We start from the raw sequence: 143,733 nt of genomic DNA, 5'->3' as shown, positions 1-143,733 counted from the left end.
GGCAGTGACCCCACATTCCAGCTGGCTCCATAACCACCCCATGGTTCTGCTCTTGTGCACGGGACACCTGAGCATCACCATCACTAAGGTGCTGGGACAGGTCCTCTGAGCCCTGCTGCCTCACAGGTGTGATTTCTAACCAGTCTGGGAATTCACCTTTTCATTAGAGCTGTGAGTCCAGCTCACCCCTGGGGAAACACCCATCCTGATATCCCTGCTCCCTGTAAATCTCTTTATCAAGGGCTCCTCACTCCCAGGGGCAGCAGGAGCGGAGCCCCCGGTGTTCCCAGGGAAGAAGGTCTGTAAGATGAGTTTTCCAGAGTGACTCTCATCAAGCAAGAAAAAGCTACAGACCAGCCTCGATACAGCAATCAATGAAAACTCTCTCTCTTGTTAGAGAATTCAAGCCTTAGTTCACTTAGAAACATCATCATGAAAGGCATGTACTTTGGAGTTGCTGTTTCCTCAAGCATTTTTGAAGATGCAGTCTGTTAAATCTCTCAATAGAAAGATAAGCTTCTTTAGAGCTCCCTCTGTTGAAAACCAGAAGTAAAAAAACTAAATTTTAATTGTCACAGCAATTTCTGCAATTTCTCCATTTTTATCCAGGAGAGAAAACCAGGTTATAAGATATATAAAGAGTTAAATTAAATTATCTCAGGGGTTAGTAACCATAGGAGAATATATAGGTTTTGTGTCATAAAAAGAGAGAGAGAGAGACAGACAGAGATTTAAAGCTCTCAGCATTGGTTTGTTTGGGTTTTATTTCCACAGTTTTCAAAAAACTTTTGTCAGTGGCAGACTCTGACCATATTGGGACAAACTGAGCTTTAGTATTCTGTTAATTATTTGTGGTTGCAGTAGGGGTGCATATGATGCTATGTTTGACATGGCTGGCTAATTCAGACTAACTACTTGAGTGAAATGTTAGCAAAGTCCCGAGGACACTATAGGTACACACAATGAGTGTACTGAAATGACTGAGTAAGATAAACCAAAAGGACAAGAAAAAGCCCACACTGTGACAGTAACTGATGTGACATTTTAAAAGGACCACAAGGTACCTGATTTTGTGCTTAATGCAAGAGAACAGAGGAATCACCTTGACTGTGAAAGTGGTTAGAGCATCCCTGGCAGTAAAGCATAAAAACACAACTGAATTGCAGGAGATTTACTACATTACAGATATCGATTTGATATTTTTAACTGAAATTTTTAAAAAGTAGTAATTTAACGTGGATTTCTGCCATACATGGAGATTAATCACTTTACTCAGACAAACCTTCTGTGCTGATATTTTTAAGCTTCACAAGCACAGAAGGAAACTCAATTCAACTGTGCCCAGCTGTTGTTTCTCCCTGCTCACCAGGCAGGCTTCCCTACCAAGCCAAGAGCTGAATCTACCCTATCCCAAATACTGCCTTCTACTATCTTCTCTCCAGAAAATACAGAGTCTCCAGAAAATAAGAGTGTCAGCACCTTTCCCAGGAGTGGAACTAGGGACACTTTACAGCTGTAAACTGAAGGTAAGAGCTCCTACTGCATTCCCCAGCCAGGCACACACACCAACTGCACATCACCATACATCCATACAAACCTTCAGCTTATCTCTTCCAGCTGAATTTAATGTCTGTGGAGTTGTTATAGCAGTTATCACCCAGACTTTTCATATTAAAAGGGGGATACTATCACACTACTACCTCATGACCACAATAAAAGTAAAATGCAGGCAGACAGAAAAGCTGTGTGACACCAAAGGGTGGCACTGCCACCTCTGTAGCACCTGTTCCCACAACACACAGGGACACTGCACGTCAGACTGGAGTCCTGCAGCTCGCTCCCAAGGGGCTGTGTGGAGCGGGTGTTCTCAAGCACACTTCATCCTATGGCAGGTTCACCGTTCACAGATCACTTTTTCTTCCACTTCCCACCACAAGCTCAGGGCTCAAATTCTCCTTTAGTTAGTTGTTCACCCACAGCTGTTCACTGAAACACCACACTTTCCATTCTCTGATGAGAGACCAATAGCTCAGAACCCACTGTCCCTCTGCAAAACACCAAGGGAACACCAAGAAAGGGAAACAGGCTGCTGGGATCACACAGGACCTGTCCAAAAGAAAAGATGAAGTAGTCTCTGTTTCTCCAAAATGGATGACTCTTGAGATTACAGCGACTCTTGCAGCTCCCTGAGCAACCTGTGGTGGCTGCTGAGTGCCCCTCAGCAGCAGCGTTTGGCCACTGCCACCGACAGGCCAGGAAGAGCAAAAGGAAACCCCCATTGCCCCCACAGGGCCAAATTTGACTGGAAAAGCAACATTAACATTTCTGGTGTCCCCAGGTTAACACAAACATGTTTTTAACAGGGAAATAATTACCACATCAGAGCACACAGTGCAATGAGCATTATTATCAAGCATGCAGCTTGATTTTAAATCTATATATAGCAAGAGTCACATCTCCTAAAGCCACCCCACTTGATTAAGTGATAGGGATATTGCAAGGGTGTAAACAAGGCAAATCTTTACTCTGAAAGCAGCTCATGCATCAGGTCCCACCACTGTTGTGAAATTTTGATGCTGCTGCATCACTGTGGCCGATGTGTTTCAGGGCACCTTCATAACTTAGGTGAAAGACACGGGAAATGAGGTGAATGCAAACATTGTGGAGAGGGTTGAGATTTTTTTTCTCTTTGCCTTGAAAGAGACACAAATAGCTGAAGGCTCGAGGTCACTGGAGCCCCCCAGCAGGTCTTTGTAATAATAGACAGCAATCTCCAGGTCTGCAGGTGATAAGCTATCATTTTTCAGAAATATTTTGTGTGCCTCCTGCTGAGCTTTTCTGGCATTCAAGGGACAGATCAATATTTGGTATTTTCACTGCGCTTGAGGTGCTATTGTTCTTTGTATCTGAAAACAGAGTAACTGTTCAGATGTTTATAAAGGTAGCCAGGGCAGCATCAGAAGGAATGCAAACCAGAAAAAAACCTAAAATTTATTAAAACAAGTGAAAAAAACCCTTCAAACTCAAGGTTAGTACAAAGGGCTCTACCAAAACAAAGAAACACTTTATTTCCTGAGCAACATATAGAGGAACGTCCACAGTTATAAGCTACTGATTCCCTTAGCGAAATTATATCTAAAAAATGGAAGTGAACCCAAACCAAAGACTGTAATAAGGAATTGCTTTATGTCTTCAAGGCAGTATTATTAGAATGGTATTTTTGTAGATTAAAGAGCAGGTGTATTAGGCTTGCACATTTCCCATGTTATAGCTAATGGCCTTTAGGGATTTGGCTCACTTTTGAATGAATGAAGCCTATTCCAGGTTACATTTCTGTTTTCATGTGACATATTTAGTGGAGAGAAGGACCAACCATGTTTGTCTGCTTATCAGTTATTATCATCCTTCACCCTACATTTTATTCAATTGCTATTAGCAAGTTCAACCCATGTTTTCCTCAATGTAAAGTGAAAAGCTGCATTGTTGAAAAAAAACTCCACCACCAAAAATTCAAGACAAGCAAGGGGTTCTGCACCCAATCCCAAGCCAGTCATTAAACTGCACTGTACTGTCTGGGCTTTGCAGACAAAAATGACACCAAAAAGGTTTCTGTTTCTTTACCAGTGTGCAGTTGCTACAGCAACAATGCTGTCACCTTGTCAGGCAGCAGCCACCACTCAGATTCTCAGTTTTACATGTCTACAATAGCAAACTGGCCTTGGCTCTGGTCTGCAGTTTTAGATGTTTTAGAGATGTGGCAGGACTACATATAACCATATATAAAAATGGTTACAGTCACAGATCTGAGGACTGTAGCATGTATGTAAATTACAGCTCAACCCTCAGCCTCAGCACCCATTCTAGCTCAGTCTCCTGGCTCCTAGGCACCCTGTTCATTATAGTACAGCAGGAATGAGGTTAAAACATCAACTCTGAAGAGTACAGACTACAATAGATGGCTAATAGAAATTAATATATCCAATTTTAGGTATGGCAATATTCCATCATTTTTGTGCCTGCTTTCAGCTCTATAGGATAAAGAAACACAAGGTCAAAATGCAGTATAAATGAATTAAATTGTTTATTATAGGCTGCAGGAGAGCAATAACTCAGTCTGGTGAGATCATAGGCTCCTAAAGGGTCTCTAGGGCTTCCCAGCCTTGACCCTGCACCTGATGGTGCTCTTCTCTGCAGAAGTCAGGGAAGTGTCTAGAGTAAGTCCCCTCAGTTATGCAGCCTAGAGCTGCATTTTGTGGCATAGACCTCTCTGCAGGAAGCCAGTGTTTATTCTCTTGAAGTCTCTTGTGCATTAAAGGTCACCAACAAGTGCAAACATCAGTCCACAGGTCTTCCCTGGACATCGAGGAGGTTCATGCTTCAGCAGTGTGCTGACATACACTGACAACCCAGGCTGAGCCACCTGGGACCAGAAGAAGAGCCCGGGCCAAAGGACCACAGTGGTCCCTCACCAGTGCTCAGGAATCAGCAGTGAAGGAGCCAACCCAAGCTGTCCCAGTACCAAGCAGAAGTGGCTGTGTCTCACAGGGCCAAGGCAGGCACAGCACATGCACTGGACTGGTTCTCTTGGCCTTAGCCCAGTTGAGAGGCCATAGAGATGGGTCAGCTTCACACAGAGCAGCTCCTCCCTCTCATCCAACTGTTTGAGTGAGAGCTAGAGCCATAGCTCTTACCCCAAGAAGAAACAGTTTGGTAACACAGCTGGGAACAAGCAGGAAGTTCTTCTCTCCAGTGAGAAACAAACAGCAATAGTGCATCTGCAGCTGTACCAGCCACTGCAACCAACCTGGCTGGGGTTCAATCCTTTTAACCACTTCAGCAATGTCTCCACAAACACAACAATCAATGGAGGTTCATCATTAATTAGCTGTATTTTTAGTGGCATCGCACAGGCTTGGCTCTTGACAGCAGGCTTTTTAGTATCTTTACCTATAAACTGGAAAAGATTCAAACTGGATATTAAATCCACAGCTGACACAGCCATTTATTTGAATGGCAAATAGTAATAAGAGCAGGGTTCCAAGACAATCTAGATGCTTGACAGAGTGGCTGTGTGCACTGCAAGTAGTCAGATGTAACTCTGTCATGCCTGAAAACTGCAGGCCACAACTCCCTCCTTGATGGGGTGGTTTGCAGGGGAAACAGCATCCCATGAAACACTATGGCCCAAATGGTTCACCTAATCCTCAGGTTATAAAGTGCCTAAAGCAGAGATGACATATTCCTGCTGCATATTCTGTTGGTATAAACCTTGAAAAAAATACCATATTTCTGATAACCTTAATTCAAGCAGGAAATATAAAAAATTATAGAAGATTCAGAGTTATGAGGCATTGTCAATACAAGAGAGAGGTGTGAGGCTGAGGGAGGCTGATCTACTTAGTTTATTCTTGTCTGATTTAAATGTGCTCTTTGAATGTTGAGGAGATTGTGTTTTTTGTACCATATCTGTGTGTTACTCCCGTTGCCCAAAATAAGCTAGGAAATTGCATATATTCCTCCCTTTTACATACAACTTTTTAGGACTTGTGGTGGAAGAGGGAAAATTTGAAGAAGCGGGACCACATTGCCAGACTCTCTGTTTTCTGTACTGTACTCTTGACATGTTTTCAGCCTGATGCAAAGCTTATTCAACCAACAGAAAGAGCTGCTTGGACTTTAATGGACTTTAAATGAAGAATTTGAAATTGATGCCTTTTCCCTAAAGCAGCAAACATTTTATAGAGTGACGATATTCACGCTCTTTATGGTATTTATACACCTTTTATGCACAGGGTTAGGCAAAACTTTTAAATTTGATCATATTGTTAAGGGACAGCACAATAAGTGTTCTGTCTTCTTGTGTACTGTAGTGCATAGTTTGCTTTCCAGTTAATCTGGGAATGTCACTTAACAAGTTTCATGTTAATGTAAGGACCTAAGACCAGAATGAAGCTCTCACTCCAGACCTCTTTTACTGGGACATGGCCGTTCAGTGCTTTTGATCTTTTATATAAGATTAACAGTTTATATCAACAGTTTGAAGTTTGTTATAGGGTGTGTTTTGCAACCTGCAGTTTGTAGACGAGTATGAAGTGGGTGTTCTGAAGACCCTTCTAGAATTAAAAAAAACCCAAAAAAAACCACATGGTGGCAGTGAGCAAGGCTTGATGAGAACATGATTTCTGCTGATCTTATGGTCCTGCTTACATGAGCAGAACAGTGTTGTGACATTCACTGTGATTGCAAATCCTTCAGGTTTTGAGCAAGCTGTCTAATTTTGACCCTAGTGCTTCTGTATCCAGTCAGGTCAGGACAAAACAGTTTCTTTAATCCACAACAGGGAGTAGGGAGTGTGATCAGCTAATGCTGGTTAAACTCCTCAAGACGGTGTATGTTGGGTAATAAAGATACAGGCAAAGAACTTAATTCTCATAAAGGGAGTTCCCTTTGCAGTGCTGTGAGGAACACAAAGAAATCCTGTTTTGACTAGTTAATTGAGCAAACATTCCATCCTGCCCTAAAATATGCTTGCTATGCTTTTTCAGATTTTTTTTTTTTTTCAGAAGCATATCGCTCCTTAGCGTGGTCATGTCTCCACCAGTCTGAGGAGCAACTGTCTGTTCCAGCCCCTGGGGCTCACCTGCTGCTCCCCCACTGCTGTCAGGATGGATTTCTTTAAAGAGAGTGTTGGCTGCAGCAAATCACTTCATGCAGTGGGGAAAGGAGATGTGAATATTCACCACTAGATTGGTTGTGCTGCCTACTCCCCCAAGCTGCTCCCTCCGTGCCATTTATGGCAGCTGCCAGCCCTGCCTTTGCTCACCCACCTCTCCCAGAGGCTGGCTGAGCCCTTTTCCACCAGGTGCTGCTCTGGCTTTCTGCAGACAAAATCCAAGCCTCTCCCATCGCTGGCAAAACTCCTCACAAGTCTTCCCCCATCTCTCTGGTACTCCAGCTTCTCCCCCTCTCCTTGCTGTGCTTTTCCATTACACACAGGACCCCTTCACCATCTCCCTGCTCTGGCCCCTGAGCCTGCTCTTCCCCTTCTGTGCCACCCTGTGCCTGCATTCCTGGCCCCCTCCCCACAGCACGGCATCTCCATAAACATGCCAGGCCTAGACCACGTTGCTGGGCTCTCTGTTTTCTGTACTGTACTCTTGACACATTTTCAGCCTGATGCAAAGCTTATTCAACCAACAGAAAGAGCTGCTTTGACTTTAATGGACTTCAAATGAAGAATTTAGACTAAGTCTGCACAGCAGCACAGAAATAACAGCCATGTTGTGCAGAGATACCCAAGCCAGCTTTAAACTAATTAGGTTGGATCCCATAACCATCTAATCATACAGGGAGCTCGGTACTGGGTAATTTACCCTAATGAACTGTAAGCTTGTGAAAGGAGAAAGCCTGTGTTTGCTTTAGTCCAGTTCCAACTGAACATCACATGCCCATTTCCTTTTAAGAAACATCTACTACTATTTAAAAGCAAACAGCACATGCCAAGATGATCTCTCCTTTCATATTACAGCAACTATACAGAGCAAGTGTCTAAAGCATTCAAGAAAGAGGAGAGTTCTCTCCTATCTCATCTGTCTTCTGCAGGCTGAACAAACACTACATGTACCTACAAAAACAACATTTTACAAAAGGACAGGAAATATGAAGTACAAGAGAATATGCGATTTATCTATCAATTAATTAGGGGTGGGAAAAAAGTAACAAATCCTTTATTCCACAGTACACACAGAGAGCACTCAACCTTTCAATGTAAAAAGTCTAATTGTTGGTATTATGTCCTTTCAAAATGGGCAAATAAGACACAGGATTCCCCAGTAAAAAGCACTGGTTTTCTCTTGGAAGCCAGAAATGATAACACCTGTAGTCTTAAACAAGAGGCTTGAACAAGTTCCCTATCATACCTCAAAAAAGCCCAAAGTGGAGCTTGTAAGCACTTACTCAGGGTGAGACACAATCTTTGGAACTGCTCCTTTCCTCCAGGTGAGATTTGCCACACATTGCAGTTTTTATTCCTCAGTGACCCCAGACTCTCTAGTCAATAATAGGCAAAACTTAGGAGAAGCAAAAAATGGAGTGTGATGAGGAAATGCCTCCTAAAACCCCAACATTCCTCCAAATTTCTGCTTCTCCATTCTCACTGTGTGACAGAAAGTGATCCTACACATGAGCAGGCTGGGCCAGCAGCTGTATGACAGCAGGTCAGGGACACCTCAGAGACACGAGCACGTCCTCAGGGTGTCCCCTGCATCACCAGCACTGGCACAGGCCAAGGCAGGCAGAGTTTCCCAATGGCAGAGGTCAAAGACAGCTCTGTGCCCTGCACTTCTCCTCAGAGGGGTTCATGGCCTGGTGATCCCAGAGGATTTAATGCCAGTATCAGGTATACAATGAAGAGAAATGCCCTGCTCATTTGTAGGATATGCACTACTTCCTTCAATATTTCCAGTCTCCCCAAGAAAATACCTGCACTATAACTTTGGGGCTTTAGTGTGTTTTGAACATTCTTCTATGTCTTTTCTGGTATCAGCAACAGATAATAGATCCAAAGTCTTAAAAACACAAGTTTAGGTAAGAATTGTCTTGCTGATTTTTTTTTAACTATAAAAACTCCAATCTTTTTTTTCTAAGTTGAAAAGATTAAGGTTTCAATTAACATTTTCTAGAGAGAACCGTTCAAATATTTCAGCAAGCTTATCCTAGAGTTAAATCCTACATTTTGTCAGAGTTGTATACAAAGAGTATACATACTGTTTGCAAAATTGAGATTGTTGTACCTATTTTTCAAATCCCATCCACAAGGCATTTACACTTTTTAAAATAACAAAATATGAGCAAAAAGACAATTTGTTTTCTGCAATCCTGGATCAGTCTCAAGATCTTTTAATAAAGTTAATGATTGTCTGTCTCCATAATTAACATATTGGGTGGTGTGCCTCATTCCACCAAATGTTAATATTTTACTTTTGAGGCAGAAGCTTAACAGTGCTAAAATAAAATTCTGTCTTGCTAAGAAAATAGTTTTTTTCTCCAGTCACAGAAACATAAGATATTTGAGAGAAGTTTAAAACAGCAAATGACAATTTAATCAAATACAGGTAGTAAAAAACTACAGTAAGTACAGATAAGTAAAAAAAAAAAGTATATAACAGATTTTTTATTTTTTTAAGTAAAAAAAATCACCCACAGTGAGATGAACTATATTTTTCTTAGAGTTGGGCAGGGCAAGGTATGCTGTAGACCTAACAGGCTCTAACAGACATATCTTCTATTCCAAGTGAATCCTGGCGAGTACAGTTCTTGACCAGGGCACTGATTTACCCAATTGAGTAATTATGCACACAAAGAAATGCATTTAAACTAGTGGGGTCTTTACCAACCAAAAGTGCCATCTCTGTGGGTGATATTGCAGGCTCAAGAACATGAGTTTTAGTGCTGTTGTTGTTGGTTTCTTTCTACAATGACGGGCTTAGCAAAATTAGATTAAGTTACACAGCACAGCCTGACAAGAAATCTAATTGGGAAAAACAAAGTGCACTGCAGAAATACAAAATTTGCTTCAAAAAGGACATGAGTAATCTCTATTTCCAGCATTAAAACAGTAACATCTATTGTTCTTGTAAGCTTTAATTTATACCAGTGATATTACTGGTCTGGTTTGAGTCTAGAGTTAATGCTGGGGCTTAAGCGTACTTTGAACTATCTCGACACTTGAAAGGAGATAAACACCTGATTGAGAGAGAAGAGGCAAGATGATGAAAGCAGCAATCACACAGCTTGACTCCAGACTGAGCTCAGACTGCAGGGGGAAAAGATTTTTAAAAAGCCGATTCCCCCAAAATGAAATGGTATAGTGGCTCTCCTCACCTCTGGCTTGCAATTTTGCTCATTACTTGGACCTGTGTGAGCCTTACAGGTGCTCATAACCTCAGTGTGGGTGTGACAAGGGGCCGTTTGACGCTGCCAGGCAGAAGGAGCCCGTGGATGCACACGAGGCTCAGGCAGCAGCCCCGCACACGCCCCACGTTCAAATAAACACCGGGACTCCACCAGTGCCACCCACACCTCCCCGACATCGAGCGTGGAAGTTGTCTCCCACTTCCCCCCAGTGAATGTGGCCAATGTCTTCTCACCCTCTGCCCCTCTCAAGTCAGTGCTACACAGGGAACTCCCTGAGCAAAACCTGGACCAGAGGATCCAGAACTCAACACTGAACCTTAACACTTGGCAGCTGAAAGCTGTGTTTTCTTTTACATTTTTAAAGATTTATATAGAGTTCAAAATTAGAATTTTTTTTCAGGATGATATTCTCAAATATATTTTTCAGAATTTTCTAAAATCCTGTTAAAAAACTCCAGAATTTTTGCTTTCTACCCCAATGTAATTTTGCAGCCCCTCCAGGGACAGACCTTCACAGGAGAAGTGGGACAGAGCCCATCTCTGTCTGTGGTCCTTCTACACATGGGCTTGTTTCACAGACCAGTGAAAAGTAAGATGAAACTGCTCTGTGCTGTTTCAAGACTGAAGCAGGAGTTTTCCAGTGGGCATCCCTAGACTTCTGCAGGAAAGAGTAATTATGCAGTTAATCCTGAAAGACCTGATGTTTGATCCACAAAATATTTTGCTTCTGGTTATTTTGTCTTCATGAAAAATAATAGAAATGTAGCTGATTTCTCCAGACAGGAGGCCCAAGGAAATGTTTCTTAAATAATTTTCTCCAAATTCTATATCCAATAATCACATTCTTCTTTCCCTAAATTCTCTTTCCAGCTTGGGTTAATTTCTAACCTGACACTATGGAAGTCCAAGACACCAGGATCTACTATTAAACAAAGGCTTCAGCATACAGATTGCTATACCGAGTTAATTTAAAATGTCTCTTAGCAGTTTTTTTCCCCAAAAAATCACTCTAAGTAAATTTTCCTTCACACTGACACCAGTGACTGCACTTCGTAATCCAGCTATTCCATCCGTTCTGTGTATTATTTGGACCAAAGACTGGTTTTTTTTTTACTTTTTACTGTGAGGAAGATTTTTTAAAGCAGAGATAACAGGTGCTGAAAACAGCCATTGTAGAGTTAACAGTCAACAATTTTAGAACCCAAAACTTGTATAGAGAAATTACAGATGTGTGCTACTGCATGAGGTGCATCTATACAAGGCTTTGGTGCACTACCACCAGCTCTGTTTACCTTGCTTGACAAGGCAGCAGATTCTGAGATCCGAGGTGGCATTAAATGACTGTTGGAAATTGTCCTGCAGCAGCCCCGGAGCGGGAGGGAGCCCATTCCACACCCAGCATTACCACCTAGTGGACACGGGCTGCTGTCCTGCGGCTCCCAGCTGCATCCTCACGGGAAACCTCACATCGCCCAGCTGATGTACCATTAATGAGTAAATTAATGTATTTGGATCATACTTACTTGTTCTGAGTACCCGACCACTGCAGCCACACCATCTAAGGAACCACAAAAAGACACATTAAAAATTCAAGCATGGGATAAATCAAATCTTCCAAAGTTACTCAGTCTCAACTTGACACTCCCTGTCATTTTTCAACCTTTTCTTAATGGTTTCTACTTTATTAGAACACTTAGCATTTCTGAACACTGAGAAATACCAAGCTACCCTTCAAGACTCTTTGCTTTATAAATATATTAAAGACACTATTAACGTGCTTTGGTTCAAAAGGAGTGAGTGCCTTGTTAAATTTAAAACCACATGAAACCTAAAGCGAATAGAAAAGTCCAAAGTAAAGCATCTGGGACTGGACTGCAAAGCTATTTAGGTACCAGACTCGTGCTGATTTAGGAACCAACATACCTTGTAGACTAAAGCTGATTTATGATTCCCTCGGGGAATTCTGCATTTCATCACTGAATTTTCTGTTACCATAACACTTTCTCAACATCCTTATTCCCCACTTTGCACCTCTCCCTGAATTTTTAATCTTCATTCTGCTAAGTCCATTAAAAGAGACTCTCTTTTTCTTCCATTTCCTTTCAAACTGTTAGACTGCTTTGAGTACCTTGAATTTCTGCTACATTCCAATCCTATCAGTCTTCTGCAATGCCTGTAGGCTTCTGGTGTTATATATATTAAAAGACTACATAAATTTAACTTAATCAATTTACAACTCCAGATTATTCTGATTGGAGACAGCCTATTTTTCCTGCACTTCTATAATCCAGAAGCCTATGTTCAGATGAATTTATTAGAATCCCTCACAACTTCAGTGGGATTTAGACATTTCTATGCACTACTGAGATCCCAAAGATCCCTAGGTTTCTGCTACACAAGCACTCCTCCTTTTTGCAATGTCTTTGTCCTATATTTTGGTGCAAAAGAACAGCTTCATGCAGTACCTAAAACTAGGCAAAATTCCAGTGTTCCAACTGGACAGATAAATCTCCAAAAAAATGATGTGCTACTTCTAAGGCCTAAAGCTTAAAGAAGCACATCAGGGCATAGTTCTCACCAAAGCCAAGTCTAGCAAGGGACGCACCAGGGACTAAGGCAAGAGGTCAGGTCTAGGTGCAGAGGTAGATGGACAGGGCTGTTACAAGGGGCACAAAAAAGCACTTGGGCTGTTTGAGGAGCCTTCAGTCTCTTTTCTCTGTGAATGCTGCACATTTCTGACTTAAAAGAAATTTAAATTGGATTCTACCAAGCACAAAAACTAAGAGCAGGCTACCCAGTAAGCACCACGGAACACAAAAAACCTGAGACAACGTTCAAAAGCAAACCATGTCATTTCCTTCTTATGTCATTCTCTACTGTTGGTTAATGGCACCCCTGGCATCATCGTGTGTCCTGAAACTGACTCTTCACAGGCTGCACTGTGAAGTGGTCCTGACCACATCCAGAACAGCAGCACTTCCCACAGCCTCATGTGTGGCTTTCCATCACTCCCTGCTGGATCCCTCAGTAAGGAATATGTGAAGCAGCAAACAATGGTGCATGTGAAGCTCTGGCATTGAGCCACGTGTCCCAGGATAGAACAGCTCTGCTCAGCCACAGCACAGGAAGGGAAAGGAACCCTTTTTCCAACTGGTGCACATTAGTCAAACCCAGTGCTCTGACAGCCCCTTTGAGACTCACAAACTTTCTTCAGTTTGTGAATAGATACCTCTTCCCATTGGTTTTACTTTGCCCCAAAAAAGTTGGGTAACTTTATTTTACACAATACTTCCCTTTGTTTTAGTAGAATGATCACTCATTTACATAAGCAACCGCAAGACAAAAATAACAAAATACAATAAAAATATATTTCTTTAATCAAGTACAATTAGTATCTGTATCATAGTCCTAAGCAAGGGGCCGAGCACGGCTCTTCCTGTTAAGGCCGTACCAAACCCTGCTAATTTGATTTAACATGACTGGATTGAAAACAGCCAGTTATTGCTTGCACCATGCCCAAGGTACCCAAGCACTGCTGTGCCCTTCTGCATTGGGACAAGCAGAACCCTCAGTGCTGGAGGAGCACTGCACGTGTAGTTGAGTGGAGCAGAAAACCAATGCTTCCAGCCTTTGTGGAACAAAACAAGATTGTTTCTGTGGCCCCAGTCCTGCAGCTTGGCCTGGAAATATCCTTTCAGAGGAGGTTTCATGAGCACTAAGACACAGAAACCTCTCGAGCACTTGTTTGTTTTCTTCATCTGTGAAGGCACACAGGGAGATTACGCTCTGTGGAATTACAAAATCACTCCTGGTTTATATAGTAAAGAAATCTGCTTGGTTTCCTGTGACTGTCCTCAGATTAGCTACTAGCTACATCAGGTTAGAAATGATGATTTACTGTTAGAAGAAAAGACTATTTTGTGAGGCACCTTACTTCTGATGTACAGATAACAGGCTGCCAAAGCCAACCCTGCATCCACCACAACCTAGACACCAAAGTTCACAAGGAGGCCAGTGAGCCCATTCCAATTAGTGCTGCAACTTCAATATCTCAGAGAAATAAACTCTGCCCAATTAGCAGCTCTATACTAATAAAACTTCATCATAAACTGAAGGGGCTATATTAATTTATTATACTGGTTTATCTACAGCAGAACAACCTGTGAGCATGTAAGGCTTTGGTGTGTATATAAAGAAAATACATTTCCTCTTGCAACAGTGAGGGAAGACTTAATTCCCTTAAAGTCAGCAGAATGACAGTGGGGGTGGCTGAGGCCCAGTGCCTCTGATAATGAATATTCCTGTAGCTGAATCCCCTTGCAGGCCAATTAATTACCTCCATACCCTGCTGCTGCATTCTATATTTTATTTTTATTTCAAAATCAAAGTTAAATAACTAGAAAAATCATGGGGCTGAGCCAAACTGACTTTATGGGTTTTAATTTTTGAGATTAAAGTGAAGTACAAAGACACACCCAGTCAGCAAAGTCTGGAGACAATAAGATGTAAAGCAATCCTCCTTCTGACCTCACATTAACACAGAAATCACCCTACAGCATGCAAGTGTCAGCCAACAACGGCACCTACTTATTTCCTGTCAGCTTGTCCCTTTGATCTAACCTGATCCTTCTTCACTTTATTAAAAACGTTCTAATCTTTTGTCTTTGATCTCCCTGTAGGATTCTTCAAAGAGCTTCAAATTAGCAAACATGCAAACAACAAAAAATGTACTCTGTATCTGCAAGAAACAATGATGTGGGGAGCTGTTTCCTTCCTCAACACACAAGTTTAGTGAGGGACAGCATTTTAAAGCCAAAAGATGCCATAGTTATCTGTTGTTTATTGGCATTGGGGTGGATGACAGAGCCCAAGCTTTTTTACTGGGGGTGGTTTGCTCTGAAGGTGTAACAAGGCAGCCCAGCAGGGGTAGCAAAAAAGCCATGTGCATACTTCATTCAGCATGCCAGATGAAAGGATTATGTCACATTCAAGAGCAACAAAGAGCTCTGTTTAAGTTTGTACCAGGCTGGAACTGTGGGGCAGCCGTTAAAGACCACCAAGGTTTTAAATAAAACCGGACACTTTTAAGTTTTCTCCAGCTTTCCTTGCGGTAAATCCACCCAATATGAGGGGAATGTCAGTATCTCCCACAAGGAAGATCTGAGGCTTGAAAAGGGAAAACAAGTTTAATGCATTTTTATACCTGTAAAACCCATGTGTCTATTTTAAATATTTATGTATGCTTTTTTCCAATGAAAAGAATTAAGGACATCACTATATTATTTTTGTTCCATCTTAAACTTAACAGCAAAATGTTTTCAGCAAGGAAGAGCACTACTACAGGATCTCATCATTCATCATACAGCATCATTCATCTTCTAGAACTTTAATTTAGCTCCTAAGGTACATATTTCAAACAAAATTGGTGCTTTTTATTATTGAATACTGCTCACCTCTGCAAAGATCTATGAGGCCAGATTAGAAAGAACCTATAGGCTAGCTACACTCTAAGTTCCTTGCATGTGCATCTGCCTCTTACTGCAGATTCCTGTCGTAACTTATTCTATGGGGAGGTAGATCTGTAACCAGGCTGAAATAGCCCAAAATATCTTTGCCACATAATCCAGGTCACCCCAAACTCCTGAGAACTGCAGTTAATAATCCAAGGCACAGACCACTGTCTACTGAAGGCAATGAGACATTTCCACAGGTCCATGAAATCGTAGGTAAGAATTCTAAGACAGTAAATCTCCCCAGTAAAGTCTCAATCCAGTGGAAATATAACTAAGCAGGATCTCACCCAAGCCGTACATGTGAACAGTAGTCCTTATGCCATGCTCATAGCTCTAAGATTTGAGTGGCTGAAGTCCCTGTACTCATTTTAATTTCACTTCTTTGTCAGTCTAAAATCCACTGTGATTACATGTGGCAGGTGTATGAGCTGAGAATTGAACATGACTTAGGCAATAGACCATTATTGCTCACTGTGAATAGAACATTATCACTTCCAAGGCTGATTTTTTCCCCTCTTTATCAAAAGTCAATTATTGCAAAACCAGCATGCTCAGCCAGCTCAAAATTACATAATTCATGGTTAAAAGTCCATTGAAGTTCAACACTGATAATTATTTATTGAGAGCTCCAGTGAGGCTATAGATGGTTAGAGAATCATTAAGATCGGAAAAGGCCTTTAAGATCATCAAACCCAACCATTAATCTAACACTGCTGGCCCACCACTACACCAGGTCCGTGTAAATCAACATGTTTTCTGAACACTTCCAGGGACAGCGATTTCATAACTTCCCTGGGCAACCTGTTCCAATACTTGATAATTCTTTCAGTGAAGAAACTTTTCCTGGTGTCCAGTCTGAATCTCCCCTGGTGCAACTCCTGTCCTGTTGCAAGTGTTGGCCCCTCTTGTTCTGTCCTGATGCCCTGAACTGGCTCTTGGAACATTGATTTTCTAAAGCAGCTCAGGAAACATTGTTGCTAAAGCACAGACTACCCAGCCACAGAGCTATGACAACTGCTCTTTTGTTGCTGTGTTGATGCCTATAATGGGTTTTGGAAAATGAAGCAAACTTAAAAAAAGAAAGAAAACATAAAGACCTATTAGATAAAGTATCTAAGCTAAGCAGAACACAACTGAATAGATTTGTCAAGATAGCTGAATAAAAAAAGGTATTACATGTCTCAAAAAGCCTGGACAAACAGTTCTAAAATGAGCAGCTCTGCTAGCACAGCAAAGCCTTTTAGTTAATGCAGCAGATTCCAAACCAATTTATATCAACTGTAAATTGAAAACTTTATGAGAAGTCAGAGTGAAGGTCTGAACTTGCCAAACTCATTGGTTACCCACTTTATTGACTTAGAATGACAAAACTGTTTTTTTTTTAGTAAGTCCAAAGCCACACAGAAATATTCAACAGAAGACTGCTACTCCAGATTTGTAACTTTTTTTCACAGTTCACTAGCACTTAGAACAACAAACAACATGCTCTGCTTTTATCCTGTGTGAGGGATCTTTCTAGCAGATCTTGTCTCTTGTGGCTGTTGCTAATGATGAAAGGCAGAGCTCAGCCTTTCTAGGAATTACAACATACTTGAGAGCGTTCCAGATGCAGGGTCGAGGGCCACAACTCCTTGACATCCAGCTCTTCCCTCAGCTGCATCCTGCATGCAGCCAGCTTCCAGACTCCGCAAGGATTATCCATTCCCCAGCTCCTTTCATTTCCCCTAGCCAGGGATAGCTCCATTCACACACTACTTTTGAAACCACCATCAAGTGAAATCCAGGGACTGGCTATGACAACCTGAATACAAATTATTTTGTGAGTATACTTCTTGAAATTTCAAATACATCCAGACAGTTTGGGAAATCTTGTTTTAACAAAACATCAGGATTTTATAATTTTCTTCTCTCAGAAAAATCCATCCAAGAATGAACACAAAAGAAAAATGGAGGACCTAAAACAATTATCTGGACATTACTAGCCTTCTGGAAACATTTAGCTTTAAGACTACTTTTTATCTGATCTATTTTAACAATCCCTGTGCCACAAAACTAACAAAACCTGGAAGTTTTCTTCCAGAGAGGGTAGAGCAATTCAGTTACTAGCATTGAAGTTTGACTGAGTTTGAGCTAGAAGCCAAACGCAAGCTCTTCTCTGCTGAATTTTCATTAATAATCCAAGTTACTTAACCATTCTCTCTGGAAGCAAAACAAAAAAATAACAGCAGGAATTGCCAAAGCAGAATAATTTCAAGAGCATCTAAACAAACACTATACCTGAAATAGGTAAAGATAAAGAACAAGTGACGCAAAGCTATCTTCTTTTTTACTTGACTGATCCATACAGACTTATGACCTGAGCACTGCAGCACTATCACTGCAGATCTGTAAGTGCTCTTTATTCCTTGATAACAGCAACAGGTTCAGCTGAAGTTCTTGGTATAGTCTGAGAACTAATATATATAAGATAGATAAAATTTTGAATTTTATTTATCTTATTCTCCTTTAAGGTTTCAGCCTAAGCTCATGAAGTCTGCAGGAACTCCACATGTACCACAGGATAATTTGGGAATTAGAACTGTCCCAGCAGATCAGATCACTGTGACTTGGCCAAAAGGAATCACTCATTGATTATTCCTGCCAAATCCTCTTTAAACAAAAGGACTGGAAGACACCTTCACAGACATAGGTCTTGTAAGACAGTCTTTTTAGACCAACTGCTATACAAACATATTCCTCCATTAAACTCAAGCCTACACAATCTATATTAAGTACATGTCCAGTGGGAATACAATATTAATTTAGCATAATCTTAAGAATTAATTTTTTCCCATGAATATAGTAATTACTTTCTCAAGAACTCCTTAAATACATTCATAGATTAATTGACATAGAGATACTATTATGATTAGTCAAATTAACAAGTATAAAATATATCATCAACTTACATTGACTGAAGCATCTCCACACGGTATTTCCTCAGAGGCTTTCCTGAGGAGCAGCTCTTGTAGGTAATGGATGGGGCTGAGGATTAGGGGTTGTGTATCCCATTTTAGGGGTATGACAAGTTTCTGCTTACTTCAGGCACCTTTCATTCTCCCTTGCAGATGACAACACAGTTTTATCAGACCTCACCCATGCCTATTAGAATTTCCCAGATATACTTGAATGGGTTGAAATTTCTCATTACCAGAGCACAAATTATGCAGAAATTGCTTTTATTCTTGTGGGAATACAGTGGCTTGATATTAAATAGAAAGATTTAAACCAGAAAACTCAAGAAACTGAGTCACAAAGTGGCTGTTACCCCACAGGACATTTGTCAGGGCACAGATCAGAAAACAGTGCTGAGTCCCTGTAAGGGAATAGCAGAAGACCCAAAGGCCACAAAAACTTCCTGTCACTGACAAAGTTCCTGAACCATACGTGGGTTTTACACCATCTCATCTTCAAAATGCAGCCACAGACCCACCCCTTGCACATTACTTGTGGCCTCCTCAACCACTGCAGGGAAAACTAGCTCTTTGTAAAGGCTCTTTACCGCTTTCATACCGTGTTTGCCAGCAGCCCCGCGGCGTTCGGGCACAGAACAGCCCGTGCCGCAGTGTGTGAGCCCGAGGGCGGCAGAGTTCGGGCAGTGCCGGTACCGATCCCGCACACCTTTCCCTCAGGGCACGGGAGCGGGGCGGCAGTTCGGGCAGCGCCGGTACCGATCCCACACGATGCCCGCACACCTTTCCCTCAGGGCACGGGAGCGGGGCGGCAGTTCGAGCAGTGCCGGTACCGATCCCGCACACCTTTCCCTCAGGGCACGGGAGCGGGGCGGCAGTTCGGGCAGTGCCGGTACCGATCCCGCACACCTTTCCCTCAGGGCACGGGAGCGGGGCGGCAGTTCGGGCAGCGCCGGTACCGATCCCACACGATGCCCGCACACCTTTCCCTCAGGGCACGGGAGCGGGGCGGCAGTTCGGGCAGCGCCGGTACCGATCCCACACGATGCCCGCACACCTTTCCCTCAGGGCACGGGAGCGGGGCGGCAGTTCGGGCAGTGCCGGTACCGATCCCACACGATGCCCGCACACCTTTCCCTCACGGCAGCGGGTCGGGGCAGAGCTCTGAGGGCCGCGCCGCCAGGGGGCGCCCCGCGCGCAGCCATGGCCCCTCAGGGAGCGGGGCGGGTCTGGCCCGGCCGCTCAGGGACACAGCGAGAGACGAGCGAGCGGCATTGAGCACCTGAGCGCGGCGGGAGGAGAGGGTTAAAGCCGCCTGCGAGAACAGGATGCTTCCCTCTAGCGGGTTCTCTTTTCGTGTCCGTGCTTCACATGGAAATACTGCTCCATCGGTCCGATCCTAAGGCCTGCAGGCGGATGGTGAAGCACCATGGAGGTTCAGCCCGCAGCACCCAGCCCTGCCAGTGAAGCCACAGCAGAGACGGGCACTGAGGAGTCCCAGCTCACAGAGTGTAGGCAGCCTTGGAGGTATGAGAACCAAAGTTTCCTTTCAATGCTTGTGTCTTACCTTTATTAAAGGTGTTACAGAACAATAGCCGGAGCATGCCAGTTTGCTAGCAAAGAGGTTAACAGCAGTAGAGAAAAAAAGAGGATAAACAACATATTGACAAGCAGGTTTCTCTGTTTTTTTCATTGTTGTTGTCAGACAGTGATGCTGATAAAGCAGTGAGAAATTGCCCCTGGAGGATACCAAAACCACATTTCTTCTCCAAGTGATCCCAAGCTTTTGCTTCACAAACTCTGGAAAACTGTTAGGAAAAGTTAAGCTATCACTGTCTCTTCAGGAACTTTCTTCCTTTTTGGATAGCTGTCCACAGAGGTTACAGACAAAACAGGAAATCTCACCAAACATCAGTAAACTTGCATTTTCACAGTAGCACTGGGGAAAAAAACAAGTCTGTATCTTGCTCAAAAGGGATGAAATGTAACCGAACAACCTACAGCTGTAGGTCTGATTCTTTAAACACATTCTCATTTCCAGCTTACAGTAGAGCCAGTTCAAAAAGACAAAAGTCAGCTTACTTGGCTTCAGAGGACCTTACACAGTGAATGAGGCAAATGTTAATAGGGCTGCAATTTAAAGAGTGAAGAAGTTTCACTCATCCATCCTACCTTTTATCTTCTAGTATCAGGAGGTGACCATCTTTAAGGGAGTTGAGGGATAAGAATTGAGGAATATACCAGCTGCACTTTACAGATTAACAGCCACAGAAATAGAAAGCAACTATACAATCTCAGGGTTTCACAAAACTAGTTTCATTTGTAACACTTGACGCAACAAGGTTAACTGCAACAAGTGAAGAGAGCTACATCTGTAAAGTGCTATTTTTGTTAAAAGTGGCTAAAAAAAGCACAACTACAACAGATTTGGGTACTCGGTGGTGAGATAGATTGTCGACATCCTCCAAGTATTTCATTTCAAGCTCTGTGTTTTTTGATGAAATTGATGAGCCCATTTGTTGAGCTATCATGAGATGTCACTGGAGCATCTGACTCCAGCTCAGGCTCAATTTTCTTGGCAAGTTGCTTTCCAAGCTCAACTCTGTTTATAAAAGCAGGAAAAGAAAAAAAAAGCAGTATTAGTGCTAGCAACTTACAGTATTTATAATAAGCCCTTGATATTAAAAAGATACCAGTAAAAAGTAACTTCCCAGTGAACACCATGTTTTACCCCTCAAAAATTACTGTTCAAGTATTCAAGTCAGTGCCATTCATGAAAAACTGGAGTTCTCATAGCTCCTTAGCTGAGCAGACAGCTCAAATTACAGGATGTCTAAGTAAACATTTTGTTTTACAAGTTAAGCGGAGTCTTTTCACCTCAGTATTCACTTGTGTAATGCAGCCTGCCCCAGTGCAGAATGCATTCAGCTGGCACCTGTTCCCTGTTGAACATGACAGTGCTCAGAACACTGATTTGTGTCACCTGAACAATGGTCAGCTGAGCTGCAGCCTAGAAGCACCCCAGCACCTATCCAGGAGTTACAGCCTCACTGTCTAAGAACCTAGGATATTCCAAACAGCTGCAAGAAATGAGACTGATTCTACAGCATTCCCACATTCCAGTTCAGGATGTCATTCTGGAATTTCATGTGTGGCAGTAAAAGCTGTACTTACTCCTACTGTACTCCTGATCTCTGAGTTTATAGCAGACATCAGCTTGTACTAAACAGTCTTCTGTTTTCAGGTTCTGCTACAGTGTTTCATTATAGAACATGCTGTGGTAGCAAGCCCCAAAGAACACATACAAAGACTAAGGTAGCTTCATGTAAACTGATATTCTACACCTGTAGAGCAAATGTTCTCTTTCAAACAATCCCTCCTCACAGCATAGACAGGTGCACCTGAAAAAAAATTTATTTCCCAATCCCTCTACCTAACCTACATACAGTATGTTTACAGTTCCTATTACTACAGATTAAAGAACCTGATTAGCTCCTGATTAAACTTTTAAAATGACACTGTAACAGACTCCTCCAAGCTGCTGTTGCACACATGGAGCTCCAGCACAGCCTTCAGTCACAGATGGCAGCCTTGCATGAAACCAAGGGCTGCTGAATACACAGACCTCTGTCAGGAATGTTGTCTCTCCAGCACAGGAAAATTAAGAGGCAATCTTTTGCTCAACAGATGCCACTCAAACTGCCTCCAAATCTAGAGGCAAAATAATTTTTTGCATGCTGTAGGGAAAACATTTTCTTTCCTAATTCTCAGAGCACGTGTTCAGCTTACTTGACCATCTTCCTCACTACTGCATCTTTTTTACATTCACTGTATTTTTCTAAATTTAACAGGGGTCCTTAGCCAAAATTGTTGTCTCAAGTCATTATGCATAGCTAACCTATGCATTATGGCATAGTAACTTATCCCCAGAAAATCTGTTTTCATTTATAACTATAAATACTTACTATAATCAAGTAAGTGCTCTAAGTATAAAACCTTTTTGATTGTCTTTTCTCTAACTCATGATTTCAAGATCTGTCAAGAAGTGTACAAGAAACAAACCAAGGAAACTTACCCCCACTGGTCATAACTGTTAATGTCCCATACAACTCCTTGAACAAATATCTTGTGCTCATACATGGCTATAAGCAGAAAGAGATTTATCAATAAACTTGATCAGAAAGCCTTCATTAGCATTCACAGATAAGAAATATATTTACTTACCAATGATGGCTCCCAGGGTGAAGGGGTTGAGTTTTGTAAACATGATGGAATTCGTTGGTCGATTTCCCTCAAAGACCTTTCAAAACAAGAGTTACATTGTCACCTAGGATGTTATAAAACTTACATTAGAAACTTACAGGCTTTATCTTCTTTAGAGTCCACACTAGACTATTTGCATTAGCAGCAAATACAAGGTCCTGAAAGGTTTAAAGGCCTTCAACCATGAAATTGTATCATTCCCATGTTTTTTTTACAAACACAACGGAAAAACGTGTCTCCAAGCACCACTGCTGGCTACTGTGGGGTGCAAGAAGTAACCCAAAAGTCACTAGCCCAGGGCAGTGCTGAGATAGCCCATGTTTCCTGGAATGCCCCCAAGGGCTTCACAGCCAAATGCTGCTTGCACCTGTTTCAAGTGCCCTGCCAATTCCCACTGGTGCCACCCCATCCCAGCAGAGCCCTCACTGCCACAACACCTCCCCAGCCCCAGGTACCTTGTGGGGAAGGAGCTTCTCCAGAGCCTCTCCGCTCAGCCCAGCCGCCTGAAGCTCCTTGCGAGCCTCATCAGCCGTCTTCCCTTTCATCAAGGCCTCAGTCTGAGCAAGGAAGTTGGCCAAAAGGATCTAGCAGGTAGGAATAAACTCAAGTTACCATTTCTATAAGCTGCAATAGTGGTGCCTGAACCCATACCAAGGCCTAGTCTAGACTTAAAGTTCAGTTTTAACACTGTGGCAGTAAAATACGCAGCAGTTTTAGCTATTGCTTCTTACCTCAGAGTGCCTAAGGAGACTTAGTTACTACTCTAATGTACATTGTCCAAAGACAACTAGGACAGTTTTGCAGAATCTTGCTGGCAGCAAGTCCCCCACCAGAGAAGCCAGGACTTCACGCAGCTCTTTCACCCAGTATAATCTATGATTTTATCTCATGCTACACCATCTCATGGAAAGCCAGGTGCAAAGATTAGTCAAGGGTAACCAGCTAAGATGTATTTACTCATCTGTACATAGGAAATAGCTTACCATACACCAATCCCTACCAGTGCAGTGCAAGGTTTTAACTTACTGCTCCCTGTCTAATGTTAGCCTGCAAATTTATCTGTGGCTTCATCCTCCCTGAAGATACTGTAAGTTTTTTACAGTCAAATGAAACCTTTTCTCCCCTTCTTTTGTGAAGTCATTCTATAAATTTTCACCTGTATTTGGTCTTACTTGGAAGAAAAATGACTATTACACAATTCAAATAGCACATGTAATCTGAAACCATGACAAGACTGAAATTTAGTGAGTAAGGGTGCTTTTTGTGAAATATGCAGTAAATAGTTAACCTGAACATGTTTCCACCTTTGGAAGTTAAAAAAAAAAATCTTAGTTCATTGAAAATCCTTAGTCAGATGATAAGCTAAAAACTAGACAGGTTAAAAACATCTGTGTAGAAGGTCATCACCCCAGCCATACCATTACATTCACCAAATCTTGTCCAAGAATTCAATACCTGAAAGCTTCCCCAGAGATGGTGTCATACCAGGTTTGAGAATTTATTTCTTCCTACTCTCTACAGTTCTTACAATTCTTGAAGGAATTTCAAATACTTAATTGCTCAACTTGTTCCAGCTTCAGTAGGCCCACAGGAAACACCACTGAGCTGCCTCAACAGCTGCCACTGCAATTGCTTCAAGAATAAACATACCACTGCATTACATATAACTTGGAATCATAATCTAGGTATTTTTAAATCTGTTGTCAATGTTGACAGAGCTTTTGCGTATAGTTTCAAAGGGACATTTAGAAATATCACACAATGCAATACCAAGTAAGCTTCAGTGCCTTGAGCCTCAAGAAATATGGTGCCCTGACAAAGAACATACCTTGTGATGTAAGCCATTTCTGATGGGGTGCTGAGTCTGCACTGGGATCAGGAAGTCACAGGGAATCATGCGAGTTCCTGTAAAAAATGCCAGGTAAATAACTCTGCATCAGGTAAGTCTTAGCAAACCTTCTCTTCTCACCCCATTTTCAGAGTTACTGGCAGACTCAATTTTTAAAAGCTTTAGTAGAGAAGAACATTATTTGTAGCAGGGGGAAGTAACAATACAGCTCAGTAGTTTCAGTTTTATTTGACCTCCTTACTGTGGTTAAAACCCGCATCTTGTAGCCTTCAGAAGCCACTAATTAAAAACCCCTTAACAATGTGATGGCTAGATTAGATAGGAGTCCAACCTCTAACCAAACACAAACTCTTCAGACTCCTGCAGCTCTGTAGCCATGCAGACTTTACTTCCAGAACAAGGTATTTAATAGTTTGTTTACCTTGGTGAATGAGCTGGTAGAAAGCATGCTGCCCATTGGTGCCAGGCTCTCCCCACACAATAGGGCCAGTGCTGTAGTCCACACGAGAGCCCTTCTTGGTAATGTATTTGCCATTAGACTCCATATCACCCTAAAGAAGGGAAGGGCAGGATCACGGGGCATCAGTATAAGCTTCCATACATAAACTACAATAAACAGTGCTTGTTTATAGAAATTTTCTAAGCATCAGGGATACAGCTGCTTAATTTGTGGATTCAAGATAACAGACATACAAGGAAAAGGTCTTTACAAGCTGATATCAATCTTGGCACCAGTCTATTTAGGCAACTGATTACATGAATTAAGTGACTGCAGTTTAATCTGCCACGTGCATTCAGGGCCCTGAAGCAGGGCAGAATCTCATCTACAGGTGGTTGGAGCCCTACCTGCTGGAAGTAGGCGGCGAAGCGGTGCATGTACTGGTCGTAGGGCAGCAGGGCGTGGGTCTCACAGCCGTAGCAGTTGATGTACCACACCCCCAGCATGGCCAGCAGAACCGGCACGTTCTTCTCCAGGGGGGCAGTGTGGAAGTGATTATCCTGCATGACATAAAGGAAAGTTACACTTCTGATAAAGCAACTGCCCTCCCTCCCAACTCCTACACTGTTTTTATTGCTGTGTTGATTCAGTGAGAGCTTCCCACAATCTCATTTTAACATCATTGAGGAGGACACGGGGAGCTGAATGTTAGAAATCAACCTGCCTTCCGTTTCCTTACTAACAACTCTTAAAGAGGAACAAATCTGAAATGGGCATCCCACACTCACCATCCAATGGGCGCCTGCAAGCAGACTCTCAAAGTTGTCAAAACCTAACAATGGAAAGAAGTCAGTTTGTATTTACTATTACAACTCAAACTTGGTTTTTCTTAGACAACTGTGAACCAGTTTTGATCCCTTGTATGCAGCAAGGCTCCCAATTACTAATCAAGTTTAAAGCTGCACTTAGACTTCTCCTGAATTTTGCATCCCATAAGCCAGACATTCACTTATGCTTAAAGCCCAGACTTCAGAGCAACTCCAACTTCATGAAACAATTCAAAAACCTTTGCCTAAAATCCCCATTCAGGCAGGATGAGCAACTAGAAGGAAAACAGAGGCCTTTAATACAGAGCCTGCTTTGAGGCCACATAGTTTTTAGCAAATTTGAACACTTAATCACAGCCAGTGGGAGACACATCCCACAAAAAAAATAGGGCAAGGCTAGCATAGCAGGGATTTCTGCACTGGTGTGAGAAGAAACAACTCTAATAAGATATTCCCAAAGAAAAAGGCTACCCTCCCTTCCCTGTTCTCTCTTAACAATTCACCTGAGCTTCCTTTGCTTGGTAGTTAGGGTATTGAAACCTCCATTCACATTCCCAAATGAATAGTTTCACTAAGGCTAGACTTTCCTGCAACAACAGAAATCCTGATTCCACACAGTAACTGGGAGGTGAAGTGCTTGGACTCAAATCAGTTGCTCTACCTATGGTCAGAGGCCAGCTGTGGGAGCTGAGAGGTCTAAGAGGAAGAAGTGCAGATAGGCTGGCATGTCAGCAGTCAGCACCAAATCTGTCTGACAGCACCAATGAACAGTTTATTGCAAATGAAACAGTAAGAGCTTGACTTGTTTATTTTGCTCATATAATAGGTTCTTCTACACATGAAAACTTCTATTCATATCATTCCAAAAACACCAAACCCAGTGTTATTCTTCTAAACCCAGTCTAAGAGAATTCTAGCTTTTGCCTAGAAAAATAAATTACATTATCGTTTCAGACTTTAAACATCTGAAAGCAGTGATGAGGGAACAAATGTAATCATCAGGCCCTGTAGCCTAGACAAAGTACTGGGAACAAAAGGAATTAACAGCAGAAGGACACAGTTAACAATGCTAAACAGAGGTCATATACAGAACCAGAGACATGACTTTGGTGCTAGTGCTGTATACTTACAGAAACTAAACACCCTACTTCAGGCTTAGGAATGTCTGTTGCAAGGTCTGATTTTCAGCACTGATTATCAACAGCTTTACATAAATCAGACACTTTTGGCTATGTGACTAAAGCAATGCAATTTGATTGTTTGTCCCCAAGTATGGGGTAATTCCCAAAACTGTATTTGCAGTACTAAAATATCAACATTTCCGTTACATTCCAGATCATTTTTTAGCACCCACATCCAACCACTCAGAGTAGGCAGGTAAATACTATTTCCCCCAGATCTGATTCATATTCCATTATTGTTAATGCACTCCAGTTACATTTCTGAAGCAAACAACAGTTTTTGGCATGGTGACATCACAGGAATACCTACCAATATGCAGGGCAATGGAGAGACCAATGGCAGACCACAGGGAGTAGCGGCCACCAACCCACTGCAAAAAAAAAAAATTGTTGAGATAGAGAAGTGCTAGGCTGTTACATTCAAACTATTAGAAATCAGCAGTATGTGTTTAGACCTTTCCCAGCAAAATCAAAACTCTTTCTGGTGATATATATTTGGCATAGTCAAGGGAATATGCACTTTACAGTGCACCCTAATGAATGTCTTTTTTAAGAGTCTCAAGTTATCCTACTCGGCCAATTTTTATAACATCTGTTAAGTAAATAGCCTGATTCCAGTTCACTTCCAAATCCTGAATTTGCAGCTTGTATAACTGCTGCCATAATACCACTCCTCTACAGGGAAAGCCTGCTTCAGCAAAATACTGACACTTGGGAAAGGTAACATTCCAAATAACTTCTGAACAGCAGCTTATTTGTCAGGCTAATTGTCAAGGAAACCTGTTTCTAATTAAGTGTAAGGACCAAGACTAAGGGCAGTATACTTAAAATATGCATCTGCTACAAAATCTCCAATCAGGCTCCCATTTCTGATGTCTGACCTTTACCAGGCCTAGCTTATATACCATAGACCCCAACAGGCAAATGTCACAGCTTATAATAACTACTTGCATAGAGTAGTAAGCTAAGACTATCTCCTGTTACTCAACAGCTGATAAAGACAGCTAAAAACATAGACTCCTCTTCAGACCTCTGGAAGATTTTAACAGAATGGGCAAGAGTTCTCAAATTGCCTTTAGTTAAGGGTTTTCAGGTATTTCAGTGCACTGAGTACAATTCCTATAATTTAGGAGTTGCTGCTTTAGAAACTGCTTTTGCAGTTTCCAGACATCTAGTCAGAATCCTCTTACTTCAGAAAAAACTAACAGTTAACATCTGCCACATAATATCAGACATTTACTTACATCCCAAAACTCAAACATGTTCTCTGGGTCAATTCCAAAGTCTTTAACTTTAGGCTAAAATAAACACAAAAAACCACTGTAAGTACAACCAACAGTCATAAAAATCTTTATACCAAGCAAGCAAATACAAGTTTGGTATCTATTAAATAAATAATCCTACAACTACATATATTTTAAAAAAATGCACAGCATCCATCACAAAAATTACATTTTCATTTCCAGAAATAACTATCACTACTCACTATTAAAAATCAATTACATAGGTTCATTTTCTAATGCATTTAAGTGGCCATATAGCTAAAGGTGGACTGACATTCAGTTTACATTTACCAGAACCATAATATCAGTCCCTGACAGCCTGTCAATGACTGCAGTGTTCTTTTCATTGCTGCTGATCTCTCTACTTCATACTTTTGCATGAAGCACCACATCATGTGCATGTGCTCATCATAAGCATTTTTCAAATTGCCTGCACTATTTCAGCTCTTATCTGGAGCTTTGAAAAACATTTGTTTATGTAACTGCATTCACACACAACTTAGGCAATTAAAGGCAACACTCATTAATAATGAGTCATTTCAAGCACAAGAGATCTTGATTTCAGATTTAAAGCTCTAGCAAAAAAAGCAAGCATCCATAATCAACATCCAGTCTTAGTATAGTTCAATCTTCTAGAAGTGTTTCAGTTACTTTGAATAGGAAAAAAACGCTTCCCTTCAAGGGGAATGCTAAAATTTGGTATTCAAGCAAGAATCCTTTAAGAAAAGGATAGGCTTTCTTACTAGATTTTAAGGTAAGGCTGCCTTAAAGGTACATATTAAAAATCAACTAGATTTACTATACTTACAGCATTGGTAGACAAGGCAACAAAATGCTTGGCCACAGCTGAAGGCTTAATAAAAATAAACACACAGTTAGATCTAGAATGTTAACTATTTTCATTTCTAGTTATAAAGCTGATCTGCTACCACTTAAACAAAATAGTGTTGACTATCATCAGTTATTAACTTGAAATCTTCTTATTCACATTCAGTGTGGGATTTGGCAGCATACCCAAAGAGAACATTCTGATGTCATTCCCATCATTCCCTCCAGAGAGGGGCACACCCTCTCCCTCAGTCTGTTACCAGCCTGGACACCACCACCTCAGAGCAGATGGAGCTCCATGTACACCCACTGCCCTTCCAGCCAGAGGCAAAAATCCAAGACAACTGGAATTACTGATAAATGCCAAGCTCTAGATTCAGACTTCAGTCTTTCAGAAGGTGTTGTGGTAAAACAAAGATGAGTTGCCTGAACAGTAGTGTAAGGAGGAATTTCAAAACCCAGCTTTCAAACTAAGTACAGCTACCCTGACTGGAACAGGTTACAGACCACCTTAATTACCTGAACAGGCATTATCTGCTTTTTTCCTTTAAGAGTTAGAAACAGGAGAGAATGAGCCCAATACAAGGTTTCTATTCATAGCACAGCCATCTGTCATAGAAATGTCAAGCGTATCATTCCAACCATAGCTTAATTTCTAGTTTTTAAAGATTTGTCATAATTTAAAGGTAATGCCACACACACACTATTCTTCAATTTTCATTACCAGTAGTTCTACCGAATTATTGGTTAGCTTTAAGGCAACACTACACTCTATTACTTAACAGGCAAGAATTGGAGGAACAATGCATGAGAACCATTTATAATGAAAAAATAGTGGGTTATCACTTTGATTGGACAAAATAGTCTGTCACTACCAAAACACTGAAATGATCCAAGTACATCATTTGCTAAGCTTATGTTTGAGCAGTTACTGGCTCTGCTCCAAAGCACACAGAATGACCAGGAAGAAACTGCACAACAAAAACTGCTCCTTTCTGTTACTTAAGCTACACATCTCAGACTTACATCATTAGCAGCACGCAAGAACCACTCTTTGGCCGTTTCTGCATTGGTGATAGTTTCCTGTGTGGTGAAAGTCTGCACAGTGCAAAACAACCAAATAAGTAAAAGTGTTCTTAAAATGGAAGCAACTTCAGGTTACTAAAGCATCACGTGTTCAGATAACCACAGCAGAGTGATTCTAGCTGTTCTAGACATTCTAGATTTAGCTGCTGCCAGATTACAGAAAAAAGCAAGCTTATGAATCCAGTAAACACTAATATTGCTAAATTTATCCATTTGGTTTTAGACTAGTATGGATCTGAAATTGGAATAATTATTCCCCATCTCCTGCCTTCCCATTTCCCAAACCGTTCTTCAAAACCTTGAGGCTGAAGTTTTCTACTTTAGTCTTTTATTGACGTATTAAACTAAATACATAAAATACTAAATTACTAAATATTAAACTAAAAACAAACTAATTGAACATCTAAACAGGATAACCCAGTAGACTGTCCTATTCTTCAATTCCTACTTTTTCATGGAAGAACATTCATTTCTGCCAAGACTCCTGTCATAATTTTTCTTTTGCTGATTAGAGGAAAACATTTTCCTGCTTCATGAAGTGTGCACAGAAGTTCAGTCATGCAGTTTCGCAAGTATCTACAACCATTCTGATTTACTCAGCCATCAAAATTTAGCTTTAAGGGTGAACACTAGATTCATCCTATTCTCATCCATCCCCAGAAATTTTTCATTATGAAACATAAGCCTGTTATGGAAAGAAAAGAAAATGCCATTCATCCTCTTCCAAACAAACCCAATTATCTAACTACAGTCTGGCAAACAAACTCAAGTGTTACTTTTTCAATTTGGCAGTTTTCTAGGCCTTTGAACCGTGATTCCTGGACTCAATTATTCCAAGTGACCATTAGTATTACTTTGTGCAGCTTCCTTATTACTCCATTAGCTGTTGCTCAGCTGCAGCAGTGCCAAGATAAGAGAATGAGCACTGTGCAGAGCATGGCCACATTGCACATGTGTTCATTTGTTGCAGATTGTCTCCAACAGCAGAAAGGGTCTATTGCTCTTTACCAGCAAAGGCAACCCAGGTTACATAACCATGAAGTTTGTCTCCACCTCTTTCCTCTGCTCACACAGAAGCATTCCTCAGAGGGAGAGGGCTGCTGGCAATTACTGCTTACAGAGTAAGTTCTTAGCAAGGCAAGACTTAAAGGCAGCTATTCAGTGTGTAATCAAAAATAGGTGTCATCTTATGAAGTACCAGCAGACTATCTTTACCTCTTTAAGTAAAGCAGCTTAGTATTTATAGTGCTCGAGGAACTCAGCATTTAAGTTATTTATGTGAAGGCATTTTGTGACTAGCCTACAAAATGGAGAGTCTTAAAGTACATGTAATTCATTAATACAAAAAATCAGAACAGTTAACAAGTACACAGTACTTAAACAATCAAAAGTCCTTTAGGAATGAAATAATACCCAGAATTTTAAAGAAATAACTACACTGGATCCTACACTCCACCTACAGAGAAGTGCAGGAAAACAAACTTTTGTGAATAAAGCTAAAACTTGCACTGACTGAGAAATAAACCCCAGACAACATGGAATTGTTCATGTATCTTATTTAGGTTAAGAAATTCTCAGCACTTGACTTACAGATCCCCAAGTATTTCAGCAGCAACACAACCTTGCACTGCAAGATTAGAAAGAATCACAACAGGCCTGTTAAGAAATAATCCACGCTGGAAGTCCCTGATGCAGATATCCCTGAGGACAGCCCTCTTTTCTGACTGAATTCTTTACCAGCAGAGCAAGCCACAGGCAGTGCTTGTATTAGACATACCTTGGATGCAATGATGAAGAGAGTAGTGTCTGGTTTGAGCTCAGCCAGGGTTTTGGCTATATGAGTACCATCGATGTTGGATACAAACCAGACACGAGGGCCTCCCTTGGAATACGGTTTCAGGGCTTCAGTTACCATCAGAGGGCCCTGGATAGAAGCCACAATTAGATTTTATCCTCACTGTAAGCATGTACACAAAGATGGGCAGGGTGTACAGAAGTCAGGGGCTTACCAAGTCAGAGCCACCAATCCCAATATTGACCACATCAGTGATTGTCTTTCCAGTGTAGCCTTTCCATTCACCGCTACGGACCCTCTGCAGACAAAAAAACCAAAACCAAAACAATGACTACTTTATACTTACACTAAAGCTACTGATGCTAACCCTGGAAATAGCCTTTGTTTCCAGGTATTGCTGTAGAAAGTCACCAAAAAAAGCTTTCAATCTTCTAGACCTTAAAGCCTACACTCAGAGCTACCTTCTTAGCTACATATTGTGTTATGTCTAAGATAGAAGTAAAAACACACTGCAACATCAAACACTCAATGAAATTAAAACTCAGCCCTTCTGTGTGGACTGCTGTAGCAGTTACAGTGTTTGCTAAGGCAAGAGATATCTATCCAAAAATGAAAACATCTTGGACATTAAACTATGTGCAAAAAATAATTGAACCTGAAGCAGTTCTTTAAACATCTTTAATTAGAGACAGCTTCATAACTAAACTGGAAGATAGTATGAATAAAACCAAAGAGATAAGAGATTTATTGGTAATCAAACATCCTAAAAACTTCTCTTGCAGTTCTTTAAACATCTTTAATTAGAGACAGCTTCATAACTAAACTGGAAGATAGTATGAATAAAACCAAAGAGATAAGAGATTTATTGGTAATCAAACATCCTAAAAACTTCTCTTGCAAATATGCTTTGCATTAAAATTTATTTCTGGGCTGCACCTTAGCATATGGTAGAAGTTCCTGCTTTATTCCTGTTCTTTAAGCATCACTGAAAGTTCCAAAACAAAATTACAATCATTAAATAACAAACTCTACATTGAATTTTGTCCATCATCTACCACCTACACATTCAATCTGTTCCAATCACAAAAGCAATCTTTTGGGTATCATGAATACTTCCAAGTACATTCCACATTCTAAAGCAATTTTTCTACATAGCACTCAGTTATGCTGATACTTGCTCTTTCACTACAAATACTTAAGCTTTTCATTTTTCCAAACAAAGAACCCATTTTTAGTAACAGCATTTCTGGACCCCATAGATGAATATTGCCACAGTTTTAAAATCCCATCTGCTAAGTAAGTCAACTGAAACCAGCATCTTTGTCAATATTTTCAAAGAAACTGCTTAACATGATTTTTATTTTGCAGAGAAGATATCTGCATGGAAAGTAATATTCACAGGTCCTGATAATTGAAACCACAGAGCAAACAAGAGGATGGCACCAGGGAAAACTCTTGTTTTGCATTACCAAAACCTTAATCTGCTAGGAATTCTACAGTGGCAGACACCACAGATTTTCCATGGCCATTCAATTCTCACAGCATATGGGCAAAGTACCAAATTCACACCAATTGCTGTCAGTTATTGTGGTTTTGGCATTTCCATTAAGAACAGAACACAATGCAAGCTCATTTTGCGTAGGTTAGAAGTATGACTTGGCAGTGAAACAGAGCACTACCACCTGGGTAAGTCCCACAACAGCAACCAAGCAGGTCCTGGTCCTTGTATAAAATGCATTAAAACTACCCAGGTTGGTATTCTGCAAACAGAATAGAATCAAAGTAATTTGACCTAAAACCAGAAGGTCCTTAAGAAGCTATTTAAATAGAGCATAATTAAATTGCAATTGAGCTGGGAACTTCTCTCTCCTGATTTTACACAAATGTTAAGAGACAGTTTCTACCTGATGCAGCCAATTAGTTGAAAAATTAACAAGAAATAAAGTAATATTTGAATAGTACTTAATGATCTACAAGACTTCCAAAGTACACACAAGATTACTGCTGAAAGAGCAAAATCTAGGGAGCCCATTAAAGAAAAACCCAACTGGAAACAGTGAGAGAAGTGAATCAATAAAACCAGCTCCAAGTCCATGCTTGAGTCAGAGCTATTGTAAACCTCAAAGAGGGACACTAAAGCCTTGTGACCCAGTCTACAATCAACACTTCACAATCCACATGTAAGAACCTAGCTGGGTATAGAATATATAAAATATAAGCTATGCAGGTACTATACCTGACAAAAGTGCTTCATTTTGTCCAACACTTTGTTTACTTCTGGAACAACATCCTTCCCATCCACAAGGATTGGCTTATTGGAGCGATTTCTCAGAGCAATGTGAAGCACAGCTCGGTTCTGTGGAATGAGAAGGGGAAAATAAAGGGAAAATAATCAAGATGAGACTCTTTCCAATTTACACCCCAGGGCCTCAGATGCCTCCAGAAGGCAGTACAATCAAGATTTTAAAATCCTTTAGATTAACTGGGATTAGCAGAGCAGTGTTTTCAGTGTGTGTGTGTATACACACAGCAGCAGCTACCTCAGTCACGGTCTCACTTCACCGACTCAGTGCAGGGGGCTTGCACAATGTGCAAAGTAATAGTTTACTCAGGAAAAAAGGCTCAAAATCCCTTTACAAGCATTTATAGATTGAGGTTCATAATTCAGCAATATTCACTGTGCAGTGATCTTTATTTTGGCATGCTTTAGGTATGCCAAAAATGAATACAAGAAGGAAATTGTTTCTTACGGATGACAATACTAAAAAAAAAAATCAATTACAACAAGCAGCTGAAGTTATTTTCTCAGGCATCTTCTCAATTATCCAGAGTAGTCCATTTCATATAGGAAGAGATAAATAATTTAAATATTTGACAAAGGATACAATAGCTACATCCCTCTATCTACTGCCCACAATTAAATGGTGCCTGAACACTTGCACACCAAATATGTAGGTAGTGCTATAAGGCAAAAAAATCTCCTAGCATGCACAATTTTATGTTACTTCTCCACAGTTACACATAAGTCAAAGCACTGAAATCTGGCCTGTGGTTCAGCTTTTTAAGAACTTGACAGTTTTAATCCAGAATGAAGTAATACTAATGAACAAATTAAAGAAATTGTCTGCTCTACCTTATTGTTCCTTACTACAAGAAGAGGCACTGTGAGACAAAGACAACACAGACAATATGAACTGCCAAGTTATGATTTAAATACTAATACAAATGCTAATTCAGAAATCACTGAGTACATGATTACTGACTTGGAATACAAAAGACCTCTTTCACTTGCTAATTAAAATATACCCACTCAAATTTGGGGTGAACAGAGAATTTTTTTTGCAGCAATGGAATGGTATTTGGTAAGTGCTGCTCGCTATCAGGCTTGAAAGATGCTTTGTCTAATCAAGAGCAGTCATACTTGACCCGATCTCTACACTTCAGCAGAAGTATTCTCTAAACATCATGCAGGCTATTAAGACTGTTCCCATGATATGTGCTCAGATGAGTTACCTTGTAATGCTCTGTACCGTATCAAGCTCCAAGTTTTAACTCATCTGAGACAAGCACCTGGCAGTGACACACATGGGTACACTATAAAGAACCTCCACATAAGCACACACCATGTAGCCAATGCCTGCAGCACCAAATACAGACAAGCCTAAAATACTTCAACTATCCAAAGAATGTTCTAAAGCAGATCAAGAGTGCTGGACAAGTCAATTCTTGCCATCAAGAACACTTATGTCTCACTGCTTTAGGTTTATTCATGATGTTTGACAGCATCCTGCTTAACATCTGAATTTCACATCGTCCACATGCTCCTATTCCAGAGGCAAACCAACCTTATTTGACAGTCTATACAACCAGAAAAATTAGGCAAACCCTATCTAAGTCAAATTCTGAATTGAAAAAAATTGACTGAGAAACAGCCTGATAAGAAAAGAGGTGTTTCTGGACTTAAAAGATACATGAAGTGCTATCAAGACAGTAGGAAAAGAGGTAGCTACAGGCAGAAACCAAACACATCAGAGTTTGATACTGTGTTTAGGTGCTTTTGGTGAAAATTGCACCCTTCTGAGACTTGAACTGCTACACCTGCTCTCAATACACAATGAAGAGCAACTCCATTACATACAGTCAGAGATGGGCTAACCCTGTAACCATTTGTGTTACATGAGGCTAGTGAAAGACAGTATCAGACAAAACAATCCTCCAGACAGATTTAAGACTCCTCACCCTTCTTCCCTGCTTTCTTTTTTCAGTAGCTACATCTGCAAATTGAAGGCTTTAATACAGAAGGAACAGGAACCATTTTTCCAGTGTGACTGTATCTGTTTCTGTCTGTGCCTTTTTACAAACATGAATCATTCACAAACAATATCATGTCCAACTGCTGAGTTACTTTAAGCAAACAGCTTGTGCAATAGCTAAATCAGTCAATAGCCAAGTCAAAAGAAATACTGACTCCTCTGAATTTGCCTCAAACATACTAAGTAGCCTAATTTTTAATGCAGACTAATTAAACCCACTGTACTGTTATCAGTTTTCATCCTATTTTTAATATCAAAAAAGTACAGTTGGCTTTCTATATGTTTTAGGGAAGACTTAACCATATCTACAACCTTCAGATCTACAAAAACAAGGTGGTACTCATCCTCTTACTGAAATACACAGCTGATTTCCCACAACTATTGATAGTCTTTACTGTTAAATGCACCCAAAGACAAGCAGCATCACAGCTCAAAGCAGAAGGTCTTACACAGTCCTCCCTCACACCCTTCAGGCAGTTTACTAAGCTTTATAAACACTAACACTAGGCAAAAACATGTAAGGGATACCTGGAATGCAATACTCTGTTCCATGCCCTTTGCAAGGTCTAACTCGTCTTCCTCTCCAAAAGAGAGGGAAGAGAAGAAAAATACCACCAAAATCTCTAAAATAAGATGTACTAAAGGAAGAAGGTATTTTTAGTAAGAGCTGTAAAATTTTCCCTTGAAGTAGAGCAGCAAACATCACAACCACTCATGATTTCAAGGAGTGAAAGGAGTATTTAAAGTAAGTTTTTTCAAGACTTTGTTTACACAGATGCGTGAACATCCATAATACACAGGCACAACTAAAGCAGAAAGAACCATGGTCAGAAGTAGCCTTACCTCAGTGAAGTTGATCTTCTCTCCACTAAACATGCGCTCTCTGGCACTTTCCACACCCCTTGACTTAGCCTGAGAAAGGTAAATATAGATTCCCCTTAAAATAGTGGAAGTCAACATGCATTACAAAGGTCCAGCTATATTAAAGAATATGAACATTCAACACAAGACAAAGAAACAAATTATGATAGGTTAAAACACCCACTAGATTCTAGGTAAAAGGAATTTGATTCTCCTTTTATAAAGCAAGAATTTTTATGCAGATATGTATTGAAAAATGGCTTTGTAACTCAGGGCTAGATGACAATGCAAGAATTTGAATACTGCCAAGATTTGTAAACAGATGCCTTTTAACTTACATTAGCTTACATTTATAAACATAAACATAGTGCTAGAATAGTGAGTTGCAGGTAAAAGCTGTGTTGTTTATTAATGCAAGATTTTAAATAGTTACCAGCTCCATCAGCATTTTCATCACTTCTTCTGTAACAAGGTTCTTGGAGTAATCCAGTAAGATATCCCCATGGTCAGTGTTCAGGGTCAAGCTGTCAAAACCAACAGGTTGTTTAATAGCACATTCCTGAGGGGTGACTGTTTTAAGCAAGACAATGGTAACTCTGCTATAGATTACAAAATAATGGGAATCCTAATTAGACTAAGTTAGTAAAGAAGAGGTGAGTGACCAATTTGCCTAGTAAGTTTCACAGAAGACTACTGTCTTTTTAAAAACCATATTTTTCAACAATCTCAATTACAGTGTTCACTTTCTGCTTGTGAAAACCCACATACAATGAAGTATATTTGATGTATAGTTGGACAATCACATACTGTTTCCACTGAACCACCAGTGTTCTCTAGCAATAATTAATTGGCTTTTCTCTGATGTATTATCAGTAAAGAGCTTGTCAAATTCTTCTGCTGCTGGAAAAGTAAACTGTCTTCCTACAGGTCCTGTCATTCTTTCATACAGAGTCTTGAACAAGTCTAATTTAAAAATCTATACATCAGCAGAAACATTGTCAACTACTATGCAGAATTAAATGCCATTTGTGCATGGCTTAGTCTCACATTCCTCATTGATTCAGTGGAGGACTCCAAATTATTTAACCAATGATCTACAAGCTACAGCCTAACCCTTCAGAATACAGGCACTTGTAGGTTCATCTCTGAGAGGAAACATAGAACTGGTAGCCCAGCAGAAACCAAGTGAGCCCATTTGTATTTACTATCCTTGCATCTATGTGATGGTTTCTATAGCTCCTCTAGTCCTTTACAATATTTTTTTTTTATCAATGTCTTCTTTGCAATCATTTCCAAGCAAATCAATACATTTACTCTAACTGAAGGACTGAATTCTCTAAGTCAGCCTTTGATAAAAAGCACGTCTTGCTCTCCCTGTTGCTACACACACACACCCCCACAGGAAATTGCAGCCACCTAAATTTTCAGTGTATCTCCCTTGTTTATTGTCTTCCCTGTATTTTCTTTTTTCCATACCTGAGCACAGAAACATGCTGTTATTTTAGCCACCACTTGTGCCAAAGACTTCACAGGGACACACCATGGCATAACCGTTATTCATACATAACATGACAGAGCAGATTCTTCAAAGGAAGAATGGCGCTAAATGTGCAATAACCATTAATAACCAGGAAGGCCTTAACATTCCAGTGGTTTCACTTAGTGCTAACTTCATTAACAGTAACATCCTTTTTACTGTCTTAAAGTATATGAGTGAATAAGGAAAGGAAGGTGTCTCCAAGCACAGTCTTAGAACCATGTTTCTTTAATAAGTGAGAATGCAGACAAGAAAGGAAAAGCAGTATCAGTGCTGTTAACCACTATTCTCTTCAGCAGGCTGCCAACAGTAATTCTGAAACCCTGACCACGCAGCATTAGGATCCCTGGAATATGGTTAGTTAATGGAAGGAGTGGTTTGGCTCACCTACCACAATTGTTATTCAGATATGGTACAGAAGAAAAATAAGAAGTCTTTGATATTTGATGGAATTTATTTACAGACATCTCAGACTTGAACACACTTCACTGATGATACAGCAAGACCATTAGCATACTAGCATATCCCTTCAGTTTAGAGTAGCAGAACCCTTGAAATTCTCTTTCTACATTAAAATCCAGATTACCGCCTCGCCCATTGTTCTACTCCGCAAAGAAAAGGATTTCATGTCTACTTGGCGTATCTTCCACCTACAATTCATTATTTTACATGAATGAAAATCAATCTCACTAGATCTAGAAGACAAAGTATCTCATGAAATTATGGCTGGATTCAAGCCACTGATCATTTGAAGAAACTGCAGAAATGTGTTAGCCAAGACTTTTCAGGCAAAACCAAATCAAGTAATGGTTACAAGATTTAACTTCCCACGCAGAAGGTGGAGCACACAGTGTACAAGGTAATCCTCTGTTAAGCCCTTATAGCAAGGGATCCATCCACCCTTTGTTTAGGCAGAAGCCCCAAACCCTGCAGCTGAGCCGTGCTCTGCCCAAGTACCCACTCTGCAATGCAGCACCTCGTGGCAGTGCTGCTCGAGGGGGACAAGAGCCTTGTCACGTAAGCCACAGCCACTTCTAAGTGATGCAGCCCTTAAACCTGCACCATCTCCATAATTTCATCTCCCATCACATTTTCCATTTACACTGTTGGGTCTTATCCTTGATAATGGACAAGCCAAGTGGCAGGAGTGTCATTCTAGCACTTTCTATCTGCATCAGGGTACCTTTGTCAGCATCCAGGAATCCCTTACCTGCTGAGTCTTATGATGGCTGTATCATATCTGTTCTAACCCTTTCAAAACCAGCAGCTTCTAGTGAACAAGACATGTTGGTAAGAACTCCTGCTTCTACCACACCTTACCTTACCACCCTGGGCAGCAAAGATCTCTTACATGTGTGACTACACTCCTTATCAGAAACACAGGATATACAAATTCTGAACTAGAAAAAAAAAGAGGACAAAAGGAAGAAAGGATCTTATATATATATATATTTGATAGGATGCAGTCAGTGAGTGTAAGGTTCTTAGAATAATATTAAATAGATACTTGTGCCCAGATATAAAATATTCAGATTAAAAACTATTCAGACCAGTCTGAAGTTCCTCCAGAACCAGTATCAGAAACTACTTTCACCTGGGTAGAGTTTCTCTTTTCCTTCTAAAGAAAGGGAGCCAGTGATTTTACAACATGTAGAAGAACTAAGAGACTTTCATAAATCTTAATTTCCCGTGAGGGAAGTTGCAAACTACACAGGACCACATGGCCAATCCTCCAGACTACTTTGGTTTCCAATAGATATTAAATACTGTCCTCCTGCTGATCTGGCTCAGAGTGGCCAGCACTGGTAAGAGTACCAGTGAGGCTGTCAGCTCTGCAATTGTACTTTGCTATGAGGAAGTTCTCTAGACTAGAATGAAGTGGCTTATCGGGAAACAGGACTGAAATAATTAGAAGAAAGGCTTAAGATAGATGCAGTAAACTTAGGACACTTCAACAGTTTACTTACGGGCAGCACAACAGGACATGAATTAGGAGAGCCATTTGAAATAAATAACCTCAGTAAAGGCCATTTCACTAAAAAAATTCTGGAGATAAAGAAAATTTACCATGAGAACTAAGTCAATTAGTGAGGACCTAGCAAATTTAATAAGATATTCTAATCAATTTCTTAACAACATAAGAAGTCCTGTTAAAAGTGCCAGGTGAAGCCAGGACTCGAAAAATTTAGTGTACTTCTTCCCATCGATGCAAATGATATTTTATCTCTCATATATTGATATGCAGGACTTCACATGCAATCCTTAATTACAGTCTAAGAATTTTTTAATGAGCTCAGAAGGGGAAAAATATCCCTTTACACAGGACAGTAATGAAAAGCTTGATGCACGCAACAAGTCTTATCACAACACTCTAGAACGGAAGGTCAGTTTATCTCCGTTACTCAGGCTCACTTTAAAACTCAAATCTGGGGTGCATCTCATCGTACTAGACATTTCCGACTGCTGCTATAGTACAACAGCGTAACCACACACGTGCCTTCCCAGCACGGTCTCCAGCGTACAGAAAATACGCGCCCCACTTTACAAGATGAAGGCGCTGAACGTAACCACGGTGCTTCCACTTGTTACTTCCTCCTCCATGCGCTGCAAGGCATTTTCTGTAGCAGCGATCGCGTGAGCCGAGGGTGAAACCTCCTCACCATCCCCCGCTGGCCGGCTGAGGGCAGGGTCCTACGGGAGGAAGGGGCTCACGGGGATGCGCGGCCCTATCGCGGAGCTTGTCATGACTAAGCACGGGGTGCGAGAGACTGCGAGTGCCGCCCCACAGTGCGGCTGTGCGAGCGCAGCGGGCGCTGTGCTGCCCGGCACGTACCCTGCTGCAAGGATGAGTCAAGGGCAGGCGGCGCGGCCGCCCCTCGGGAGCTGCGGGCCGCTCCCCCCACCCCGGCCCGGCCCCCTCGGCGGCGCTGCCGGCCCATGTGCCCGAGCGGCCATCGGCCTCACAGCACCGCGGGCCGAGCACCATCCGCTCCCTGCCGGCCCCGCTCCCGCCCGGGGCTGCGCGGGGGGAGCGAGCGGAGCAGGGCCGGGCCACGCCAGCCCTGCCCGCCCGGGCCCGGCCCCAGCGCTGAGGCGGCACCGGGCCTCGTACGCAGCACCGCCCGGGCGCGGCAGCCTCAGGGCCCGCGGCCCGCTGCCCCCCTCAGCCGCGGGGCCGCCCGGCCTCACCTGAACTTCTGGAAGCGATCCTTGTCGGCCTCGAAGAGCTGCCGCAGGACGAGCTTGGAGGAGTTGGCCTTGTGCCACTCCACCAGCTTCTTAAAATGGGGGTCGCCGGACAGCGCCATGTCCGCGGGATGAGCACGGAAGGCAAAATGAACCGAGGAAGGCGAGTGGAGCTCCTACCGCCGCTTCCGCTTTTATAGCGGCGACGCGGCCTCCTGCGGCCGCCCCGCCCCGGCCCGGCCCGGCCCGGCCCCCTCCCCTCCCCTCCCTCCACCGTGGGATTCCCTCCGTGCAGCGCCAGACGCGGCGGAGCGGCCTGCGGGTACCTGCGCGGGGGCGGCGGCGGCTGGAGCCGGAGCCGGAGCCGAGGCTGAGGCCGGAGCTGTGGCCGGGGCCCCGGGGAACACGGCGCTCCCGGTTGTACCTCCCGTGTGAGGGAATCGCCGTGTCCCCGTCATGGTGCAGCGCTCCGCGGGGCTGTGTGGGGCCGCTGCTCCTGTGGCTACTCGGTGAAAACACTGTCCCTTGTCGGGCCGGTTCTACCCCGGGCCTGGCCCCGGCTGCTCCTGCGGCAGCGCTCGGAGGCGGCCTCAGCACCAGCCTGGGACAGGGCTGCGCGACATCCGCACCCCGAAAGCCGCGCACCGCCGGGACAGAGGGTGCCAGACCCCTGCCTGTGTCCCTGTGTGCCAGATCCCTGTCCCTGTGTGCCAGATCCCTGTCCCTGTGTGCCAGATCCCTGTCCGTGTCCCTGTGTGACAGACGCCTGCCTGTGTCCCTGTGTGCCAGATCCCTGTCCCTGTGTGCCAGATCCCTGTTCCTGGTGCCAGACCCCTGTCCGTGTCCCTGTGTGCCAGATCCCTGTCCCTGGGTCCCAGACCCCTGCCCGTGTCCCTGGGTGCCAGATCGCCGTCCCTGTGTGCCAGATCCCTGTCTGTGTCCCTGTTGCCTTCACCCCCACCTGCCACCCCATGCATCACACCTGGCTGAGGTCTGGGCAGGCCAGGGCAGGCAGAGCAGCAGCTGTGCCATCCTTGGGGGCTAAAGCTGTTCTGGGCATAAAGCAGGATGTTGTTTAAGCATGGGTGTATAAAGGAGTTTGTCAAATTCCAGAGATTGCATTCTGCAGCTTAGGGGAGCAAATCCCAGTGAAATCATGTTTTAAGTACCTAAGCCCCTTTTTGGATCTGGGCCCAAATCAGAGTCACAGAGCATGAACTTGGCTCAGAGCACTAAAATCACAGCCCAAGTCTTAAGATGTAGAATCAGCATCTTGTCCTTGCTGCAAACAAAAAGCATTCATAATTGATCCTTAACAAAAGTCCTTCCATACCTCACTCTGTCTTGTTTCTAAGGTTTGCTTTTTCAGACTTAAACTGTTTAATAGACCAAAACATTTTTCTTCAGCAAAATTAATCTTAATCACTTGATATATTCTCAGGTTTTTTTACAGTTTTGGAGGCCACTCTCAGCCTTGCCAGTCATAGATTTGACAACTTTGCCAAGACAAAGCTGCTTTTTTCATGCCACCCAAACCCACCTGGCCATTTTTCACTGCATGTCTTCATGTAAGGCAGGAAAATAAAATGGCAAAAATTAAACTATGGAGTTGATTCCATAGAGGAGAACACAAGTGCCCAGTAAGTCTTTAAGAAGAATTACCACACACACTACTATGTCACCTCTACCTATTTTCCTTCCTGTCCAAGGCCTTTAGGATAAAACCCTGAATAATCACAGATTCCTGTTCAATCAGGAACTGTACCCCAGTTGTAACCTGTGATGTAAAGTTCTTTGGCTTAATAAATATCTCCTATTAGTCACAGGGAAAGAGCAAATACCCTTTTAAAAAATGTTAATCTTACTGACAGCATTTGATATTCAGCCATCAAACACTCCTGACTCACCTGTTAGATTTTTCTCGAATCAGGGGAAGCAGAATTAATTGAAGTGTTCTTTCCACAACACTATCAAACCCAGGGATCTCATACACACATTTTCCCAAGCTTCTCTGCTGTTATTAGCAGAAGGCATTGTTCTCAAAGCACCTTCACCTCTTTCTAGTGATCAGTCAAAGGCCTGCCATGTTTACACACTAACAGTCACTTCTCCTGCAGGTCCCCCCAGCTATCCTGTTGTTTTTTAAATGATAATAATGTGTCAGTTTTGCACCAACTCTTCCACCTTTATTATTTCAAAACTGGCAATTCCCATCCTGCCTTTCACTGTAAAATTTGGATGGTGTCTGAGTTCTTGCTCTCTTCATGTTCATGATTTCACAGTCAGGTTACAAGACCTGCTAAAAGGTCTTTTGACAATTCTTAAATCCTCATCCATTACTAAACTTCTCTTTTCTGGACACTTCACTTTCCTACTTTCTTTCCAAACTACAGAGCCACATTAGCTTCTTACTGCTCTGATCACACAAATTGTTATTATTGAAATAGTTCTTTCTCTTTTCACACAAAATATGAATCCTATGGCCTTGTGCAGCAAAGCTGCTCAGCTGTATCTCAGTCCAAGTCTGAATTCCAATTAATTCAGTTTTGGCTGGGTCACAGGTCTCAACTCTATTTCCCCTTCCCTGTCTTATTTTATCATAGTCCTTGCACTATTTGAGTTATCTCAAAACCCTCCATATCTTAAACCTCGAAGATCTTCAAGTGTATCTGACCCAATCCCAAGGTAAGCAGGATTTTTTTTAACTTTACATCCCAAGTCTACAAGCATTCTTATGCTTAATTGCATCTGTGCAAGAATTTATGGGTTCAGGTAATCAATAAGGTAATTAATAATCTGCTGATTCTAGTTCACAGTAGGGACAAACTGACCCTGCCATCACAGCCTGGCTACCAATTCTGCCTTCTAGGACACTGATTTGGTTACCCATAACTAATGTGCCTGCTGCTCACATAATGTATATTCCATTGTCTTTTGTAACATTTTATTCTAAGATTTTGAGATATTCTTTCTCACTTCATTAACCTTAAATTATATAAATTGCCTGCCATTCCTATTTTCTTTCTTTAGACCGCCTCCTTTGGTTCCAGAACTTTCTTACTTCCTCTCTTTTTCCCCTAGAATGCAGAGAGTTCTAGAGTTCGAATCATTCCTGCAGCAGACCATGCAAATTTTTATGACATATGAGGAGGATAACCAGGAAAAGGTCCTGATTCTAATTCTGAAAGAGCACAGTGCAAGGTTTGTAGCAGTTCCAGGAGCCACTTGTCCCTCCATAACCTGTGCAACAGCTGAGCACTACAGTGATTGTGAGACCTTGTCCCCAGTGAAAGCACCAATAGATTTCATGGTGGAGGTACAAGGAAGGTTTGGACTGGGTGTTCAGCAGTTGAACCAGCTGCTCCTTTGACAGCTGAGAGCTGTCATCCTGATTTCCCTTAGGATTCATTTAAAGACAGCTCTAATGCAGATGGAGGCGATAATATAATGTCAAGGCAAGCCCTTATCTCATGGAAGGCAGGGAGTGGGAGCAAAGTGGTGCTTCTGCTCCTGCAGGGTGACCCAGTGAAACACATTCCCATTCCAGAAAAGGCCAAAGGCCACAGCTAGGGATGACACCCTTTGGGGCTGAGAAAGGGCATTTCAGTAAAGGATATTCTGTAATTGATGGAGATCAATTTTGTGGCCAATAGGGTACTAATGGTGGATTTACCATTCCAAAATGCCAGCCTCTATTAACAACAGCTGCACAATGACCTACTTATAAAAAAGACAAGTGAAAATTCCATTTTGGAAGACAGCTGCCTAGAAATTAATATTTCCAAATTAATGTGGAGAGCCTAAATACTACTGCCTCAGGCACTTATGCCAGAAAGGTTAAGTAGCACGTTTAATAGATAATCTCTATGATTAATTTATTGGAAAGAACCAAGTGGCTAATTTCCCCTAATTGAAATTTGCTGGCATGATAAAAAATTTTCATATATAATTCCACTTCCATTTAAATCCATTGTACTAACTTATTATACGAAAGCAAACAAAACTACAGTCTTGAATCCTGCTTTCTTCTTCCAGTAATGGAACAAAATATTTACATGGTCACATAAAAAGTAGTAGAATGGATTCTCAAGGGATCAAACATTCAAATTCAGTCCCTGGTTTCAAAGATAAAAAAGGACCCAGATTTGCAGAGTGCTCCACAGGCATCAGCTTTTGTTTTTAGCTCTGGGACAAATGTGGCTGCAGCTGGCTGTGGGGAATTGGGTAGACGAGGGCTCACTGAGAGCACTCTGGAGGGATTGGAGCAGCTGTGGGGCAAAAGCACAGAGCAGCCTGAGGTCAGGGGGCTGTGTCACTGCACTAACTCAGAAATACTTGAGCTGCTGGTCTATAACTACATGTTTAAATATTTCCCATAAAGTAAGCATCCTGCATTTTCAAGGGTGGGATGTCTTGAAAGGAGAGGTAATTTCTTTTTCAGACTGTGATATTCTGATACAAACTCCTCTTCAGAAGTGGCACAGAGAGAGCAAACTTTATACTAAGCACAGACAGGGAGAAATTGCTCTGAATTTAACTTTGCTAGGTAAATTGGTTAGGCAACACGAGGGGGAAAAGGAAAGGGTACGTGGTACATGCAACAGTGGAGGAAACTTGCAAAGGGAAAAGTTGTACATGTCTTACACAGAACAGAAAACAGCAGTTAGCCATTTCCTTTGGGCCACAAAGTGTTTTGTGCATGGAAAATATCATGTACTGTAAGATCAATGTCTCCATTATATTCATGTTGTCATTTTTGTTCCTGGGCTTGGCTTTTCAGAATACTTTTTTAGTCTTTCTTGGTGGTCAGGAGAGCAATCACAGGTGATGCTTACTTTGGTTATGGCTCCCACTGCTAATTCTGTGTTGTATTGCTTGTCTATTGGAATTAATTTCTGTATGGAATAATTGTTTATTTCTAGTAGCTGTGATTCATATAGTCCTCATAAGGACTTTTGATTCATTAGATAAAAGAAAATTTTGGCAGGTCCAGGTTTAGGAAACATGGATATTGGTAGATCTTGTGCAGAGTTCAGCACCTCCAGGACTTTGAATTCCCTGTAGAGATGCTTGGCACTCCTGACACTTGCTACAGAGCAGTTCTGCTTGGCAGTGCCGAGAAATTGAACCTCTGCACAGTTCTCTGACAGGTTCCTGGTGAGTCACTGGAACTGGGACTCCACACACCCAATCCCAGCTCTTGCACCACATCTTTTGTACTTAAAAGTACAGCTGTCGATTAGATTTGTGATAGGCAAACTTGTCTTGGCTAGAAACTAGAACTGTGTTTTTAATACGCTTTTTATCTATCACAGGTTTTACAGGTTTTAAAACTCATGCAGAGAAGTTCTGCAGATTATACTCTCTACTTTCCCCCTCGGAGGGGTGAGGGATTCTCAAATATTCCTGTTACAGACCTGCTGGGTGTCCGCAGCTTTGCCCTGGGAAGCTGCCCCCGGTGTGGAGGAGGCTGTGAACAGTGCGAGCAGAGCTGGAGCCTCGGGCCCGCTGTCCCGCCCAGCCCCGCCCGGCCGTGCAGGGCGATTCCTGCCGGGAAAACGCCGCCTCCCGGGAGCAGCTCACGGGAACCATTCACAGCGGGGCGGGGGAGCTGGGGAGAGCCGAGAGCGGGATGAGGGAGCGCGGGGAGCAGGGGTGCGGAGGGTACAGTGCAGGAATGCCGAGAGCGGGATGGCGGAGTGTGCAGGTGCGGTGTAGAGTGAGGGATGTGGAGTGCAGGATGAGGGATGTGGAGTGCGGGATGTGGAGTGCGGGATGAGGGATGTGGAGTGCGGGATGTGGAGTGCGGAGTGCGGGATGTGGAGTGCGGGATGCGGAGTGCGGGATGTGGAGTGCGGGATGTGGAGTGCGGGATGAGGGATGTGGAGTGCGGGATGTGGAGTGCGGAGTGCGGGATGTGGAGTGCGGGATGCGGAGTGCAGGATGAGGGATGCAGAGTGCGGGATGCAGAGTGCGGGATGAGGGATGCAGAGTGCGGGATGCAGAGCGCGGAATGAGGGATGCAGAGTGCAGGATGAGGGATGCAGAGTGCGGGATGCGGAGTGCAGGATGAGGGATGCAGAGTGCGGGATGAGGGATGCAGAGTGCGGGATGCGGAGTGCAGGATGAGGGATGCAGAGTGCGGGATGCTGAGTGCGGGATGAGGGATGCAGAGTGCGGGATGCAGAGCGCGGAATGAGGGATGCAGAGTGCAGGATGAGGGATGGGCAGTACGGGATGCAGAGTGCGGGATGAGGGATGCGGGGTCGCTGCGCTGCTGTGCGGAGCGGAGCCGAGAGATGGCGGTACCGCACCGAGGATTCGCCACCCTCATGCGGGGCCCTTCCCTGCCCGGGAGCTGCCAAGCGGTCCTGAAAAGGAATTCTGAACTTCCCTGTTTTCGCTCTTTATACACGCCATGGTGCTTTTGGGTGCCATCAGGGCTGTTCATCTCGTTACCCACGGCAGGTAACAGGAGAGTCCATGGTTTCACTGGGGATTCTCTTAATAATGAACATTTTTGAAAGATGTCACCCTTAAAATACTAGAGACTTGCTATGCTGGCAAGGAAGTTGGGGGTGCCTGGGAGGTTTGGGGGGACACAGCCAGGACAGGTGACCCCAAGTGACCACAGGGGTATCCCTTATGGCATCAGGATGGGAAGGGGGGAAGGAGGAAGGGGGAATGTTTGGAGTGGTGATGTTTGACTTTCCAAGGCACCATTCCAGGGGATGTGGCCCTGCTCTCTGGAGGTGCTGAGCACCTGCCTACCCATGGGAATTGAGTCCTTGTTTTGCTTAGCTCGTGTGCACAGCTTTTGCTTTCCCTATTAAATTGTCTTTACCTCAGCCCAGGGGATTTCTCACTTTTCCCCTCCTCTGCTTGATCCCACTGGTGGAAGGAGAGTGAGCCCTGTGAGGGGCTTGGGGTCTGCTGGGGTTAAACCACAATGGTTATCTTATCATGGAACCATGGAATCAGAGACTGGGCTGAGGGAATTGGGAGGGACCCATCAAAACCATCCAGCCCTGCTCAGACACCCCAACAATCCCATCCCATGTCTGTGAGTGTTGCCAATCTCTTCTTGAGCCCTGGCAACTTTGGGGCCATAACCATTCCCTGGGGAGCCTGTTCAGTGTCCCAGCACTCTCTGGGAGAAGAACTTTTTCCTGAGATCCAACCTAAACCTCTCCTGGCACAGCTCCAGACATTTCCTGAGGTCCTGTCCCTGGTCAGGAGAGTGAAGAGGTCAGAGCTGCCCCTTTGTGAGGATGTTGAAGACCCCAGTGAGGTCTGACCTCAGTCTCCTCCAGGCTGAACACACCAAGTGTCCTCAGCTGCTCCTCATTGAGGGCTTCCCTTCCAGACCCTTCCCCATCCTCGTGGCCTCCTCTGGGCACTGTGCAATGGTTTCATGTCTTTTTAATGCTGTGGTGCCCAAAACTGCCCCCAGCCCAGAGCAGAGCGGAACAATCGCTCCCTGGCCCGGCTGGCAGTGCTGGGCCTGATGCCCCAGGACAGGGATGTCCCTCCTGACTGCCAGGGTCCTGCTGGCTCAGATCCAGCTCCACTGAGCAGGACCCCCAGGCCCCTTCCTGCAGCTGCTCTCCAGCCTCTCATTGCCCAGTGCCAGGTGCAGAATCCAGCACTGCCCTGCTCAGCTTCACACGCTGGGGATTGCCCATCTCTCTCCTTTGTCTGGGTCTCTCTGCAGGGCCTCTCTGCCCTCAGAGGAGCCACCAGCTCCTCCTAATTCAGTGTCAGCAGCAAACTTCCTCCGTGCTCCCCGGAGCCCCGGGTCCCAGTCATTAATGAAGGTGTTGAAAGCACAGGGCTGAGGATGGAGCCCTTCAGAGCCCAGTGCTGCCAGGCCCCAGGCTGGTGTCACCCCAGGCACTGTCACCCCCTGTGCCTGACCCGTGAGGCAGCTGCTCACCCAGCCCACCATGTGTTTATCCAGCTGAATGCTGGGCATTTTGTCCAGAAGGATCCTGGGAGAGATGGTATCAAATCTTTGCTGAAGCCCACAAAGATTCCATCAGCTGGCTCCCCTTGGTCAGCCAGGGTTACCCTGCTGCAGGAGATGAGGTTTGACAAGCAGCACTTTCCCCTCCTGAAGCCGTGCTGGCTGTGACCGATGGCTGTGTGGTCCTGGCAGATCCTCAACACCTCCCAGAATAAAGATTTCCATGATTTTACCAGGCACTGAAGTGACACTGACAAGCCTATGTCAGTCCAGGGTCCTTCTTGCCCCTCTTGAAAACTGGGACAACCTTCACCACCTTCCAGTCAGCTGGGACCTTGCCAGATTCCCAGGACTGCTCAAAAATCTTTCTCCTTTAAAGGAATAATTATGTAGGCCAAACCCCTGTAACACAGGCAGGCTAAGAACATAAATTCTACAACTGTGGGGAAAAAAATCCAGTTCTGTATACTAGAGGTATTTCCTATCAGTTTCTCTTTATTACTGATAACTTTTCATCTCTGGGAAAGGGAACCAGAGTAGAAGTGAGCTTTAAACCACCATGTTTTAATTACTTGCCATTCTAAAAAAGGCAATGGTTACTAAAGTTTAAAACACAGGTAGGAAATGGGCTAACATTCAAAGAGAGATAAAATTACATAAACTAGAGCTTTTTTATATTGGAATGATACTAGCAATTGTACTGAATAAAATAATAGTTCTCTGTGATTTAGTATATTTATCACTGATTTGGAAAAAAGCAAAATATGACAAGGAAGCAGCAAAATCTGTAGATGACAGGTTATTTATGTGAGGGTTAGAGAGGCCTAGAAAGAATTTCAAAAGACCCAGCTGGGTAGCATCACCTGGGCAGGCTGATGGCACACAAAACTCAAATTTGTTAAGTCCAAAATGTTGAGCTATGGAAGGGAAGGAGTTACTTTTATGATTCATTTTTAGAAAGGGTCCCAGCTTAGAGAGCAGACTGAGGTCATGTTTAGTTGTGGTCAAAACAAATTAACAAAATGTTGGTGTGCATAAAATTACAATTAAGAAGTTGAAGAATGTTAGATAAATCAGTATTTTCATATGGGAGGAAGTGTAATGATATGAGCAGCAAAGATCTCAATAAAGGATTCCTCAGAGTTAGGTGAAATTAGTAAAAGGATGAGAAGAATGACCTGGGCAATGGAAAAGGTAAACTGAAAGATGTTTGGGTTTTACCCTAAAAATGAATCAGGCATGAAAGACCTTGATAAAAAAAAACCAAACAAACCAAAACATAAACATTGCAGTGTAATATAGAAAAGGTAGATCTTGAACCTCAGTTCTTGCTGTCTTGTAACAGGAAACAAGGGAAAATTTGTTTGTTTGCATTATGAGAAATGCAAAATAACAATAATAATATAAACATGTTATATTACAAAACCTAACTCTTAAGAAAAAAATGAGACCAACAGTTTCATAAGATTTGAAAGAGTTTCAGTGGCTAAATTGTTACCAGTGGGACTGAAAAGCAGTGATTTCTTTGACTAGAAACCTGTAGTAAGTATATGAAAATGTCATGCTTCATGTTTTTACCATACAAACAGATTTAAGACAGAGCTCTAATGCATACAGCAGATTATTCTTTACCTGTGGGTCTTCTACATCTTCTCCCAAATCACCTGCTGGTGATTTTATTGGAAACAAAGCATGAAGCTGTGTGTGCACTTGGTGAATAAATTCTGTACCCACTGCACAATGTTTCTGTGGTGAGTTGTGTTTTTCAGTGATCATATTCTTTCATTATATTGAAACCACAAACATATTGCAACAAGCCTGAGATGCAATTCAAAGGACAAAACAGTGGCTTCTTAATTTGCACAGCATTTACCCTAAATTATAAGACCAGGCAGCTTCCTGGGGGAAAAAAATTGCTTAAAGTCATGCATACCTTTACATTTCTGCTGAATGGCCAAAAGTGTTCTTTCCTGGAGCATGCAACTTCTTCAAACCCTCAAGAACACTGCCTAGCTGCTTAGCTATCAAATTTGGGCTCCCAAATACCCAACACAAAGCTTCAGGCTGCAGAAACATCTTGCTTTAGGTACTGCTGAAGTTGTTCAATCTCTCCAAAAATCGTTGCTGTTCCTTTTGGGCTAACTTGATTGAAGATCCATGGAATCCACTACTACATGAACAGTTAACATCTCTGTAAATACCTGATAGGGAACACACATGGAAGAGAACCCCAATCTCATTCTTTCTGAAAAAACATAATAATTCCATGCTTTGGTTATCAGCCCACAAAATGAATGTCATGGTAACACTTTATGTGAATGGTAATGAGTTAATTAACATTTCTCAAAGTCCTAGAACCTCAGATTAATAGTGGTCTGGAGTATAAAGACATAATATTATTTCATTGAGCATTTGTCATTTAAAAAGCTCTATGCCTAAAGCTTTAATCAAGCTCTGTAAGATGAGAGCAATTTCCTTTTTGCCACATTTAGGTCTTGTCTCTGCTAAGATGCATGTGCAGTTAAACCCTGCATTTCCTTGGAGAGGAGCTCGGGTACCACTGTTTGTATGGTCATGGAAGGCAAACCCAGCACTAGAATCCTGCACTTGAGAAAGTTAGAAGAGTTCTTTTAGGAGATGCCTTTCCTGACTTTACAAATTGTGACAATGGCTTCTATTAGCACAGAAAAAAAATCTCTGCAGTTAACTATTGTTTTGCTAAAGCTACCAAGTAATAGAGTTTCTAAAATGTCTTTTTTCTAACAAAGACTGCTGTTCTTTGTTAGATGAAACAATTACTGGCTACCAGATATAAATCTGTGTCGGTAGCCCAGGAATATTTTCATTTTGGGTACAATTCCTCTTTACACAATGGATTTTAACCATTGTGTAGAAAATTAATTTATAATTTACCATTATATCAGAAAGTGTCACCCTGAAAACTCAGCTTTTTGAGCCTGCTGACATAGTTTCTAAAGACTTTCCCAAGACAGTAACTGTAAATATAGATATGTGTACATTCTTTCTGATACACATCTTGTGATGGACATCCCTCACGTCCAGTGTGGTTGGGAAGGTGTTATCCTGACCATCCAATCCCTGGCCGTGGTCAGAAACTTAAAAATACTGAGAAAATAAAAGAAAAGTCTCTTTCTTTCACCACATCATGAGCTGCATCTATGTAACTCATTTCGTGTCCAGCTGCAACAAGTAAGGATATTCTTTTGAATAATAAGCACACAACCGCAAATTTTGAGTAACACTGCTCCAGAGCTTTTAACAGTGGTCAAGAACACTTGAGTAGTGCAAAATCCCTTTCAGATATATGTGTATGTACAGAGGCTGAAGTTTCTTGGGCACTTAGCAGCTGTGGCACAGACACGAGTGGAGGAGCCTGGCTGCAGGAGCTGCTGCAGGTGACCCTGGGACGCTTTCCCTTTTCCACAAAAACCCTGCCAAAAAGGACACCTCAGAGCACCAATTGTCACCCGAGTGCCATCACGGGGCTGAGCCACAGTGCCAGCACGGGCAGGACTCTGGGGATGCACCTTCCAAAGCCCCTGCCCTGGGTGGCTCCACAAGCCGTGCTGACAGGTAAACCCCTGCACAGTATTTTTATACACAACCAGAAAATTCATCTCCTGCAAGCCAGTGTTACCTCCCCTTCGTGAGCAGTGAAGCAGAAATAGGATTTTTACTTTTATTTCAAGTGTTTGGAAGAAAAGCAATGGTGACTCCTTTGATTTTTCTATCACATTTTGTTTACAGTTTCAATTTACTAGTTGTCAGCCTGGCTCATTTAATATTAAGAGTTACTATTGCTGACATCAATATGAAAATTAAGATAAATTCAGGAAGTGCAAGCAATAATTCTGCTCCTGATGCCACAGCCAAGGAGCTTATTCAGTCCTAAGTGCATTAGTGGTGACACAAGAATGAGACAAAGTGGCAGGAGAAGGATTCACCTAAAAAGAAAGCAAGCAGATCTTTTATTTTTCATGTAGAAGGGTAGCAAAGTTGTTAAAATATGTGTACTTTTAGCCTACATTCAGAGTAAAAGCAAGAAATCCATCTTGCCCAAGCCTGGTTTGCAGGTCTGTGATCCAGCTGTCCCAGCCTTGTTTCCATAAGGTGACTCCATCAGCTGAGGAAATGGGGTTCTGCTGAAAACAATGGGCAGTCCTTTTTGAAGTAATAGTTATATTTATAATTTGTTGTATTAGCATTAATATTAATCATTATAATTATGCATGATTATATACATATTACACATTGTACTGATTTTGCAGATGCACTATACAATAGAGTACAGGTCTTATGCTCTTGAGATTAAATGCTACATCTTCCCAGATTAGAGGTATTTTTCACAATGGAAATGCTTTAATACAGACATTTTGGTTACTTTGGTTTCTAGAAAAATAAATTTTTTGCAGTCATAGGGCCTGATCTCCTCAGCTGAATTTAACACAAAGATCTCTGCACATTTAAAAAAGCAGCACAACTAAACTCTTGGAATATATTCCTTATTCTACACTCACTTCTTTAAATGTCCCTCACTGCTGCAATGAATAGAACACACATCTGAGGATGAGGAATTCACAGCACCAAACAGGAGGTCACTTTAACTGTTTTGGTCATGTGCATATTAATTCAAAGTTCTGGCAAATTCCCCATGTGTGATATTTCAATTGCAAGTCGAGTCCCTGCAGGGAAGCAAAGACAGCTTTAAAGCACCACTCACACGCAGTTCTTGGCAGATGACCCACTAAAGCAGAGCTCTGAGGCTTGGGCTTTACACCACTCCCATTTCTGCAAGTGTTTCCTTCCTCCTCTCGTGGTGGGGCTGCTGCTGGGAATGTGACCCACATCGCTGGAGTAGGCAGGGATGTGCCAGCCTGCATCTGCTGGACAGCAGACTAAAAATACCCCCAACTGGACAGTGGCATTTGGTGCACAGCAGCACAAAGCCTGGGAATGAAAACCGGGCTGTCAGCAAAGATAAACGATGCTTCAGCTGCATGCCAAACAAATCTCGGGGTCTTAGAAAACCCAGAAACAACCACCTGATATTCTGTTGTAAACTTAATCTCTCAAGATTTATTATCATTGCAATTTAATGAATTTGCATCAGTGAAAGCATAAAAAGAATGTCTCACCCAAGTGAGACATTTACTATTAATATTTTAAGAAATTAGCCCATCTTGCAGCTTGTTTCAGTTCAAGGAAGTTCTCTGGAAATGTTGATTTTGTTGTAGAAGATGCTAGCCTCAGGTTGACATTTTTTTCCTCTGCATATCAGATGAACCTGATTCTTTTGCCAGTCTCTTTAAAATCCCGGTTCTATAGACAGAATCTTTTCAAAAAGATCTACATGTTACTGCTGTCCTTTCTACAGATTCTGTTTGAACTACCTGCCTGTTTGATTTTGCTTGTCTGTATTATCAGACACTTGAATTTAAAAGGTTTGGTCATACAGGGGGCAAAAATTACTACACTGCAAATAACTGCAGGTTCTTAAATTACAGATACAATTTAATACCCCATCATTCATGATACCATCCAATTTTTCAGGGGATAAACTCTCCAGATCTTTGCATTTTTGAGGTTTTCAAATTCCTATTGAATTGGATTTTGATGCTATTTACAAATATTACTATTAATAAATAAATTGCTGACCTTGAAACAACCTCCCACCTTCCTTTTATGTAAAATGGGAGTGTGATTAGATACAGAATGGAATCATATTAACTGCAGGTCCTGGGCCTTCAATGAGATCTATGTGCAAATGGACCTCACTGTAAGACCAGCACAATGATTTTTAAAATCATTAAATAAAAACATAACTGAAGCTAACAAACTTTTCCAAGTGCTACTATAGTTATGGCTGAAAAAATCTTCAAATTACATGTATACCATTGTACAGCTGGAGAAAAGAGCTTTACAAGGATTTCTGTTCATATGTTTTCAGAAAAATGATTGCAGACTCTTAAAAACATAGGGTGTAAAACCACTACAGATTGAACTTCATTCTTACTATGTTCTGTGCTGTTTTTCCAATTCTGTATGCACAGAACACAGGAGAGAGAGCTCCAAAGTCTGATGAGCTTGTTTTTCTCAGGAAACCACCATTCCTAGAATTATAAGATGAAGCAAAACATGAAGTTGCTTGGAACTTGCAATCAGAAAGCCCTAAATTAGCAACTCTGAAGACTGCCAGTGTGGTTTTAATCCACATGAGGAGAAAACCACAACTCCTGCTAAGGAGATGTGTGTCTAATATCCAAATCTGACTTTTCTGTAACCATCCATCCCTGGGATCACCCTCCATACACAGGGCAAGAGTTTGTTAATTTAACACAGGGGTCAAGCTCATGTTTGTGGGCAATTATTCCAGAAAATGGCAAATCATGTTACCCCAACAAATCTACAGATGATTTATTCTCTAGAAACAATATTGAGCAGATTGGGGGATACATGTGCATGTTCTACATTTTAACTTAAGAACACTATAGGAGAAGTTTTTCACTGCTTTTCTCACTACTTATTGATTAGGTTTTTTATTTCCTATATGACTATGCATTTCAATCTCTTTTCTTCTCCTTTTTCTTTAATGTTAAAACAAATGTGTGTCAAGTACACCACCATGGCTATTTTCCCATTAAAAAGGAAGAAGAGCTTACCCTGTATCCTGTTATTTATTGCCTTCTCATCTTCCAGCTCCTGGAATTACAATGATCCTCGAGATGTGAATGCAGTGTGTTGACACTCAATACCGCTATCAAAGCTTAACTTCACAAGAATTATATCAGATAATTTCCTTACTCTTGGAATTCCAAAAGAAAAACTAACATGTGCAAAACTCAACAACAGAAAACAGCTGATGTATAGGGCTTGTATGGCCTATGATCACTTTGTCTTACCTTCCTTATCTTTTAGTAACTGGTGGCTTGATGGGTGCCTAAAAGGATCTGAAATACACATATTTGACTTACAGTATCTTGACTCATTACTGTGAAATTAAAAAAAAGATGCATCCGTAGGTACTGTTTATCTTGTCTTTGAATATTTAGCAGTTCACACACAAAGGAAGATTTTCCTTCCCTCAGTTGTCAGTTGCTACCACAGGGCTGCTGTCTCACGGTCCCCCGCGCTCACAGACGTGACAACTCACACAAGAGTTGCATAATTCATATGTGCAGTTCTGGTGGGACTGATGGTTTGCTTCCTGCCTCTCACACCAGGCACAACTGCCATCTGAGAGTCTGATACACACTTGGTAGCTTATTCTACCTTCTTTTACAATACTGCAATTGATTAGGTGTCATGGGAACCACAATTATCAATTTCAACAAAGCTACACACAATTTATATTGACAGATGAATCGTGACCTTTGGAGCCCAACAACAACAGAGAGGTTTGTATGTGTCTCATGAAACAAGGAGGGCACAGAAATTGAGACAGGGGATGCAGAGAGCACCATTAAGCAGTCACTCAGACATCAAGGGCATCTCTCTGCCTGGTGCAGCTGAAGAATCTCAGTTTTGTGGGATGCCAGAGAAATAACTTCTGTTAGCCCTTAATTTTCAACTGTGGAATTTCTGGGCTGTAAAAAAGACAGCAGCAGAGTGAACCATAACCCCTGTGATATCTGCTTCTGCATCCCTGGCCTGTGTCCAGCAGTGCAGGATATCTGCACCTAATAACACAGCCAGCTGGGTACCATTGTTGCTGAGAAAGCTTAAAGAGCAAGTTTAAAATTAAAAAAAAAAATTACTGGGCACTGTATGATCAACTTTAGTGATGAGAGGAGCAAACTGCTCAAACCTGGTATCAGATGTGTTGAGGAGAGCCCGGCCCTACAGGAGGCCGATGATACAAACAAACCACACACGTACTCTTGGCAGCAGTTACTGGGAAAGTGTGAAGGCATTGGAAGCTGACTAAACAAATCAGGAACCTGAAACCAGCCAGTGAGGTCACCTATACTGCTTTTCCTGTTGGAGCCAGAGGAAAATGGTCCTCAGCCAATCAAGCACTGGGGGCTGCATCTCCCATGGAAAACAGATGAGCCTGGGTTGCCAAGTTTTAGCAGATAAGCCCCACTCTTCTCTGGCAACATCCCGAATATCTTCTCAAGCATAGGACAGACAGGTGGCCAAAGCTCTGTCGTGGCCAAAGACGAGCTCATGAGCATCTCCCATTTCATGATGTCACCAGGAGACCTGGCCTGGTTTTGATAGGACACCCAAAAGAGGCTCTGCATGGTGGGTAAAGCAGGAGTCGTTTGGGAAAGAAGCACTGTCAGTCTCACAGGTTGTTCCTGTAAGTGGATTCCTGCCGCTCTGTAAGGAGGTCACTTCCATCCCAATCTCAGGCATAGCTGGATCTATGATACACTGTGTGACACACTGAGCATTTCTGTAATTAATGAAGAATCTACTACACTTTTCTCTATGTTATAAAGTAACTCAGCAAAGTTTCATCCACGAAATATTAACTTACATGTTTCCCTGTTATCCTTCTGTTCAAACTGCTTTCATAATTCCATGTTCTCGATTACAAAATTATTCCTTATTTGGCAGTCTTCCACAATAAAAATCTGTATAGGCAAAAGGTAATAATACCACGAAGGCAGCTGAAATTTAGTTGCCTTTATTACAGTGCCCAGACAAAAATGAAGTCAATGCAATAGCAATTGGGCCCCTATCCAATCCCCCTGCAACAATCCCATGTTGCAGGAATTACCACATGGAAATTATTTTAAACTACCATTTAGGCTTCTTTCTAGATCACTTTAAATATTTATGTATATTTATAAACATGTATTATTTTTGTGTATTTATATGAATGTGTTAGATAAAACTTACAGTTCTTATGGTAAAATGTTTAGTATAGACAGTTAAAACAACAATTTAATATCCAATATATTGGATATATTGGATATATCACTAAAAAAGTCAAATTTTGTTATCTGAAACATGCACAACACTTTAATGGAATCAGTTGAACAAGGTCAAACAAACACAACATCATTTGGCAGGTAGCCTTTCATGTCTAACCTTTAGTAGAATGGACCTATATATTTTTCTATGCCTGTTTATAAATGCTCTAGAATTAATTCTAGATTTTGTTTCACTTCTTCCTAAATAGTATTTAGACTCTATAATATTACAAGTCCTTAACACCCTATTAATCAGTGGAGTCAGTTACACAGATTTACATTTTTGTCAAACCTTATTGTGCCATATACTTAAATGCCAAATTAAGTAGAGAAAAAAAAAATCAGTTTAGTTCTCATTCCCACATTTGCAGCATATCTGTTTTAAAACAATATTCTAAGTTCCAGTATGATTGAATGTCAACAGTTCTTTTGTCTCACAAATATTCTCTCAGCAGCTCTATGTATGCAGCATACCTTGAACAGTTCTAAGGTAACTGCTAATGACTTACTAATAATGAATTAATACTCATTTGTTACTCATCAGAATGATTTTTTTAAATATAAAGATTTCTCCAGTATCGAGATGGCCGTGCAAACTATTTTACCACAGCTGGCTGAGAAGTACATTTTTGTGGTTTTGCAAGCCGATTCCTTTTTGTGAAAGTTTTCAAAAAACCCAGCAAAATGAGATCCCAGACATCTGAATCACCAGACAGTCAAAAAGAATTATGTGTATGTTTTAAGTATTTGACTTCCTAAAGCAAAAATATGGCATGCCAGTGACCCCTTTGTGTGTGCAGTTGGGAGCAGCCCATTCCAGGCTGCAACAGGCAAAGGATTTACATCACAGCCTAGTCCTTCATTCAAGTCCAATTCTTTAAGTCAATTTTTTAAGCAGAACAACAATTTAAAACCAAACACATCTTCTCCTTCTTCTCTGGACTAGGGACGCTGACCTTATAAATATCTGAAATTCTTCCACTGCCTGTAAACAAAAATGGACTGCAGGCAGTCATGATCATATGTCACTCTGACAAAACATTCTGACTCCTTGGCTACTTTTTGGAGAAGTTGTTTGCTGTCAATCAAGTGACAAGTTCTGCTTATAATAATGGTGATGACATCAGACCTGTAGAAGTGAAGATTAGTATGGGGAGTCTAAATATATAAACCAGAAGGTCATGGGACACATCCAGTGTCAGTTGAAGTCAGTGGCCTCCGTTCAGTTTGATCAAACCTGGACTGATCCAGGCAGGATCAAGAAGTTTGTATACTTTACATATTTATTTCTTTTTCCTATAACCACTATGGCTTGCAGCCTAGCATTTTTTAAGGTGACCTGGATCTTTGATCTGTCAGACAAGAAAAGGTGATTGTCCCTATTTTTATTTTTAGGTAGCCATTTATAGCCAGCCACGTTCAGTCCTTGCAGAGTGGGACTGGCCCTGTGGAGGTACCGGGCAGGAACTGCTCCAGAGAGCCCTGGGGGCTCTGTCCACGCTGCTTTTGCCAGTTTGTGCTGTTTACAGAGGATCTGGGCAGGAGGCCAGCTCCTGCCGTGTGCTGAGCCTCAGGTTGGACACAATAGTGGGCAGAGCATTGAGGGTGTAAAGCACAGGTCAGCAGCTTTCCTGGTGGGCAGCAAAGGACTACATTTCATTTGTCTGAAATGGGATTTTCGTTGTCCAGGGCTGCAGGACAAAAGGACTGCTCTCACCCTGACAGCTGGAATGGATGATTTGTGAAATGTATTTTTAGAAGCCCGATTTGCCTACATGTATGCCTGCATTGTCAAACATGCAGGCAGCAGGAGTGGGTCAGGCTGTGGCCACGGGGGCTGTGACACACTGTACAGACTGTACAACACAGCTCCAGCCAGAGCTGCGCTCACTGCACCTGCACACATAGCCCAAACACCAGGACAACAGTGCTGCTGCTCATCCTGCACTCCAACATGCTCTCACTAATTCACAGTAATCACTAACCTCAAAGGGAAAATCACTGCTGATACAATAGGACATTAGTGGTCAAGTCTGTTTTCCAAAATCACCGTGGTTTTCCCCACATTTCCTTTTCCTAAACATATCTCCATCTGGCTAACATAAACAACCTCTTGTGAATGAGGTTTTCCCTTTAACACACTCTTTAGGGATTATATTGCTAACGTTCATCCTCCTAATCTTATCCCACACCTTGCTGATAGGCATATCCTTACTAACATCTGCACATGGCTATTGTGCCAGTGCTGCTTTTTTCCCAAGGTAATTTCTTCCTCCTGCAGCCCATGACATCGAGTTGCACTCATGATACATTTCAAAGCTGCTTTCCTTTTTTTAAACAACATTGTTACATTTTTTTGTTTAAACTGCACTGGTTTCCTTCCTATTCAAGGGAGGTCTTGGAAAGCACTTTTCACATATATGTAACATCAGTGGGGAAAACTAAATATAACTGAATACTTCTATGCTGATCTACCTAGGACTTCACTAAATAATTAAGCATACTACCATCTTTCAAAACAGAATTCACAAAATAAAAAAATAGACTACTCAGTATAAATATTGCATTGTAAGACCTGAGAAAAATAATTTTAATGTACAATGTCACAATAGATACCTACACCACATATTTTCTAGCCCTTGAGAGTTTCCTCTTTATTCTGCATTGGTTATTATACACTCTGTTGAATTGCATGTTTTCATGCCCTGTTTATACCAGGAAGTGTGAACTTATTTATTTCACAGTCTGTCTAAAATTCCTGCCATCTGGTAAGACATATTAACTTTAAGGCTACGATTCTTACAAGTCCTTTGTGCCTTTGTGCTCTCAAGCTATAAATTTAATCTGCAGAAAATTTCAAATGAAATGTCTGATCATTAGAGATAGTTATGTGCTAAAAGTTGTTATACAGCACTGTAAAATAAACCCCTATAAGAATATGTAAATAATTTCAGGGAGTCAAAATAAAAAAATATGACTATTGTGTGTAACTCCACTGTTAGTGTTGACAGAACCAAATTCTGCACACTCCACTGAACACAATTAAATCAGTAGGATAACAAAATAGGAGCATATTTGCATACCTCCAGATAGTGTGAAAGAACACGTTGGTGTACTGAACTGTAAGACTGTCTGCAGAACAGATTTCTGCCTGTGAATACAGTGCACTTCAGTCAGCACCGCTCGTGTAGTTCTGGGATCTCTTGGTAAAACCTCATGTTGGTAAAACAGGTTACAAGAGCTGTGGTGGTGGCCCTCAGCTCCTGCAGCAACACTTGCCACTGTGTCCAGTTCTGGGCCCTCAGTTTGGAAAGGACATTGAGATGCTTGAACACATCCAGAGGAGGCAATGAGGCTGGTGAGGGGCTGGGAACACAAACCCTGTGAGGAACAGCTGAGGGAGCTGGGGTTGTTTATCCTGGAGAAAAGGAGACTCAGAGGTGGCCTCATTGCTCTCTATGAAGAAAGGTGGCTGTAGCCAAGTGAGGTTGGTCTCTTTCTCCAGGCAGCACTGACAGAACGAGAGGACACAGCCTCAAGCTGCACCAAGGGAAATTTAGGTTGGACGTTAGGGAAAAAAATGGGAAAAGGAAAAAGTTCTTAATGGAAAGAGTGATAAAATACTGGAATGGTCTGCCTGGGGAGGTGGTGGAGTCACCATCCCTGGATGTGTTTAAAAAAAGACTGGATGTGGCACTCGGTGCCATGGTTTAGTTGAGTATTAGGGCATGGGTTGGACTTGATGATCATGAAGGTCTCTTGCAACCTTGTGATTCTGTGATTCCCCAGGGCAGGAGGGGCCGTGTCCTGAAGCAGCACATGACACTCTCCGATGGCCAGGAACTGCAGGGGACGTGGCTGGGAGAGGAGAGGGCCCTGGGGAGCAGAACAGGCAACAAGAGCTCAGCAGAGCCAGGCCTGGAGGGGACATGCAGCAAGCCCAAGGAAATGTTTCCTTCAGGAGCTCCTGGCTTTGTCCTCCTGCAGCTCACACTGCCACACCTCAGCACAGCAGCACAGCTGCTCCAGACGGGCACCCTGCTCCCCATGGCCACGAAAGAGAAGCATCCCTAAAAATACATCTCTGTTTGTATGTATTAGTATCTCTCTCTCTTCATTCCTAAAAAAAAAAAACAGAAAGCAAAACAACACTAAACCAAAAAAAAACCCAAAAACCAAGAGGCATTTTGTAGGGATTTTTTTAGATTACTTTATGGTCCTCAGTATCTGTCCTGGAAGGAAGGAAAATTCATCCCAGTATTTTATTTTCTCTTTCCCTTCCCCTTCCTCTTCAGCTTCTTTTGACTTTACACTCAGTTTTTCCACTTCATAGCTATACCTTCTTCCAAACAAAACCTTGTTGAAACCTCACCAGTCTTTTTATCTTTTTTTAAAATCAGTGTTTCACCAACCATTTAGTTAAAAGCTGAAAAAAAAAAAAAAATAGAGTAAAAAAAATTACCATCTCCAGCCCTTTATTGTACTCCTCCAGTACAAAGAATACTCAACACCTCTCTCTCTCTCAAAGGAGCCAACAATATGACAGCCTTCTGTTCCCCTGTGTCTTTCCAAGTATTTCCCAGGTATCTCTTAATTTGAGGACTAAATTTACTAGGAAGAGACATGCTTAGTAGACATGCAAGAATCAGAAGAGTTCAGAGGGAAGGCACTGATGAGAAGCCCGGTCTGCCAGCAACCATCTGTTCTGGAGAAGGAAACAAAGCCACAGATTGCTCCTAGGCAGCTCCCCGCAGATGCTACTTGAGGACTATTTCTAGCTTGTGGCTAGAAGGTGTCCAATAAATTGACAATTTCACTTCTTCCCACAGAGTTTTCTGATTAGCAGCACTGAAATTATGGTTATTTTCACTTTATGAGTATCATATCCAAGTGTGTGGGTTTGGAGTTTTTTGGGGGGGGAATTAGAGCCAGATGATTGGATGCTGAGCCCTGTTGGCAAAATTTTTGCTTACATGTATTTCAACAACTTTTAACTACTCTCCTACTACTACACATTACCTTATTTTCTAACTTTACTAGACATTTCTCTACATTAGTAAATGCTTGATCCATTTAGAAGTAAGATTCTAAATAAGTCATGGAAATAAAAAACAATCACTTTTTACTGAGGAAGACAGGACTAACAGAGACTCTGTGGAAATAAGATTTGAAAAGACATCATTTTGTACAGCAAACTTTTCTGTATAAAACCTGCATTAAGCCTGAGAAATAATACAGAACCAGTTTACACTCACACCCTAGACCAGGCCTATTTCTGAACAATTCCTAAAGCTGGCAGCACCGTGACAACTATGTCAAAGGGATCAGTTTGAGATGATGTTTGTGCATTTTACTTAATTCCCAAATAAATGCACTGAACACCAGTGCTGAATCCTGCATTTTGTTCACCAAGTGACTTTGGACAGAAGAGGAATACACAGCTTTGCAGGTGCTGCTGGCAATCTCCATCTCGAACGGCTCTCCCGAATCGGGACCCTGCATCTGACCCCAAAACACCCGAGCGAGAACCCTCACAATTTTAAGCTCGTATAAAATATTCACTGATTAATTCATCCCATTCTCCCTTTTTGTGCCGCCAGGCCGCCCCTCAAGCTCTTCGCCCCACACTTAGGGCCGGTCCCGGGCGCTCCGTGCCCCCCGCCCGGACCCCGCCGCTGCCGTTCCCTGCCGTCCCCTTTGCTCTCCTGCCGTTCCCTGCCGTCTCCTGCCATTCCCCGCCCGTCCCCTGCTGTCCCCTGGTCGCCGCAGCCGCTGTCGGCGCCGCCCGCCGCTCCCGCCGCCCCTTCCCCCTGTCACTCGCGGCTCCGCCCGCCCCTCTCCGGCCCCCCCCCGGCCCCGGGGGACCCCCCGCCGTTTCCGGAGCGCTCGGCGCGGGGCCCGGGGCTGTCGCGGGCAGGTGAGTGAGCTCCGCGCCGTCCCCGCCGAGCCCCGCGGCCCGGCCCGGCTCGGCCCCCGCCCCTCAGCGCGGCCCGCGGGCCCGGCCGTGCGGGCACGGGGCTGGCAGCGCCCGCGGCACCGGGGGGACGCGGCGCAGAGGCGGCAGCGCCCGGGGCAGCCCCTGGGCCGCTCGGGAGGCGCCGGCGGGGGCTGGGGCCGGGGAGAGGGGGGAGCCCCGGCCGGGGGGAGGCGAGGCGGCGGTGCCCGGGACCGTGGCCGCGGTGCCCCGGCGGGGCCGGGCCGTGCCGGCCGTGCGGCGGGGGCAGCCCGGGGCGGTGTCGGGGGCAGCCCGGGGCGGTGTCGGGGCTGCGGCCGCCCTCCCCCCACCGTGACCCGTGTGCGGGCAGCCCGGGCAGCGCGGCGGGGCCGGGACTGCGCCTGCGGGAATTCCTGCGCACCTTCCTGCTCCGCGGTGGCCCGGGGCGCCCGCACGGCCCGGCCCCGCCGGCCCCCGGCGCCGGGGCGGGCCCCCCCCGCGGCCTCTCCCGGGCGGCGCCGGCCGGAGCTCCCCGGGCAGGGCGGCAGCGGCGCCGCCCAAAGCCCGGCCGGGCTCGGGGCTCCCGGGCCCCTCCGCGCCCCCGGCCCGGGGCCTGCGGGCAGCGGCGTCCCCGGCCGCTGCAGGGGCTGCGTACAGATTGCTCACCTGATGCGAGCTGCAAGTGCCGCTTGTTGTTGCCGAGCCTTATGTTGTGTGCATATGGTAGCTGCCAGCAGAAGAGGATAACGCATTTTGGGCTGTAGCTTAAAACTTTACTAATGTTCCCTTGCTTGTCCCTGCTTGAGGGGTTTTATCCGTTTGAGCGGAGAGGAAATGGTAGAGGTATGTATTTGTCGGGTGAATGTCGGCTTAGGACCTTGAAAGCAGTCAGAAGGTCTTATTTGTTTGTTTGATGTGAGATTATAAACCCTGTTACAGGTATAAACTGGCCGTTATTATTATCATTGCTGTTTTTATAGAGGCACAGGTGTCTGGCCATACCTCAGTGGTGCGTGGCTGCAATAAACTCGGTGCTACAAAGTGGCTCATGCGGTGTCTTCGGAGGCACACGCAGCTGGCACAAGGCTGAGGCTTGGTTCCCAAAATGGCACTGCATCTCTAACTGCCGGGGTGGCTGTTGGACAATCTCAAATCTACAGCTTGTGCATTTTAAGGCGGTTGTTGCTGGATGTTTCTGTTTTCCTCAGCCCAGTGCTGTCTGCAAAGAGGTAGTGGTGCTCTTGAGGAACTGATTTTGTATTCTGTGGGCACAGGCGGCTGAAGCTCCCCTTCCCTCACCTCTCTGAGGTGTGTGGTATGTGTTGTGTGGCTCCTGGCCACATGAAGGTTTTGGTGTGCAGCTCATGGGATCAGCAGTGTTGGCCCATTTTGCTGTGTGCACAGGTGCTGTTTGTGTATCGTGGGCACCAACATCATTTTGCACTTGGCTCGAGTCTTCTACCAGGCAATGTTTCTACAGAAGATAAAGCTGGACCCTTCTGTAAAGAATGGCGAGTTTTCCGAGTTTCAAGACTTGCAGGAGGTTTTTCTTTCTTCCTGTTTTTTCTGTTCTTTCCTTCCCAGCAGAACTTTCTAAGTATTTAATCTGTGGTGAAGGTGTGTTTCAGGTCAAATGTACGTGTTCCTTGGTCGGTGTAAGGCAGGAATGCTTCTGCTGGCCTTCCTCATTCTGCATCAGGAGTTACTCAGGGTGGTTAGGAAACTAGAAATAATGTGTACAGGGAATATTTTTCTAGTTGAAAGTCTGTTCTGAGACTCTGAAATTTGGCTAACAGGTAAATAATCCCTCATAAAATATAATAAGGCAGATATAGGCTACTGACATTTAAAAGTGAAATCTAGGTTTCTTCTGCTTCTTGGGCATCAGCTTGGATTTGGTCACTGGCATCTTGTTTTTTTGAGGGTGTGCAGTCTCCAGCTTGAGATCTCTATTCCCCACTTCTTCCCACTATTTATTATTTTTCAACACCACTTCTCCCCCAGCATACAAATGATGGCTGGATTTTCTTTGCAGCAAAACAATTGTATTTTTCTGTCCTAAGCAAGCTTTTTCTTTAAACCTGACACTGACAGTCATTTTACTGCCACTTGCTTTACTCAAAACAGGGTTATGTCAAGAGAAATTGTGCTGCTGCTTTTGTTTATGTGGTAGTACTGTAATAGGAAAAGACTTGTTCTTGGTACAATGAATGCTGGTACACCAGAAATCCTGCTAATGATAGTGATTAATGGGTGCTGCTCAAAATAGCTTTCACTGCTGATATGACTAATTGTGCTGTATGAAAAGAGCTCCTTTATTCCCAGTAATCTCAAGGTGTTTCTAGAGTTTTGGAGAAGTGTCTGATCATTGCAGACAGATAACTGCACGAGGAGATGCAGAAGGTGCTGGAGTGTGGCAGCTCTCAGGAGCTTGCTGTTGTGCTGCAGGACCAGTTGGGGCTGAGAATGAGTATTTTCTTGTGGTTGTAGGTAGACAGAATATTATTACTGGAATTGGGTGTTAGCCAGTGGAACACCTTACGTGTTGCAGACAATGCCAGGGTATTGTTAGTAGCTACAGAAGGCATTTATGTCATACATGAAAGATGACATTTCCAGCAGCACGGGTAACCTCATCACAGGGCATTGTGCTGGGGCTGGTGCTGCTGCCCTTGACAAAAATCTGTGTTGCAATTGCTCTGCTCCTCCTAGAGCTTGGTGATGGCTCTGGATACCCTTCCCAAGCCTTTGGACAACAAGTGATGCTGCAGGCAATCCCATGCTCCTGGGCCGTGGCACATTCCAGGTTCTGTTTGGATTTTGTACGTGCTGGAAACTTAATGGGGACTGTGGATTTAAACCATAGCAGGTCCTGTGTCTTGATATGTGTAAAATCTGAAATTCTGGCTTGTAGGATAAAGAAATATTTTGAAAATTAAGGAGAATATGCTAGAGATGGGTTCCAAACTCCCTGAGAAGAAGCCTGAAGTTGTGCTTGTTGAACTTCTGGCTTTGTGTTTCTTCTCTTCTGCTCTTTATGTACCTCATGACAATTTTACATCAGGAGCTGTTTAGACATTTGTTCTTTCAGCCATCAAAGAGACCCTTAAGGAGTGTGTGGGAGAATAGGACACATTCCATTCACAAATTCTGCTTTGCCAGGTTAGTTGCCAATTTGGTCTGATAGGATTCCAGTCTTGTAGTGTTCTGTGGATAAACTGGTTTAGTCCAGTCCTTGAATTTTGTCAAAATGGTGATTAAAACAAGGAGAGAAAAAAAGGTTTTTTTAAATGAAACTTCAAAATTATAATTTTGGTGGTAATGAGGTGTGTTTCACTTTGAAGAGCTCTAATGTGACAAGACAAATTGTTTTGAGAACTGTGGTCTTGGAATATCAATCATGTCTTACCCTGCTGTAATTAATGAATTAGTGTGTTGGTTACTTAAGAGAAATTTTGGGGACTTGATCTGTGTGGTTCTGTTAAGGTCACAAGCTTTGCATGAGGCAAACCAACTTCCAGGGATTGAGGCTGGAGCGCTTTGGAGTAAAAGAAAAAAGGAGTGATTGTGATAAAAAACAGAATAGAAGGTTTAGAAATGCTGGTCAGACTTTGAAGAATGACAGAAAAAGGGGAGTGCAAAGGACTCCAGGTACAGCTGAGGGAGTCCTGGGATGTCTGAGTGCATGGGTGGGTCTGAGGTGGGAGTAGCTGAGGCTCTGTGAGGCTTTCAGGCATCTTTGAGAGGCTGTGCAGCACGTCAGGCATTTTCCCAGCTGTGATCCTGCATTCCATCGATGGCAAATTGGCTTCAGTCTGGTGATAACATACGGCAGCTTATCCAACTGAAGTTGGAAGTGTGATATTCTAGGACTTGGCTTTGAAGAACCATTTTCACTAAGGAAATAAATATTCTTCCTTCTAAGGAAAGCCCTTGTAGGAGAACACGATAGCACTGGTAGATAGATTTTTTTGCTGCATTAGTTAAAAAGCAAACCAAAAATTTTAAAAATAATTTATGCTGTAGAGTAACTGCCCATGTTTTACTGTCAGGGTCACATCAGACAAAGTAATGCCTTGGGAATTATTTTTATTATTATCTTTACAATACCTCCCTAAATTGTGACCAATTCCTGCTTATATTTTTAGTAACGTTTTCTCTCTGAAATATCTGATGAGTATTTTCTGGTTTAGGCTAGCTAGATTTTCACTGTTCTTTCTTTGTGGGCTTTTGTTGCTGCTTTCCTAACAGTTTTCTGCTTTTTCAAGTGGTTGGGGTGGTTTGGGGTTGATGTGACTCTGTTTTGCTTTATTGAGTCATATTACAGTGGGGTACTTGTTAGGCATTAACATTTTCTGATAAGCATTTCTGTACAACAGCATTGCACAAGACAGTTGTGCTAATTGCACAAGATTCTTTGGAAAATTTCAGCAGGGAAAGTCTTCCACCACCCTGTCGGTCACTCCTCGTGTTGAGATATTCTATTTTTGTTCTTTCCTGGTACTACCTATGTGCTGGTTAGAATGCTGTAAGGGAACATGTCAACTGGCTGTTTAATAACAGTATTTTAGGTGTGACTCTTGTTTAGTTGTGCACTCAAAGTTGACATTTAAATGGTACTGTCCAATTATAGAAAATTCCTTGGACTCTGTGTCGCGTACTCTGCAATCTGGGAACAGAATAAATCTCCTCTACCTAAACAGCTTCTGAACGTAAGAGAAAGTTTGTTTCCCTTGATAGAAATAATAATATTTAACTTTGTTTCTTTAATGCTTTATTTTAAGACATTTTGGGAACTCTAAAGCAGTGTATAGAATGAGTTGTAGAGGAGAGGGCAGGAGAAGAGCAGGAAGAAGGGATGGTGCTGGACCATGTTTCCATTTCTCCACAGGCATCTCTAGTGTGATTCATTCATGTGAGGGTTGTCTACCAATGAAATTTATCTCTAATCCTGTCAGTAACTGAGTGTTTTTAGTTTCCCAAGTAGATTACCTGACTGTCATACCTGGTATGTTTGTGAGTTTCTGGATGGTGTTGGGAATTCCTCTGGATTTGCCGGGGTAAAACTAGATCCTTTGAAGTGTGTCCACGTGATTTGTCTCATACCAGGAGCGATGTTCCTAGGTATTTTTTAATGAAAGTTGAACTTCCTGCTCAGAAGTTGGCTGTGTACATGGGAACACTTTGAGTCCAAGCACAAGAACTTCCCTGGAGAAAGATAAAGCACCTGAATGTCTGTAGCTCACATTCCAGGAAAATCTGGAGATCTTTTTCTAAGAGTCTAAGTACAAGGTGTTATTTTTAAAAGTTCTTTGAAAATATTTGAAGCTGGCAATCTTATCCTGAAGAATCCAGATACTCTTTTTATATGATCTTGTAACAAAATTGCTGAAAAGCAGAGAGAGCTGTAGTGCCTGGGAAGGATGCACACAGAGACACTCCTCTTCTTGAAAGACTCTTCTCATGTCTGCATCCTCACAGGTGCAGTAAGAGACTGGGGAATCACATGGGAAGGATCACAATGGGTAAATGTAATTCTGTGCCAGACCAAAAGATTTGAGGAAACCTCTTTCTGGTGGGTATTTAAAAATATTTCTCGAATGCTATTTGCAAGCCTTGCGCCAGATGGTATTGTATTATGTGGAAGGAGGAAGAGGGTGGGAAGAGGGTACCTAAAAATGCTATTCTTCCAGTTCTGTGTGTTCTTCTTCAGGGGAACTTCAGTGTAGGATGAGTTTGTCATCTGCAAATGCTCAGAATAAACCATATCTGTCGAATGCAGGTAAAAATGAATGCAGGTGTTCATCACTTGTTAGAGGCCTCTGTGTTTTGTAAGAGATGGAAAGATCATGAGAAGATCCTTGGTGGGAGGGGGGAGTAGCAATTCTGCTTGTGTTTAGTGGTCTGCAGTTCTTGGCCCCAGCAGGAGTTAAGGCCAGGTGGTGCAGAGTAATGTTAACTAAAACTGTGCAAAGATGTTGTTACAGAATCCTGCTTCATCAGTGCATGTTTGTGAGCTGCAGAATAAACTTTATTTAGCCTCTTACCAAATACATGGTTAAGTGTTTGTGGTTTCTTGGCTGAGCAACACAGCTTGCAAATATTTAAATATTAAGGTAATAAGATCAACCCTTTTTGCTATAAGAGATGAGCATTTGCAAGCAAGTGATGCAATCAAAAACTTTAATATTGTGATGAAAAATTGATCTTCTGCTGAATATGCATGTATTCTTTAGGAAAAACTGAAACTTTTAATTTACTAAATAAAAAAAGAGAATGCAGAAACTTGGTAATGATCAGAATTTTGTTATACTGAGTTCAGTTGTGCATGATGCAGATGAAACCAAGAGTGCTGTTGTTGGCAGGAGAGCAGAGGTGTGAGTGGGTACTTGGACATTCTTTATGTACAGAGAGCAAACTTGGCATGCTTTAGTAACTCACAGTGCCGTACAAATAAATTGTCCTTCCAGCAGTGTAAATAGATGCACATCTTCTGATAGCAATGAGGTTAAGGCTTTGGTAGTGTTACACTTGTTTTTGGCTGTTTTTGAAGAGAAGCTGCTGAAGTTTATGGATAAAGGAGCAGGTTAAACTAAAAATTAACTAAACTAAAAATTAAATTTTCTAAAATAATGGAAGTGTACGTGAACTTCTAATTCTGTGGCTTATTTTTGTTTTATGCTGATGAAAATTTTATTGAGTTCTGGAAGGAAATGCCAATTGTTAGAACGAAACCCTGAAAAACAGAGTGTTATAGCAACATTCTGCTTCTGGGAGTATGCTTGGTTCTGTATTGAAATGTTGGAGAAGTCCCTACTCAAGAGTCTTTCTGTCTGTCTTGTATTGCTTTCAGAAGAAGAATGAAAACATTTTTTTTTTGAGCAATCCTGTTAGATCTAATCATAAACTTCTTTGTGTAAACATTGCAATAATTTCCAGGGCAGCAGATTGTGATGTTGAATTCAACACTTTGACCTCATTCCAGGCCCAAAGAGGAGTAAACATTTTAAAGTTTCAGGCAGGTATTATAAAATAACTTCAATAAGTAGCAAATTTTATATAAAATTTGCCTATGAATTTACCACACACTTATTCACACCTTCTTCTTAGCAAACAAACAGCACAGACCCAGGTTGTCAACCCTAATTTAAGTGTTGTCTTTCACATAAATGACTATTTCAGTTTTAAGACCAGTGCTGGATTGTGGGACAGTACATGGTCTGGTTTGGCAGTCTCTGGTCAAGTGCACTGGGAGTTTTTTCCTTGTGGAAAAGTGGTACGTCTGATCCGTGCTATTTTGAAGTAAATCTGTTGCTTGGTTTAGTGGTTAGAAAAGTTCTTTGACTGGGTAAGCGAATCCATTGCTCTGCAAATGTTTCTGGATATGAAATCTGTTGAAAACCACTAATGATACATTTTTTGTTTTTGTATAGGAATGTTACATTTTTGTGGTGGTGAATTGGTATGATAGATTAAATCTGTAGTTGACACACAAGATTTAGGGCAATGTTTTTTGGGTAAAGTGCATTTTCTTCCTTTGAAGATACAGCAGGAAAAGAGTTTGTTTGGGTTTTTTTTTCCAATCTTAGCTTCTGGAATGGTTGGGTTGTAGGAGGTTTGATTGGGATTGTCTGATGCAGTCAGACAAATGAGTAACAGACCATATTTTGCTCTGTACTTGTGCTTCTGCTGAACAAGGGTTAGAAGATGAGAGCTCTTCTGTGTGTGCCCTCCTTTTCCATGTTACAGTGACCATCAGGTCCCTGTCAGATCACAGGAACAGACTCAGGAGGAGCCAGGTGGTTCTGTGTGTTTGGGCATGTTTCTGAAGGGTGTTCTTTGCTTAGATGTGTTGGGTGAACAAACACGGTGTGGGATTTGCTGTGGCTCAGGGCAGCAGAGGGCAAGGCTGAGGAGCTCCCCTGGCTTTAAAGTACAATCTGTAAGTTTAATTTGTTGTTAAACAGCTGCAGTTTGCTGCTTGTGCAGTGCATTGATGGGGGAGGTTGTGACAATTTGCAGTGATTTTTAAATGAAGCTTCTCAAGGCAGGTTCTGAGGATGTGTCTGTAGGTTGGCATGTTGCTGTTCTTCAAGCTCCTCCACCCTTACCCCCTTATTCATTATTCCCTTGCACTTAGGGGGATTATTGATGGAAATGTCTGTCTAGACTGCCTTCTCTTGTGTTTCAGCATCTTTTGCTGTGTTTCACTTGCAAGGCCTTCATGGCCCTTAACTTTGTGCAGTATGAGAGCTGAAGAAGACTACTGCTGGTTTTATATGACTGACAATGTTTGGCTTGATGTTGTAGTTTTTTCCTTTTCCTGAGACATTCACATTTTTATGGGTTTGTTTTCAGCTTCACATTGCAGCTGGTGGGTGCTTTTCTCTGTCTGATGTAATATGTTGTTACTGGTATTTTAAGTTGTGTTCTGAAACAGGAGAAAATAAGGTATTTCAGTCAGTTGCTTTCTGCTAAAAAGTTGTGTCTGTATTTTGTTCTGAAATTGTTGTAGGACAGATGAGGCAGCTTCTTTCCAAAAATTCTTGTGGTTTCAGGGAGGTAATATATTGTATCTTCTTTGCATATGTGCTATTTGATATATTCTGATCTGGAGCATGAGTTTTCCTCTCTGCTGTGTGATTGTATTTTGCTGCACATGAAATGAAAGACCAAGAAAAACAAGGGGAAGTATAGTTTACAAAATTTTCAGCACTACATAATAATGCTCCTTTTCCTTTAACTTAAAGCTTTGTAAGTGATCCAGTCTTCATAATCACGAGTGTTCCTAGGAAGGTGTGCTGTGTTTTGATTCAGATGTTCAGTGTGTTGAAGAATAAATTATAATATGAAGGCAGGGCATCTTGTGTGCTGTGTCTATGCTAAATATTTTTCTGTAAAATGAATTCTAATGTGGGCAAAGTTAAACTGGTATAATTTGGAACAGTAGACTTGAGGCAAAAATGCAAGTAGTTCTGTGTGAATATTGATTATTGTGCTCGGCAGCATGTGAAAAACCTCATCGTGCCTCAGAGCACTGTTGCCTTAGTGGACTTAAAATCCCTTATTTAGCTGTTGCTAAGGATTTGTGTTGAGGGGTTTTTTAAAATTTCTTTTTACTTCACACCATTGACCTAAGTGCTGTAGTTCACTGGCTTTCCCTGCCCTTACACTGTCACAGGCAGGGAGTGTTTTCACCAAAGGATGGTGGGTTTCTGTCTGAAACAGTCCAAACCTGGAGATCTCAGGAACCCACTTAACAAAGTCTGAAAAAAAAAAGCAGGGAATGGTAATTGCAGCTGTAGAATAACCCTCAGAGGAGGGAAACACTTGCCAATATCACTTAAATATATCAGTGTGTGTCCTCAGGTGTAAGATGCCTTTGTCTTAACTGTGGGGTATTCCAGCACAGCAGGTCAGATGTTGTGTACCTCTTTGGTAAGAGCCAGCATTTAAAGGACTAATACTTCAAAAGTGATGCTTTGTAGTTGATGTGAAGGGAAGAACTGGCTTTTGTTTTCACTGGTGAAATGACTTTTTACCTAAAACTGCTGCTTCATGTTCGTCTGGAAGATACTGCCCCATCCTGGAGCTCTGGTAAGCTGAAGGTTGAGGCAGGTACTTGTGGCTTACTTCACTTACATTGCAGTGCCTCTCCTTTTTTTGTTTTCTTTGATCAAAAAGTTGGGTTTTGTTAAATACGAGAACACTGTCGTAAGAAACACAGCAAAGCAGCTGCTCACAGTCATGAACTCAGTAAGTAATTGAGACTATTCAATGTAATCTCCTGAATTACAAACATTAGGTAAAAAACCCTTTCCTGTATGAAAAACAAGCTTAAATCTGTCACTTTTCACAAGAGCATGTAGTGATATGACAAGGGAGAATGGCCTTTGCTGAGGGAGAGTAGATTTATATTAAATATTGGTAGGAAATTATCCCCTGTGGGGTGGAGAGGCCCTGGCACAGAGTGCCCAGAGAAGCTGTGGCTGCCCCATCCCTGGAAATATCCAAGGCTGGGTTGGATGAGCCTTTTGAATAACCAAGGATAACTGGGATAGTGGAAGGTGTCCCTACACATGGCAGGGGTGGGATGAGATGGGCTTTAAGGTTTTTCCAACCCAAACCGTTCTATGAATTCAGGATAAGTCAGGTATTTACAACATTGGTATGTGGTAAAAACATCAGTGCCACAAGATTTTTTAATTGATGCTTTTTCTCGAGTAGTTATCTTCTAGCTACTTACTAGTAGTGATTGCTTAATATAATACTGAAATAATTTTTATTAGTAGCAAGTAAGTGTCAGTTCTGACTAATAAAAATCCATTGTTTTGACCAAAGTGTGGACAAAGAAATGACTCCTATACAGAGTGTATGTTTCAACTTCAGAGGCAAAGAAATAACAGCATAATCACCTGAAAAATATGAAAAGCAGTCCATGGAATAATTTTCTGTTTCAGACAGAGAATAAAACATTAGCTGTAAGAGGAACTAAGGTTCCATTTTACAAGTGACTCTGCTATTTACAGTGATTTGCTGATAGGTATGCAGCAACTCAGAAAGCAGCAGGGTGCTTCACTGTTATCATTTGAGAGCCCTAAAATATAGTTTCATCTTAATTTTGAATATTTTTATATTGGTATGCTGTAAAAAGCCCATCAGTTTCATTGCCAGACACAGAATCATCTCGTTTTTTATGCTGCTGAATCCAGTCACTCTCCTTTTCTCCTGTGATTTTTTTTTTGTTTTTACTTTTAGTTTAACTTCTTTTTCCCCCTGCTTTATACTTCAATTCCCATATAAAACTCTCCTGATTGTATGTGTTGCACAGTGAGGATTGGAATGTTAGCAGAAAGACAGGGAGAGGAATCTGCTGTGCTGAAAATGCAAAAGATTTCCTGTTGTTGTTACTCATTTTGGTGTGAGTTAGCATCCCTGAGGCAGCTAAAGCACTGCTTCAACTCTCCTTGCTTCATGGAAATGCACAAGTGGTAGCAGAGGATAAAACCCCTTGGTGTATCCAATAATACTGTGATTGTGGTTAGTCCCAGTTCTGTCTTTAGAACACATTGTTCCTAATAAAATAAATGCACAAAGTGGTATGGCCTGCTCCAGCTGCAGAGTGTTACTGGATGCATTGAAGGAAGGTAATTATTTTATTTATTTCTAGACTTGGAATTTTGTGAAAATGTCTCATTGAAATTCGACTCCCTCAGTAGGGAGAACGTGCATTGTGTAGTGTGAATGTTACAGGCATTGCTAGGTACATGCAGGAAATCCCTTTTTTGTATTGCTGTGGATAAAACCAAATCTATAAATACCTCAGTGTGTAGTAAGGATGCTTGTCTAATACTGGGGGGTTTAAGCTGGCTGGAGTTAACCTAAAAGTAGGGAAAAGAAATTGAAGATAGACCAGTGTTGTTGAATTGGAAGCAAGACAGCAGGATATGTTTTTACTGTTCAAAATTTGCAGAAAAAGACAGACTTGATGTTATAATAGAAATGCAGAAAATAAATGTGGCATCCCTGTGTTTATGCATTCTAGTGTTCCCTGAGAGGTTTCCACAGATACAGTTGTGGACTTACATAGAATGTAGATATTGTAATTGCCTAACAGAATAATTCTAAAAGCAGAGCAAAATCCTTACAGAGCTATAGAGGGAAGGAGTTTTGGTAGGGTAGGAAGACATTTCCCTGTGCTTTCCCATCTAGCAGTGTGGGGAACAGGAGTGGATGGAAATCCTCCTGCAGAAGCGTTTGCTGTTTTGTTTGGTGGTGCTGTAGCCATTGGCACTTTCTGCTGCCACCAGTAATTCAGGGGCACAGGACACACAAGTTCAGGTTTTTGTCAGAGCCTGCCTAATGGGGAAAAAATGTGGAAGAAGGGGCATTATCTTTAAATAGAGAGCATAATAAAGAACTGCAGTGGAAGTTCAAACCTGAGATGTCAAGGTCTAGCAGCAGGGTTCTTCCCAACCACTTCATTGTTCCCTGGGCTCTGTTACTGTGCTCCTTATCTTAAAGCAGATGCAAGGAGATTTTTTTTCTTAAACAGTAATTTCACTTACCTTCTCCAGAGCCATTGTGGAAGTTGTTTCCATGATAATGATTATGGAAGAGCGTGGGCATTGAGTTCTGTCCAAAATCAGCCTGGCTGAGCCATAAGTGCTGTGTGATGGTTCCACTGGGGCTGGAGGAAGCTGGAAGCAGTGAGTATGTGGGGATGTCTTCCCTGAGATCTGTGTTCAGACAAGATTGCTGCTGTGTTTCTGGAGGCTGGTGGATCTGCAGTGTCCTCCCAGCAGGTTCCAGGCTGCCCTGGCAGGGGAGCTCAGCCAGGTGTGCTGGGGAAGCTGGTGGCAGGTAGCAGAGTCACAGGGCACAGTGATAATACAGTGTTTACCAGATCACACTGGTATCCTTGTAGATCATATTAATGTACTTACTCATTTCAATTGCATTGTTAAATTAATTTTTAAACATTAGTTTAATGAGTGTGTTGCTAAATATCAAAGAAGCCATCAGGTACTCTGGTGCTCAGTTTCCATTTCAGCTTGCTCCAGCAGGGACAGTGGTGATAACAGCACTGCTGCCAGCCCTTCCTGACTTACCTGGTGATGCTGGAGTGCTCCAAGGGAAAAGCTGATTTTTCAAAAAATAATTCTCAGCTTTTCTTGTAGAAATTTGTTAAAAATTGCTAAATTTTCAGTGAGCTTCAATGCTTTTCATGCGCTCATTAATAATTTGAATGTTTCCTATAAATGATTGCATGTTGAAAGGGTTGTTTTGACTTAGTTGAATGTGCATTGCATGCTTTATTGGAAATGAAGGCACAGATCAGCATGCAGCTCCAGCCTGCATCAGTGACTGTGCTCCAGGAGCCCTTTCCCTATGAAGTAATGATTTTTAAATGGTGTCACGTATGGATTCACTCTGGTACAACTTGGGCTTCATTTTTATGACTAATGAAGAATATTCTTAGCACAAATGAAGCCACCTATGCCTTGTTCCCGCAAGTTTATGGAAGATGGGAGTGGAAACAGTGCTGAAAAATTAAAGACTTTAATGCTGTCCTTTATGAGGACTTAAAATTGCTTCAGTACCTTTCGTAGTAAAGGCAGAGACTGTGGGAGAATTAACTTATATTTATATTGACAAACAATATTCTATTATTTCTTTAAATTATGCATTTTATTACTCTGGTGTTCATAAAATGCTTAATTAAGTCAATATTTTGAAGTAGCTGGGTTATTGGACAGTGCTGTTGTGATACTCTTTTTCCGTTTGACTAACAGTAACCTTTTGAAAACATATTTTCACATATTTTCCTAGTGGCATGTTAAATTTTTGTGGCTGTCATTCATTGACATGAGAATCTCAGTGAGGTTTTTTAAGATGCTTCAAGTCCTCATTTTGAAGTGGGGCAGAGAAGTTTTCAAATGTTGACCCTTAAGACTCAATGAAGTTACCATTGAAAATATGGGTGTACAACATCATGTTTTTGCTGAGGGATGAGACAGTCCTGACTTGTATTTCTTTATGTTCATAGTGTAATTTTATCTATTTTGTTTTTTTAAAAGGAAAGAAAGTATTGTTATCCCCCAGGAGTCATCTGGGAATGAATCTCATGGGCTGCTCCTGGGGGTGCTGTTCCTGTTGTTGATAACTTTTGTTTCATGATACCCAGTGTTGGATAAATATGTTAATGAGGTGACTCTTGACTTCCCAATTTCTCTGTTGTTTTTCAGTCCATTCCAAAATCCAGCTCTGCTTCCTTAAAAAGTTCTCACTCTTGGTTTTCTCTAGTCTGGTATGTGTTCACTTATCTCCTTTTATTCTTAATTTCTGGAGGCTGTCCTCCCACTTACACTGTTCAGTTTGTGGGGAGCTGGTGAGAAATTCAAATTATGCCCTGCTGAGAATATGTTGGAAGCTGAAGGAGTGGGAGAGAGAGGTAGAACAAACTGATGATATTTACTAGAACTGCCTATGCAAACTGGTGTGAAACAATCCATATTAATTGTCAAGTGCATTGATAAGGTACATATGTAAATAAATCAACATATTGTGTCATAGCACCTTATGTCATGGTTCAAGGATTATTCCTTTCTTAATTTTGCTTCTGTGGTCAAGTTGTTCTGTAACTGATTATGTCCGAAATATAATTTAGAAGTTAATTTTGGGAAGTACTTGAGGCAATTTCTTTGCTCTTAGCATCTAGGCTGACTAACTCTCTGTTTAATCAAGTTGTATCAGTATTGTTGGCCTTGTTTTGAAAGACTTGCTTCAGTCTTGGTGTTTTATGAATATTTTGGGGTCGATGGGAATTCCCTTTCTCCCCTCAGTGTCAGTGAGTTCCCTAAGGGGCAGGACCAGCTCGGCCCCTCCGTGCAGGGTGAGCACAGACCCCGCTCAGTGGTGCCCTGCACTCCCTCCTGCTCCTGGGATGCTTTTTGGGACCAAAATTCCTCATTTTGGGGTTAGGCTCAGAGTGCTTGGTGAAAACCCAGACGTGCTTGTAGCTCTTGGCAGCTCCAAGAGCGCCTGGCCATGTCAGGCTGCAGCCTCCAGGCTTGGGATGCATCCTGGAAACTTCTTGTTTTTCAACACTTGGGAGACAGAAGAACCTTTTTTCATTCCTCTGGGAGCTGTTCTGTATCAAAGTGCTTTTGTGGGAGAATTTGTTCATGGAGAAACATTTGCCCTAGCAACTACACAGATCGGGTATAATTGGTAAAAATAGAAAAAATGGTTATGGATAGTGGGCATTAGTTAAAAGTGGAGATTTGACTGCTGCCATTGTGGCCTAGGTGGGTGTCTGGTCCAGTGTGCCACTTTTAATTTGCTTTGTTTAACGAATGTTACAGAATCAATGACAAACAAATGACATTTTTTTGTCATTGCAAAAACCCAAACAAATTTAAGCAAAGGTCTCATAAATAGATGGTGTCAGATGATATTTGCTTTGTAACAAACCCCTGTAATTCGTAAGACTTTAAGTCCATAGATAGTTTCTCAAGTATGAATAATTGCTGGAAGTTAATGCTCTGCATTGCAAACTGCCCTGAAGTGCAGATCTGTTGTATTTTAAGGTCTTTAGATAAACCTTCCAACAAATTAAGCTGTTTCATTGCAGTGGAGTACTGACAGTGGCATTTAATATCTTTTTCAGAGAAAGCTTTAAACCTATATTGTATAAATACATTGTTTCTAATGATCTTAAAAGCAATGTTAAGTTGTCCTCAACAAGAAACATATGGCTATAAATTCTGACATACTCCATGCACAGTCCTGACTGTCGGAAGCAGAGTGTGCAGTGTGGAGGATATTTAATTTAAAAAATTGGGATAAGGGTCGTGAATTGTATGCTAGAAATAGAAAATAAGATTAGAGGTTATGTTTCAGGCATGGAGCTGTCTCTGGGGGGGGAACAGAGCAAGGTTACTTCAAGGTTTGGAGCCTGGCTGGGGGATGGGAGAAGGGAGGAAATCCAGCAGTGGCTAAAAATGGTGCCTGGGGGAGTTTGTAGTAATAAACACAATAGGAATTGCCAGGGTGAGGAACTGCCCTGATGCTGAGCCTTGTGCATTGTAGCCTTCTCCTTGCTGGTGCCAGCTTAGTCATGGGCAGTGCTTGGTACCACAGGGGGGGTCCTGGCGCCAGCACAACCAGTCCTGGTGCTGAAAAGGTCGCTTTCTCTAAACCTGATCCTGGGGAAGTGTGTTTGGAGTGGCCAAATCCATGGGAGATGCATCAGGTGGTATTGAGACATTGCTTAAATGTATTTGGCATCTTTGCAATGTCTCCTGGCTGGCAGAACTTTACTGTGTCACTGTTAATGCAGCAGAAAAGCCCTTTGTCAATATAAGTTGCTGGGAAGGAGTGTCAGCATGGCTCGAGTTACCTAAATATCATTTAATTGAAGCTTAGTCTTTCATGTTGCTAATAAATTTTAAGTATAATTGACACATCAGAAGATGCCGCTTAAAATTTTAAATGTTTCTCTCCTGTCTTAGTTTGTGAAGAAAATCCAGCCCTCTAAAGGAGTATGGAGAGATGCCATAGCATGTACTTGGTTAGGTGTGGGCTTGGGATCTTCCACTTGTGTGTGTGCAACGCTGGGACTTGGTACTTCAGGGGAGCACACCTGAGCTTTCAGAAAGATCTAACAAATAACGAAAGTTTAAATCTCCAGGTTTGCCTCTGGATGTTGTATTTCTACTGAATAGATCAATCCCATTGTGTTAATTTGTTTTATGGATTAAAGCATTACATTTGTTTCTCTTTCAAAATGCATTATACCAGCATAAATATCCCATTGTATCCTCTGCTGCACAAAAGAGTTCTTGCACAACTCAGTGCAGAAATATTTGGCACATAACCTGGTGACAAGTCATGCCCATGATTGAGGGCTTAGTTGTTTATATAAAACTATCAGTACTTTTAATTTCAGGACATGGTAAAGTGGTGTGACTGTATTTTTTACGTTGTAGATTAGGATTGATAATTATTTAACTGCTGATGATTTTATTGGGAAATATTTGAGAGTTCTTTGGTGAATAATTTTTAACCTAAGAACAAGGCAATTTTTTTGAAGGGAAGAAATCACATTCCATCAGCTGTAGCCATCAGTATTTCTGTGCACATCGTTCTGACTGCTGTGTGCCTTTCCCTGCTGTATAGTTAATGCAGCAGCTTAGAGCCAGGAGGAAGGAGAGCACCAACAGAATTCCGTGTATGCATTTGTTAGCAAAGAGTTATTTATACTCCGTGGTAGCATCTACACCAGCTTGATTTACCCAATGTGTAAATTTATTTCTATTGAAAGAAGTTAAACTTCATTTTTAAGAATGTTAACTCTGTTTTGAAAAGAGCAGCAAAACAATTGGTAAAATATTAAAATACTTGTTTTTCTTAATAAAAAGAAAATAGATTTAATCAAGCTAGTCTTCATAGGAAAAACATATCAAATGTAAAGCCCAGGTAACTAATTGCTTTTGAAGAGAGAAATTTCTTACAACTTTCTGTGTAGGGAGTGGGTGGAGAAGACCCAAGGTTGCTGCAGAGTTCCTCAGCCTGCAGCTTTTTGATGTTGACCTGTGGCTTATTTTGGCATTTACATTGTGTGGATGAAAGGCAGCAAATTATTGTGTGGACTGAAATAGCAGGTGGGATTACTGGGGCAGCTAGTGGAGGGCACTGGAATCTGGAGTCTGGGTGATGGGCAGGAGGAGGATCCCTTTGCCCCCCTTTGCCCCCCTTTGCCCCCCATGTTTGTGTCTGAGCATTTGCAGAAGACTGAGCAGCTCAGGGAGGGATTTTTTTCAGTTGTCTGCTGTGTAAAGCAGAACAAGTAGATGGGCACTAAGCTTTGGGTGGTCTCGGGGAGATGTTACAGGTGGCAGGTTTGGGCTCTGTCTTTTCCTTGGAATTTGTATTGGAGATTTATAAACTGGGAGGGTGCTATATTTGATCTTATAACTAAGCCTATTTTGGCCCCAGCTATGCAAGATGAGTTAGGGCTATTTTAAAAATCCCATCTATATTTAATTAAGCTTGAAAAATTCTGGCCTTAGTGAGGAGGTGAATTCTGTGCCCAGGACACACAAGCAGCTTTTTTTGATCAGAAAAAATGAGGGAAGGTTATGAAGTATGCATGCTACTGCTTCTACTTTGCTAATCTTTATGATCTCAAATTACTTGTCACCACTGTTCCTTCATCAGCTGCAGAGATTAGTTCTACATAAGATAATATATTACAAACCATGGGTTTGTTAGAAATAAAGCATTTTGACTGTTCTCAAAGTCTCCTGTTACAGAGGTCTAGTTCAAGAAGAGTTTTTAGAATTAAAGTGAAAACTACTCATCTACTACTATTTATGGAATTGCTATTTACAGTAGTATTATGCTTTTGTAGTATTATGTACACACTAATGTTTGGTTTTGTTATGGGAGAGAGACTGTAATTCACGCTGGATTGCTCTGGTTTATTCATATCCTGTGACAGTGAATCAGATACTGCTGCCTGTATACAGACTGAATTGCCAGCCAGCTTTGGGCCCAAATATGGTAAACATAATTATGTTCATTTGCTGTAAAAATACATTCTCCTTAGTTTAACATTTTCATGATTACAGTTTTCTGGTAATTCCATAATTTTCAACATGAGAGGGATATGAAAGGCGTAATCATCGTGTCCCTCTCTTCAGTGTAGAATATAGTTTGTTTTCCTGGGCAAAACTCCAGCTGTTCAGTTGATGAATTTACTGCTGCTCAAATACAGTGAGCCCATAAAGCATTTGGAAAGGCTGTTCCTGGGACAGGAGCTGTGCTGTGGAGACAGGATCTCTGTGTGCACAGACAGCAAAAGCCCCGTGGCACTGAGGGGATGTGCTGATGTCAGTTTTTCTGATATGGACTAGTTTCCTATTTTTGGAAAAGAAATTAATATCATTTCAGAATACTTAATACTTGTCAAGTAGGAGACTTTCAATGAATGAGTTGGGAGAGCATTAAGCTAAACTCCTGCTCTGTACCGAAGAGAATAAATATTAGTAAATACTGGATTAGGTTTTAATTTAGTCACAAAGGAGTGTTTATGGTAATAGTTATTAAATGAAAAAGAGGATAGCTTCCATGTGGAAATGCATGCCAGTAGTTGCCACTTCATTTATATGTTAGGATTAGTACATTTAGTGCAGCTAAGAAAGTGCATTTACAGGGCTTTTTCATTGTTCTGATGTAGTCTGGTATCGAGAATGTTGTAGATGAATTCTGTGGCAAGTGTTGAGAATTCAGGAGCAGCATAGTAATTTGGGTGAGGAAAGATTGTTGGTGTTGAGTTACTCCAAATGTTTTGAAAGCTTTCATCATCCTCGCTGCAAACAGGCAAAAAAAAAATCACATACAGGCTTTACAGGATTTGCTGTAAATAATCTGTCTCATGTTTCTCGTACTCAGAGCTTCCTTCTTCACTGAAGAGCTTTAAATGTGTAGAAATACTACTTTTGTCTAACAGTACTAAAATAATTAAAAACCCCAAACTCAGAGTAACTTCAGTAGGCGTTTTAAAGTTGTATAGCATCACAAACTCTTAAAGCAGTTTGGCTTAGGGGTATTTATTTCAGTGGGAAAATTCAAATGTGTGTGTGCTGGGAAGTGCAAGTCCTGGGGCATTTGTGCAATGTGGTATCTGTGTTTGCAGGAGCGGCAGAATGGCTGCAAGTCTGAAAGGGAACAGCTGAGCTGGGATGAGGAAATGTTTCTGTTTGCAGAGGAGTTGTAAACAGTGTGTCCTTGTGGCACTTTTGTGACTGTTCCACTGCTTTCAGTGGTTGCTGGGGTGGAGAGAGTGACAAAGTAAAAGTGGCTGATTCAGGATTCCAAACTGATCCACCTCAACCTCCTTTGGAGGTTACAAATGGATATCTAGGGAAAGGCAAGAGCAGGGTGAATTTGTGGGCAATACTAATTTAAAACTGCCCTCAACAGCTTGCTGCATCTGGGATTTCCTGAGTATGTGGTCAGACTGTTCAGGAACCCAAGTGAGCCCCTCTTTAAGGGAGGGTGATAAGAGACCAGAACTGCACACTAAATTTGAAGTGTGGGTGAACCATGGATTTATGCAGTGGCATAAGTATGTGTCTGGCTTTTCTAACACTGCTGTTCCCTTTCACGTCTATTCTTCTGACTCTGCCATTCAGCATCAGGCTGATGTTTAGCAAAACCAGTCAGTTGTGGCACTGAAATCACCTTCCTCAATGATAGTGATCAGACCAGAGCCCATCATCTTGTGTGTGATTAGGATTCTTTTTCCATGTATGAGTTGATAAATTTTTCCCTAATAAATAATAAATTTATTTATTATTTAATCTAATTAATAATTTAATCCCTAATTAATCTAGTGTCTTCAGTTCCTTAGTCCTGTATATATTTATATATCTATATATAATGTGTTAGAGTGTGCAGTATGTCATGCCTCAATAGTGTAGTGTTGACCTGGGTTCTTACTCCCACTTGTCTTTCCAAGTCTTGTTTAAGGTGTGATTTGTTCAGGACAATGAAAGCTTCCTAAGAAAACCCAAACTGTTGAAAGATGTTGAAGAATATCTTTCATTTATTTCTCCATGCACTTTGTCAAAGAGTGGGAATTACTCCTGTTTTTCTGGGTGTGGAAGCATTTTCTGCAGTGTTAGAGTCCATGGAGAAATCATTTTAAGCTGGTGAGAATAAAGCTCTACGGAGAGCTTTCTGCCTGGTTTCTTGATGTGCACTGACTCAGCAGTAACTGAGCTCTTCAGAGTGATTTCCTAAACCCCTTTAACGAGTTCTAGTAGAAATTTTTAGCATGGATTTTAAGATATGTATTGAAAACATCTCTTCCCAGTTAATGTTACAGAAAATGAAGTATTTGCCTGTGCTGGAAAGCTGCAAATGATGGTGTAACAAGGAGTTTAACTTTTACCTGACTCTGTGGGAGACACCACTGACTGGACCTGGAACTAAACATGTGCTGAAGTTCATTACTGAAGTGAGCCCAGAGGTTTAAAATGCCTGCTGTAATCTCATGGGATTGTAGGATGGTTTTGTGTTGGGTTTTTTGTTGTTGTTTTTTATTGTATTACATTCACTGTGGTTTTCTGCATAAACTTGGGAAATGGTGATTTTTGGAGTTTTCACTACACAACTGAGAATATTTTCTTAATGCTTGTTTTTTCAGCTAAGTTTTAAAAAGAAAACACCATCCTAGATTTTGTGTTTACATTTTTACTTTTGAGTACAGTAATCAGGAGTGACAGGGTGAAGAAGAATTCCCATGTGGGTGGCTTCTGCTCAGAAGGACTTCAGGTGAGGATGTGATGTGCTGGGTTGGGGTGCAAAGACAGACTTGGGGATTATCTCAGGTGGCTGTAGCTGGTGCATAAGCCTGACCAGGTAATATTCCTGTTCCACATATGCTTAATTGAATATTTATCTAGCTCAGCCTTTCCTTCCTGACTTCCCTTCAGCAGGAAGTGAAATCTGTGGCCTAAAAAGATAATTTACAGGAATATGTTAACTTAATCTCTGGATTTTCTAGAAATTGCCATCTCACTGTCCCTGGGTTGAAACCCTGGCCTGCAGTTTTTCCCTGTTTGGAAGTGTATTTTTCCCATGGATGGCTGTCCCTGTGCACAGGTGTCTGTCTCTTCCTGAGCACTCCTGTGGGATCAGAGATTTCTGGAGGTGAGCTGTTCTGGGAGGCAGAGCTGTGCCTTTTCTACAGAAATTTGTACTGCTTATGCTTGCTCTCAGTGTGGTGCCATGAGCTTTTTCCTGATCCTAGCACGTTTGCCAGCTCTGGTGGGGGAGTGTGCCCGTGGCTGGTGGTGGGTGCTCCCTTCTGGGAGAGGAGAGATGAAGCCCTGGGTCTCCCCTGGCTGACTGTCAGGTGTGGGAATTGCTCTTGCTGTGTGCAGGGCCTTTGTTAGGCTGCTCTCTCAAAAGAATGGGAATTATTTTCTTTCCCTTTTCAAAGGGGAACCGGTCCTGCTTTCAAAATAGATAATGTAAGCACCTATTGCCAAGGGAGGATTGAAACAGTGATCCTGATCTGACACAGGCATCTATTTTTGACATTGGTGGAGGCACACAAGGCTGAAAGAAGCTCTGGTTTAACACATTCCTTTCACCAGCTTTTCCTTTTGCTGTCATACCTTGTTGCTGAGACTTGAGTTAGTGCTGTTTGGGGTGTTACGTGTTTTACTTCAAACAAAATGCAAAAAGTCTCCTGATGGACTGTAGGCTGTGCCTTGGAAAAATCCAGTTTGCTGTGCTGACAAGTCTGATTCTGACTGAGGGACACATACATTCCATTTGTATATTTTAGGGAGTGTAATTACACTGGTTTATAGGGTTTATAGAATTGGAAGTGAGGTCGTGCACTGCTGAGCAGGCAGGACCCTCAGTACTTACCTAACTCCCCAAATCTGATGTTCTTCAGTCTTTCCCAGTTCTGTTTCTGAATAGTTTTCATGACAGAGTCTTTGGTTATTTGGGATTTTTGGGCAGGGCATGGACATATTTTTTGTCTTTGCTTGTCATTTCGGGCACCTACCAGACATGTGCCTCTACAGGATTTTTCAGTACAAATGCAAAAGACACAAATCAGCACAAATTATTTACTGTCATTGCTTTAAGGAGTGTCATTTTTAAGGAAAGAAAACTCCAGACAAAAGCATAATAAATCAGTTCAGAGACTGTCTATAAATAGGTCTATATATAGGTAGATAAATCATCAGTGAAATTGGTCTTTTGAGTTAATAAAACCAGGTTGCTGGTTTAACAGATGTTGGTGCTTTGGTTGGTAATTGCTTCGCTGGTAACAGGTTCCAGATTAATAAACAGCTCTGTTGAGATCTGAAGTGCTCAGTTTGATTGTGGTTGAGGTGTGCTAACCCCACAGGTGCTGTGGAGCGTGTTGTGGGAGCTCTGGTCCCCAGCTGGGGCAGTTCCAGTGGGGCTGCTGGCTCCCATCTGCCCAGGGAGCCCGAGGGTGTTGGGAGAGGAATGTACCCAACAGGAGCTTCATGGATTCACTAAGGATTCACTTGACTACTTTTTTGTTTTGGTATGGGTTTTTTTTTTCCTCCAACTGTTCCGGGCAAGCAGCCAAAAAAGGAATCCCAATGAGCAATTCATGAGCTAACAAGAATTAAAATGATTTTGGTATAATGGTCTATTTCTGACTTTCCTCCATCCTCCTCTGGTAGGAGATTTTTACAACTTGGGTGACAAAAAAGCCCCAAACTAAAAAACCCATCCAGGAGGTTCCTGGGTCTCCTGGAGGCTGCAGCCCACTGCATTAGAAAGCCTTGGCAAGCAGTGCTGGTTTTCCTTCCTGGGTCTGTAGCTCCAGACCAGAAGCAGTCAGGTTTGGTGAGGAGAGTCCTCTCCCTGCTGGCATTCCCAGGCTCTGGGGCTGTTGTCCTGTGCCTGCATCCTGCCAACTGTGGGAGTGAGTCTGGAAAACTCCTGAGCCTCATTTGCCCTGGCAGTGAAGATAATCAGTACTTGTCAACCCCTATAAAAGCATTTGCATGCTGTAAGTATTTATGATGTGTTGGTAAGAAATTCCAGGTGCAGAATGACTTGGTTGATGTCAGAGGTGGAGGCATATTTTCTGCCGGTCAGCATTACTTGAAGGTGGCTCTTGTTGACTGAGAAGTTTAATTTTTGAAACATAGTTTCAGCTCTTGTATTAATCTGAAAAGTTTTATGTTCAAAACAGTGTTTGAAAATGAAAACAAATTGTAAAAGCCCACACACATTTCATTTGATGTGTATTCTCTTCATGGGTGGATTGAATTTATTAGATAGGTGCCATTCCTGTGGCAATTTTTATATTAATAGATGTGGTGTATTGATGAGAGTAGTGGAGAAGTTGTAGTCAAAGTCAAAGGTTGAGATTTGTTGCTGAAATGAGAACTGTTCTTCGTATTTAATCCCTGGCCTGTGGATTCCAGTTTCTAGTATTTTTGAATGGATATGTTTTGTAGGTGTAATCCATCTTCAGTTTGGAAGAATGTATAAAGAATCAAAACAGTTAAAAATGTGATGGCTGTCTTAAAAACCCTCCTCAAAAGTAGCTGAGGATACCAGACTGGTTTTTTTAACCTATTTATTTATGCAGCTCCTGAAAAGTTTACTTGGAGGAGTTCCGACCATGTGTCTTAGCCCACTTGTGTTGTTACCTCCACTTAGTGAGCTGTGTGCCAGGAGGGGCAGAAGGGCCTGGCTGTTCCCTGGGGGTGCAGGCTGGCTGTGCCTGGCACTCCTTCCCTTTGCTGCTGCTGCAGCAGTGCCTGTGCTCTCAAAGCTCTGCTCTCAAGTGTCCATTCAGGCTCTCTGCTCCTCCTGAAGCCCCGGCTCTTCTCCTGCCAGCGTGGTGTCCTGGGCTGCTCCAGCTCCGCACATCCTCCCCAGGGGTTTGTAGCTGGGTCCCACACTCAAATTGTTGTTGCCTGGTCACTCTTGCAGCCCTGAGCCAGCTGTGGAGGGGACAGAGGGACAGAGGGACACTGAGCAGTCCTCAGGAGGTGCCTCCCTTGCCCTCCTGTGCCGGTTTGCTGTGCAGGTGTTGAGGACCGTGCAGAATCGCTTTGGTTTAAGGTGTTCACATCTGGACTCTGGGCAGCCTGGCCCAGAGTAGTGGATGGGATGAACATGTTAGTGGCAGGAAAATGTGAAGGTGGAACACCTTTCCTTGTGGAGTGACTTTTAGATTTGCACCACATTTGTATCACTGAATGCTAGAGGGCCTTCTGTGTGTGTGACAGGAGGCCCTTGGCTCTGGCAGCTTCCTGGCCTTTTGGCCTCGCAGTGGGTTTGTTTGTTCAGGCTTTTCCCGGGTAAGCAATCTGGCTGCTCTGGCTTGTGTCTTTTGGAAATAGCTTTTTTTTTTTTTTAACATTAATTGAATTTAGTTTGTTTTACATAAATGGTGAGTGCAGTGTAAAGTTCATCCTGAGATTTGGAATCTGTATCTCATAAAATTAAAACAGGCATGAAAATAGCATGAAGTGTTGCATTCAAAAAAATCAGCTCAGGCGTTTTGGACTATCTTACTCTTCTGTGTTTTATTGCATATTCACTGGAACAGAATCCATAAAGAACACCATTTGAAGGGAAACTTTTGCCAGTTTTTAAAGTTGAGGTCAGAACCTTATTTAAAGCACTGCTTCCTCTGCTCAGTTTCCTGTGTTAATTCAGGGAAAAAAGCTGCCTTCTCTTCTAGCAGGGTAATCCCAAACAGGACAGATGGGGGATTAGACCCCTCATGCTGCTCCAAAACAAACTGGAGGGTACCAAATTCCACTTGTCTGAAAGTCTTGCCTGTTTATTTGTATCTCCTGCAACTGGTGAAGTTGGAAAAAAGCATTTTTTGGGGAAGTATCTAAACAAAAAAATTTGGATGCTGCATTTTTAAAAAGTAGTGAACTCAATTTGCATTTGCACTCATTTTCCTGCAATTTCTCTATCCTCTATGCAAATGTGGCCATTTTTAGAGCAGCTTGTGCAGCTGATTTTCTGGAAGTTCAAACAGCCCAAACTAGTAGCAGTTCCTTAACTTCAGCATTAACTCCTTGAAGTGAGAATGTAAAGTGTGCTGAGCTTTTTCAGTAGTGTTTTGCCATTTTGAGCAGAGCAGTGTTCAGTGTGGAGCTAGGTTTATACTATATATTAATTCTATTACAGTCTTTAATAGTACCTGAAAAGCGCTGTTTTGGTTTTGATTACATAAAGGAAGGATAAAACACCTTTTCTTGTGGTATGGTAACTTTTTAAATAATTTCTTCACTTGGTTTCTGTGAGTATTTCTGTTTTCCACAAAATGAAGTATAAGTTTAATGTTTATATTTTGGGTGATAACATGCTGTTCTTGTATCACTAGAAGGAAACAAGTTATTACTTTTTCCCCCTAAGGTGGCAAGAGGTAGATTGGCCTGGAGTCCCTCGAGTTCAGTGTGGAGCCCTCACATTTAACCCACGCACCAAAAGCAGTGGGAAGGGGAAGGGAGAGCGTGGGAACCTTCTGTGCTTCACTTTTTCAGAAAAAGATGCAAAAGGAGGAATGTTTATTTTGTATGTAGCATGTCAGAGAGCTCATTATATGGAGTTTCAGACATGGTATTCAGACACATGTCTGGTATTGAGGCGTGCAGCTTTCCTCTCTTTGAATAAATATCAGCTGAAGATACAAGCTGTCCTCTTTAAGCTTCTGCGTAGGTTTTATTACAAGGGAATTTTGAAGCTGAAGAATTGAGTAAGTACCTGCAAATTTGACTACAAAATTGCCCAGAAGTAAAACATAATGATTTGTTGTTTTTGTTTATAACTATAGAAAATATGAAGCCACTTTCTCCCCCCTCATTCATTGCATTTATGTTCTTTTAGGATGCAGCAGTTTATGTCTTGGCTAAATATCTGACAGTTCCAGATGATGAGTTCAGTGTGTTTGATCCTGAAAGGTTCTGTGTGTAATCACAAGCTGAGGTGCATCTTTGATAATCTCATCTAATTCAGTGCCCTGGACCTTGGAAACCCCTCCTTCTTAGTTTTTCTTTCATGATCATTTCTTAAGTTCCTGTGCAATGATAAATTTCATGTCTGCTTAGGAAAAACAATCACTAATTTACTTACATGTTGCATTAAAATTAACCAACTCTGTTGTTCCATCTACATTTATATGAAATCAAGGAAACCATTTAATCATGCTCTCTACTGTAAGGCACCCTAGCTTGTAAAACAAGGAGAAAATTACTTTCAGCTATGCATGTGACATCAGGACTTCCTAGAAAATTATGGTTTTAATGAGTTCCTTGCATTTTGACACATTCAGAGTGAATACTGAGGGAAGTATAAAGTAGTTAGGGCGGTAAGTATCAGCTTGGAGTGATTTAAGGATGCTGAAATGCATATGGGAGTTTCTTTGAGTTTTAGGTTTTAAAAAGGGTGAGTGCAAAAGAATATTTGCGCTAGATCTCTGAAGCAGAACCATTTTCAGACTTCCTGAAAAACTTGTGTCCAGTTGTTTTAATGGAAGTGAGACTCCCCAGCTCTGGATGTTTTGTCCTGCTGTGTCTTGCCTTCTTTATCCGCTGGATGCTTGTATCCTACATGTGTGCTAAAATGGGAATGAGTGAATATTGTGTGTCTTCAGACAGATGGAAATAAGAAATTTTGACTGAAAATAAAGTCTTTGTTCCCCGGCCATTTTGACAATATTACTACAGATTTCATTGCTCAAATATAATAGCTAAAGGAACATTTTTTTTAAAATGAAAGAGTTCCTGGATTATTCTTCTAAGTGTCCGGGACATTGCAATTGCTGCAGTAAGGAAAAGGATGGCCTTGTTTGACAGAATCAAGGCTGTGTAGGAGAGAGAGAGAGTGGCCTGAAGGGAATGGAGCTGGGACTGGCAAACTGATGGAAGGAATTGTATCCTGATATTGTCCTGACACTGTTTGATCAGTATTGAATCCCTCGTGCTCCTTCTTGGCCCTTTCGCACTGCTCAGGCTCTGTTCACCTTCCTTCAGACACCTTCAGGGAGCTCTTGGCTCCCCAGCTGCACCAGGGTTTGCCACTAGGAGCAGGGCAGTACAGAAGTTGTATTTCCTCCCTACTTTGATGTGTGCTGAGAGTGTTATTTACACCAATCAGATTCTTAGGCAGTTGTGCATGAGAGATGCTGCCTGCCCATCACACTGGAATGGGACATGGATGTTGTATTTCTCAGCTAATATCAGGTAGGATTAGGCAGATTTGTCTGTTGTTGTTCTAAAAAAAATATTAAGGACCTGTATCTGTTGATTTAGTAAACTATTAAAATGAATGGAGAGTTCTGCAATAAATTATAGTGCATGGAAAAAAGTTTTAATTGATTTCAGTCTTTAATTATTTTTAAAGGATGAGATTAGAAAATGTGATTAACTCCCCTTGAGCTCTGCAGTAATCACCTTTGACTGTTCTTAACTGTGCAAGACTTGCACTGGGGATTAACCAGACTCTTAAGTTTGACAGCCTAGAATGAAAGAATTAGCAAGAAAATATTTGTGTTGAGTTTAGCAACAGGATGACGCTGGCTTCTAACAGAGTTTTAGACTGTCAGTGCAGCTGTCTCCCTTTGGATCTTGGGTGTTGTTGACAGTTTGTGCCCAGAAACGTGAACCAGGACACTGCGGGAGTTAAATTTTTAAACCTTCTCATTGTTCTCTAACATTTAAACTTTTTTTTTTCCCTCCATTCACAGGAAATGACCTAGAGGCCTTACAAATACATTTGTGCATTTTTGTTCTGAGTCTGCAATTGAGGGCAAACGCAGTCTGGAAGCACCACTTCTTAATGTTACAACAGAAACAACTACCTCAACAAACAGGGAAAGGGGAAGAAGGCTTGCAATAACAAACACTCTAGTTTTTAATAGCTTATACTTGCAAAGTCTTCTGTAAACAGCCCAGATTTTTTTTTCCCCCCTCTAATATTAAGAAGAGACACTACAAGTAAACTGAGTTGGCAGACTGGATCTGTCAAGACATTTGAAGATATTTGATCTGCTGACATAAGGATTTGCTTTTTCAAGGAAAGAGCCTCTGCACTGCTTTTATAATCGCTGTTGATCGGTGGTTTGCTCCACTTTTCCTGATACTACTAATGGGAGAATTGTATTAAGGTATTGCTTCTGTAACTATTACTTGCATTGACAAAATCAACTTTTGTAGATGGAAGAGCAAGCGACAGCGTTACGCTCGTGAGGAACTTGTAGGCGATCCCTTCTCTGCTCCAGTTGGCTTTTCTGTGTGCAGGGGGGATACCACACAAGAGCATTGTTAAGATACTTGGGCTTGTTTTTGAGTACAGTTTATAACTGCAGCAGGGCTGCACCGAACACTGAAAACACAGAGTCAGCAGATCTGCTGCCGTTCCCACTGCTGATACAGATTATACAGACGCTTGCCTTTCTGAAATGCCTTTTGTGAAACCTATGTACACAGTCCCGCTCTGTTACTGTACATAGATACTCGAGGAAGGAATTTGACAAGTGATTGTTGATTCAAGAACTCTCTGGACAAGCACTCACTTATGTATTGCTGCAGTGCACAAGAAAGCAAAATGGACTATAAGCGGCGCTTTTTGCTTGGCGGGTCCAAGCAGAAAGTGCAGCAACACCAGCAGTATCAAATGCCCGAGCTGGGCAGGACCCTGAGCGCCCCGCTGGCATCGGCCACCCCCAGCACCCCCCTGGTGTCCCCGGCTGCTGCGGGCAGCTGCTCCCACCCCGCCTCCCACACGACTCCCATCGCAGACATCCAGCAGGGAATCTCCAAATACCTGGATGCACTCAACGTGTTTTGCCGTACGAGCACTTTCCTCACAGACCTTTTCAGCAGCGTGTTTAGGAACTCGCACTACTCTAAGGCAGCTATGCAACTGAAAGACGTGCAGGAACATGTCATGGAAGCGGCGAGCCGACTCACAGCAGCAATAAAACCAGAAATAGCAAAAATGTTGATGGAACTGAGTGCAGGAGCTGCAAACTTCAAAGATCAAAAGGAGTTCAGCCTACAAGACATTGAGGTAAGTTACCTTGGAGGATACTGTTTTGCCCTTGAATTTGTATCATTCCTTCTTAACTGAATTTCTCTTCAAAATCCCTTCTACACCAGAAGTTTTCTCCATCTTGCTATGTATTTGTGGGTGATGCTGGGGGGAAAAGAAACTCTTCATTTGTTATGTCCTAAAAGTACCAAGTCATGTGAGATCTGACCTCCATCTGTGTTAAATTAGGTATTTAATAGGTATTTCTTACACCTATTATATTTAGTTGGTAGAAGAACCAACCAGACAAATATTTTAAACCATTTTTTGTTCTATGTTAGCTAATGTTCCTAACAATGTTATGCCATATTCTAAATCAGCCTACACTTTCCTTGGTGTTTTCCATTCCGAGGGGAAACCTGAGCACGTGGGAGTAGCATATTGTCATCAGTGTTTCAGTAAAACTACATATTAGTTGACTAATAATATTTTATCACTCTTCACAACATTTTCGTCCTTTTGGGCTGTTGTAAGAGGAAAATAACACGCTGTGTGAGAGATTAATGCTGTAAAATGTGTCATGATGTTGCTATAATGTTCATATTCTAGATCCTATATATATATATACACATACATATATATATAGGATTCAGAGAGGACCCCCAGCTTCCCACCAAGGCTGCCTGGGAAGGTGTGGGTATTTCTCCTCCAGTAAATGTGTTATGTAGCAGGCAGTGTTAAGAGATAGTCACAGATTAAATCCCTGGAGTTTTAAGCAGTTCCTTGTGTTTTGACATATTTCTTCACTTTGCTGCAATCTTTGCAGAGTTATTCCTTCAGAACTATATCCCAAATGGAAAAGTTACTTTTAAATTCTCTTGGTTTTGATTTAGATTTCAGGTAACTTTGTAAGACTGAATGTTTGTGCCTGTCAGGCATTATCTGCTTTCTCTAGCTCCACTTCCAGATGGAATCTTAAGGGGGATGCAATTTGTCAGTCACAGCTCTCCCTGCAGTTGTGTACTACAGTTCTCAGTGTTGTATGCTTGGTATAGAATGAAGATGGGCTGTATATTTGCTATAAATGTCTTCTGTAGGCTGATGTTTTTAAAGACAATCCAATAACACCACTCTTTAGCTAAAGCTGTAGCAATGTATATAAAAAAGAGTGAGTTTATGTAATTAATTGATCTTTATAAGAGATGAGCTGAAATACTTTCTGAATTAAAAAAATCAAAAGCACATGAAGCACTAGATGTCTTCTAGGAGTTTTTGTGGACTTGGAAATGCTGTCTTCCCAAGTGTAGGAGCCCTGTGTGGAGCTGCTTTTGTCAGGTGGGCAGGCAGAGGTGGGTGCTGGCTGTGCGCTGCCCCTCGCTCTGCAGGGAACTGAGGAGCAGAAAGAAAGCAGCGTTTGCATCAGGTGGGTGCAAGTCCTGCCAGCTTGAAGGCAGAGAAACTTGCTCTGGTCCCAGCTTTTCCTGGCCAGGCCTGAGCCTTGTTCTGTGCACCTGCAGCGCTCCCTCCCCTGCCCCGGCAGCGCTGTGGTGGGAACGAGTGTGAGCAGCTGCTCCTGTGCTTTCCTGCCTCTCCTCTTGGGCTGTCCCACCACTTCCCATCCTACTCTTCTGGTATCTTTTTCTTCATTAAAACTGCACCTTGCACACGGCTCTGAAAACAGTCAATATGCAGGATTTATGGGAACTTCTGCATAGGGAGACCAGTGTTGTGTTCTGCTTTGGCTTAAGCAGCAGCAGAATGTGGGATTTGACAGAGACTTGTGGTTGTTCTGTGGATCAGTCTGGACTGTGGAGTAGAGGGGTGAATTCTGCTGGGTGGTTGTGCCCAGGGAGCAGCAGCTGCTCATAGCTGAACTGGACCTTGGCAGAGGCCAGTACAGCAATATATTTGTTTGTAGGTGACTTGGAAGCACAGGATATAAGCATGCTGGGAGACCTGCTGAACTAAAAATAATCTTGAACAACCAAGTTTTCCAGTTGGGATGGAATTCAGAGGGGAAAGCTGAATGTTGTAATATTTAAATAGACTTTTTCAGCTTCAGGAGTGAAGCCCACTGGGCAGCAGCTCTGGAGAGCAGTCCTAGGGCTTGTGGGAGTTGTGTGTTGGGTAAGAGTCAGTATTGTGCAGTTGGAAATAATAAATCAGCGCTGTTGCTGTTGTGCAAAGAGACAGTTACCATGAATTTAACACAACCCTAGCCTGCGAGAACCATGAACTGAGCACTTCACTGGTTGTTATGGCCTTAAACACAGTGGTGCACATGCACAGCACTGCTGGTGCACTCAGAGAAACAGGGAGCAACTAGAGAGGCAGCAGAGGAGAGCAGCAAGAGCAGTCAGACATCCAGGAAATAGGACATCAGAGGACAAATTGAAAAGATGGACTCTACAGAAGAAGAGGCTGAGAAGGAAAATCAAAATTGCTCAGGTATGTGAGAAGCTGCCAGAACATGTCAGTGTCTGTTCTTCATGTCCATGTAAGGTGGAGCAAGGAACTTAAATTTCAGAAGGAAAGGTTTACATTAGATGCTATGGAAATCCTTTGTAATGTTAGTGGAGCACTGATGTGGATTGCTACAAAGGGTAGGGAGCAGTGCTTACAGAACAGGTTAAACCTGCCTCAGGTAGAACTGACCTAGGTGAAATTGCTCCTTGCTAGAGACAGAAGGGTGACCTGGTGAGATCCTCTCCCTTTGTGCTTTTGTGGGGTTTGAAGACTGAGCTGTTGATGCTAAAATTTCAGTTTAAAAAGTGGTTTGCTTTTTTCCCCCCTGGTGGATAGAGAAGTTAACATTTCATAAAACTGCCAGCAGGATTAAAAAACTCACAGTGTAAGCAGAAAAACATAAAGGGCTTGCCTGACTTCATCAGAGTTTGCTGAACAGGGAAGTGATGGGGGAAGAGTGTGAGGCAGCATAATTGTTCCCCTGGAAAATACCAGGAGGGGAACACAGGTGTATCTGAAGCTGCTTTGTCAGCTTCTCTGGTGGGTGACTGAGAGAGCTCACAGCTCTGAGAGATGGGGGAACACCCCAGTGGCAGCTCAGCAGTTCTGAGAATGGCTCTGCAGGGCTCCTGTGGGAGGGATGGAGGCTGCTGTTACAGGAGGTGACTTGAACTCAGGGTGCAGTGGGGCAGAACCCCAAATTCATGAGAAGGACACAAGAATGGGACTTTCTATGTGTGAGCCCAGCTAAAGGAAATGCAATTTTCCTAAACCTTGCTTAACACAGGCTGTAGTTTTTGGGAGGAATGAGAAGTCCAAGCTCAGCAGGTTTGTCTTTAGGAATTGAGCAGAGAGCTGTGGCTTTTCTGGGGTTCCACACATCTTTAGCTCTGCCCCCCAGGGAAGGCAATGTCAAGAAAACTTCAGTTTTGGTGAACATACCTGACTTGAATTTGGGCAGAAAACTGTTGTGCAGCCTGGATGATAGCACCACAGGATGAGGTTTTTAATTTATTTATTGTTACTTAGAACAAAGCTTGCTGGTTCAGAACTGTCTGCCAGGCTGTGTAAGAAGGTGACTTCACTTGATCAAAGTGTGGTGACAGATGGAGTTTCCCAAGGTTTCTTAATTTCAGAAATGCAAATGCTGATTTTTATATTCTTCTTTCTCTTTTCCTCTTTCAAACACCTTTCAATTATTGGGTATTCTGTGCCTGTATGGGTGAGGAGGAACAGCTTGGAAATCAGGGTAAATGAGAGGGTGTTTTCCATATCTGTCTGCTGGGGGAATGCAGTAACTCTGTACTTCTGTTAATAAAAGCATTAAAGCAAATCCATAGGGAGAAGTAAAAGTGGTAGAAGTAAGTATATTTCCCTATCTCTTGTGAAGCTTTGGAGAAGCCTCAGTACTGCAAAATACATAAAGAATGACTGCTAGCTACACAGGGCTTGTGAATTGTCTTAGAAGTGGTAGTAATGAGGGGAATGTTGCCTTCCTGTACAAAAAGGAAGCACAGATAGGCACCAGATATATTCTTGGATGCTCTGTTTTGTATTAAATGGAGATAATTTTTTGGCTTTCATATGTATAAAAATAGCCTAAGAATTTTTGAACAAAATGTGAGACAAAATGTCTAAGTAAATATTAAATGTAGGCTTTCCTTAGCAAACATTGTAAAGCCCAATTTCACTATTTTTTAAATTAGTCTTTCCTGGGATTTTCAGTGATTGCTTCCAGACTTCTGAACTGAGGAACTGTTAGAAGCAAAAAAATTTTTGTCTTACATTTTAATTGCTGCTTTTTATTTTTAAAATGCTTCACACTTTAATGGTTTTTTTTGCTAAATGATAGTGACCACTTCACTAGCTGTCAAGATCAGATTATCATGAGTGGCTTTTAGGGTCACTGTTGGGAGAAATGAGTCTGTTGAACTAGATTCTGCTGGAATTCAGCCTGCAGATGATTCCAGCCGTGGGCAGGACCAAGTCTTCCCTTGGTGTTCTGGGTGTTCTGTTCATGAGATTGCTCTTTGGAACTGCAGGGGTCTGCTACAGAGTGAAAATGAATAATGTTCTGCCCACTTCTGGTGATGTACAGGAAGGTTCTTGGCTCATAATGGGGCACAGCAGTTCAGTGGCAGCCAGGCTGTGCCACTAAGGACACTGTTAAGGGAAACCGCTGAGTAATTTGAGTAATTCTGTTGTGGTGTTTGACTTTTTGAGCATTCTGCTTCTTTAAGGAAATAGCCAAAAAAAAAGGGGGAAAAAAAGAAAGTTCTACTGCATAAAATGGTATTTGGAGAACTGCAAGTCAGCATTTGTATCAAATGTAGAAGACTGACACTTGTTATTTGCTGACTTTGTTACTGGTAGTGCTCTGTTTTAAGGAAACTTGTACAAGATTTTCTTGCCAGGCAATATGTATGGCATCCCTGTTTAGCAATGAAAACTGGCAATTTTGTGTACACTTTGTCCAGTGGAATATTCCAAAGCTGATTGTGTGCCCTTATGAGGAGGATAAAGTGGGACAGAATAACCTAACACTGCATCTCACCTGGTGCTCCTGCTGGTAGGAACCAAAAATCCCATTTCTTGTAACTGCCTCAGCAGGAAAAGAGAGATTCCTTCAGGTAAGGCTCTGCTGAGACAGACAGACATCTGTCCTGTCTGATGGAGGTCAGGAAGGTCAAGGTGGTGGAGCTGTGTTCTGTGGGACAAAAAATTTGGATGCTGAAGACCTCATTGTTTATGCAATGTAAATGAATCTATGAAATTAAGAAAACATCACCACTCCCAAGGAAATCTCACTGTTTGACACCTGAGATGATTCCATTTCAGCTTCGATTCCTGCACAGTTTGTAGGGTTTGTGTTTATTCTGGTCTGAAGGAGGAGAGTCAAACACTTCTGCATGGGAGAGTAGGGAAAATAAACTTGAAAAAGACGTGGTGGTGTCTCTAACTGAGGAAAACTGCATCCATGTGCTGGTGCTGTTGCAGGGATGTGCAGCAGAGGTTCCCTGTGCTGCTCTGCACAGGGGTCAGTGCCCAGCCCTGCCTGGGGGAGCTCACTGCCTTCCCCATGGATAAGGCAAACTTTGGGCTCTTTGGCAGAAAATCTGACCAAGTGAGCTCTTTAAAGCTCTTTAAAGTGAGTTTGGTATCTGCCATCCATCCAAAGGGGGTGTTCAACAGTACAGAAATCCTCCACCACTTTGATAGTGAAGTTTAAACCTTTCTTATTCATTTTGGAGGAAGGCTGAAATGGATTTTTTTCAAACAAAATAAAAGTTCAGTAAAGCAGATGTTACTATTTATCTTCACTGTTTAACATTGTAAGTTATAATAGGAAGGTTGTGTGCTGCCACTTAAAACCTGAATCATTTGTTTATTTTGAACATTATTCCCAGGCTGGGGAAACTTCAACCTTTGTGCCTTAAATATTCTTTGAAATTTAATCAGCTTGAAATTCCTAATGAGTACTAGTTTCATCTTCCCCTGAGAACTGCATTCTTCCTACACAGAAATAATTCAGATCACCAGTTTATAATCTCATACCCAGGAAAGTTGGAGTTTTCTTCATTTTATCATTTGCTGACTGTTTTTTTTTAATAAGGCAAGCTCCACTTTCAGAGGTCAGTCAAAGTACCAAAAATGTTTAATTTTATGCCTTGTACAAAGAAGGGAAGTGATTGAACCAGAATGGAATGTCAAAAGGAGTCTGGATGCAGTGGAAAAAAGCATTGCCACCATTGGTTCTTCGGAAGTAGATAGTAAATGCATGTAGCTGTTCCTGTGACTGGAGAGTCCTGCCAGGAAGATACATTGTGTCTGAATAGTTCTGGTCCAGAAGAATGTAGCTGAAAGTAAGGCAGATGATTTAATGCCTCCAAGGCGTGATAGCTTTGTACACTATCTGTGTGTTTTATGAATTATTCCTAAAATGGAATTGGAGTTGACTCTTTTTTAATAAATCCAAGTCAAATACACATTTTAAAGCACTTCATGTGATAAACTCCATAAAAGAAACACTTTGAATAGTTTTTAAATACTTTCTACGGTGATTTGGAAAATCCCTCTTTCTCTGCAGCTCTCTAGTTGTACACTTGGTTGTCAGCTTTTTTCTGCCTGGGGAGCATGGCCCCGGATGGAGCGTTCCTGCTGGAGCCTTTGGCTCTCCAGGGTGTCCCTGGCTGCTGTCCCTGCACCTCTGGCACAGCAGCTCTGCTGTGCTGCTGCCACCTGAGGGTCCCAGTGTCCTTGGGCACAGCTTGGGGGACCAGCGGGGGATGGCATTGCCTGTCCTCAGCCCAGGGAGCCTTTGCTGGCCTGGCCTGGCCTGGCCTGGCCTGGACTCCCTGAGGGAGCTTGGCAGGAGTGCAGTGTCCCAGTGCAGTGTCCCAGTGCAATATTCCAGTGCAGTATCATTTTATTCATCATTTATCAGTTACTCATGTTTTGTTGTTGCTGCTTTGGATTTTTATCAGAAATTCAGCTGGCTCTTTGTGCAGGTGGGTTTTGGTGTTGACCTGGTCCTTGTGATAATATGCTACTCCCACTTTTGTGCTTGATTTTGCCAAGTAACTGAGCAAGCTTTTCATTTGTCAAGTAGTCAGAACTTGAGTACAGAACTAAAAATGACTCAGAATGTCCCCTTCATTCATAGAAACTAATGCTCATTTGTATTTGAAGTAAATGGTTGAATATCATATCTTATGATCTGAAGCATTATTTTAATAAGAAAAAATCAGACTTTAACCAAGTTCCTTACCCCAAACACCAAACAGAAAGGAAGAAGGGAAACTTCTGTGAGCTCTTCTGTGTGCTTGAAACACGTGTGTGTCTTCTACGTGGTTTGTCTGTCTCCCACAGGTACTTGGGCGATGTTTCTTGACAGTGATGCAGGTCCACTTCCAATTCCTGTCACAAGCTCTGCAGAAAGTCCAGCCTGTGGCACACTCCTGCTTTGCTGAAGCTGTGGCTCAGGAGAGGAAGAACGTTAGTGGGACTGGAGCCTCAAATATAAGCCCCACAAATGAGCTGGAAGATGCAATAAGATCATGGAGAGGAGCAGCAGAGGTGAGGAGGTCTTGCTGTAAGCACAGCAGATTTAGTGAAACCTAAAGTCAGCCTGGGTGTCCTAACAAAGGAGGAAAACAGCTGATTTTAAAGACATGCTGCATTTGAAGGGGAAAATGTGGCACAGTTGGTTTCAGACACTAAAACTCATTTTACTCATGTGATGAGTGCACTATCTTTGCCCTGTGTAAAGTTTTCTTTGCTATAGGGTTGTGCATAAGGAGCACACAAGCAGTGAAAACAGATTTTTGTTGTGGGTAATGAACTGCCACTGTTCAAATAGGGCAGACAGAGGGAATTAAAAATAAAAACCTCAACAAACCTTTGTGAAAACAGAGCAAAATCTTGATGAAAAAATAATCTAGGTAATGTCTATTTCTCTCAAATTTTGAGCACTAATTCTATTCTATACTTCAAAATCTTTGTGGTAATTTTTAACACTTTTGTCTTCATGCTGGTGAGTTTGATGTTGCTTCATCCATCCACTGTTGGAATGTGACCCATGTTACTTAAATGTGCCACTCTCAGGACTTGTACTTTCACAATCACCTGTCATCTGTGGAATCCTTACTTTGCCAGCCAAAACCAGTACTTTATAAAGACATTCAGTTTTATGAGGTTTTCTGCTTTCTCTGGCACTGTTGAAGTCTGGACCTGATAGATCAGAATGGCTTCAGACACAGAGTGTGTGTTTTCCCTAAATTCAGATGACTTGGAGCATGTGCTTTTGCAGTCTCATTTGCCCACATGGCTTGTTAGTCATCCTGACTGGAAATCTTGTCAAGGTCTCCATTTCTCACTGACATCTGCAAGGTACAGGAAAGCTGATGAGTTGCATGAATGCAGAGGGATTATGTGTGATTTTTTTACTGCAGTACAAATTTATTTTGCTGGATAAAACTGGGATTTGGGAGTTCTTTAGGTGTATTACAGATAATTGTAACAGGTCTAATCCTGGTATAGCTGTACTTCTTTGGTATAGAAGGAGTTAATTTTATGTGTATGACACTTAGCTTCTTAAAACTACAACAATTTCTAGAAATGCCCTGCAATTGCTATCAAATTTGTTTAAGCAGTGATTAAAATTAAACTTGGCTTCACAGAGAACATTAACTTGATTTTTTTTTTTAGCTTTTGAGCAACCCACTTCACCTATTTATGTTTTTTAGAAATACAAAACCAGTATTTCAAAAGAATCTTGTACAAGTATTGTACAAATCAAATCCTGTATTAGACATACAAGGGGAGGAGAGAGATAAAATACAGATTCTCCATAGTTCCAAAATAACAACAGAAGACACGTCTCAGTTTTTATGATTGATTGAAATAACTGATTTGGGGTATCTGTGTGAGGTATTAAGATAGCATAAGAAAAATGCTTAGTTTCTAAATAAATAAAATCTCTCTCTCATAATTGCAGATGACTAATACAAATAATTTTAATAGAAGGGGGATTTGAAATACAGAAATATTTGTCAATCTCTACTTTGGAGTGGAAGGCAATCCATTGTTTTCTGATAAAATCAGCCTCTCTGGCAGGAGAGCACTGCTGCTGCAGAGTGATGTTTAAGGTGATTCTTTGTCAGTAGCTCAAAACTGGTTTTGCTCTTTAAGATTTGCTTTGGGAAATGCAGTAATTCTGTTCATGAGGTGAGCCCATGTCTGTCCATTGGCTGTAGTACCAGAACCCCCCAATTTGGACATCCTGCTTTAGAGCAAGACTCCCTCCTAGACTGGAAAATAACCCACATCTAATTGCTTTACCCTGCTCACTGATGTAGGATTTCACAGCTAAAAGTAGATATTTGGCTTATTTCTTGTTTTTCAAAATCATATTACACAAAGCTATTTTCTTGCTGTGCTAAGTTGATCTTAGCATCATGTGGCTCTTCTCAAATTGCACCGCAGTAATCACCCATAAGTTTATGAAATGTATCATCCCATGAACACAGGAGTGCTTGTACACATGATGTACCATATTTTCTGTTTATGTTGGAGTTGCAAGTCTGTCCTCAGGTAACCACAGCCATGGTGTGGTCTGTGTAACAGGACCCCTGGTCCTGAGAGGGAGCTGAAATAGTAACAGCAAACAATGCTGAACCCAAGTGCTGGCCAACACCCATGTGCTGTGCAGGTTACGTCAGAGTTCTGCTTCCAAAGTAGCAGTAGAAGTTGAGTAAGTTATAATAAAGTCTCCAGGTCCTTTCCCCCAGATGCTGCTTCTCATCTCCTGTAGAAGGTTTTAAACTCTGCAGGCTTTTTTGCTCTTTTTTGAAATCTATTTAAGCCTTGACCTGGTTTAATGCTGACCTTCCTCACCCTGGATTTTTATTTTACATTACAGGCCACATCTCGACTGCGAGAAAGAGGCTGTGATGGATGTTTGGCAGGAATTGAAGTTCAGCAACTTTTCTGCTCACAGAGTGTGGCCATCCCTGAACATCAGCTCAAAGAGCTAAACATGAAAATTGACAGTGCTTTGCAGGTGGTTTTTCAAGTCTGCTGCTTTCATGTGCATGTAGTACAGTCAGTGGGTCAAGGAGTGAAATAGGGAAGGAGTGTGTTCCTGCAGAATTGTGTACCACAGACAGCTCAGAGGTATTTGGGAATTACAGCTTTGGAATCTTCCATGATAAATGTGTGTATGCCATAGAACTGAGTGGGGTAAATCCTTGTTCCAATCCCTGTCTGTACCCAGACACAATGACTGTGTGCTTGCTTCCTTGCTGATACGCCTGTGCTATCTCAACTTTTTGTTTGATGTCAGGCTTACAAAGTGGCCCTGGAGAGCTTGGGTCATTGTGAATATGCAATGAAGGCTGGCTTCCACTTGAACCCAAAAGCGATTGAAGCAAGTCTTCAGGTAGGATCTGCTAATCCTGCTCTCTTTCATCCCTCCTCACTTGAAAATGGGTACTTAAAATACACAAACATTTGGACCCATATTAGGAGTTTCTAATGTCTTAGTTCCTTCTGTTTGATCTGTTCTGTACTTCAGGGCTGTTGCAGTGAAGCTGAAGCCCAGCAGACAGGAAGGAGACAGACTCCACCTCAGCCCATTCAGTGTGAGCTGCCCACTGTCCCTGTCCAGATCGGGTCCCATTTTCTGAAAGGAATCTCCTTCAATGAGTCTGCAGCAGAAAACCTGAAGCTGAAAACGGTAATCACTCCTAATTAACCACAGAAGTAAAGATGGGGGAGAAGGAGTAGAATTCATCAAAATGTAGAGAACAACAGTAATAGAGGTTTTGTGCCAAAGCTGTGTTTAAAAGTGCTTTTTTTCAGCCTGGCTTCCTGTGGAAACACGATGTTGATAACATTGTAGGGCTACGCCTGTTCCTGGTAACATTTTGACCACCTGAGAAATTTCAGTCCAATCTGAGAGAGGCACAGGCATAGAGATCTAGGAGGCAATGAAGCATCTGTGAACATATGAAAATAGATGTGTTAGGTGTGAAGAAGTAGAGAAGAAGGTGAGCCCTTACAGATTCCCCAGCCAGGTGATGCATGTCAGAGCCTTCATCTTCTTAGGTGCCCAAATAAGTCAGCCCAGCCTGGTGCTAAGGGGGAGGTACTTGATAAAAGTACTTTGTAAAAGAGCTCATTTTGATGTCATCTTACAAACTAGAATCAATTTTTTAGAAAGAATTTTAAATTATGGATAAGTTAATTGTAGTGTCAGTATAAACACATCGAAAATATGTCCATTCAGAAGTAATTTGGGCAATTTTAATCAACACTTTCACTTTTTTTGTTTATTTTAATCAGCACTTTCACTTTTTTTTTAGATAAACCTAGTTCCTTGCTCCTGAAAGAGTTGAAATAATAAGTTGCTCAAAATGCTGCTCTTCTGTTGTCTTTGCAGTGCTTTTTGTAGTTTCGATTAAACTGGTTTGCCAGAATATAAGCAGAAATAGTGTTTTATGATTTTGGAACAGTATTGTGTTCCAAACAGCAGAGACAGTCTTCCATATTTCTGTTCTGCAGTGGAACTCTCCTAGTTATATAAGACTGTTCAGAGGTTGCAGACATTATAGCTGTCTGAAAAGCGTGTAGAACAATGACAAATCCATCTGGAAGCATTGGTGATACCATTTGCAAATCATGTGTTGGGTAGCACAGAGTGTTTATTATTTTTCCAGCACACAATGCTGCAGTTGATCAAGGAAGCTGGATGCCATAATGGACTCACACCCCGTGATGACTCTCCTGTGACTGAAGTACTGAACCAGGTCTGCCCTTCCACGTGGAGAGGAGCCTGCAAAACTGCTGTGCAGCTCTTGTTTGGCCAGGCTGGACTGGTAGGTGACTACCAATAGTCATAGGAAAACAAAGGTTATGTAAACACCCTGAAGAGAAACGAGGTATTTTGGAGTTTAGGAATTAATTTGCAGTGTCTTGTTCTGTGTTGCTCTATTTTTAGTGCTGCAGTTAACTCAATTTCTGAGCAAAATGTGTCCTTGTAGAATGGGAGTCTGTAGGTGGTGTCCGTAGTTGACAGGAACAGAAGAATGCACCAGGTGCTTCCTGATCTCTGTTTCAAGAGAGAACACAAGAAATGAAACTTCTGCTTCATGGAGAAATAGAAATATTTTCAAATCTATACATGACCATGTTACAAACAGACCCAAACACACATCTACCCCCCTCTCAAATTAGCTTCAAAACCTGCCATTTTTAAAATTTCCTCTCTGCTTTGATTGGAAGCTGAGTTTCCTGCCCAGCATAAACCAGTGAGTCTGCACCAGGTAATGCTACCTGATTATCTCCAACAGAGATTAAATTAAATGCCTTGCTGTAGACATGTGTTCTTGAGGGGAAGAAAACCAGTGGAATTTACAGTATCTAAGCAGCTGATAAAAATAGATGCTTGAAGATACTCTGGTAAGAAAATGCATTTGTGCTCCCCTAATTACTGCAATCTCTGCACTTAGTGCAGTGTTTGTGTGTGACACGTGGGTCTTTGGGTCTCTCGTGAGTTGAGGAAAAGGCTGCACCTTCAGCATAGGGAGGAAATGCAAGGATAAAGCTGCACTGTGGCCTGTGATAGTATTGTCAAGTATTCTTTGAATTGTCTTTAACCTACAGTGGGTTAAATGCTTGCTGGTTCATCACTGATTCCTTGTTCAAGGTGATGGGAGACCACGAGGGCTTTGTAATTAATTTGTGGTTAAAGGACCCAAATAGCTGCATATTTTTTAAATCTGTTTTTCAGACAAATCACGCAGCTGGTTAGGTGACCTTCATCTTCTATCCTAGCAAATTAAACCATGTGCTTTTGGAACTGCTAGAAGATTCTCCAGTAATGTTGAATGGTAGATTTGAAATTATGAATTTGCCAGATATTTCTACTTTATACAGCATCCCTTTGATACTAGATATCAGATCTTAGGTATTCCCTTAATATTAAATACCTGTTAGAGAAGTAGGTTGAAATGACACTGGAATTCAACTGACTATTCTTATAATGGCAGCCTAAAATCAAAGGTGCAGACCATCACTGTCATGACAACAGTGCAGCTGCTTCACTGAGATGCAGGGGTTGAAGGGTAGGAAATAGTGTTGCTTTGGCTGAGAAGTTTTACAGGGAGGCATAAGAAGGTGGTGTCTTTGCAGGGACAGAGAAACTGCAACAGTAGGATTTATCAAATTTCTACTTAGGTGTTTTGAAGGAAAGCATGTATTAAATATTAATAAATATGAAGAGGACTGGAAAAAGCGTATGGTTAAATGGGATTGTGTCTTGAGCTGCCACAGTCTGTGGTAGGATGCTGGGAGTCAGCAGTGAGGTGCAGGAAATGAGGCCAGGGAGGAAGGAGTTTCTCAGCAGCCCTATGGGAGTGTGCTGAAATGCAGGAGCAGTTTGTGGCTCCGGAGTGTCTGGATGAGGAGTGCCTGGGAGGATGCTGCACCTTCCACCGTTTCCTTTCCAGGGGGTTTCAGTGCTGTGCACACCCAAGTCCTGCCCCGAGGAGGTTTGAGGAGTGGCATGAGGCACATTTGGACTCGGGAATCTGGAAATCTGGTGTCCCCCAGTCTAGACATAACAAGTTAGACCCGCTGGTAATTGAAGCACTGACATTCTTCAGGTTTGTCATCACTTTTGGAGAGTGTCAGCATAAAACCTACACGTTCTCCCAAATGAAAGAGCTGAGCTATGGAGTTTTACTTGTGTTGAATCCTCAATGTCTGCAAAGATTCTTGCATGAACCTCAGGTTCTGAAAGCAGCAGGCTTCACTCTTCAAAGGCACATAATGAGCCATGCACATGACAGAAGACCTGCAAGCCTGCTCTCCTTCATTCTCACTTTGATTTGTTACAGTTTAGAGGGGTATGAGGGTTGAGGTTTCTCTTTATAAACTTTGTGCCATCTTTTTTTACAACATCCAGTTATGCTTGTATCCACTTCGTGCAGTGACAAGAAATTGGAATTTGGGTTGTGAAAGAGTTCTTTGGGTGGAAGGGAGAGAGGAAGCACCTGTAAAACAAGAACAATGGGTGTCTGAGGTACAGGAAGCTGTTCTCTAAGCACCACCAGGCAGGGAGGGAGGATGTGTTTATTTTAAGTTTATTTAGTGAGGAAGGCAGATAAATGAATTGTGGCATAGCACATAGCATTATTCTGTTTTTAGATACTGGGCTGTCTGCATTCATTCAGAATTGTGTGTGGATCTGTACCTTAAATGCCCAATTGAAAAAACCATGACTTGACAGTCTCATTGTTTTTAAACCATCTTGCCATGTGCCTTTTGAGAAGTGTTTACTTTCATTAAGTTTGCTTTCATTAAGTTTACTTTCATTAAGTGTGGAAAGCACAGTGAGTTGTGATTAAGTTTGCTTGGTTATTTTGGGCTGTAGTTTTTTTCACGTAAGAAATAATTTGAAGTGCAGATTTTCAGTTCTTACCTTAGCATGTATATAATAAGAATTGCATTTTGAGATTTGGGACAGCTGATGAAATCTGTGTGTTTGAATGAAAGTAATTTACATTCAAATAGCTGAATTCAGAGGATGAGTGGAAATAAAACCTCTAATTGGCCTCATGCAAAGAGGTTAACAGATAAAATTATTTTTTTTGTGCTAGTCGATCTTTCCAACATGCATTGCAGGAGCACTAAATCCCCTAGTAAAGTTTAAATCCCAGACATCCTGACTCCGACAGATGTTGAGAAATGTAAAACTTTTTGTAAAGGGAAGAAAGGTTTGTCCTGGGGGAGGAACACCCCAGCAAAGCCCAGACCATGGGCACCAACCATGCACCACAACCAGAACCTGACACAGGTCTGCACAAATCAGAGTTTTACCTCTGACTTCAGGTCTGGGGTGCAGACTGTACTTTTCTTGGGAGTTGAGAAAATCCTAAGTTCATTTCTCCTTTTCACAGTTAAAACTGCAGTAGGGCTGAATTGCAGATTACCAAATTAAGTAAAATGAAAACATCCAAACACCAAGAAAAGAATACTGGAATTGCCCTGTTCCAAAATGAGAGGTATTTTCATGGGTGGGTGATAGTGTGGCCTTGTATCACCATGCTTAGACATGTTTAAAATTGAATAAACCTGGGCAAATGCCTAGATTCAGCTGAAGGAGAAAGAAGGCCTTATGCTAAAATATTTGAAAGGTGGGAAATAATTATGTTCAAGTATTATTTGATGGTTTTGTTAAAGAGAGAGAGGAGAAACTCAGCATTATATTTCACATTTTTTCATACCCAGTAACAGACAACCAGTTAGAAACAGGACCAGTGTAGGTTAGGTGATGGCAGCAAAGTCAATAATGTCCCTTGAGGCTTATTTATACCAGAGGACTTTTGCCATTTCAAGGATAAATGGTACAGCTAATCTGCTAGTCACTGAAGCAAGAAGTGCTGACTGCTGCCAAAAAGCTGCTGTTTCAGCATGACCAAAATAGGAAATTATGGAAATGATCAAAAAGGCCAACCCACACAGACCGGACAACAACAGAATGCATGAACCAAATATGGAATTCAATATCACTAAATTAAAAGTTAAATAAAGCTGAAGTGAATCCATTCCTTTTCCATTGTCTAAAAAGAAAGGTTCATGACACAGGGTTGATTTTCAAGACTTTCCTCTTCTATTTGTCTTCATGACATCTTACAGATGGCTTAGAGTCCAACAAACTGAACAGTCACTTTTCTTCTCTTTATTTATTCAGGAATTAATAATAGTACAGTTTCATTAGGTGGAATATAGAAATATTGGTGTGGAATTTTATAATCTTAAAAGGGAGGGGTGTATGTTAGGAACTGTGATGGTTTTTATGGCTGAATATTACTTTTCTATATCATACCATGCACTACAGTTAAATTATTTAAAACATGTTGCCGAGTAGGTGTTTGGGAGCTCTTAAAGTAGTAACTGGGCTAAACTTGTCAAAAATAAGGGCTGTTGTGTGGAGTCACTGAGAACTACTAGCAGGGAGGTGGAGCAGCTGGTAATGACATAGTGATGCATTACTACAGGATTTAACTGAGAAAAACTAAAATACACGTTTCTCTACTAAACTAATTTTATATTAAAATATAAGTAAATTTAGAATGATTTTGTGAGTTGGTTTGGTTTTATTTGGGTTTTTTTTTGTACTTGTAGCATGACTGGGAGGTGAAATTATTAGGCTTTAACTACAGGGGTGATAAACTAATGCATAAAATTTTTCCCTTTTTTTTTTATTTGCTAGGTGGTTGTGGACACGGCACAGATTGAAAATAAAGAAGCCTATGCTCCTCAGATAAGTTTAGAAGGATCAAGAATTGTGGTGCAAGTTCCATCAACTTGGTAAATAAAAATACTGTATTGTAGATTGTGACTGAAATGGGGAAATGGGGAAAATTGTTTCAGTACAAATGGAAGAGAACGTCCACAATTATGGCACGGCTTCCTTAAGTTTCAGTCCTCTATGTGGACTGGTTGAACACCTCCATTCCTGATGGGCTGTACTTCAGCTGCCTCTGGAGGAGGCAAGGCAAGAGAGGCAGTGCTGGGGCTTTGAGACTTGAAGAAAATGTAAAAGCTTGATGATAAAAGAGAAGATTTAAAAAATAATAATCTACCAGTACTCCTGTCATGCTCTGGCCTGGCAGGTCCCAGCTGTATCTCAGGAAGGCCAAGAATGGGCTGAGTTTAAGGTAAGAGAAGAGTCTTTGCTCCTTCTTCACTGGGCTGTTCTTCACTCTGCTGTTGTGAGCCATGAACCTCTGGGCTCCAAGAGATGCTGTTCCTACATTTATGGTATAGGGATTTATTTACAGTTTAGGTGACTGACTAGTGAAAAATGGTTGATCTGCAGTTTGTAAGGATTTCTTCCCGTCCAGAGCAGCGGGAACAGGAAGCAATGGCAGCACTTGTCTCTAACTCGGAAGGAGTCAGTGTTAGGAACTGCAGTACAGCACGTGTGATTCCTTACGGGGGCAGCCTGTTCCTAGTGGTGCTGATGGCACGGCCAGAAGGAGGAGTGACCTGAGGCTGTTTCCTGGGGGAAAGAAGGAAGGAGAGGAGTGTTGCAGTGCTGTTTCCCAGAAGAAGGCAGGCAGGAAGGAAGGAGTGTCGCGGTGCTGTTTCCCAGAGGAAGGCAGGAAGGAAGGAGTGTCGCGGTGCTGTTTCCCGGAGGAAGGCAGGAAGGAAGGAGTGTCGCGGTGCTGTTTCCCGGAGGAAGGCAGGAAGGAAGGAGTGTCGCGGTGCTGTTTCCCGGAGGAAGGCAGGAAGGAAGGAGTGTCGCGGTGCTGTTTCCCAGAGGAAGGCAGGAAGGAAGGAGTGTCGCGGTGCTCCGGGATCGTCCCCGCTGCCCGTGCTCGCCGCCGGGGGCAGCGCCGCCTGCTGTCGCCCGGCGGTACCGCGGGACCACGGGGGAAAGTGTCCCAAGCCCAGAGGGTCCCGGCTCAGGGACATTTCCCCAGCTCTGGAACGTGCGGAATCATCTCCTCACGGATCCTGGCAGGCTCAGGCTCTCGCTGTGTTCCAGAAATGGCTGTTGTTTGTTGTTTGTTGCGGCTGTGCCTGCTCTAAGCTCTTGCCAGTGATGATTTCAATACCCTGTGCTGCTGAACCTCACAGGTAAATTAGCTGTGTCCCACAGCAGGCACACTGCTCAGGCTGCAGCCCACAAACCCCTCTACGCTTCCCATGTTGTTCTGCAGGAGTGCAACAACTGGCCTTCTGTATTCTGACTGAAAGTACAATTGTTTAATGTAAAAAACAAGCATTTTGATTCCTAATTTAAACTTATTGATGACAGGTGTCTGAAAGAAGATCCAGCAACGATGTCTTTGCTACAGAGGAGTCTGGATCCGGAGAAGACTTTGGGGCTGGTAGATGTGCTCTATACTGCTGTGTTTGATATACACAGGTGGAAGGAAGGAAGGTACATGCCTTTTCTAGTTCAAACTAAGCTGTTGTTGAATAATTTGTGCTGAGAGATTTGATAGTGCCAGCTCATCAGAAGAGGAAAACAGGAGTCAAACTGAGAGTGAGACATTGTTAATCCCCACAGTTACCTTCTGGGTACATCCAGACATACAGGAGACTGCTTAAAACCAAGCCAGCAGCATATCCAAGGGTAAAAAAGTATTTGCTTTTCTCTTACAAAAATATTTGATTTATATTAAATTGGTCTCCATTTAGGCCTTGAAGCACAAGTAAAATTTAAGGAATGGAAAGTGTGCAAATATGAGGAATAATTTGCTTTGTTACCATAAGAAGTAGTTGGTGGACTTGGCAGTCTTTGGTGTTGTTTCTTTCTTGAGCTGTTACTGAAATACATGCTTTTCCCCAAAGTACAAACTCAGTTATGTATTAGGTGGTTTGATATATATGTTTTTTATTGATGCAGGGAGCAAGCTTTGCCTTGTATTCAGATCCAGTTACAGCGTGAAATCTCAGACTTTGGGAGCCAAGTTGACATGCCGTCGGGGAACGGAAGCAAATCTTCAGGGGGTCTGCAAAAGACATTCTCAAAACTGACTTCACGGTTTACAAAAAAAACTTCCTGCACCAGTACAAGTAACACAGGAAGTTACTCAATCCCCAATACACCTTCCAAAAATGTCTTCATAAGTTCCAGCTCAGAGGAGAAAGCTAAAATGCCCACTAACATGGATGCACGGTTGCAGAACATCCTGAACATTGGTAACTTCCCTCGGACCGCAGATGCCCTGCAGCCAGTTCAGAGCACAAATAACCAGCTCGTCAATGGGTTTCTAGTGGAAAGACGGGACAGCTTCTTCAAACCAGATGATGGCAAGGATGACAAAGGTATGAATTTACCAACTGACCAAGAAATGCAGGATGTTATAGATTTCTTGTCTGGTTTTAACATGGGCAAATCCCAGCAGACTTCTCCGATGGTGAAAAGAAGGAACTCTGTTGCATCCTCTACAGCAACAGAACAAAAGTCAGGAGCAGTTCAACAGCAGCCGCAGTCTGTGTCTCACACCCCGCTGCATCCTCCTCAGCAAGGCTTGTCCCAGCAGCAGTCCCAAAAACAGCAGCAGCAAATGCAGTATTATCAACACTTGCTTCAACCTATTGGACCACAGCAACGTGTACCTGCCAAATGGCTCAGTAATTCTTCACAGCAGCAAGCCCCGGCTGTTGGAGCTGGATTGTCTCATATAAATCAGTGGAACAATCCTGGTTTTTCAGATTTAAGCTCTGATTTGTACAGCCTGGGTCTTGTGAGCAGCTATATGGACAATATGATGGCAGAAATGTTAGGACAGAAACCACAAGGACCTAGAAACAACACATGGCCAAATCGTGACCAAACTGATGGAGTGTTTGGGATGTTGGGAGAAATCCTGCCTTTTGACCCTGCAGGTGTGTGTCTTTTCCTTTATTATGCTTTTTGTAAGGGTCCTTTGTAAAAGAACACTGTGAAATTCTGCTGGCAGTAACTGTCATTTCACGTGCTGCCCACCCGGTGTAAGGGTGCTGACAATGCAAGCAGGGATCTGTGTGTGCTTATTTGCTTTTTTAACAGAAGGTGATCTTAAAACTCTAATTAATAAGCAAACATGGGAACTAATTCCTTGTTTCTTGTCCCAGCTGTAGTAGTCTGACCTTTCCTAGAAGGAGCACAGCAGAGTACTGAGAAGATACTTAAAGATGATGTTCCTCCTATTCTTAGTTTGTAGAACTGTTTAAAATCAAACTCTTGAGCTCAGGTGTGTTCCTTCTCCTCAGAATTATTCTTCCTGCTATTTACCAGTCTTGTAATCTGGAGATACGGCTGTATTGAATCTTTCCCATATCCCCACATTTTCCCTCCAATTCCCTGGGAGTCATACTGGTTCCTGTTCCACAGCTGGTTCTGCAGTGAAAACTCTGGATGTCAAAGGATTAGAGACTAAAGAGCAAGTGCTTTGAGGTTTGCCACATGTGTTTGGACCACCAATAAACTGTAAATATAGATGAATTATTCATTCTCAAAGATGAGGTGAGATAAAGTTTTGAGTCATAAACAAATAACTACAGACCAAGAAACTGACTGTGGAATCTTAGAGGAGATGAACATTTGATCCCCATATGGGCCATTGGTTTGAGAGCTGGACTTGGTGATCCTTGTGGGTCTCTTCCAACTCAGAATATTCTGTGATTGTGTGATTCTGATGGTAATATTAAGAACAACTTACACAGCTGCTACCTTGTAAATGTAACTTCTGTTGGCCTGGAACACAGCTGCAGGAATGTTGTAGTGTGCATTTATGGCAACTGCCTGGAGGGAGGAACACGAGAACAGGGAAACCTTTTATCAAAGTAGAGCTCAGTTTCCCGTGCTCATTTGCACTCGTCTGTGTTTGGAATGTGTAGGCGTCTCAAACCAGCTCCTTTGACTCATGATAGTTATTTTGTCAATGTAGTTGATAAATTAGTTGAGTTTCTATGGCAAAAATAGCCACCATAGTTATGCTGTTGCTTAATAAATGTAAGTCTGAATTAGCATCATCTTACTTAAACATACTTAGTGTATAGACTTAAGGATTATCACAGCCTCCAAGGGAAGACAAAATTATTTTCAGCAAGCACTAAATCCATGTGTGGGTAGCAGGTATGCGAAGGACTGACATTCTCAGCACTTTGAATCCATTTTATTTCTGTAGTATTTTCCTTTTGCTCTACATAAAACTACTTGTTTTGTTCCATTAAATGAATGTCAAGGATGTAGAAAGTGGTACTTGGAAAAGGTGACTTACTCAGGTTCCATAAATGGTGCTCAGTGGATTAAGATACACCCTTCTGCAGTTGTAGTGCTAAGTAAGCAGTATTCTTCACAGATCTGGCATTTAAAAAATTAAAACCAGACAAAAATCCTTCCAACTTAGTATTTTTCTACTAGAAAGAACTTTTCTTCATAGAACTTGCCTAGTTGAGCTGTGGTGTAGAAATTTTCATTTTAAGCTTTAGTGTAGTACAAAAAAGCTGTAAAACAGAAGAGTTTTTCATTTCCAAGCTTTCCTAGAACTGCACATTTGTCATTTGAAGCAAAATGCATTTCTCTTGTGATAAATACTTTGAGTCCAAAAATGATGTCTCCAGATGCAAAACTGCTGATTAAAAATTTATAAAATTTGAATATATGCCCTTTCATGCTGAAGGCCTAACTAGTCCCAACAATGTATTTTGTAGTACTTTAATCCTCACTAAGAACTTGATGAAAGAATATTACAGTAAGAACTAGCAGAAGGAATGTTGGTAACTCCAATCTTTTGGAGTAAAAAACTGTTCACCTGATGTTTTGAGTGAGGTAAAAATGAACGCAAGCTTCTATTTTTAATATACCAGCACATTAGAATTTAATGCTGTCCACAGGTAAAAAAAGCCTGGATGTCCTTCAGAATCCATCTAGACTCTATTCTTAGATCTGAGGAACTGTCTGGCTTCCAGCCTCATCTTAAATAGACACAATGATATTTCAGAGAACAAGCACTAGTAGGGATGTTTTGTTCCTAGATGGCTCTCAGATAGCCTTTCCTTAATAAAAGAGGCAGAGAAACAAAGTTTTCTTCACTGTCTTCTTAATTTGCATCCAGTAAATCATCATTGAGGTCTTTTCTGGATGTGTCAAATGAGAACAAGGAAACCTATCTTCTAAATGCAGAACTGAATGTTGGGAGCAGTCAGATGAAAGGGATTTCTGCTTTGTGAACTGTGCATGATTGCTGGATGTTCTTCAGTCTTCACTCAATCTTCAACCAAGACTGGCAAGCCAGCAGCTCAGTACTTCCCACTGCAATTACTGTGCATGTAGTCTAGACATTTTCCATAAATCCAGTCAGATTGCCAAGTTTTTTCTCAGAGAAGAAAAAAAAGGCAAAAGAAAGAGAAGCTGTGGAAAGTCAGTTACAGTGACTCACTATCAGCAGTCTTCTGAATACAGCAATTGCTTACTCTAATCAGTGGAGCATCTGAAACCCTTTTGGATTGAGGCTTTTGCTGTGTCTGCTCAAGACTGTGCTTATTTCTTAATGGATGCTTGGAACACAAAAAGCATGTTGAGAATGGAAGAAATTTTTATGTAAATATAATTCTTATTCTAAAATGTTTTGTAGGTCAGGATCAGAACGTTTTCAGAATTGTCTCATCCTTGTAGGAAGGAGGCAGTTTTGGCGCTCTGTGTTCTAGTATGATCCATCTGGGATTGTGATTTCCCGATTAAGCAGGATCACAGCATAGCTGGAAATCATGTTGCACTCTGGTATCAAGTACAGTAATTGTTCTGCTCTTTTTCACGTGTGTGGATAAATGTGTACAGTGTCCATTTCATCAGTGTCTCCTGATGGATATTGGACCTTTCAGCATAGACACAGTCACAGTACAAACACAATTTCCCTGATGCAATGCAAAGGGCAGATGTACTTCATGTGATAATCATGATCCACCATGGATGCTGTGTATCTCATCTCTGTAAAACATTTCCTGTTCAGTGTTCTTCACTGCTCCATGAAGACCTATCTTCACTGCTGGCTGCCATTTATCAGGGAGGGAATGACTTTGTTGTGGGGTTTGGTCAAACCTAAAGGATTGAAAGTGCAGCAGAAATAGCTGAGTGTCAGCAATGGCCTTGTTGGTTTCTTTCATTCAGTTGGCTCTGATCCAGAGTTTGCCCGCTATGTTGCTGGGGTGAACCAGGCTATGCAACAGAAGAGGCAAGCACAGCATGTCCGTCGTCCAAGCACCACGCGTGGCAACTGGCCTCTTCCTGATGATCCTCATAAAACCTGGCCCTTTCCTGAGTATTTCACAGAGGGGTAAGAGACTGGACAGGCTGCATGTTTTGATTGTATAGGTTTATTTTGCACCCAGACTTGGCAGAATGTGGGAATACTGGGTGTTTTTTCAGTTGTTGATGCATCTTTGACAGCTGCACTTGACTGTTGGGACTGAGCACTGTGAGCCCTGCCTGCTTTGCTGATCCCAAGGCATGATGACATCCTTGATGTCATCTTCAGTGCCATGGATACTGACTGTGATTCCAGCAGAGGAAATAAGGAATCTATAGCACAGATGTATTCAGCACAGTTTTCTGAGTATTTTGAAAACAGCTTTAAGACCTAGTTTTGATGAAAAGTGATGCTGTCAAAGTTGTGGTGCCTGACTGAATTGTTTTCCAGATTTTAGCCACTTAATCTTGCTACTAAAAGGCAGGTACCTCACAGCAAGTGTATTTGTAGTTTTTTCCATATTATAACTATTTACTACACAAGTGTTTCAAGATTCTCTGTCCATTTGTCCGTAATGTAAGAGCTGTGACTCTCTAGTGTAAAATCAGTAGGATGGATATGTGTTCTAGCTCAGTTCTGCAGTGAAAAAGTTGAGTACTTCTTGATTCTAAACCTGGAACAGGAGAAGTGCTTCTAGTTGATACAATTATTTTAGTAAAATATATATAAAGAGGCTGTAACAGACAGAGCAGTTAGTGTGACCACTCAGAACTAGTGAAAGTAATTGTATTACTGGCACATTTAACCAAGTACTGACATGTTGTGCTCTGAGGTATCACCTGTGACAAAGATTTAACACAACTGTGACACACAGTCTGGACCAGACACTGTAAATCCAAGGACTAATACAAGTTTTTGTCTTGCAGTGATGTGACAAACAGCTGGTCTGGTACTCAAGGAGACTCTGCCAGCTCAAGTGATGAGACCTCCTCAGCTAACGGAGACAGTTTGTTCTCCATGTTCTCAGGGCCAGACCTTGTTGCTGCTGTAAAGCAGAGGAGGTGAGCAAAATGAACAGAAATAGACCACTTGTTAAGATTCCTTTTGCTTATATAATTTAATTTGAGTAGCCAGACAGAGAAAATTCCTGAGAATGAGACAAGTCTTCACAAACATTTTGTGTACTACACTGGTGATGTGGACTGAGGGATTCCTGAAGTGAGTTGTATTAGCAGCTTCCTCCTTGAACAAAACAGCACCTGTGCAAACAGCCGGCTGTTCACTGAGGGCCAGAATGTCTAGAAAAGATCTGATGCTTTCCCTCTTCCATGAGAGTATCCTTTGGATGCCACTTCCTGGGGCTTTCCAAGATCCTCACTGGTTTTGCAGAGTGCCTGGCTGCAGCTGGGCCGTGCCTGATGTGGCATCTGGGTGCCAGCGTGTGCCTGGCCTCAGCTGCAGCCCCTGTGGCACTGGGGAGAAGCTGCTGCTAACTTGGTGTGGACTTGTCTCACCTCAGCTGCTGCTGCCATTCTGGGAGTGGGAAATACACGCCTGCTTAGTCCTCTGTTTCTCACAGGAGGAAGAGGAGGCCAAATTGCCTTCCTAAAAAATTTCAGTAATGGAAAAACTAAGCCAGGATTTTCAGCTATGAACAGTCCACTTCTATCAGTAAAGTGAATTACGGCAATTCTGCTTTTCTAAAGGGCTGGAGGATCCGTGTCTTTGGAACCTCAGTGACTTCACAACAGAGGGCAGTTAGAACAATAGTAACAAAAGGCACAAGATCAAGCATGAATACCAACCCAATTCTACTCTGGGATTGTTCTTTCCAACTATTTTTCAGTCTTTTCTAAAAATTAAATAAGTGGCCAAATATTCTGGCTTTGTTCACAGTCACAGAGTAATTTGGAGTCAACACAAAAAAAGAAAGAAAGAAACAAACAAAAGAAACCCAGCCACAAGAGCAGGTAACAGAAGAAAACCAGTTTCTGGCAGATTTCTTTAAAGTGGGCAAAAGTCTATCCCAGCTTCTTTACCTTTACAAAAATGTTGAAGCTGTAGCTCCAAGAACTACTGCATTGTGAAGACCCTAGCAGTTTCTGTATTGTTGCTTTTACCTGTACTGAACAAAAAGTACATGAAACCAGATGTTTCTGAAAACACTTGCACTGAAAACAGTACTGTAGGCTGCCAGATCTGTGCCAGTGGCAGATTAATGAGGGTGACTCATTTAAAACCAGGAAGTAAATGTGTCTGTTTCTGGGCAGAAAACACAGCAGTGGCGAACAGGAACCCAGCACACTGCCATCGCCTCCTCTTCTCTCTGCAGCAGATGACCGCAGTCAGGTGAGCTCAGTGCTTTGTCCTTTCTCCTGCTGCCATTTGGGGATGGGTCTACATGAGGCAGTCAACTGGAAAAGCATCTGTATCTCCAGATTGCTTACTTCAGTGAAAACCTAAACCATCTGCACTCAAGTACCGTGAGGTGCTTTTGGCAAAGTCACCAAGCTTAATATATTAATATTAAAATTGGGAGTCACTTACTTTTTCCCTTTTAGCGAGACCTCTGTGTCAAGCTAAAATAAATGTTTTTTAATAGGCAGATATTTTAAGAATTGAGAGTGCTGTATGTATGCATCAGTTTGGCTTTCAAATATAAACTAATCTTGTGAAAATATCTTCAGGAGGTGATAAAGTGACAAGTTAAGTATTGTCTCAAAAAAGCAGCATTCTGTTATTAAACCAGACCATCTCCAACTGATTTTGTTTTCTCAGGATAACAAGACCAAAACCTGGCCTCCCAAGGCCCCGTGGCAGCACACATCCTCTGTGCCCAGCACGCTGCCCAGCCAGAGCACGTCCCTGTACCCCATGAGCAGCCCCATGAGCCAGTGGAGCGACACCATGCAGATGCTCCAGTCGCCCATGTGGGCCAGCGACTGCGCCCCGGCAGCCGGCATCTCCTCCAGCTTCGCCTACGCGCAGCAGCAGCAGCAATCCCAACAGGCTTCCCAGCACAAACAGATCAACAAGGGCTTCAAATCTTTCCCAGTAAAGCACGAACGCAGACCATCTTACCTGCACCAGTACTAACTGCTCTTCGTACTGGAAATGCAGCAGAGGGCCAAATGAAAATTACATTACTTTGATTCAAAGTGCTGTGTTGGCTATATCCTGTTTCTCTCTTGATGTGGGATTGAGGGGGTTTGGGTGAGATAGACAAACTCGGACTTTGAGTTACAGTGCTGAGCAAATACGGCCAATATGTTTGGTGTACATGAAACAGCCCAAAACTGTGATGTAGAAATGCTTTTAAAAATGCATAATTGCCTTTACTTTCAAGACATTTTTTTTTTCTAAAAAGAACTGCTGAAGGACTACCATACAAGAAACACTGTATTTTATAGCTATTTTTCATATAGATTTATAGTTAAAACATCTTACTGAAACACATTGAATATGTTGAAGCAAATATATAGTGGTCACTTTGCTCAACACTGTTTGTGTTTAAATTTATAAAGGACAAGCTGTAGAGCCTTTGTATTCTCCATTACAGCCTGTGGGCAGCTTTTTTAAAATGAAGTGCAAAAGCAGCTTTTCCTGTGCCACACAAGTGAGTTTATTTGGGAACTGCTGCAGAAACAGCTGCAAAACTGAGTTTTTTGTGGCAGTTTCTAGGTGAAGATCAGCAGAACCACTCAGCCTTGTGTCACCAATGTTACCTGAGCTGCTAGACGTAGATGGCACCTGTGTGGAGAGGGGCACCCTGGTTCTCACACACTTGTGTGGGCAGGGGCACCCTGGTTCTCACACACCTGTGTGGGCAGGGGCACCCTGGTTCTCACACAAACCGTGTCCTGTGGCTGTGTTTGGCCAAAGGCATTATCCACACGGTGCTCCCACAGTGTGTGAAAGCAAAGCCTAAGAGACTACTTGCATTTATTTAAAGTCTTATTTCAGATGCTACAGTTGATTAAAAATTGTGAGCTGGCTCAGAAGATACTAAAACTGAAATGTGGGGTAGCAGTTAGTTAAAAGAACATTATTTTTTTTAAAAGGATAAAGTAATTATTTGCAGTCAATATGTGCCATTAAGTGAACCTGTGGAATTAGGAATAATCTTCCAACCAAAGTGGATTGGGGTGAGTGACTGGTGCTTACAAATTGAAGAACAATGGTAAATATATGTATACCTATCCCACTGTATATGAACTGAGATTACAGAAGATTCTTTATATAGTTAGAGCTTATTTAAATTTTCATATTTCATCTTTGAAAGAGTCTAAAAACCACAATATTTTCTGGTATAAGAGTTTTGACAGTATTAATCTTATTTTTGTATTTTTCTTAAGTCATATCATTCTAATATGTTAACTACTAGTAAAATGGGTTATTAGTTCTAACTACATAATTTTTCAATGAAGATAAAGCACATTTTTTGGTTTTGGTTTTACAAACTAAGTACATCTATATCTAAAGATACCAAAAAAATAAATACATTATATATATATATATAAATATAAATAAAAAGTATACACAACACTAAAACTATTAAACATTTGGGTATTTAAAACCCATCCACCTTTTTTGTTTGTATGGTGACGGGCTCTATTTGCAGGCCCAGATTGTTACCTTTTGTGCTGTTTGAGGATGCCAATGTTGCCTGTATTTATGATATTGTCACCATGTTTTCTGAAACTTCATACTTACCATGTTTACAAAGATTTGTTTGCTGTACATAGACTTTTTACAGTAATGTGCTTTGCACAATCAGTGTGGCTTCTGTCTGTAAATTGTTAATGGTCTGTACTACTATAATTTTGAAAACCCTCCACTGAAAATGTTAGTGGTTATTTAACTTCATGAATGGTTTCAAGTTTCCTAAATCTTGTTGTTTAGATCTAATATTAAATCCCAAATTTGGTTGTACTTACTTGGTTATTCATACTAAGACCAAAATGGAAGTTAATGAAAACAACTTAATTTTGAACTTTTTTTCTAACAAGTGCCAAAATGATTGCAGTTTTTGCAGTTTATTCATAATTACAAATGCTGGCAAGTTTCTGGACCTACGTAAGTGAATTGTGAAAACAAAGAAAGTTTGTCTGCATTTTGACCACGTGGGTGCTACTCTGTCCTTTGCTTCCGATTGTTCTGAACACTGGTAATTTTAAGAATTGTTGCACTTGGCAAATGAGTCTTGCCCTTAAACTTCACTTACACTGCCAAGTGCAAGGGTTTGGTGCTTAGTTAACTTACCCTTATTGCAGTGCTTCTTGTGAATAGCGAACGCTTCTGAACTGGAACTGTACAGTTTGTATTTTAAAGCTTCTGTAAAAGTAAACTATTTGCTTTATTAAAGATATACAGTTAATAGGTCATACCTGTTTAAAATATGCACCTTGCTGAAAATGAGCAGCACCTTAAACTGTAACTTCGGTTTGTAAACAAAGATCTTATTTCATTAACATGGGATTATTTAACAGTTTGAAAATTGTCAACTGCCTACTTACTGACTCTATCATATAAAAATGAACTTTATGTACAGTCCAATCTTTAAAGCTGCTTTCTCAAGTGATGGCACAGAAGAATATGGTACAGACAATGCTTCAGCAGGGTCTTCAAACCAGTAGTACAGGTGAATGTTGCCAAAGTCACATTACTTGAAGTTTTAGGAATCACAGAGTAAATAACGTTGATGGTAGTATGCAAAAAGTAAACTCTGTCCCTGTTGTGAGATCAAGGCTATTAGGTTAGTGTGTGTTAATTGTGGCACTGGAATGCCATATGCAGGGTGTGTAAAGCTGCTTTTTTCCTTCCTGGGTAGGAGCACACAAGCAAGCACCTGCCCAACATGCTGCCAGTACCCAGGAAGCACATGAACCCATTTTGATTATGCAAGAATTGACTTGTTTACAGAGCATTTCAAGCACGGAGAAAAAGCCTTAATAAACTTGGGCAAAAACTTGCTAAAGTAATGGCTTGGTTTCTCCCTTGCACATAATTGCTCAGTGGTGCAGCAGTCCTACTTAAAGGAAAGTTAACACTTCTGTTTGACTAAATCACAGAGCAGCTCCTTTGTTAATGCATTACATTAATTTAGCATATACTACAATTGACAAAGAACATCTTTAGTTTATTTAGCACAGTTGTTCTGATACAGGATACAAAAGAGTCTACTGCTTTTATATATGGAACACATGCCTGACTTTGTCATGTTGGAGGTATGAGTCACCTAGCATAACATTCGTTATTATAGAGCCTTACTCATGAAATGGGCTCTGCTTCCCATAGTGCTGTCCTGACAACCAGGCTATTCCCAGAAGTACACCGAATTGAGTTTTTCAGAGGGAAAAGGGAATGTGATCATTCTTAAGCTCTGTTAGTTACAGTAACGGGGGAAAAGCTGGCCTAATACTGCACTGAAAACTACTTCACATTTTAAACACAGAAGTACAGATCACTTTTTACCTGTTTTTTTTTCAAACACACACTTTCTTGGCTCTCTAAGAGGGACTCTTATTTCTACAGCCTCTGAAAGCAGCACTGCTCATGTCCAGGTATTGCAGTCAGTCTACAGGCTTCTGTGTGCTGGGCGGAGTGGCATCAGCAATTGTAGCTAAATAAATGAGGTTTCTGTGCAGGATATGCTGGTACCTATGAGAGGAGGAAACACAGGATCTGGTACACGTTCTTTTCTAGACAACTACCCATACTTGCACTCGTGTACTCTGATTAATATTTGCAGTTAGGGAAAAAACCCTGCGAACTAGAATAGTAAGTCAGGGGAAACTTATCGTGTTCTTACTCTGAATCCCGGTACAAGCACACTGAACTGGACTCTAGCCGAGCATGTGCTAATACCCCACATCGATGGGAAGGAGGACATTCAGCTCACAACCCTGAAAGCCGCCGAACGGCAGCGGAGCAGGAGAGGACAGAGCAGCTGCAGCAGCTTCCCCGCAGGTACTGGAGCGGCAGAGCCGCCGTCTGGCTGCCCTGTTGGGACACGGCTCGGTGTGCCACACACGGGCAGGGAGGGCAGAGCCCACGTCACAGCAACACTGAGCAAACACCCCCTGACCAACACGGCGGGGTCACTCCATGCTTTATACGTCTCCGAAGATGTTTTTGGGGAAATCCCTTTGTAAGCCCAGACGCATTTTCCTCTTGGCAGTAGGAAAGCTCAGCTCGAACCGCGTTTCACTCCTGTTACCGACACCAGGGATCCCAGCGCTCCGCCCTGCCCGCCCACGTCGGTCACTTACTGCACGCAGTCGGCGGCCCGGCCCTTGCTCTGGTACTCCACGATGCACCGGATCAGCTGGTCGTTCTCCTCCAGCAGCTGCGGCACAGAGCACGGTCACCGCCCGCCCCGGCCTCCGCCCCGCCCGCCTGTACCCCAAGCGGGCCGGAAGGGTCCGCATCATCGCCCGGCTCCGTCCCGGCCCAGTTTCGCTCACCCTCTGCAGCGTGTCCTGGTTCACCTCCGCCTTGCCGCGCAGCCGCTCGGGGACGAACGCCACGGACATGGCGGCTCCGGCTGAGGGGGCCCGCGCACGCGCGCTGGGCCCGCGCGGGCGGCGCTCCCGCCGGAGCTGCCCCGAGCCCAGCCCGCCCCGAACGCAACAAACAAGCGCCGCCGTGCCGCTTTTACCCAACAGTTTATTCTGGTTTCAAATTAAAAAAAACAGAAAGCCTGGGCGGGCGGGACGGGGCGACGCAGGGTTTGCCCCCGCCCGCGGCTCCCGGCCCGGGTATTTACAGCTGGAACACCTCAGACAGTAAAGAGTTATTGCAACAGGACAGCACTTGCCTCTACGGTCAAAAATCTCAACAGGTGTTCAGAATCATGACTTGTGGATCCCAAAAGGCAGTTGTTAAACATGCAAAAACATTACTAAACAATATTATCTAACTTCTACAGCTGTCAAATACTTGACCTTAATAAGGAAACCAATTACAAAATACTTCCTTGTAGTGCTATACAAAAGTTATAAAATTAAGATTCTATCAACCACTTTTAAATATTCCAATTTTTCAACAGTGCAGTTTTTTACGTCTTTATCACCACTGAACATTTTGAAGTAAAAAAAAAAAAAATCAGCAAATTAGATCAAAGTGATGTAATCTTTGGATCCCTTTATTCCTGTGGCCTTCATATACATACACAGACACAAATGACCAGGTTTCTATTTCAGCATATCAGAAAGTTGCAACTAGTTATCCAGAAGTGGCAAAAAGTCCATACTGTCATTTGTGACTTCGTGGTCTTAGAACCAGAGTCTCAATGTCTCCAAGCTACGGTCTATCAAAATGCAAACAACTTCAAACACTAAGAATTCTTTAAATTGCTCATTTCTACAGGTATTACAACAAAGTTAACGTTTCAAGAATTGACAAATGGAGACAGACTTTTATCCCAGGCATTCCAGGAGAATCACCAACTCGTGTGCCTGGTCCATTATTAAAAAAAGTTAATATTTCTCACTAAGTAAAATTAATTGCAAATCTTGACATATGAAAATTCCTTTTCACCTTTTCTTTGAAAATATCTCCTTAACTTGGTCAAATCCTGTGATATGCCAGAAACTACAAAATCAAATTCTTGCAAGAGCAGTGAAGCATGTATCCAGTTTTGTGTAATGGAAGAACATTTTCAAAACTTCATTATAGTCCAAATATAAAATCAAACATTTAAGCTTGAAAAGCTGCTAAAGAAAAAAAACCCCAACTAATTCAGTGTTCTTCAGCATATCAACTTTCTGCAATAACAGTATGTTTACCGACTTAAAAATGTTTATTCTTTAAAAAATTAGTTGCTTTTTATACAGCTATACAAAGTTTGTAATGTTTCTTTGGCAATGGGATATAATGGAATTTTACAACTATATAAAAACTTTCCTTTGCCTAAGAAACAGTATTTACTGTGTGTACATATCTGACTGACAAAGCAAGTTTTCTACTGTCCAGCACCCTAGTTGATACAAGAACAACTACCTCAAAAGGGATTTTACAGGATTTCCAAAAAACAACCTTCGGTGGGTCAAAACACTCACAGTATCGACGGCCTTCTGCATACCATTGTCCTTACAACTTGAAGCAATTATCAAATACAGTTTAGTAATAAGAAAAATCCTTTCAGTGATGAAAAAATACTTAAACTCCATCGAAGTACTGCTTATAATTAACTATACATAAGAAATTACTTATCCTTCTGTCTCAAATATATTTAATGCTTACTGTTTTCAAAGATGGCCATTTCTCAAAAGTAACTGCATTACACCCCTTTGAAATTAAATAGTTAAATCCCAGTGCTGGTGACAAGTATACAGCAAATTCATTCTTTGCAGAGATCAAAACTAATTCTCTGATTCAAGAAGATCTAGACGTTCACCTGGTTTCAGCTTTCTTGTAGACTACGCAGCAACTTTGTTGTCTTTCTAGAGGGAACAGAAGTACAGTGTTAAAATTCGTTTTGCAAAACAAACCTTACAAACCAATCTGGGCAACAGCCCTGGGAGCAGTTGTGCTGTGCTGGCTATCCCCCGTGTCCTGCAGCAGAAGGGAGACCTCCGGAGGAGATGAGGCTGGCATCTGGTCAAAGCCCCTCAGTTTGGCACTGAGTAGAGCGGCTCTTCACTCCGAATAGAAGCACAGCACAAATCCTCAGCCCTTACACCATCTCCTACTCAACTGGAAGGCAGCAAGATCTTGTTCAGAAATTCAAATTGCTAATCTTTGATCCCTCATTTCCATTCACATTCAGCTACCCAAAGTTTCTTTTAGTCACAGGACTAACTGTTGCGAAATAATCAAGGAACAGCTGAGAGATGTCTCACAACAGAGAGGAATATGCTGTGATGAAACCCCTCATTTTTTTAATTTAAAAAAAATTAAATTACTATCAAAGATCAGAGATTTTTGTTTGCAAAACTCTAACTGCTCATGCAGTAAACTAACAGAAGTTTCTCTACTGTCCCAGTCAGAACTCTAAAAGCCTTGTTTATCTGAACCAATCTGGATTGTTCTTTGTTACTGATTTTAACCAGTACACCAGTTAATAGGATTTGTGCCAACTCATTTCACAATGATTCAGAAGTTTGTTGCACACTGGAAGCAAGTTAAATTATTCCTTCTCATTCTTTGTATTTTACAATATTGCTTGGAAAATGCTTGCAATTTACATTTCTAACACTCGCATTCCATCTGTAGAACTCTTTTTTCCCCTTTCTTTTTTTTTTTCCTCCCCAATACCAGCTATCAAATAGCTATTCAGGTCATGTGATGAAAGACAACCTTTATTTTTGATTGCTGTTGATAGTAAAATGATGCAATGTAACTAAAATTTCAGCATTAATGGACTTTCAAAAAGTAGCTCAGAGTCCCTGCCGAATGCCGCTCAAGAAATTCTTGTTCAACATCAAATCTAAAGGCAGGAGATTTTGAGCACTCCTTTCCCAGAGCAGTGGATTGGGTCAGAGCCACGTGCAGTGCACCTTACCCTATACTCGAAGTCAGCGAACTCCCTCCCTCCGCGGCCTCCTCGGAAGCCGCCGCGGAAGCCGCGGGGGGCGGGGAAGCCGCCCCTGCCGCCCCCCCGGCCTCTGCCCCCTCGGAAGCCGATGACGCCCCGGCCCCTGTAGCCGCCGCGGCCGCGGTTGGGACGCAGGGGGATGCCGAAGGTCTCGGCGTTCAACCGCCGCTCCTCGGCCCAGGTCGGTCGCCGCTCCCTGCAGCACAGAACGAACACGGATTGCTGTGAAACACTTGGTGAGGAAGGGAGAGGCGCCAGAAAGCGCCTGAGATTAAAAATGATGCATTAATCACATGGGAAATCTCCATGGTATCCCTTCCACAAGAACCCAGGTGTCTGCTACACTTCACTGGACTCAACAAGAAGGAACATATTACAGAGTCATTAATTAGATATTAATAATGCTCTAAGAGTTTGCCATATTGAAGAACACACTCTGCATCCTCTGCACACAGTATCATTTAAAGCAAGAAACAGTTTACAGTTACGGATGTTATTTTATCTGGCTTCGAGTACAATCAACAACTCCCCTCCTGCAAGTCAAAATAGGTCAGCAATCCACATTGTCATGTCTAATAAAAATGCAGCAGCACAAGATAAGCTTTAATTTTCCTGAAATGCTTTCTGCCCACTTGAATAACACTACTAGCCAAGACAGTTATGTAATCTGCTTAGAAACCATTACAAAAGCAGGGTCATAATTGATTTAACTGAAGTGTTAATTTAGGACCAAAGCAAAACAAACAAAACAAACCAAACCCCCCCATCTTAGTAAATCTGGGAAGGAGATTCTAGAGCCTGTGCATTAAGTTCTAAAAGCATGGCTCTAAAACATCTTAAAATACCTTGCTATGACCACATTGCACCTGCCCACAAAGAAATTTTGTGCTTCTCCTGTTTTATTTTTGCCAGCTGCAGAGGAAATAAGCTCTAATCACCTTTGATTCAGAGTTGATTGGAATCAGTAGCACTGACAGTACTGTAAGATATAAACATGCATTAAGCACACTAACAAGCTTCTCCTTGCAGGACATACCTATTGTCATCACAGGAAATGTTATCAAAGAAGGATTTGGTTTTGTCATAGTAGCAATTGGGTCCAAGTGGATCTTCCTCATCGGCATTCCCTTCACTGTTTTGGGTATCAACACCTGAGTCACCTTTGTCTTCTCCATTTACAGGCTTCTCTGGTTTCTCAAGTTTATCTTCTGGAAAACAAAAAGAAAACAGAAGCCTAAAAAACCTAGCAGTATCCACTTCTTCCCAGTCAGAGAGGAACTATACTGAATGCTACAAAAATAATTCAATGTGGAAGTCAAATAATTTCACATGTAAATTAGAATGTATTGCTGCTGCTGTCTGGAGGTTTCTATGCTTCCTGTGGGTTAAGTTAACAAAAAAACCCTGGGCAGAATGGATTTGATAGCCATCTATTTTCTCCCCTCTTTAGCTACCTCCTTCCTGGGCTTAAGAGCCTCATTCAGTGAATCCTCCTGAAAGCTATCCCATGGTTTTGTTCATTCCTGTTGTCCTTCTCCTTTGTCTTCTGGTTTTGCTGTTATCTCCTTTAAGACACAGGGCCAGCATTCTGACTTTATGTTGTATTTATTTCCTAATAATGCTAAAAGTTCAGCTTACTGTTTTGACTGGTACTGAAAACAAAGCTGACAGCTCAACACCTGCAGCTATTACTATCTTCAAATCTCATTCCTAAATGTATACAGCTTAAATCTCACAATGCTGTGCATAAACTTCACGTAACTAGCTCAACCTTTCCACACCACAAGAATTACCACACTCAGAAACATTTCTACAGCTATTTATAGCTATAAATTATACTCTATATAATACATATTATAAATCATATTATAAAATACTATAATACTAATATATTATGCATATAAAACATATATAGTATTTTATATATGATATATAATATGCATAATATTATAGCTTTCCCTTTTCCATTTATTATTCTGAAAAAAATAACAGTACCAACAGCAAACCAACTCACTGAAAAATGATCCAGAAAAACAGGCAAGCACCACAGGACAAATCTTATGGGACTCAATGGATGTTTTTACTGTACAATGAAATCTGACCATTTATTCCCACCTTTTAGCCAATCATTCACTGAAATAGGGAACTCACTATATTAACCTGCAACAATTTTGTCCAAAAATAGTAGCAGCAGTGCAACAAACAGGTGGCTGGTCACAAGAGAATGAGGTAATCAAAACAGAAGCCTGCTAGAAAACAAGTGCTGGCAGCATGGTTTCTAACTACTCCTGGGTTCCTCTGGAAAAGGATAAAAGCAAGGAAATACTAGAAACCTTCAAACAAACTCTCCTGCATAGTACAGTGAAGTTCTGATCCTGAACTCCTTTGCTTTTGGTCTGTAATTGACATTATAATTTTGGTCTAATAATTGAAAACCTAAAATATGGATTTTCTTTTATTGCATCCTTTCCAGAACTTTAAAGTCACAAACATTATTGGGACTTCTGGGTAAGTAATCTGCATTTTTAACAGAGACTTGTTAGAATGTCACAAATAATATCTGCTAGCTAAAATTTTTTAAAAACTCAAACATTGAGCCAAGTATTTAATTAACATATGATCCCAGTTTACTTATTAATTGGTTTTAAAATTTATTTTTTAATGACTGCAAGCAAGACTTAATACTATATGCCTTTTAAGAGTTTTCTCCAAGGTAGGATCAAAACAGCAAGATAGCTTTTCCATGCTCAAATCTAAAGCAAAAATTGGTTTACCTTTTAATTTAAGTTTGTTATGAAATTCTCTATCAATTTCCTCCTTATTGAATTGTGCATTTGCACTTTCAAAGTCAAAGTCCTTCTCAAACTTCATTGGACCATCCCTCCTAATACCAAATCTTCCTCGGCCCCCTCTGTGACCTCCACGGCCTCTCCGTGCTGCAGGTGCACCTGGAACTGAAAAGAGGGAAATTCTGTTTGGTTTTGCTTTGTGGATCAGCTTTTCTCTGAGTGTGGTGGAGGGTATTTTGGTTTTTTGGTTTGCTTTCTAATTCCTGGGGTAACAGGTTGGGACTTCAGAAGTGCATGAAGAGAATGCCTGCTGTTTAATGTCCCATCAGAGCAGCTTGTAATTTGTAAATTCACTTACAGTAATGATGGCACAGACAGCATAATAGTACTAAATCTGTGTGTTAGAAGACTCTCTAAAAGTCATTAAAAACTTTTGGAAGAGGAGTTAAAATATTAGTAGTGCTTCAGTCAAGTATTTTTCTAGAAAGTCTTTTATTTCATACTATTATGTTTATAAATCCCTGAATGGTCCTTGATTTACGTTTTTATTTAAATTGATTGCTTAGTATAAACCAACAAGAAGAGATTTTTCTCTTTAATGTTGACTTTATTTACTTGTATTCTTCTGGCTCAATGCAAAATTGCTACTCTCTCAAGGCAAAATGTGAAAGAATTTATTTTAGCAAATTTAAAATAACTTATTGGTCTGAAAGCAATGATAGCTATTTCTCAAAACATGATTTACCAATTTGTCGTTTGTTTTCATTTCTGAGTTCATTTTCTGATCTTGAAACCTTGTGTGCTTCAGCTAAAGTTGGAAATAAAAACATGATTTGTTTATCCAATTAGGTATTTTTGATCATACTTTTGTATATATAGTTCAGATTTTTAAAAAAATCCAAACCTATAAATGGAAACCACATGTTTAATTCATAAAAGAAAAAAAAATATTTAGAATATATGCTTAAGTTTAAAAAGAAGTATGTATCTAATCCAGATCTCTGCTGGACAACCGACCAGTAATAGACAGCAGGACAATTCCTATGTATTACCCTTTAAGAGAGCACTTTGTATGTGTATGGAAGGAATTAAGCTGTATGAAAACTATCCAAAGCTACCTCGTCTGTGCTCTTGGTTCTCTAGGGATTTTTGGCTTGCAGACACCAAAGGTCTGGTTTGTACAGGACTCCTCCTCCCAACGGGTGCTGGAGTGGGCAGGTGGGCTGAAGCTGTTTGTACAGCTTGTTCCATGGTGGGGCTCCTTCTCAAATGGTCCATCTGAGGGCTTGAACGACCTGGGGAAAAAAAAAACAAAACCAAACCCCACAGGATTATTTCTCATCTACAAAGGTGAGTTACTGGTCTCAACCAATCTAGACTCACAAGTTTATCTGGCTGAGCAGTCAAGAGAGCTGAGTCAAAAAAAAAAAATTCTGCACCATCAGATCCACTAATTCAGAATAAAGGATATTTAGAAATACCCCTTCCTCCAGTCTAAAAGGAAATAACGGGCAGAACACCCAATCCCTACCAACCCATTAACTATGTGCATTTAGCTGAGGAATGAAACTTTGACATTGACTGGAGATAAAAACGCTCCTTCTTCCTCCCTAGGATGCCAAGTCGGAAGGGGCGCTCCCCAAGGCAGCAGTGCTGCTGCTCAGGCTCTGCTGCAGGATCCCTGCCCGTGCAAGGACAGCTGTGGGAGCTGCCCCACACAGCACTGCTCACACAGAGCCACGTGCAGCACAAGGGGCTGGAGGCAGCAGCACCATCAGAATGGAGCCACTGATCCATCCAGACAAGTTTACAACATCAAATAGGTAAATCTACTAAGAAATTAGAATAAGACTCAAGTCCCAGTGAATAAAAGAACAAGGCTCTCATTACAAAACAAAAGGAAAACAAAAAATAAACCAAACCCACATAAACCTATGAACGAAACAGAACACAACAATAAATTCAACCATCCCACGCTTGCAATCTACAAAGACCAAAAATATTTCCCAAAGCAAACACACTGAGAAAAAACCTGTTAATGCCCCATAGGAAATGCTGTGGCAGAATGTATGTTCACCTGGAGCACAAGTCATATATATTCATACATGTCCATGAATCCTACAGGCTTTAAATACAGAAACTCAAACTACTATTTCAACAGAGAAATTCTCAGCATACTTTTGCCCCTTGAATAAATCCAACAAAGTAGAACCTATTTTTGGCAACCCACTCAACTAGTCCTAGAAACACTCCTAATGGGTATACAAATGGAATTTAGGAAAAAACCCTGTTTGTTATAAGTGTTTTGCCCTTTAACATGACTGCATAATTTAAAAATGGCATTAGGAATATATCTTGGCACATACTTTGACAGTAAGGAAAAGTGGAAGAGCAGGAAATAATGGGGTTTGAGTTTTCAAGGAGCAATGTTAACAACATTTGCACAAAGGGTGAGGGTGAAGTTGCCCAATATTTACTTTCTTTTTTCTTTGCCATTCAATTATCATCCAGAATCTCATTTTTTCCAGTATTACATAAACTATCCATACAGTTCCTGTTACTATTTAGCTCACTTAAGTGTCATGTCATTATCTCTACAGGAAATCAAGTCTGCTGTTAATATCATATATGTAACTATACATGAACAGAAGAACTACAGTTAGGAATAAAGATTTTAAAATTTTAACCTGAAGGACTTTCCATTTCAATCAGTATGAAGTATCTGCAGCTCTGTCATGTTATCAGTAAAACTAAATACTGAATTTCCACATGTACCTCTTTGCTAACATTACTTCACATAATTAAGTCCTATTTCTCAGTACAGATGCTTTAAAGGTAACAATAAATGTGTTACTACCTGCAGCAGTCCAAGATGTAGAGAAAACACATTTAAGAGCAAACACAAAGCCCCTCTATGTTTCCTAGTTTTAATACCAAGTGTTTTCATGAGAGAATTCACCTGTTTGGTTGGCATTTCCAGCAACCACCAAAATCACAAGGACACAATTGTTCAAAGAAAGACTGAAGTCACTAAAAAAGATTTTACCTTGAGACATCTGTGATTTTAATGATCTTGCATCTGTTGTAAATGCAGAACCAACTGCAGTGCTCTGGGACATGCTAGCACTGCCTGAAGAGTCTGTTCCAAAAGATGTTAAAGAACCTCCTGCTTTGAAAGAAATAATATAGTTGTAAAATCTGTTTTAGAGTTGTTTTTTTTTTAATTAGCACTAAATGATTAGTGAAGCTTTATTAGGCAGTTATTCTGGAGTACACGTAAGTCTGCCCATCCCATACACTTTTTGTTTAATAAAACAGATGTATGCTCATAAGCTGGTAAGACTAATATCTTGATTTTTTTAATCTAAAATGAAAAATAAAAGAGCACGTCTAACTTCACCATCACAAGTATCAACAAAACACAGTCATTTTACAGAGCCATACGTGTTATTGGTACATATCTCCATTTACGATCCTTTCAGCAAAAATATGACTGCCATATCTTAATTAATTGATATCAAATTACAGCCAATTCTACAGCCTTTCTTTCGCATGGCTAACATTTTCAGTACCAGGTGTAACACTGCTGCCATAACAGTTACAAGACTGTAAGTTCCTATGAGAAAAACTAAGCTATGAAATAAGCACTCAGGGTGGAAGGCAAGCTGGTTGGTCAGTCTCAAAGAGAATGTGCAGGATAAAGGAGCAAGTAGCCCATGCAGCTCACAAACACTTCCAGTGCCTATTTCCCACCTAACCAACACCTCACGAACAGCTGGAGGACTGTGCTGGTACATGGCTGCTGAATAATCCAAATCCTTAGTTAAGGCACACAGCGCCTGGTCAACCCAACAGCACAGCTATGGGGCTTCTCTGGAGGGGCTGTCCCTACCACTTGTGAAATATAATGAATACTTGTCCCTCTGAGATAGGTGTTTAGTTCTCAATCATAATTATTTTGATTTAAGATGCAAAGACTATGAAGAACTCTCTACTTTTGAGCTAAACTGCAGAACTAACAGAGATGAAGGACTTAGACTCTGCCTTAGGATAAGACTGATGAAATTCTAAGCAGTGACTACTGTCTGTGCACACACAGAGCTTCACTCCCAGCAAAACACCTACCAACTCCCACAGCGCCGAACTGCTGCCCCACCAGCGGGCTCGGGCTGAACTGACTGTACGCAGGCATCCTGCCAAAAGGACCATAGGACCCCACAGACTGGAATGAAGATGTAGTCGAAGATCCTAGTGAAGACTGAAGACAAAACACACAAACACTAGCAAAAATGTCTATTTACACAAAAATTAGGAAATAGTTCTGTGAGGCAAGAAATGTAGAAACTCTAAAATAAACATTTTCCAAAGTATGTACAGCTTAGAAAGCACTTTTACCCTTCCACCATGGCAGACCTGTGGAAACAGTACCACAAAATTTTGCAATCTTCCCTATAACCTCAGACACCGGACTCTCTTGTCTGACACACACATATAAGCTTTGTTGGTAAATTTAGAAAGAGTCCTATCTTTCAAACCCCACAGGTACAATAAGACACCCAAGCATACTGGAGGAGGCAGGGGATACCACTGTTATTTGGGTTCCCAGTAACACAACTTCACCACTCTTGACTACAACTGAGAAGGACTTGCACCAAGTTTAATAAAAGTCCGTGGAGAAACGCAAAAGCACCTTGTAAGGAAGTTCAAGAATTTTATCCTACAGAATAGATAAAGCAGTAGAATCGTATTACACGGAATTACCAACCTCCATTTGAAGCAAGAGATTTCCCCTTGCTCTCAGGGATGATTTCAAGATACCCCATAAGCACAATCAGAGGCAACAAATTTCTGAGGAAACTCTTTATCAGTCTGTTTACTACAACATGGCAGACTAATTAGATCTGAAGGCTTCAAGTTTTAAGTTGCTTTCCCCTCAGAAACCAAGTACTCATTATTCAAGTAACTGCCTTATAGTATGAAGCCTGTTTAAAAACACATAACTAGATGAAACACTTTAAAGTTATAGTCAGCAAAAAATGTTGAACATTAAAACAAAAATAACACAAACAAGCAAACAAAAGCAAAATCAATCATCTGGAGATATCTCAGCATCTACTCCATTTGATTTATAGCAAGTCTGATCTTTCCAAGAACTATGTGTCCTCCTAAGCCAAGTCCTTTTCAAAAAAGGCATCAAGACCTACATAACATCCTTAGTTGGTTTTGAAAAGACAGCAGCTTTGGTATGTAGTGGACAGTGCAAGAGTTAGATTTCAACCTTCATTTTCACAGTTAAAACTGTGAAAGGAGAAAATACTTCCAGAGTTCTTTACATTGTGTTGTGAACCTTACAGTGATAAACACTTTAATTTTTAAGCACTCAGCTAGAGAGCTCTTAACCTAGCAAGTTACCTCTTCAGCAACAATTATTTACAACTCTGTTTTGACATACCTGAACAATAGCAGGGTCCTGTGGCAAGGAGCACTGAGGTTTCGGTGGCTCACAGACAGTCAGGTCTTTAATGTCGCTGCCACGGAATATAATGTACTCAAAGACTTCATCGCGAGGTGGGATGGGTCTGTCCGTTGGTCTGTCTTCTGTACCAAAGGAGCGAACTGCAAAGTTGGGAAGGGAGAAAAAGAATGAAACGTCCCACATTCAACAAAAGGGTTTAAAATATACAGAGACCAACAGCTTTAAATTAAAAAAAAAAAATTTCATTGAGAAAAAAACTTTTATTGAATTGGCATCATATTCTTTATCATTATGAACTCTCCTCAGACAAACAAGTAATTTTAGCTAAAAAATCTGAGTTAAAATCCAAGCTGAAAGACTGAGAGATCATTTATGCAACCAATTACATGTTGAGTATTTCAACTGTTTTGTGAAGGTAAGGGGAAGCAGCAGAGCAGGTTTTTTTTGTCTGGTAAGTCAATCCTATGAATCGACGAATAGATGAGTTTACGTACTTCATATTTCTGTATTTGCAAAACAAGAAAAAAATATGCTAATACTACTAGAAGCTGGAATATTAAAAACTATCAAATGTGAATTTCTCAAGAGATTAAAAATTTAATAAAACAACAAGAATTCTGTGGTATGTATATACAATTTTCACTAAGCAAAATGCATTCTTCTTCCTGGTGTAAGGTTCATATGATCTCTGCCAAATTAGGTAAACTCACCAGGGCATAACTATCTTCCTAGTGTGCACCATACCAAGACATTAAATTCCTTGTATGAATTCCAACAGCTTTCAGACTGCACAGCAACGAAGCAATCAAGCTTTTCCTTTTGCACTACGTATAATCACTACATTGTACAAGTGATACCATCACTTTGCCATCACTGCCCTCTCAGAAACTTTTCCTCACCCTTAGACTGCCAACCCTGGGTGAGTATCAAATGAAACAAACAAATAACTGAAGAAGAGATTTGTCTCAAAGGGCTAGTTTTGTAAGCAAAAACTAACCAATGGATTGAAACCAGAGAGGGGAAAAAACCAAGCCCCCAAAATCATGACAATCACATTCAATCACAATCTCATCAACTTGTAGTGGCTTTAACAATCCCTCATGACTGTTTTTCCTCCAGCCTTTCAGAAAGTGATTGTTTGCTTTGCAAGGTACAGGTTATGCTGAGAAAAAAAAAAAATCTGTACTTTGCTTTAATTTACCAGAATCAGATTTCCCTCCATTTTCAGATGCATCAACATTTTGGAGACATCATTAGGCACTTTTTTTCAGCCATAGAATCATTAGTCAAGAAAAGCAGTCTCCCATAGAGATGCATAAAATAATTCTGAGTCATTTCTGAGGCTGCACCAGCCATCTTCCATCACTGTTGCTTCTTGTGATACTGCATAAACAGAGCTTAACAGTCAGGTATTAAATTTTTTTCAAGAAGCATAATTCAGGGGCAAAGAGATCATGTCCATATTAGAAAGAAAAATAGTATTAAGTGGTTACAATTATTTTGTTCATGTATCATCTAGTGAGCTAACTTTCATTATCTTTTGTGCTTCTGTGCATCTGAAAGTCTGCTCTGAATGGTACTACAAAATGTGAGCAATGTAAAAAAGGCACACACTGTTTTAGTTAATGTCAGTCCTTGTTAGAAGAGGAATCTGTCTTCTTTTCCTCTACAGAAAAAAGTGTCTGAAGCTTAAGAATTTGCAGAAATTAGCTCAAAGTAATGCACAGTAGCTTAATAATATTATCAATGGGTCGTGTGCATTCCTGTAGTTCATTCCATTGCTTTTTATTCACCAGGCTTTTCTATTTCACTATCTTAACCATGGATCTACCCTCTTTCTTTTTTTCTTTACTTTCTTTTTCTTTTACACTCTAATTTATCAGATAATTAATAAATTATCTTGGAGTTTCATTCCATCATTTGACCTGGTGCCTTGGTAAGTAAAACCAAAGTTTATTCTGTACTGCTTCTCTCTGTCCCATACTGAAATGGTTTCTCCAGTAGCCATTTTGTCTACAAAGGTGAACAAAAATGGCCAGAGTATGATCAGGAAGTTACCAAACATTTTACCTTCTAGCTAAAGTGAAGAAACTACTCTATAGCAACACCACAGAGAAAGGGTAGAAAGTTAGAGGGTTGCATTCTGCCTTTACATGGAAATAAAAATCTGATGAACTGAGGAAGAAATATGCTTTGAAAGTATTTCTCTTAAGTCAGAGCTACACTGGACACTAACAATACACTGCTCTAAAACCTGGTAATTACCTTTCTCCATTCTAAACCAATTAAAAAATAAAAAAAGAGAACCACCAGACTTTCATCTACTAACGTGCTGAAAGAAGCAAAGGGATTTCAGTGCATGTTAAAAAACAATGTCTTTCTCCACACCATGAAATTATCATAACATCGAAAGGAAGTTTTTCAATGCCAAAATTTAGAACTGATCTTTAAGAGATTCAACTGTCTATGCAGCTAACTCAAGACACTGATATGGTTGCCAATGGTTTAGCAATAAAACACATCAAGACTTGCTACGAAAAGTTTGTTTCTTCCTTTATTTCTCTCCTGCCTCATATCAAACTGGTTTTACCACAGCCTTCTGCAAAATATAAACACAATTTCATCCAACGAAGATTTGCTCTGCTGGAGAGGAGTAAGTAAACTCCCCTGATTTGCAGTTCAGACTCACCCTCTTGCCACAAGCAACCAAAATAACCACCCCAAGTCCAATTTCCTTTTAAAGCAGGAACCAGAACTGCAGGTACAGCAATCTTAGGAAGGGCTACTTAATGAGTCCACCCCAGTCAGAGTAGCGTTCAAGAGCTGAAAGTTAGTTTTTGTATTCTGCAAAGGCATACCTCTCTTTACAGTTTCTGTCTTCCTCACTTAGATTAGGATTTAACACAATCTGAGCTCATTAAAGTAATTAGTCTAATATTAGAAGTGGCCTGTATTAACAGGATTTTAGAAAGAAAGAGCTTTTACCATGTTTTTCTCATACTCAGAAATATTAAGTTGCCAGAGTATCAAGAGCACAAGGTATTGGAGCAGCAGCAGGCTTAGAGCTCTATCCAGCTCTGTCTCTTCAGGAATTTCCTCAGACTACTTCCTTCCTCCAGAACAAGGTGCAGTGGTTCATATATAGCAAAATACTGAACAGTGAGGGGAGATGAAAATAAGCATGTGAAAGACAATCTTACAACTGTGGTAAATCTAATTAATCTTACCTTGTCGATTTCAGGATTGTTTTTTTTCTTTGGTTTTTGAAAGAGCTAAACTGCCCTAAGGACTAGCAAACAAAAGGACAAACAGTACATGTTAAAAACAAACTTATTTTTTGTCAGTGTAAATACACACAATTAAGTAGCTAGCTAAAATAACTAACTCTCTTGAGCCTATTTATTTATATATTTGTACCCAAGTAGTTCCACCAACTTCATATTAAAGTGCTGTGAGCAAATTTTTGTACAGATTTTGACTGTGGTATTACTACTATACAATATTTTAATGCATATTACCATATTTTACTACTGTAGCATTCAATGGAACATTGCAGCTTTCCCTGTCAGTTAACAGATATGATTACTTGTTGATTAACACAGGGAACCTAAGCAAAATGTTAGTCAGAAGTGAAGCCACTGACTCCGCTAGCAAGAGGACTGTTCCCCTACAGCGTGAACTACTGCAAGCAGTAGCTCAGTCTGTGCACAGCACTGACACTCTCTCCTCACTCCCTGAGGAGCAAACACACACAGAAACCAGCTCCTCCTTGTTCCTAAGGCACCCAGGAGGAGCATGATGACTAAAATGAGAACACCACAGGGGAACAAGTCATTTCCAGGCTCATTCCTCCACAACAATTAACAGCCTGCATTCCCTTACTTGCAGGAGATGGATGAGGGCAGTAGCCAGGAGTAGGCTTTGACAAGAGGAATTTTTCTGCTGTGACATACTGTGCACGAGTTTGGTTTGGCACACATGCCCTAACCTTCAAGACCCACAAGGAGCATGTTACTTAACTGACTAAAAACATTCATAAAATATTGATAGAAAATTAACCCTTCCCTTTCCTGCTCCCACACCTGAATGAGCTCAACTCTTCACAAGATTTTAACTTTCCTCTGCCTTTGTCTTTCACCTGCAATTAATGTTTTGTAGAAGTCTAAAAGGGAAGTTTTCCTTTTGATGTGTCATTATGCCATGGACAACACTATCACAGACGGCTGAAAATGCCAGAAGTTTAACTACTTTTTTAAATTACCAAAAGCTGTTTCATTAGTTATATCAATTATAATGATATATCATTAGTTCATCAATTATAATGGTTCCAATGCAACTCTCAATGGTCTGAGAGTTGCTAAGTGAGAACTGATGCATTATAGCAGAGGCAATATATAATTTTGTTTCTTATACTCACATACCTAAGGATTCCCTGTTGTTAAAGCCACAAAGCCTTTTCTGACCCAACACTGTTGTTCCCACACAGCTTACCAGCATTAAAAATAACTCTCTCTAAAACAGTGCCTTGAAATAGAAAAGTGTTATGCATAACTAATAAGAAAGATCACATCTCCTTTTTAATGCCACAACATTTAAGTTCAAGCACTGTGATTATTCTGTAAATGCCCCAGGTAGGGCAGCAATCATTTTCCAACAAGAAAACTAACAATGACTTGCAAACTCCTCTTAAATTGCTTGGACTTAATGATGTTTTAAAAATTAATGATTTTTTTAAAAACTAAATGTTAACTAGAACCAATAACTAGAAGGACATTTCAAGTTAGAATAACTTGAGGCTTGACAATAGGAGTGGGTTTTGGTTCCAGACACTGTCTCTGAGAAGCTGTCAATCCAAAGAAAACATAAGCACCAATAATATTTAAGAACCTCAAATGTCTCCACAGCTTGCTTAGTGTTTAGAATCCACTACGGATGGATGTTTTCCCTGTTATTTAAATAATTATACACTTAAACGCTTTGTAAAAGGATGCATCACTTCATCTTATCGGACTGCAGCTTAGGTTAAAAATGTTATGCTCAATACTTAACAGTTCCTATCTTTCTCTAATTGTGAGATACAGGTTACAAGTTTTGCTTAGTGAAGAGATCACAACATTGCAAACAAAATGCTGATTAGAGAACTAGAGCAGACTGCCCTCAGTAAGGGAGAACTACAGTCTGTGCTGGCAATGCAAAAAACATATTTCTATCTGAAACCCTAGACAATTTAAGACAAATTAAGGCATTCCATGAATACAACTTGGTGAGATTAATCTCTGACTTTGGTTTAGCCTACACAAATCCAATGGTTGGGCAAATCCATGGCTATTCAAGAACAGACTCTATCTCTACTTTTGCACTTTATGTCACCATTTCAGTAACCTCAAAATATGAATAATGATAAGGTGCCCTGTGTTTAGCTCAGGGAACAGTTATGTCAGACTACACAGCTGAGCAAATGAAAGCATCAAGTGTTTTGGGGACTTTTTTTGTCTTTCTCTGGCAAAAAAGTTGACATTTGTGGTCAAGATTCTCATTAAACAGTTTTGGTTTGACTTCTGGACTCAGCACAAGAAGAAGAGGTAACTATTACGTGATCAACATATTTACAGCTAGAGTACAAGTTCTGCTTCTTTCACCAACAGACCTGGCCAACAATTAAGCACACTTGCCACCACACATATACACTGTCATATACATTCAATGGCCTAAGCTGTGGAGCATTCTGTTCATGAGCACAGGGAACCGCTCTACAGTCTAATACGGTTGTTAATTCATCAGCTCCAGATTAATCTCAAGATTTTTGGTTCTATGTGGCCTAGAAATACTGGTTTATTCTCTTCTGAATCATAACACTCTATTACAAAACACACATTCTTCAGCTAACTCAGTCAAGTTCTATTAAAGTAAATTCAGTGGTTTAGAGTTACATTTCTGATGAGAGCTATGAGAAGAGAGTAGCTTAGACTTGTAACTTAGTTTGAACTATCTTAAATATGTACACTTTGGCAGACACACCACAATATGACTTAACCACTCTTGAGAAGTCATGCAAAATTGGCTCGGTCAGCACTAAATCAGTCTAATTTTGGACAAGACTATCACAAGGTCCTCAAAGATAGGATTCTTTTTCTGTGCATTTTTGTATAAACCTTAACAATCACAGCATGCAACTGGAATTTCTGAACATATATTTTTAATCACAGTATCCAGCTTTTGCTTGTATAAACCAAAACCAGCTGTCCTTTCAAAGTAGATAATGCAACTCCAGCCAGGCAATTTAACCTAAAGGCAACTTTAGAAATAAGTAAAAATCACATAATGAAAGCTAACTGCCCCATAAATGAACTGTTCAAGCCTGGGACCAAACCCACTCTAGGGTGTTTCAAAGCCCATGTATCACCATTTACAAAACAGAGTAACCTATCCCTTAAACAATAACTGGGGGGCGGGTTGTTGTTTGCGAGGAGGGAAGGCCTTAAAGCACAAACAAGAATTACCACAAAGGCTCGAGAAAGCGAACATGCTGATGATATGCACCAGCACCCGCGGCAGCTGTGCAGAACGGAACAGACCGGCGTTAAGCCTTTCCTATCAGCCAGGAACCGAGCTCTGGAATCCTCTCTGTCCCAAATATTTCATTTACACAAGGAGCAATTTTAACCCTTACCTAATGGCTAGATAGACTCTCTGCTTTTACATATGGATTTAGATTACTTAGCAAGACTTCACAGATGCAAGAAGTGTAAAGGAAAAAAATGCTGAGTTTTGCAGAATCTATTATAAAAAGGTTATTAAAAGTTCTGACTTAATGTTTTACGTTGAGAATGAATTGTCATGCGTGAGAAACACTGAGGTCCTTCGAATGCCCAGTTTCAAAAATTCTTTTTTTTTCCCCAGCTCTCTTCTCAGAAAACCTGTTTTTTTAACTTTCTTATACATTCACTCAGATCCCTTCTCTCTCGATCTATAAATGTACATATATATATATATATATATTTTCTGACCGATAACATCTTCATACCTTTTCGAACTACATATACCATATACCTCCAAAATTAACAGCTTACGTTCAGCTTTTGTCGGTAATCCAGCACTCAGGATACCCTTCAGACCCAAGCTGTCTGCCGTCCTAAGATGCAGAGCAATCCACTCATACACGGCCCTATACCCTGTAGGTCTAGAATTCTTAACGATGCAAAGAATATCTCTTTCTAGCCTTCCCCTCCTACTCCCTTTCACGCACTAGCTCTGAACCGCCGCGGGTTTCATACTTGGACTGTACTAGGAACACCTCTGAGCAGCCCCCGGCGCGGTACCGCTCCTGGCTGCTCTCCGCGAGGGTCCCTCCCCGCAGCGGGGGGAACAGGGGAGATCGGGGCCTCGCAGCGCTGTCGCGCCGCCGCTCTCACAGCCAGACCCTCTCCCACTTCCACCTCCCCCGCAGTCGCCCCGCCGGGAGGACGGCGGGACGAGGCGGGCACCGATCGAGCTCCGCCGGGCCCCCAGAGGCGGCAGGCCGCCCGCCGGGCCTCCACAGCGCCCGGACAGCGCCGCGGCTCCGGGTCCTCGCTCAATCCCGGTCCCACGGCCTCGATCCCGTCCCGCGGCCGCGCTCCCCTCCCGCCCCTCCCTGAGCGCCGCCGGGCCCGCTCCTCCGGCCGGCCGCGTCCTTACCCTTGGCTAGCGCCACCGTGGAGTTCTCCGTGTCGATGGTGTACAGGATCCCCTCATAGCGGATCTCAGCCTTGGAGATGAGGCTGATCTTACTCCCGATGTAGGGCGTCCCCCCGCTCATGGCGCTGCTTCTCGGTCAGGGACACCCCTTCGCCGCTGCCGAGGGCTCTTTAAGCCAGGCACAAGCAGCCAAGCAAGCCCGACCCTGAGTCGTAGTAGGCGCTGTACTCCTGCCGCCCCGACCCGCCGCTCTCCGCACAGCGGAGCCCTCGGCACAACCCTCAGCGGAGCGCTCAACACGGCCCGCGCCCCGCGGCTCCCAACATGGCCGCCGCCTTCATCTTCCCTCACAGCGCCCCCCCCGCCCGGCCCGCCAGGTGCATGCCGGGAGCGCGGCTGCTCTCGCGATAACTGCGGGCGGGAATGCTGCGTCGGGGTCCCGCGCGTGACGGCGGGAGCGCAGCGCGGAGCTTCGGCCCCGCTCGGCCCGGCCCGGCAGCCCCCAGCGCTGCCCCACACCGGCGGTCCCGTGTCGTCGCTCGGCTGCCCCGGCCCTGGTTCAGCTCGTGTCACCGGGCAGGTGACAGCAGCTTTGGTGATGGGGGTTCCGGGGTGTTTGAGGGCCCGGTGGTTGAGTGGCAAATCCTGGTGACTCCCGAGAGCAGTGGAAACATGCGGAGAAGCGCAGGAGTGGGGGGTGAGAACATCGCTTGGTGTTTTACTCTGCTGACAGTGTTGGGAGTCAGATCCTGGCAGCCAACACTAAGCAACACAATTGTTG

At 41.8% G+C, this 143,733-nt stretch overlaps 4 protein-coding genes across 7 annotated transcripts; 1 reads left to right on the top strand and 3 right to left on the bottom strand.

The window, feature by feature from the left end:
- Window positions 1-19,921: 19,921 nt before the first annotated feature.
- GPI (glucose-6-phosphate isomerase) lies at window positions 19,922-42,012 on the bottom strand. The gene is made up of 18 exons (XM_005530126.2): window positions 41,831-42,012; window positions 37,538-37,628; window positions 37,087-37,155; window positions 34,167-34,286; window positions 32,145-32,228; window positions 31,913-32,059; window positions 30,076-30,147; window positions 29,030-29,074; window positions 28,183-28,236; window positions 27,249-27,309; window positions 25,719-25,762; window positions 25,338-25,490; window positions 24,913-25,042; window positions 24,471-24,547; window positions 23,098-23,226; window positions 22,604-22,679; window positions 22,455-22,521; window positions 19,922-20,981 (listed from the first exon to the last, which is right to left on the bottom strand). Exons 1-18 carry the CDS (start codon window positions 41,947-41,949, stop codon window positions 20,858-20,860), a joined length of 1,662 nt encoding a protein of 553 aa, XP_005530183.1. The 5' UTR covers window positions 41,950-42,012; the 3' UTR covers window positions 19,922-20,857.
- A 22,572-nt stretch (window positions 42,013-64,584) lies between these two features.
- On the top strand, window positions 64,585-121,967 carry GARRE1 (granule associated Rac and RHOG effector 1). 2 transcript variants are annotated; one of them, XM_005530125.3, is made up of 14 exons: window positions 64,585-64,652; window positions 92,464-93,788; window positions 101,085-101,291; window positions 103,636-103,776; window positions 104,059-104,154; window positions 104,290-104,451; window positions 105,434-105,592; window positions 109,993-110,090; window positions 111,547-111,672; window positions 112,141-113,126; window positions 116,392-116,557; window positions 117,397-117,531; window positions 118,741-118,819; window positions 119,249-121,967. In XM_005530125.3, exons 2-14 carry the CDS (start codon window positions 93,294-93,296, stop codon window positions 119,564-119,566), a joined length of 3,168 nt encoding a protein of 1,055 aa, XP_005530182.1. In that variant the 5' UTR covers window positions 64,585-64,652; window positions 92,464-93,293; the 3' UTR covers window positions 119,567-121,967. The 2 variants fall into 2 exon arrangements, with proteins under 2 accessions (XP_005530182.1, XP_014114353.1); XM_014258878.2 differs by lacking the exon at window positions 64,585-64,652 and adding an exon at window positions 65,381-65,513.
- Window positions 121,968-122,588: 621 nt separating this feature from the next.
- Window positions 122,589-124,070, bottom strand: SS18L2 (SS18 like 2). Its single transcript, XM_005530124.3, has 3 exons — window positions 123,937-124,070; window positions 123,742-123,818; window positions 122,589-123,130 (listed from the first exon to the last, which is right to left on the bottom strand). Exons 1-3 carry the CDS (start codon window positions 124,003-124,005, stop codon window positions 123,043-123,045), a joined length of 234 nt encoding a protein of 77 aa, XP_005530181.1. The 5' UTR covers window positions 124,006-124,070; the 3' UTR covers window positions 122,589-123,042.
- A 48-nt stretch (window positions 124,071-124,118) lies between these two features.
- Window positions 124,119-143,307, bottom strand: LSM14A (LSM14A mRNA processing body assembly factor). Of its 3 annotated transcripts, none has more exons than XM_005530123.2 (10): window positions 142,953-143,307; window positions 135,252-135,415; window positions 133,925-134,057; window positions 132,846-132,968; window positions 130,918-131,094; window positions 130,545-130,607; window positions 129,785-129,964; window positions 128,047-128,218; window positions 126,978-127,206; window positions 124,119-125,916 (listed from the first exon to the last, which is right to left on the bottom strand). In XM_005530123.2, exons 1-10 carry the CDS (start codon window positions 143,071-143,073, stop codon window positions 125,893-125,895), a joined length of 1,386 nt encoding a protein of 461 aa, XP_005530180.1. In that variant the 5' UTR covers window positions 143,074-143,307; the 3' UTR covers window positions 124,119-125,892. The 3 variants fall into 3 exon arrangements, with proteins under 3 accessions (XP_005530180.1, XP_014114354.1, XP_014114355.1); XM_014258879.2 differs by having other exon boundaries at window positions 132,846-132,965; XM_014258880.2 differs by lacking the exon at window positions 130,545-130,607.
- Between the last annotated feature and the right edge of the window lie 426 nt (window positions 143,308-143,733).

This window comes from Pseudopodoces humilis, chromosome 14 (genome assembly GCF_049639895.1).
Source record: "Pseudopodoces humilis isolate 2021_Gansu_Grassland_sample_001 chromosome 14, ASM4963989v1, whole genome shotgun sequence".
Lineage (NCBI taxonomy): Eukaryota > Metazoa > Chordata > Aves > Passeriformes > Paridae > Pseudopodoces > Pseudopodoces humilis.
This window is presented reverse-complemented; position numbering and strand designations above follow the sequence as displayed.

Coding starts and splice junctions, on each gene's coding strand:
- GPI (XM_005530126.2), bottom strand. CDS start 41,949: ATGGCGCTGTCCGGCGACCCCCATTTTAAGAAGCTGGTGGAGTGGCAC. Junction 37,629..41,830: donor GATCGCTTCCAGAAGTTCAG/GTGAGGCCGGGC, acceptor TGGTTTTGACAG/CTTGACCCTGAACACTGACC. Junction 24,548..24,912: donor CTACCAGCTCATTCACCAAG/GTAAACAAACTA, acceptor CATTTTTTACAG/GAACTCGCATGATTCCCTGT.
- SS18L2 (XM_005530124.3), bottom strand. CDS start 124,005: ATGTCCGTGGCGTTCGTCCCCGAGCGGCTGCGCGGCAAGGCGGAGGTG. Junction 123,819..123,936: donor ACCAGGACACGCTGCAGAGG/GTGAGCGAAACT, acceptor TCTGTGCCGCAG/CTGCTGGAGGAGAACGACCA. Junction 123,131..123,741: donor CGGGCCGCCGACTGCGTGCA/GTAAGTGACCGA, acceptor CTCCTCTCATAG/GTACCAGCATATCCTGCACA.
- GARRE1 (XM_005530125.3), top strand. CDS start 93,294: ATGTATTGCTGCAGTGCACAAGAAAGCAAAATGGACTATAAGCGGCGC. Junction 104,155..104,289: donor CGATTGAAGCAAGTCTTCAG/GTAGGATCTGCT, acceptor TCTGTACTTCAG/GGCTGTTGCAGTGAAGCTGA. Junction 111,673..112,140: donor CACAGGTGGAAGGAAGGAAG/GTACATGCCTTT, acceptor TTATTGATGCAG/GGAGCAAGCTTTGCCTTGTA.
- LSM14A (XM_005530123.2), bottom strand. CDS start 143,073: ATGAGCGGGGGGACGCCCTACATCGGGAGTAAGATCAGCCTCATCTCC. Junction 129,965..130,544: donor TGAAAACAAACGACAAATTG/GTAAATCATGTT, acceptor CCCTCTTTTCAG/TTCCAGGTGCACCTGCAGCA. Junction 127,207..128,046: donor ATTTCCTGTGATGACAATAG/GTATGTCCTGCA, acceptor TCTGTGCTGCAG/GGAGCGGCGACCGACCTGGG.